The following is a 129,596-nucleotide window of genomic DNA, read 5'->3' as shown; positions in this document are numbered from 1 at the left end:
ATAGACTGCATTACAGTCCCCCTCATAGAATGAAAATATTAAAGGGACTCCACTGAGCTTTTTAAACATGACATGACTGGAAACAATTTTTCGAGAGAAATGTTCCATTTCATGTTGGTCTTGACCAATAATTTGTGTGCAAAGTTTCAGATCAGTCATTCGCTTCGTTTTTACAGAAAGATAATACTAGTTTTGAAAAATTACCAGAAATTTGGTGTGGTTTTTTTGGGACAAATCGGCAAAAAAGAGCAGAAAAATGTGATTTTCAGTCTTAAGTATATTTCTTATTTATCTTTTGCACATTTTTTTTGTTTTTGTAATGTTTCAACAGTTTCAATCACACTATTAATTGATTTGGTCATGGTAGGTAACTTTGGCTTATTTCATACTATGTGACAGCCTATAAAAATGCCACTCTGTAATTAGATAAATAATCGATGAATGTTTCAAATTAAGAAAAAACAATGCTTTTCACTCAAACAGGGCTAAAATCATGCAAAAATATTACTTTCAGCTTCACTTTGAGTATTTTCCTTTATAACTGTTTTGCAATTTTTTCTATTTTAAATGCATTGCTTGATCTATGCAAGAATTTCAGATTTCCTATTTTAGGGCTTTTGACTACACGAAAGCAGTCCTTAAAATATTGTTGGCTTGGATACAAAGTATCTCCTGTGGCGAGAGTATCTAAACACCACAGAATATTATCTCCATTATTGGAAATATGATAAAAGGATTAAAAACAAAACAAAAACGCAATTCTGAATTTTTCAAGAATTTTTTTATTTATTCAGCAATCTCAGTTGAAAAATAGCAATTGAAATGACGTAAACACTCTTAAGAGATGTTAAAGTTGGTACGTTATATTTGACACCAAATACATGTAAATATTATACAATAAAACATCTTCTATGAATGTAGTGTCATTCTGTATTCCTGAAGACAAAATTCCTGAATATTTACAACTTGAGAAACAATCCTGATATGGTAGGACATGTTTTTCAAAAGGACAAGTTACGTCATTATTATATTGTTATCCATTTTCTACTTAGTCAAACCTGTGATGTGTCATCTTTTAAATATTCTGTAAACTTTGTTATTGTTTTAGACTTTAATTGTTTTTATCATGCCCATACACTGTACAATATTTTTTAATGATACTTTTGTTATAAGATTGAGGGAGGGCTGGTAAATAAGAGGTATCGATGTGTTTACTGTGATATAGACAAACTTAGAACTCAAAAGATTTAAGTTCATTCATGTCATTCGTTCACTGGTAAAATTGAATGGCCATAATGGCCCATCAGAATGTTGCTGGGGTTCTAACCAGTAAGGGACTTATGGATGGCTTGCAATACTATGATAATTGCTTGTCGTTTATGTATTTTATTGTAAGCAAATTTCATTTTCCGCCTCTATCCTTTTGATTTGACAATTATATAAAACAGTTAATCTAAAATAACATAGTCAACCTTTAGAAATGTTGAAGGCTGCTTTAATTAACATGTCAATCCTTTACAAAATACAATGTAAACAATACATTTTTGTCATTTAGACTTTAATCTTCACCTTACTGTAGTAATGGGTTAACTCCTGTTACATTTGATATGAGGTTAAAATGTATGATATCTTGTTGAGCCTATTTGAACCAAGTTTTTAACCCATTGATGTGAGTTTCAGTCCTTATTATGTCTGTTAGATTTTATGATAAAAATAAAAATATGTGTACAGATTTGATAATTGTTAAAGTACGTTTATGCATAATGTACTATTCTGTTACATATTTATGGTGTCAGTGTTTTGTTTGAAGTACAGAATACTTATTTTATTACATAGTCATTGTGACATTGAACTTACATGTACACTTATGCATGTATTTTACTTTGATATAAATTTGAAAATACTTGTGTATTTTTATAAACTGTTAATTTATATTGCAACATAGAAACATTGGGAATGAAACAGAAACCTTGTTTTCCTTTTTTATCACTTTTTTTAAATACCTTTATCTGATAAAATATGCTTTAAGTATATGTTGTACATGTACAATAGTTTTACCCATACACTGCTGAAACCAAAGGGTTTAAGCCTTTGCCTAAATTATAGATCCAGGCCTGTGGCTGAATGTTTGTGTAGTCCAAATCTCTATACTGTTTACTGGCTAATCCTTATTTCCCCCAAGATGATAATGGACTGTCCCAATAATGGAATCTGGACTAGTCCATTTAAGAAGTTAATCAGGTTTAAGGTAAACTCTTTGAATACTGGAAATGATAACAATAGATTTATAATCTAAAATTAACACCTCTATCAGGGTAATAGTGCATATTAGTGACCCAAGAAACTGAAATAAAACCCTGAGAGACATATATGTTATTATTTTGATTATACCAAACCATCATTTTAATATGTTATGTTAGCAAAGTGGCCAGGGGAGAGAACAAGAAGGTTATGTTTACTTAAGTCTTTATAGACTAATGCCCCTTTGGAATATTGCAAAAAAAAAAAAAAAAAAAAAATAAAAAAAAAACATTGACAGGGTGATATTAATTTGCAGAATGATAGATCAAAATAACACCATGTGATGTCATATTAGGCTATATTGTAAAAATTTCTGTAAAATAATACCTATTTATAGATAGGTTGTTGACTGTTTATAAGTATTTTTTTTACTGATAAATACCTCCAACATTACCCATGTTAGATGAAGCCAGAAGTATTTAGTCTACAGACTGGTGTTTTCATTTGGGGATGCCAGATGAGTTGCATGTTAAACAATGTCTTCATTTACGCACAATTTAGGAATGAACTGGTTTAAATGATGCAATTTCAGCATAATTAAATTTAAGAATGAAATTGTATAATTAGGATTATGTCATTTTGCCGTTATGAAATCATACGCTATTTTAAGAAAATAGACACGCCTGAGATAATATTAATTTTTATGATTTTTTGTTTTTTTATAATATTGAGGAAGAATTTTAAATATGATAGAATATGCAAGAAAAAATATCTGACACGTTTGCGGTTCGAAATATTTAATCTGTATTACTATTTCATCAATATCCTTGACTTTATGTTTTCTTGTTCAACTCATTCAGTCAATGGTACCATATCACGGACCTATATTTACATCTGTATTATAAGGCTCTGGCAATATAAATTATAAACATGTATAAATGATGAAGTCTTTCCGCTACAAACTTTATAACGGATCGTCCTCTTTTCGCTACTCCTTTGGGTTAAATAAATAAAAAGAAGAGTATTCAGACCGTAACACTTTTTCGTAGGGTAGCCTAATGGTAAAAAAATGTACAGAAAAAAAATTTCATCTTCGTAATCACTTTTGAATATATACAAATTTTAAATCTGTACAATAATGCATGATGCAATTATCACTGGAAACATCTGTTTATTCATAAAGGATACGCAGAAATTGATTCAATAGGAAAAAGTTTACCCTAAAATACGATAATGCGATAATCCAATAAGTACATGTACATTATTTTTGACAGCTGCTGTGGAATTGAAGTATCTGGCTTGTTTTCTTAAAATCTGGACATGTCAAACCCACAAATCGACGAATTTCTCTTATTTTATTTCCCAACATCATTTTCATCCCAAAAGGTAACTATAAAACATGTATTTACCCGGAAAAATCACTCTGAAAATATGACCTTGCTAAGAAGAAGTGAAGATATTTCGGATTGGAAATATTTCGGACAGTTAACACTTAGTTATGGCTGTAAACATATTTATTACTTCGAACATCTAGAATACTTGTATTAATTTAATTTTAGATTAATTTTCAGCACAATCATTGAAACATGTAGACTAACTAGTAGTGGTCGATTTAAAGGAAAATTTCTCACTCTTGTCTGCTCAGTCTCATTGAATCTTGATCTTATCTGCTAATTGCAACAGTTTTGAGCACTGAGATATGTAAATTTAATCAATATAGTTTAAAAATGGCATTATGTCTCATTCTATGTTTATATGTACGTCATGTGTGATAATAAAATTTAATACTGATTTTATGATAAAGCAAGGGAATACTTGATAAAAATAATAATAATCAAAAAGGATTTGATTTTGAGTCTTTTCTGCCCAAGATGTTTCGACCCCAAATGACAATTTTCACTACTAGACACATATTTCAACAAATGCAAGGTGTAAGGGGCAGATAGCTCAGTTGGTAGAGCGGCGGTACAGTATTCACAGGGTCCTGGGTGGGAGTTATGATCAGGCTGCGTATATTTCTCACCCTGTGGCATTTGGCACCCAACAGGGGACCATGATGGAATAAAGCTTTGATTTCTCATTGATCTCTGTACCCATGAGAAATTCGAGGGCCAATATCAATATAATCAATGATTGAGTTTGTCACTGTTTAGAATTGTTCACTATTTAGGGGAGATAGTAGGGGTGTAACAATACAGCAAAAACCGTATTGCAATATATTGCCGTTTTGCTGAAGCGTATTGCAATATATTGCAATACATATTGTCGTGTATATGTTTTGATGTAAAGATTGAGTGACATTCATATACTATTATTATATGTATATATTTTTAGTAAAAACTTAATAAAAATGTAAGGAATAAATAGAAAGTAATTTGATAAACAAAACTAGTCGCGAGTGACCTTTCACATCTGGGCCGCTTATGTAAATTATGCGGCGGCTTATTATTTTTAAGTGTACTAGTTGTCGGATACTTTTATCTTACGTTGGCGCCATCAAAATTCGCCAATTAAAGATTTTATGTGAAATTTTACATTAGAAGGCAATTAATTGAAAATTATGATTTTTATAAAATACCGGTTTTCCAAAATCGTACCGTGGTACAAAATTTATTTTTTCATATTGCAATATATCGGTATACCGGTAAACCGTTACACCCTTAGGAGATAGTAGCTTATATATAAGCAGCCGGATCGCTCAGTCCGCAGAGTCATGGTACAGTATTTTGAGGGTCCCGGGTTCGAGTCTCTGTCAGGCTGCAAATTTTTCTCAACCTATGACAAAGGCAAATACATTTACTCCTCTCAAGTATATTTCATTTCAACTTAAGAACATCATTTTAATCATTCAGGTTAAAGGACTTATTTATTATAATATTAACAGGAAGAAAACATTAGTTATTATGGAACTAATATTATACAAGCTCTGATGTGTCGGGTATAAAATGGCAGAATCATCTGTCCTTGGGCTGATTTTTGCATGGGGCTAGTTTTAGTTTTGGGCTAAAACATCCGGTTTCCTGAAAGCATAAAAAATCTGTCACATACACTTTATAAGGCTTATTCAATAGCATTTTCAAATAAGGATCATATCTTTGTCTTTGTAATTCTATCAAGCTGTGTTTAATAGAACCCCTTATGATGAGTGACGTAGACATCTTTCCTTTTTATGAGCTTAAAATGTTGTTTTGTTTTCATAGGTACTGTTTGCATTATTTGAAAAAGAAGTAACATTCAAGCCGCTGTATGTGAGTTTGTTTTCTGGTCAACATAATGAGCCGTGGTATATGAGGTTGAACCCTGATGGAAGTCATATACCTGTATTGAAACATGGTAACAAGGTGATAGTGGAACCATCCGCAATAGTTGACTACATTAGTAAATGTACAGAAAATGCTGGTAAGATATTGAATGTGCTTGAATACATAATGTAAAACATGATATTTATATTTCATTATGGTCACAAAAGTTGATAAAAAAATTTATCAGAGGGAAATATTTGTGCCTTGATAAAATCAGAAGTTTTTTTTTTTAAACTATTTACACTTACCTTTATTTACACTTAAAGCAATCTTGAATTTTGTAACATGATAAACTTGACAATGCAGATAACCTGATGAAGGGTATATAGTACCCGAAACTGGTAGTTTAAATAAATATAGAAACCGACTTGGTGTTTTGATGTGTTGTTCTCCCCTCCCAATTGTTTGATTTATTGTTTAAAGAAGATAATAGTTAATACTTAACCTGCTGAAAGGGGAGTGGTGGCCTAGTGGTTAATGTGTCTGCCTTTCAACCCAGGGATCATGTGTTCAGGCCCTATTTGCATCACAACCATGTTTCTTCATATGACACCAGCAATGGTTTGTTCCAGGAAGTGGACTCGAAAGTGATTAATATGATATAAGAAGTTGCAAAAACTTGTTTTGCAATCAAGCTAAAATAAATATGTTTATACTAAACTTAACCTGCTGAATTTGCCAAATTTTGGATTCAGTACAGTCCATTTAAAGTTTACGTGATTTAATATCAAAATGCAAAGCTTGAAGGAAAGCCACTTTGATATGAAGGGACTTGCTGGAATATTTTTTTTAGATTTAAAAAGCATTTGATTAAGCCTTACTCCATTAATTCTGAATAATCATTTTAATTGAAATATGCAAAATGACACAAAAATGAAAAGGAAAATTTCACATCATTATCTCACTGTGTTTTTCCAGAATAATCATTTTAATTAGGCAAAATGACCCCAAAATGTACCTCCGATTTTCCATTAAGAATTGCACAAAAAATTGATTTTCAATTGTATTAAAGTATGTTATCTTTTGGAAATGTTTGGTTTTAAGTGCTCTATTTTGATCTGTGTAAGAATTTTAAATTTTATGTTTTTAGACTTTTGGATCTCTGTCGAGCTACTTTAAGCTTCTGGCAATAAAGAGCCTGTTCAGGCTGCACACCTGATTGCACAGCTGGTCTAGCTGCATACTGGGGGCAAAAGCTTTTGATTCCAGTATGTTTCGGGTTAATGTTGTGTTACTGTTACATTCATATATGTGTCTGGTTTTAATTTCTGTGTGACATTTGTTTTATATAGGTCATCAATTGGTGCCAAGCCTTGAGTCACAGCTGGGGAGAAATGTGCAAGAATTTCGAGAGATGATAGACAGTGTTCCTGCAGACATATTGACATATGGAGTGATATATCATCCCCAACTGTCAAACTCGGGTTGTAAAATACCCAGTGCAACACAGCTTAGTATGCAGGGTAAGGCCAGACAACAAAAATACAAAATTTTCTTTACAAGATAAAGACAAAATAAGTTTTAATAATACTTATAAAGTGCTTCTTAGTTTATTCGCTACAGTTTTTAGATAGATACATAGGGGTGTCCTTGGTTGAGTGGTTAAGGTCAATGACTTTTAATCACTTGCCCCTCACAGCTGTGGATTTGAATCCTGACAAAGACTTTGGATTCTTTCGTATGAAAAAGCTATCCAGCTAGCATATGGAATGTTGGTGATTCTGCGTTTGTGCCTGAAATAATGCATGGAAGGGCACCTGAGGTCTTCCTCCTTCATTAAAGCTGGAACATTGCCATATGACCTATACTGTGTTGGTGTGACGTAAAACCCAATAAAAAAATAGATACAAAGGAGGGATGAAAACTGTATTTTAAGGATTTGTTATTTTGCATGGTTTCAGAATACATTGTGTGGATATTTTTAGTATTTTTAGAGTTATTGCCCTTGACTTAGTATAAATTTACAATATTTAACTTGTGTTGCACGTAACTCAAAAAGTTTATGACCTGTAGGCCTGAAAGTTTTCAAGAATGTTGGTCAGCATGTGTACTTATGCATCTTGGGGTTTTCTTGTTCATTATTCAATATTTGTAGTATTTGCCCTTTACTTAATACAAGATTTTAAGTTTTCAACTTGGGCAGATGTAGCCAAAAAAAAAATTTGACCTAGAGACATAAAATTGACCAATTGGTGGAGTGTGGGGGCACCTGTGTCCTATGCACACATTTATAGTTCGATTTGAATTGACAACTGTACTTCTACTTTCTATTTTCCGTAGAAAATTTTGCGAAGAGAATGAGTATTTTTAGGAATAGCAAAAAAACCCCCGATACGAGACAGCTACTGACGAAAAACCCAAAACTAGGGCCCAAAAAATTTAATCATTAAAAGGGGCCCCAAAGTTGCCCCCAGTTGAAGTTTAGACTTTTTTTAAAAACTATTGAAATAAAACAAAAAAAATCAAAGAGGGAAGTATTTTTCCCTTTTTGTTCAAAAAAGTTTTTAAAAAGCTATATTTTCCTGTCTCACCTTAATCTGAAGGGGTTTTTTGAATAAAAAATAAAGAATCAAATACCGATACAGTAAACTTCATGTAAGGCAACAAGGTTAAAAGGAATCAACTAAAAAGGAAAAATTTTTTTTTCCCAAATTTTTGTCCTTTTTTAAATAAAAATAAGGGTTTATAGAAAACAGGGTTAAAAGGAAATTATCGTTTAGGAAAACCATTTTCAGTTCTTATTAATTTTAAAGTACAAAAAATTATACTTTTATAATGAACTCCAAAATATCAGCTATCCCTAAATAGATTCCGCATTTTCAACTTTTGTTTTCTTCTTCATGGATTAAAACTCAGCCGAACATACCGTTTATTGTTTGTACTTAAATGCAGCTGTGTAAGTAATAGTTTTCTACTTAGGATATTTTTAGCACAAATTCTTTTCACCAAGATAAAATGGTTATTTCTTTTACTCTATTATATCTTTTCTTTAAAAGTTTTACTTGAGTAAAATAATTATGATCATTTATAATTTCAACATAATCACGCAATGCTATTCCTTGCTAATTCATTGAAAACTACAAAGTACACTTGATTGAAATGAAAAGAAATCTAAATCATAAGATAAAGTCATCCTTAAAATATGATAGTAGATATTCAATATAAAAGGATGGAAAAAGAATTGAAAATCTTATTCTTAATTATGGAAAGAAAACGAAAAGCACTGAGTTAAGCAGCAAATATGATATTTTATGAGAAATTGAGGAAGTAAAACTAAAACTGAAACAGCAAAGGATTTTAAAATTCCAAAAAGTATGCTTTCAGATATTGTGTCTAAAAAAGAAATAGAATTAATGACTAATTTTTACCTCAACTATTCGATAAGAATAAGAAGAGCTATTGTTGTCACCCAAACGTCGGCGTTGGCATAACCACTTGTGTTAAAGTTTTTGTATTACCTTAAATATTTTCAAAGTCCATTGACATATGACTTTGAAACCTTGCACACTTGTTCACCATTATGACCTGTAGACAGGGGGAGGTAACTGTAACAAGCATTTTGACAGAATTATGCCACATTTTTGACTTAGAATATACGTTAAAGTTTTTGTAATACCTCAAATATTTTCAAAGTCCATTGACATATGGCTTTGAAACTTTTCACACTTGTTCATCATCATGACCCCAACCTGTAGACAGGGGGATGTAACTGTGTCAAGCATTTTGACAGAATTATGCCCCTTTTTCAACTTAATTTTACGTTAAAGTTTTTGTAATACCTCAAATATTTTCAAAGTCCATTTCATGCAAGTTGATATCTCCAAAACTACTGAAGAGAATGGCTTTTAAACTTTGCACACTTGTTTACCATTATAACCCCAAGCTGTAGACAGGGGGAGGTAATTGTATCAAGCATTTTGACAGAATTTTGCCCCTTTTTCAACTTAGAATTTACATTTTGGTTTGTATACCACCTCAGATATTTTCATATTTTATGAATTTTATGATATTTATAATTTTTTCTTTGAGAGCATAATAGGACTCTCTCCAAGGCCTATAACTGTAACATGGATTTAAAGAAAAAAATTGTCCTTTTGTTATTAACTCAAAAATTTTACATTATCAAAGCTCTTTTTCTATCAAGCACTAAGAATAGTCGAGAGCTGCGACTGCTCTTGTTCTTAAACAAATGCTCTTAAAAATGGCAGACGATGGTAAACAATCAGTTTGTTATATGTAAATCTGTTGGCTATAAAATTTCCTGATACAAGGAACAAGTTCGCTATATGCTTACATAAGGAATAAATTTTGAATGTCCCAATGAGTAAGTTATAAGTGGAGTTTACTGTGTATTCATTACAAGAAAGATGTAAGAAATATTCCTTGAAACTTTTTGTTGTATGGAATAGAATATTTTGTTAGGGAATGTTCTGTTAAGTTTACTTAATAGTTATGATACTTGTATGTATTCAAATGCACTTAATAATAGAAGACTATTTTGTTAGTGGTAACATTGGGTTATCAAAGTTGGTGACACCTCCAAAAAAAACAAAAAAACGTCAAATTGGTCATGACACAGTCTGTGGAAGATATACAAATTAATGGAATCATTAGTGATGTGTTGTATTGAAACTTATAAACAACTGTAAGGTTTTTTGTCAGGATTTGTATTAATACTGTGTGAATATATTACATTTACAGAGGGTGCTGATTATTTGGATGAGTTATGGTTGTTTGGACCGATGTTTACTGCTGCAGATATTAGTCTTTCAGTATTACTAAATCGTCTTTATTTACTTGGACTTGATGGACGATATTTTTCAACGTCAAAATGCCCTTGTATTCATCAGTATTATTGGCAGGTGAAAAAGAGACCAGCGTTTCAACGAATAGAAAAAGAGATTGCGAATCTGAAAATGACAATGTTGTGGGACAGCGTGAAGACTGCCTCGCCATATATTGCAGGGGCAGTAACTCTTGGTGCTGCTGTAGGGACCGGTTATTATATATATAAGAAATTAGATAGCTGAGACTTGTTTACAGTATATATATATCACAAATGTAATAGTTCTATATAAATTTGTTACGCAATATGTAGGGTAATTTTGACTATTCACAAACCATACCCTTTATAGTGTTAAGTGTAGTGTTTGAAACGTTTAACGTTTAGGATAAAAATGGATAAAAATCTTCAAGTTGACAAAGTGAATCTCACTCTTTTTTCAGAAAAAAAAAAGTATTATTCTTCTGTTTTTCTTTCTTTTATTTATAAAATCAATGCATTTAATAACCTGGCCTGCCTGGTTCAATTCTTTCGCAATATTGCTATGATGTAATTATATTATTCACATATAATTGATATGTACATGTACAACATTTTAGTGATAATTTTGCTCTATTCATATTATCCATCTTGCTCATTTAGGGCAATATGTAAGGTGTATAATACATGTAATACTTGATTAGTTTAAACATAGTTATGAACGTATTTATTTAAGATGGAATGTGAGTTTTAAACTCTTAAAACTTTGATAAATCAATGTAGACTCCACTACAACTTCTACTCAAATAATGCATGGAGGGGCACTCTGCAGTATTGGAGTTGTATGAGAAATATAGCCGTGGCTCTAGTAGTACATAAATTCTTTGATTAAGAAACAGAATTGATAACTGCCACTTAGCTTACAGTTATTTGGTTTAAGATAATAAAAAATAAAATTAGGTTACAGATAAAAAAATTATAATTTAATGATATTTACATGTTCAAATTGTCTTTAGATATGTAAAGCATATTTTTGTTGATATTTACATGTTAATTTGATTTGAATGATAAAGTAGTATATGTATATGTATTTTAATGATATTAGATTTAAATAATAGATTTTTAATGATATTTTATACTTATTTGATATTATAACATCAAGATCTGTTAAGCAACACATAATCCAAATACAACTTTTTAAATATTTTTGAAGGGGCGTCCTTGTGTGTGGTTAAGGTCTTGAACTTCAAACCACTTGCCACTTACCACTGTGGGTTTAAATCCCACTTAGGACTTTGGATTCTTTCATGTGAGGAAGCTGTCGAGCACACTTACAGAAAATCTTTGGTTCTACTTTGGTGCTTGTGTGTGCCAGAAGTAATACACGGAGGGGCACCTGAGGTCTTCCTCCACCATTAAAGCTTGAATGTCGCCATGTGACCTATGCTATGTTTGTGCGACATACAGCACACCAAAAAAAAAAACAGAAATGTAAAACCCAACAAAAAAAACAACAAAATTGAAATTATGTTTGATAGGTTTTTTGAGAGTTTCTGTGTTTTTTGTTTGTTTTTGTTTTTGTTTTATATTTGTAAGGGTTGAATATTTTAATATATTCAAATGTGGTTAGTGCATTTTTATGAACTTAAAGATTTTTCTTTATACATGTGGCATGTATTTGTATTATTATGTATTTAAACTTTTTATTAGGAAAATGTCAATACTTTTTGTTTTAAAAAGATCTAATTGTATATTTTATTGGAATGAATTTACAAATGCTTTATTTTAAGGTTGTTTTAACTTTACTCTTATAACATGTGATCAGAAGATGACATTTTTGATAATATTTAAACAGAGAAAACAGAAGACATTTGTTCTAGTCATCTAGTCATTTAGTAGTCAGTTAACTATATATATGATGCATGAAGGTTTTATTTTTTGGTTTTACAATGTAGCTCGTCTATTCGAAGAATAAGGAGCTATCATACTCATGTTAGCGTCGGTGTCACACTTTTGTTGAGTCTTTTCATGCAAGTTGATATCTCCAAAACTACTGAAGAGAATGGATTGAAACTTCATACACTTGTTTAAGATCATAATAGGGGTTCAATATCCAAGGACAATAACTCTGATATGTTGTTTTTAGTCCCCTACCGGTTTACCGGAGGGGACTTTAGGTTTACCCTCCGTCCGTCTGTCTGTCCGTCTGTCAGTCCGTCCGTCAGTCCGTCCACAAATCTGGATCCCGTGATAACGCAAAAAGTACTGAAAATATTTTAATGAAACTTGATATATGGATAGATGGCAGTATGGAGATTATGCACGTCTTTTTCTTTTCTTCCTATGTTGAAAATTCTGGTTGCTATGGCAACAAATAGACTGAAAATATGGCAAATTTTACACATAACCTGGATCCAGTGATAACACAAAAAGTACTGAAAATATGTTTATGAAACTTGACATATGGGTAGATGGCAGTATGGAAATTATGCACATCCTTTTTTATCTTCCTATGTTGAAAATTCTGGTTGCTATGGCAAAAAATAGACTGAATTTCAAGATTTCTGATTCTAGTTTTTAAGCTTTTTCACTATAAGTTCTTTATTTCTTAAGGTACTTTCTTCAAACTTTTAATATAAGTTGCTTGTCATCAACCACATCATATGTGACAAGGTTTACAAGTCTAGCACAAAATTTATCAGAATTACCTCCCTTGAACTTAAAATTTTCATGAAAAAAACATTGTTTTTTTTAATAACTTCTTTTTCTGAATGTATCTACTTCAAACTTCATATAAATGTTTCTTATTGTCACTCAACATTTGTGAGTGTTCAATACTCTAGCAAGACTATTTCCAGAATTATGCCCCTTTTGAACTTAGACTTTTTTTGGAGAAATTGGTAATTTTTACTCCAACTTCTTCAATCATGATAGGATTTTTAAAATGTTATATTTTGATAACAGGGATGTTTAAAAAATAACTTTAGAGTGTCCTTCAGTCCGTCTGTCTGTACATAAAAACTGTTTCCTGTGATCACTTTTAAATAACTTTTTTAACAAATTTACTTAAGATAGGAACCTAAGTGAATGGCCAATGGCCCTTCAGAATGTTGCTTGGGCTCTTACCGGTAGGGGACTTATGGATTGCTTGCAATACTATGATAATTGCTTGTTTTCTTCAGAACTATGGCTCTTTTTGAACTTAGAGAAAAATTTTACATTATCAAGGCTCTTGTATTATCGGGCACTGGGAATAGTTGAGCAGACTTTCTTACTACCAGCTTTTCTTTGTTGTATGAGTTGGGTTTTTTAATAACTGTAGGTTCAGTCTCATTTATAGTTTAAAGGAGGTGTTTTTATTCAAAGCTCAGTTTGCTTTAATCTTTTCTATATTAATCAAGTTTTAAATGTCACTATATGTTGTTACAGTAACTAATTTCAATTATTAACAGCTGATTATATACATGTTGATTTAACTGGTACCCATATGATTTTATGCTTTAAATTGATTTAATATGATTTAAGTGGAAACTTTCCTCTCTAACTGAAAAAGTGTTAGTATTTTATTTGGCAGTTGAGTGTTCAAAAAAAGTATATTTTATTAGCTTGTCTGTTTTGAAGAAAAAGTCGAGATATTATGATTTCTATGGCATCATCATTGTGCAAAAACTTTAATGTAGCCTGTTTTTCAAAAAAAGTTATCAACATGAAACTTGAATGAAAAGGTGCATTTGTAAGACAAGGGAAGTAATTCTTAAAACAATATTTTTTTGAGTTATGTCCCTTTTGAACAAAGGAGCGTTTACACAACATGAGATGCTCTTGTTTAATGAATGACTGAAGGCTGTTCTTAAAATCAATGTACTCCCTAGCAATTATTTATTTATACACATCTTTGGTACTGCATTTTATTGTGTTCTTTTAGCCATTCACCATTTTGATCCATTTTATTTATGTGATATACACGTGTTGTGTAATATGTTACTATTTATAGTTTACGTTTAATAAAGACATTGAAATATGTATATTGCTGTTGAATTATGCTTTTATTGCCACGTGTTCATTGTCACGTGGTACAATTATTGTCACGTGGAACACGTGTATTTAAGCATTTATTTAAAAACAGACTTGTACTTTACCTACTGACAGTTTGTAAGAGAAGTATACATAGCTGAGTGATGAAGATCCAAAGCTTATAATCAACGCCCCCCTCCCCATTTTCCTGCTGTGTACTTAAATTCTGCCAAGCGTTGGAAATGAGTTTTAAAAATCACTTAGAGTCCGATAACTGAAAAATAATAACTCCTCTTATACCACTGATGCAGTGTCAATGAAACTTTACGGGATTGATTAGTAGCTCAAGATCTTGCGCATATTACACGTGATTACCATTATACGTGCTTACCGGTTTAGTAATTTTTGGCAGAGTTATGGCCCTTGAATAAAAAAATACACGTTTTGCCCTGTTAATGATATTGTGTCTACACAGTAGCTGCAACATGTAATTGCCTATCATGAGGCGACGCAATGTGATCACTGATAGCTCTTGTTTGTTTATCTCCCTATTTGTATTTTTAAATTTTCCTTTTGTGTGAAAAAACATCAGATATAATCGAGTCAAACTTGGAAGTATTTGTTTTATATTTAAGGGCAGTAATTCCTTAATCGGATTTCATAATTATGCCCACTTTTCTAGTATTAGCTTTTATCATATTATCCTGCGTTGAGAAAAGTGAGGGCACCGCTCGCTATAACAGCTCTTGTTTGATATAGCAATGCCCCATATACCGACATTTGAGCCGTGTCTAGACAAAACCAACATAGTGCGTTTGCGACCAGCATGGATCCAGACAAGCCTGCGCATCCGCGCAGTCTGATCAGGATCCATGCTGTTCACTATCAGTTTCTCAACTTGCAATAGGGTTGGTAAGCGAACATCATGGATCCTGATCAGACTGCGCGGAGGCGCAGGCTGGTCTGGATCCATGCTGGTCGCAAACGAACTATGTTGGTTTTGTCGTGACGCGGCTCAATTTTTGTTATTACCTTATTGCAACTGCGTATACCTAATCAATTATTTGATTTCATAAATCCGGATACAAGTGTGAAAAATACGAAAAGTTTGCCAGTCCGCTGGAATAAATATTGTCAATAAATAAAAGTATACGTTATATATTGATAATTTTATTAGTTTATAAGGGTATTGTAGTTTTATAAGTTATCACAATCTATGGTGAAATGAAGTTCATTCTGCTTTCTTACAATACCATAATAGAATTATAAACTCAACAAGAGTAGTATAAACAGTATATAGTTAATTTAAAATTACATTATGCTTGTCCAAGGTACATGTATTGAAAGTCAAAATGAGCCGTGTCATGACAAAACCAACATAATAGGTTGGCGACCAGCATGGATCCAGACCAGCCTGCGCATTCGCGCAGTCTGATCAGGATCCATGCTGTTCGCTTACAAACCCTATAACAAGTAGAGAAACTGATACCGAACAACATGGATCCTGATTAGACTGCGCGGATGCGCAGGCTGGTCTGGATCCATGCTGGTCGCAAACCCATCCTGTTGGTTTTGTCGTGACACGGCTCAAATAAGTTTATATTTTCCATAATTCTTTCACTTTTATAATTTGCTCCACATGAACGATAAATGCATGAACGATAAATAAATCGTGTGGGCCAAGGAAATTTCTGTAAATGTACATTGGAATATACCTTAATCATTCAATTGACAAAAAGAGTGGGACCTTTTTACAGTTCAATCAGATTTATATTGTGTCCTTTTATCATTTTTCCGCCAGTCACCAATATAAAAGTCAATCTGTTGAAATACCGGTATATCATCAATTCAGGCTAACTTGAGCATATATATATAATGTCGCTCTGATTTTGAACAAAAATGTTTTAAGGCCTTTCTGTCATTGATAAACATTTTATATTATATAAAAACAATGATAATAATTTGCTTTGGAAATATTTTTATAAGTATTACCAAGGGGTTGTAGGTCCGAGTGCAACTTGGAGCGTAGCTGTGTTTCCTGTTATAATACCAGGGTGCAAGGTTATAAAGAAATCTTCTAAGCTCAAACTCAGATCTCAGGTATTTGATTGGTCAGAAACTGCCAAAGAATGTACACTGACCAATGAAAATCTTGAGATTTGTGAAAGAACTCAGAAAAAAGTTATTTTTATAAGATTCAGGCCAGTACTGCATACCTCTAGGAAGTGGATTCGGTCCTGATTCAGATGACCTAATTTCTTAAGTTTGAATCCCGCCAGGAAACTTATGTTATTTTATGGCGATATGTCAGAAATAAATCCATCCAGACAACAAAAGATTGATGGTGCTACTCGTGCATAATCTGCCCTTTAATAACTGCACGGGAAAACGGGATGCGTCGTAAACGACTTACCCCTGTCGTTAAGCTTGAATGTCTCCATAATGATGTTTATGGTGTCAGAATGCCTAAACCCCAACCGAAATAAGGTCAAATGATTCTATATACAAAATATATTTTTTGTACCCGTTACCATCTTGGAAATGCTTTTATTATAGCATTAGTTTGTACCATGATATGGAAAAAATAATACAACATTTAAAGACTGAGAAATTTAGTCAAAGACCATAATTTAGTGTGTTTTGGATAGACGAAGACTGAAATACTAGCGAGACATATTTATTTAAGCTCAATTGCGAAACAATTTCTTGCAACATATATTGATCACTTTCGAATCCTGGAACCAACCAGTACTGGTGTCATAAGGTCGTGACCCGATTGGGGTTCGAACTCATGATCCCTGGGTTGAGAGGCAGACACTTTCATCACTCTTTGTCATCTGTGTCAAATGGTGAAAATATCGTTGCAGGAAATAATCATGCAGCGATAGCAAGGCATATTGGAATCACATCTTTGTGAAATTTTTGACATATTAAAGTTGCTTTACTGTTTGAACCATTGTGGTTTTAAATAATCCATAATTTTATAAATGACTCCTGTAAATTCTAGAAAATTGTTCTAGAAATCGCTGCAAAGCCCCCGTTCCGGGATGAGGGTTTTAACAGCTTACATAAAAATGTCTAACACTGGTTTTAATTTTAATATGACATTTAATTACAAATGTATTTTTCTTCACTGGTGTAATTTTATCAAACACCCTTACGGGAATTTAACAGTCTCCAAATGTTTATTAAATAAATAAATAATAACAAATAAATAATACATTAACCAGATGAATAAACAAAATAATGAGCCACCTCGTTGCCAGCAATAAAGTAAAAATAGAAAAAGCTTTCTGAATGAATGTAACGATATTTCCGGTAAAAATTCAAAAGAATAAAAGATGTAACCGACCCTACAAGATGATTTCGATGAAACTTCATTTTTATGCATCATCAGAATTTTCTTAGATAGTGATATCGTCAAAATCTAACCACTTTGTTCTTGAAAATAAGCTTTATCAAATTTCCGTTCAAATAAGATATTTTTGTTTGTATTTAAGACAAACTTAGAATGAAATTTTTAAACGTTTTTGCACCTTCCAAGTTCAACAGGTAGTATATGCGGAAGCACTTTAAGCATGTCCCTGATTCCCTGCTCTACAGATATTGTTGACTGGTACCCTAGCTTCCGGATTTTTGCATACGACACTTCATAGTCTCTTTTGTCTTTATCTACGCCTGAATTTGACTCGGTAATTTTGCAGCCTTCAACATTTTTCTGAATAAGCTGTGCCACTTGTGATTTTGTCATGTTCATTTTTTCATCACCGACGTTATAGGCCTGTCCTTTCATTTCGGACGCATGCTCAACAGCAAAGATAAAAGCAAGAGCTGCGTCTTTAACGTGAAGGAATGTACGCCGGAAGCTACCTTCGTATAGATCGAATTCTTTAAGTGTTAGACCTTTATATGTAAGATCATTTATAAGAAGGTCTAACCTAAGGCGTGGTGACAAACCGAACACAGTTGCAAGTCTTAGCGCGATTCCACCAACGGCAAGAACCATTTTCTCCCCTTCCGCTTTGCTGCTGCCATATAGTGTGAGTGGACTTATACTTGTCTCTTCCGTACAGAGCCCTTCGACAGCGCCATAGCATGAACCTGTGCTGGCATAAACTAATATTTGGTTAGCAGTTTTGAATTCCGTAATATTTTTTGTACCTTCGATATTTGTGTTTATGGCGCATTCTGGGTCTTTGTCACATGCCGGGTAGCCGACAATAGCCGCTAGATGAACTATGGCGTCCTTTCCCGCCATCACACTAGCCAGATATTCCCTATCACGGATGTCACCTTTAATAATATGAAGGTTTGCGTCGTCTGCTATTGGTAATAAGGGGCTTATACCCCAGAAGAAAAGGTCATATAGCGTGACCTCGTGCCCTTTTTCTAACAACATTGGAATCATTGTTGAACCGAGATATCCCGCACCTCCTGTTATCAGAATCTTCATGCTTGTTCTTTAACTGGTTCCCTGAAAGCAGTAAATGAAAACATTGGTAACAGCTTGTGCATAATCATGCCACGTGAGCAAGTGGGTGATGTCACCGGAAGTCCTGGCAGGACCATTTTCCTGCACGCACTCGAACATTGTGGTAAGCAATAATTGCGTACGAAGCTAACTGGATCACAATGATATTTACAAATAAAATACAGAATTACGTCATGTGATAATGCCTTGAAAAATTATATTACTTTGGCTGGACTAGATATTATAACAGACACTTGGGGTGTGAAGCTCAAAACGCCTTTAAAATCCAAATAAAATGTATATTTGTCAATCCCAGCACATGTACTTATCATATATATATATAAAAAAACTTAATATAAGCCGTTTTGAAAGAAAATCATATTTCAACGTCAATAATTTGTATTATTTATTATAGACGTTGAAATATCCAAGTGTCTGTGGATATTATAAGACGTTGTAAATCAATCGGAACGTCTTCGGCTATTATCTATTATTCGATGAATGGCGGAAAAGGCCGAATTGCGATTGTATGTAGATATATACTTTCGTCTCGTTATTAATTAAATAGACAACTTAACAAAAACGAACAAATGAACGAACGAACAAGCAATTTCGATAGTTCGCTTCATGAGCATATTTTGTAATAAACACAGGGCCGTTCAATCAAATTTTTATAGACCAGTGTTTACATAAAGGGACTCTATTTTACATGTTTATATTAAAACAAAGACAAAAGACAAGGTCAATATTTGCATGGAACATTAACATTTTGACGCTGACAAGCATGGTCAAACTTAAGATATGTTTCCTTCTTGAGAAAATGTTTCAAAATTGCCGGAGAAGATAAATAAAAAAAATGTCTGGGATCATGGGGATAAAAGCTTCAAATGCAGTAAAAGGATTTTATGCTAACAATAGTTTGGGTTTAGTAAGAGTAAATAGGAATAAAAAAACAAGTGAAACTATAATGTACATGTATAAAATATGTAAATGTAAAGGAATCAATCGCAAATGTAATGGAAGCAAATGTAAATGTTAAGGAAATAAGCGTCGGTAAATATCATGAGCGGTCATCTGCGTCAAGAAAACAAAGATTATATTTTGTTTAATAACACAACGGGTTGTAGAGCTTAAAATAGTATTTAGCCTTAATCCTGACTTAAATGTTGTTTTAGTTGCTATCTTTGGCTTAATCCCTTATGACCTCAAAGGATCTTATGTGTATTATTTTGAAATAGTTTGTCCACATGTTATTGGGACTATTATAGAATTTTGTCATATAGGTTTAATATTACATACGAGTACATACCGTTTGACTTTACATTAGACTCAGAGTAAAAAATAAAGATTAAAATATTCTAAAGTCAAAACTTTTTTATTATTAGATATTCAAACCGCTTGTCACTGACCGCTGTGGGTTTGAATCTGTCCCACAGGGCCTTGGGTCTTTCATCAGATAGCTTACGGAACGACGGCGGTTCTAATCAGTTGCCTGTATGTGCCTGAAATATAGCACGGAAGGTCTTCCTCCACCACTAAAATTGTGTTGGTAGGAATAAACGACGTAAAACCCAACAAAAAACTTTGTGCGGCGGTTTAATTATCGATTCGTTTCTATGTAAGTGCCTATTTCATAATAAACACGACACGGTGGGTAGGCATCAACATTTGCAGTGCTTAATTTTTTTATTGATCAAATTTTATAGCGTTATGAAATTGCACACGTGTTCTTTCATTTAGATACGTCTTCCACTAAATGACTCACGTTCCAATAAAAAAAAATATTTAAAATCAAAGTTTGATATTTATCTTCAATCAAATATTTGTTAACCCTAGAGGGTTAAACATTGTTTTATCCGAAATTTATCAAAGCAAACAAATACCCGGCATTTACATCAGAAAGCAATTTAAACTATGACATACGTCATTCCTTTCCGACTCACATAAAGTTTCAAGCGGAACTGAAGTTTGACGGAAATGGCCAAAAAGTTGCGATTGATAAAGTTATAATGTAGGAAGAAGAAAAAATAGAGTAAATGATATACTTTTCGTATGAAACATTATAAAAAAAACTTTCCCTTAGCAAAGGATTCTTAGCAAAGGATTCCATAAAAAGCCAAAATTTCCAACGCCATCGTCAGACGATAGCTGATTGCGTATCGACGTGTTCTTGAATTTACGTTTTGAAATATAACTTTTTCATCTTCCATACAAATACATGTACCAATGAAACAAACGAACGGATGCACAAGAAAACAAAACAAACGATTTTACAAAAGAATGGAACTAAACAGTCTGTAAAATAACAAACCAACAACGTGTAATTTTTTAGAAAATATAAAAATATCAATAAAGCCAGTTTTATGCCACTGATTATCGAATTTTAAACGAATAACCTTATTTATTTATTTATTCATTTTTTATTTCTCTTTATTGTACAATGCAAACAATAAAATTCATGAAATAATACAATAATACAATACCATGAAATTTGATGTAATAACAATGTTCTGAAATGATACACACAAATTCATACATTTGCAAAGTATTATATGTATTTTCTTATTATATTTTTTTTAAAAGGCAAAGTTTACTCTGCACAAACGTTCAATGATTAAAGAGTTAAGTTACAACAACAATAAGTGTCACAATTTTTTTTTACCACTAATAATGTTAGGTACTTTCATTTTCATTAATTAAGTTTATATATTCTTTCCATACATCCTGCATTGTTTCAAACCTAAGCATTTTTTGGCATTAATTATTTCTGTTTTAACCAAAAATAGTAATTGATTTTTAAAAGCCTCTTAGCATGGCAATACGGACTTCATTTTACATTTGTAACTATTATGTTTTAATAATAACAATATATTATTCTCTGGAACTGTGAATCGGGAACAGCCGAAAATGACAGATTGTTCTGAAAAATGAAAAGATGAATTTGGAATTTTGTTTGTTAACCAGCCCTGTACGTCCCTTATAAACATGTTGACTATGTCACATTCCCAAAATAAATGTTTTATGGATTCTGGATTGACATTACAAAATGCACAGTTGTCGTTGTCCGTAACATTAATCTTTTTCAGTAATACATTAGTACCTAAAATACGATGCGTTATTCTATATTGAAGCCATAAAAGTTTTGGATCCTTAGTCACTTTAAAGGATAGAGAGTAGATACTTTTCCAGTTCAGATAAATGTTAGAAAAATCATTTTGCCATTTTATTTCTGATTTTGTCTGACGATTATTATTGACCAGCACGTCGTATATTGGATGGCAATTGGCAATATCGGGTTTTTTTATTTTGATATCATTTTGATTTACATGAAAATCCGTCAAAGTTTTTCTGAAGGAACGTATTATACCTTCATATTCAAGAAAGTTTGATCTAACATCAAATAATCTTTGAAATTCTTGAAAACTATAAAACAACCCATTTTCATTTACAAAGTCGTTGACAAACAAAACACCTTTTCTTAAGTAGTGTTTAAATTCAAACGATTTTCCTGCAATTTTGAAATGAGGATTTAACCATACCGGATTGGACCAGAAATCTGCCCAATTACCTGAACGAATCTTACATTGAAATAAATAAAATGAATTCAAATATCCTTCCAACACAAATTGTTTACTCTACTTTTATGTTGTAACAAATAGTCACTACCAAATTTGGTCGACTGGTAAAGAGCTGGACACAATTCTTGTACAAGAAAAGCTTACTTAGTATTTTATAATAAAAGTCTTCTTATCCAAGTGATTTTCAAAGCACTGGTGAAATGTATTAAGTCAACCGCTCTAAGCCCACCATAACATATATCTTGAGTGAGTTTTATTCTACTTATCTTATCCGGTCCATCATTCCAAATAAATTTGAAAAATACATTTTGTAGGTCTTTAATTACATCAGAATTAGGGTTTGGTAAAGTTAAAAACAGGTAAGTTAATTTAGACAAAGCAAGCGTCTTAATCACTGTGATATTTCCTATAGGAGAAAGTTATCTTCTGGACCATACTTTTAAAAGAGTCTTAACTTCATTTATCTTGGAAGGATAGTTAAGATCACTTATAGATGTAATATTTGTTGATAAAGTTACTCCCAATAATTTAAATTGACCTTTGTCCCATTTAACACCGATTTCCGGACATAACTCTAAATCGCTATTTCTCATTGCACCTATCCATAACGCCCTAGTTTTGTCAACATTTATTTTTAAACCAGAGATATCTGCATAAAATTTTAAAACTTTCATAGTATGAAACAGGGATTTTTCAGAACCTTTATTCATTCATTCATTCATTCGTTCGTTCGTTCGTTCGTTCGTTCGTTCGTTCGTTCGTTCGTTCGTTCGTTCGTTCGTTCGTTCATTCATTCATTCAACCATTCATTCAACCATTCATTCATTCATTCATTCATTCATTCATTCATTCATTTATTCATTTATAGAAATTAAAATGTATTAAAAACTATTTTGTAAAGGTACCTTTTTAAATTTTCCAATTTCAAAAGAATCACTTTTTCACTTTAAGTTAAATATCTAAAATATATTTTAAGTATCAAATTTTAAACCATTATTCCTTTGGGAAAAATATAAAATGTTTTGACATTCATAATTATTATCAATTAATTAGATCTAACCATCATAACGTGTATGTACTTATATATTGTATAGACAATAAAAACGAATGGCCCATACATGCTTTAGGGCTTGATTTTAATTTAAAATATGATTTTAGTGGTCAATATTTTGCTCACGCGAACAAGAATAAACAATCATCTTTTAAACTAATATGAGTGATTATTTATTGTGAATTTTTGATAGAATCTTAACAAGAAGTATCTTAAAAAAATACTCGGCCAAAGTAAGCGAGGTTAACTTTTGTTATTTCTAAGCCTTCGATACTTATCTAATTGACAGAATAAATAATCGGGTTCCCTCTTTTGGAAAATGGAACACTGTAAGTGTTCCTAAATTAATCTGGCGTGTTAAGGTAGGTAACGTTAGTCGGTAGGCAATTCTTTTTTTTTTTATAAATTTGCTTAGATTTTATCAAAAATAAAGAAATATTACCTCCCTTTATTTACACGAACTCTCCCCTTTTATTTACATGAAATGTTAAATTCGGTAATATCTTTACAAATAATGCTTTTTGAAACTTACAATATTGATAAATTTTCATTTGAGTATCAGATTTATGATATGAAATCATAAAAAATGCGTTACAAGATCTATAATATGCAGAAATATGTGCAAATTATTAACATTATATCAATTGAACACATCAACAATCATATAATATATTGGACACTTTTTGAGCAAATAAACTTTGATTTTCGATATTTTCATGTGCTTGAGCAAACTTACAGTATCGTGAACGTTATTGGTGGGACAACATTATAACTAAGTAAGTTCTTGGGTAAAATAAACTGAGTAAGTTTCTATCTGATTAAAAGTAGCTCATTATTATTGCTACATGAAAGAAATAACTTATGTAAAATAAACTGTTCACAAGAAAATGTAATGAGATTTAAACGCAGTGTAAATGTTTTGTGGGAGGAAGTATGCTTAAACAGATCTTTAATTAATATCTTAAGAATATAACTAGAAAGTCAGAGAACTAGTCTGTTCATTTTATTTTAGAATTTATTTTATATTAGCAAGAACTATCCTTCACATTTTATGTTTAGAACTATCCTTAAAATCTTATCTTAGACATTTACATTTCATTTTAGAAGGGCCAATGAGATTCCCGAATTTCAATTTGTGATTTTAACATGACCAATTAAAATTCTTCTATATTCAGTTCTTCCCTGTAAATATTACAGAAAGTTAAATTGGTTTTAGACTGACTCTCTGGGCGAAAGAAAATTTATATCTTTATAGATTCAAGATGTTACAAATATGCAAATAGATGCTGTTATAATGAGAGATTATAAGCTTGACATTTACAAACACACGGGTTTAGAGGTATACAAAGCTTTCCGAAATTAGACTCTTAATGTACATTAAACTGAACTTGTCCGATATAAATGAGAAACATAAAACAACATTTTAAAATACTCCCGTTACAAATACTAATAAATAATAAAGTAAGTATAAAATTTATCTAATAGTCTAAAAGAAACGTTAACATTTTCTGATAAATAAACTAATCTCATGTTGCAGGTATGGACACTGACTATACGTTACAATTCACTGTTAGTTAGCTTCCACTGTTTTCCCGTGATTGACAAATAATAAACATATTCGCCATGAACAAAATTCGACTGCAAATGATTCAACAACAGTTAGGTCGAACGGGGTAATTAGAATTTTACATGACTTTGACAATATATCGTACAGATGATGAAAAGCTCAAGCTTATTGAAAACTTATGTTTTTTTTCCTGCCCATGACAGTTCAGAACCGAGCTCTTATACTTTCATATTAAACAAGTAAACATTTTTTCGATCTCAACAAAAAATGTCACCCATGATGATAATCATTCTTAAACAAGCAACCAAATTCAATTTAATTTATTTTTAAAATCGAAACCATAGCAACGAGTTCTAGTAGGCCTGTTGACATTCACTATAAGTGTGCATTTGCTAAATATAATATATATAAAAATAATATATATAAAAATAATAATTACTGACAAAAAAACAAAACAAACAAGTAGGAAGAAATTATTTTAGAATCAATAATATGCTGATACTGAGAATATGTTATTACCTTAAAGTTATCTCCAAAATATGACCCTTCTATACTTGTGTCCAATAAGTTATGTGGTGACTTTGTTTAATATGCCCGTTATAACCCGATTATTTCATAATGCTATTTTATATGCAGATATTGGTGTATTTGATTGGATTATCAACGAGGTAATCGCGAGGCGACTGTTTGTTTAAACCTGTCGTTTTTCATGTTTTAATTTTGCAAAACGGGTACAAGAATTGCAAAGAGCCGAGTCGGTCAGTTTTCGTTCATTCCAAATTGATTTAGCACAAAAACGAATTTTTAACAGTTAGTTTTTATATTAACATTGTGGAGGTATAATAAAGTATAAATTATGTGATAATGTTTTTAATAAATGCAAGAGAATGAAAATAAAATGACCTAAGTCGTGCATTCTGATCTGCAAGTTTAAATTTAATCCGCTTATGAATGTTTAAATTTCAACAACGAGAATAACCGCGAGCTTTAACATGTAACAGAACTGGAAACATTATTTCGGGATTAATGTTCATTTAGATGTAAAACTAGCTCCATAACTTGTATACAAAATTTCAGACCATTGCTCACTCTATTTTCTGTAATTTTTAGCTCGACTATTCGATAAGAATAAGTAGAGCTATTATAGTCACCCGAGCGTCGGCGTCGGCGTCGGCGTAACCACTTATGTTAATGTTTTTGTAATAGTTTAAATATTTTCAAAGTCCATTGACCTATGTAAACAGGAGGAGGTAACTGTATCAAGCATTTTTTTTTTACAATCAAGCACTAAGAATAGTCGAGCGTTGCTGTCCTATGACAGCTCTTGATCTAATAGAAGATAGTTGTCTTTCATTATTGCATTTACCGTAATATATATATATATGAGAACACTTTTTTTGGTAAGTCTATCATCCGGCATTGATAACAACCTGTTCCAAAATCGTATTATAGAGAACACACTTGGTTGCCATCCTGAATCTCCATACATTGTTACGAGTGGTGCAAAGCTATGTACACCAATAGTGTAATTGTGAAAAATAGCCATAACATGAATAGTATGTCAACGATGTTCACGCAAATCAGGCAAAGAATGGCACAAAATACGATTTTTAATTTATTTCTGAGTATATTTCTTAATTATATTTTGCATATATTTCCGTTTTAAGTGCCTCAGCTTATAAATAAGAAATTCAAATTTTATGTTGTAAGAGGGAGTTCCTTTAACAAACCATATAATAAATCATGTATTGTATATGCATGTGTTTCATACCCTGGCAGCCCAAACATATCTTAAAGATAGACCATTCCATCTTTCAGTCATAACAAAATCATTTATCATTTATAGGGATTTTTTAAGCTGCATGCCTCCAGATCAGCCAAAATATATTTGAAGAAATTCAAAAAAAAGGGAAATTTGCTAAGATGTAAGAAAAGTAAAAATAGTCAGAATTCAAGAAACAATTTTCATGAAATAAACAATTAAAGGGACTCCACTGAGGTTTAAAAGCCTAAAAACAAAACATTTGAATTTCTTACATAAATGAGCTGGTGCACTTTAAACAGAAATATATGAAAAGATATCTAAGAAATATACTTTGAAATAAATTAAAAACGTATTTTATGCTTTTCTTAGCCCGATTTGAGTGAAAAGCATTTCAGCGGTCATTTTTTTAAAAAAATTGAATAATTACTCTGGAAAAGGAAGAGAGTGAATGATCTGAAAATTTCCACAAAGATTAGTGGTCTAAACCTACATCAAATAGCACACTTATCTGGAAAAAATATTTTCAATCCAATCATGTCAAAAAACCTCAGTGGAGTCCCTTTAATGACTGATTTTGGAGTATAGTTATCATCATATGTTTACTGCGTGATTAACGCATTAATGGGCATTTGTACATATTCTGACATATTTTCATCGTCGGATACCCACGATTGATAAACATGTCACATAACATGAATGATAATGGTTCGGCCGTGGGTATCCGACGATGACATATTTTTGGACATTTTCATAGATTTCAAGTGCCGTTAACGTTTGAGATATATAAATTACTTTCTTTGTTCACTTGACAATATTTTACATTTTAATACATTTAAAAAATTTTCATGAAAATTAGCTTGAATCTGGAGACGCGCTGCTTTAAAATATGTACTGACTGAATAGTGAACAATGCAGACCTGTTGTACCGACTATAACCTTGATCTGCACTGGTCATATGTCAGTTGTCATTGTAGAGTTTTCATATAAAGATACAGTAGGTCGGTCGGTCGGTCGGTAGGTAGGAAGGTAGGTCCAGTCTCTACTCTTAACGGTAATATACCGCACCTGAATTGACTTAAAAGTGATCGTTCATATTTTCTCAGGTTAAGTTCCATGTACTCTTCACAACCAAATTCAGTTTTATATAATCTGTATGTCCTTAATTTTGGTACTGTTTGAATATCACGTGACCATTTAAATCTGTAATAATCCCGTATTTTATTATATGCTTCGAAGAGGTTCACCACCGTTCTATTATTGAAAAGTTCAGTTATGCCTATTTATTAAAGTGTTAAATATTTGTTTGACGTCACTTGACCAATTACGTTCTTGTATTTCTACAGTTATTATAGTCATGGAAAAAGATACGCTTAATAAGTCTGTTGTCATCCATATTTTAGAGTCTATTCCAGTATCGAATAATACAGCCCCATCTTCTATAAAGACAGGGTATCCAGCCTGTGTCACCATAGAGCGCTAATACTGGTGTAAAACGATGCACAACTGGGAAATATCTGATTGCTCGATGTTGTGTACGTTATCTATTGTTTGGTACTGTTTGCTCCCCAGACGGAAGCTCCATAGTCAAGTATAGGAACGACACAACAATTGAACAATTTTTCATACGAGCGGAAACCGGTCTTTTAGGTTGTGTATTTTATTAATTTTACTCCCCAATGCACTGCCAGCACCTTTTGATAACGACTCGCAGTTTAAAGTAAAGTCACTCTTGTCGTTGAAAATAACACCTAAATATTTGTAGTAGTCAACAGTTTCTAATACAGTAAGTCCCACTTTAAATTCAAAATTCGTGCGTTGAGCTCTACCCCTGCAGAAATGCATACATTTTGACTTTGATGTGTTTATAATTACTCTCCAACGTTTGCACCATTCATGTAAAATTTTAAGAATATTTTGTAACTTTTCTTCCGTGTCTGAAACTAATACTATGAAATTCATTGCATATGACAAGTAAATCATTACATAAATAGTGAATATATTTTACTCTCCTTAATCCAAAAACTTTTATCTAAAAAAATTGATTTTCTTGAATTATTTTAAGGCATGTTTTTTTGTAAATGATTCTAAATCAAGCTCTAGAAGTATAAAAACTTCATTGACTAACCTTAGGGGAATATCATCTTTTTGAAGCCACTATTTTTTCTACCAGTCCGGTTATTTTCCGTGTAGCTGAAAATTAATAAGCTATTTTAACATTCCTGGCTACATTAGGTTACACTTACGGAAATTGTCGAATGTTCACGAACCAATGATGAATGGATTACATACGACCAGTTATTATAAATCATTGGAGTTGCCATGGTAAATTCTACCTAGATTTGCCATCCCTTATCAGTTCGGTCAATTAAGATGTCAGCTATGGATAGTGAGTGCTGAAGAGTTACTTTAAATGTCAATATAAGCCGTTGTTTTAACATTTTTTATCTAAGCCCAAATTAAGGTGAAGAAACGTGGATGTCTAACTGAACCTCTTTCGAGACTTAAAGGGACGATCAAATGCGGAAGTATGGGCGTAAACCAAATCCGGCTCGAACCTACCACCCCCGCGTTGTGGCAAACATATCAAAAATCAAGTCACTTGTGCTAATTTAATTAGGAATATTATCTTTTTATATCTGATTTAAACTTAACGACGCTTAAGGTGTACATCTTTCTGCGTTTTTATTTATTTCGTGCGCACGAGATATTATGTCGTGACCACAAGTTAATAAGTCGTGCACACGTGATGATTAAATCGTGCGCACGAGATATTTTGTCGTGCGCACGTGGACACGACTTAATTATCTCGTGCGTGCGACTTAGGAACTCGTGGTCACGACATAGAATCTCGTGCGGACCACGATTAAGTATCTCATGCGCACCACTAGTAACTCGTGATCACAATTAAGTATCTCGTGGGCACCACTCATTTGTTTAAGGTGATGTGGGTATCTTAGTGTGGAGCCATCCACTTGAATAGTGAACGTTCAGGAGCTCCATTGAAGTCTCGATTCCAGAGGCTTAATACCTTTAGTGTCAGTTTCTTACAAGGAACAATTAATGCAGAGAAAATGAAATGATATGAACAGATAATAAAGAAATATATTAAAAATTCAATTAAAAATCTATATTGCGTGTGGTTTTATCCAGATTTGAGTCAAAAGCGTTCAAACGCTTTTCAATTTTGACATGTTTGCGCAATAAGAATGATCATTCTGAAAATTTAAAGACAACAAATGTGAAACACAATGAAACACAATGTATTGGTGTATCCCTACAACAAATGGTTCACGCTTCCATTCCCGTCATGACAAATGTCTCAGTGGCCTCCCTTGAAAGTATCTGCTACAAAAAATCATTGTTTGAATTTTGAAAAAGAATACTTCCAAATGCTTGTATGAAATAAATATGGTAGTTTATTGCCTTAAAAACGAATGACGCATGCACAAATCATTGCTAAACGGATAAAACCCTACTAAAAATAGCTAAATTATATTTTGTTCCGGAACATTTAATTCTGTTTATGTACATTATCCATGTGTAATAAAAAAACAGAGACATTCTATGTTACAACTTTTTAGGGAATCAACCGTATGATAATGGAACCAAGATAATCTAAGTGTTGATAAATTTGATGAAAATAGCTTTATACCCTTTATACATAGAAGAAATTTGTGTTTTATTCTATAAATATAGTCGAGTGGTATGAAAATAGATATTTCATGAGTGGCGGTATTGGATGAACTTAGAAGAAAGTAGTCCGGCAAGACAACAGTGAAAATACGGAAAATGCAAATACTCATTTTATTTCATCAATATTTCATTATATGTAATAAATTAAATTATTATATAATCTATAAATAGCTTTGAAATGCCTTTCCCTGATTGGCTAACAAGCAACTTTTTGTAAAAAATAACAGGTCAATATCAGAGTATATTCACTGTTTTTTTCCTAAAAATAGATTTTCAGAGTATATTCACCGGTTTTTCTTCTAAAAATAGATTTTCTGGAAATCCCTAAAAGACGCGAGACTTTGACATGACGTCACGCCAAGTTTGTTGTTATTATTCTGAAAAAAACGTTGAGTGGGGTGTACATAAGAGTCAAATAAGTCTATTTTAGTTACCATTTTTCATTTTTAAGAACAATAGGGATTAGCATGCCAATGGAAAGGGCCAAATTATAGAAACAGTAGACAAGCTGAAAAATAATGATTTCCGTTGTATGTGATAAGCCATATAAAAGCTATTTATAAATTATATAATAAAACAGATATGTACTTTTTAGCTGTTGAATATGATGTGATATGTACTGAAAAATTAATATTGACCTCGGCTATCGCCTCGGTCAATATTAATTATTTCAGTACATATCACATCATATTCAACAGCTAAAAAGTCCATATTTGTATAATATTTAACAAAATCACGCGAAAATCTAATATTCAATTTCAGCTAGAAAACAGTCCGTCTTGGTGATTGTTTGGTATTGTCCAACAACATTGACCCGACAGTCTTGAACGGTATATTCCGTAAACGTTACGATCTACTTGTAAATTGAAATAAATGCAAATATCAAATTGTCACAATGATGTAAATTATAAAGCACTCTTAGCGCAATTGGTAAAGGGGTTTCACTCGAAGAATGTAATCCTAAATTGGTAGGTTCGAATCCTATTTCAATGATTATTTTTTTATTTTAATTTAAAATTTCCATTCTCTTAAAGCTATTGCAAATATTTTTGTTGTATATACTATCAGTCTAGTATTATTTTTTTTAACTGTCTTTATAGTGTGTATACGCTAAAGCATATACGATTGCATAATGACACAAAGAGAACCATGGAAAGATACTTGATGAAACAAGCAATTACCATAGTATTGCAAGCAATCCATAAGTCCCCTACCGGTTAGAACTCCATGAACATTCTGACGGGCCATTGGCCATTCAATTTTACCAGTGAATGAATGACATGAATTCATGACCTTAAATCTTTTGAGTTCTAAGTTTGTCTATATCACAGTAATGTGTTAAGTTTCCCTGCTTAATAAGGAAATTATGTTTATACAACCTTGTCATATTATTACAATGTGGGATTTTAAAGTAAATCCTATAAGGAATGAAGAAGTTGGAGTGAAAAATACCAATTTCTCAGTTCAAGGGGGCATAATTCTGGAGATAGTCTTGCTAGAGTATTTAACTTACTCAAAAAAGTTGAGTGATAATAAGAAACATATATATGAAGTTTGAAGTAGATACATGAAGAAATAAAGAAGTTAATTAAAAAAAAAACAACATTTTTTTTTCATAAAAATATTTTCAGGACTTTTTGAGTTATCACTGGATCCAGTTTATGTGTTAAATTTGCCATATTTTCAGACTATTTGTTGCCATAGCAACCAGAATTTTCAACATAGGAAGAAAAGAAAAAGATGTTCATAATCTCCATACTGCCATCTATCTATATATCAAGTTTCATAAAAATATTTTCAGTACTTTTTGCGTTATCGCGGGATCCAGTTTTGTGGACATACGGACTGACGGGCTGACAGACGGACAGACAGACAGATGGACAGACAGACGGAGGGTAAACATAAAGACCTCTCCGGTTAAATCGGTAGGGGACTATTTAAACTATAATTATGTTTAAAAACACTACTTAAAATGTTGTCTAAAACCAGGTGAAATAAAACGATTGCAAATTAATTCTTGCAAGTAAATTTTGAAAAAAAAGATTCATGACGTGGTGTTGGTTAAGATCGGTATTCCCACAACTATACCAATACACCACATGTCACTGACGAGTGAAGTTAGCAATTCAGTGTTTATTCAAATGACCTTTAAGAAAGTTAATGAAGTGCCAGGTCAATATTGTTGGACATTAACGAATTTTTTTGTCTCTTATCTTATTTATCATGTAAACAAAACTATGAGGTTGTAATCTGGGATTTTTATAAACAAACATTTGCGTACAGATGTAATAATATTTTTGCAAACAAAAGGTATATGCTCCAACCAAACAACAAGACTTTTCATCTTATGCATATCATTAAACGATTTAAAATTTAGTCATGGTATTTCTAAACATTTTGAATGTCAATTTGTATAGAATCCTGTGTATTTCCCCGCAATGTTAGCGACGTAATATTTTAAATCATTATACACTTATAAATGATAAATTGAGAAATGTTGATGAAAAAAATGCATATTTTCATTTTCCGTACTGTAAACACTGTATTTCACTTTAAACATTTATATACGCCCCTCGTACAAATCAGATAGCCTCGTGTTTCGGTGCTCTTTCTATTACGTATCATAGTCAAACATAAAAACACGTTCCCTGTTGTCACAATATGAAATCCCGGGAAAAAGTAACCAATGAACGAGCAACAGAATATGATATTTCTGTCGCTTTCCCTTTCTCTGCCGTCACACTATGTAAACCCCAGCAAAAATGAGCCAATCAATGGGCATGCTCTGGAGTGCGGTAACTATAATACCTGAACTCCAGTTAACGCACTGTGCATGTATGTCTACGATTTAATTAACTCTGACACATTTTCAACAGAAAGGTCCCCAAACTATGATACAAAAACTATGATACAATTATAGAATAAAACTTGAATATTCTCCAGTTAATACCATACTAAGTGTTTCTGGGTTTTTAACTATTTTTCTTATATATTTTTCATCCTTAAATATGCTAAATTTATCTAATGGACATGTAACCTGTGCATTACGTTGGTCGCAACATGTAGTGATTTTTCACGCTCACGGCCGGCATTCGTGGGAAGCAAGATTAACGATCCTCTGTCCATGCCTGAGAGACTAAAAAGGTCATAGAATTTATCAGAAAAACCCCTGTATTGTATGATAAGTCGCTGAATGAGTACAGCGGCACAGAGCCTTAACTGGTAGGTTCCTGTTTTCTTTCTTTTTTCCTTTTTTGACAATATTTCGAATCCATAAACTTTGTCTTCGTTTGTGCTTGTGTGCATGGAGGAAGCCGAAACTACTCAAAAGAGCCAGAAACGGCGAGCATTCATCCATACTTTGGGCATGTTAGTGATTTGCTTTTTACGCACGCTAGACAGATGTATGGAATAGTGTGTTCGTGAAAAATCAGGTCTCATGTTGGAGTTTCACGCTTACACATTCACGTTGCGCTCACGTATGAATTGAATACCGGCCGCTATTTCATTGCTACGCGATCCGCGCCAGGGACATGCCCATGAGTATTAATCCATGGGTCACTCATTCTCAGTAAACCACGACACTTCAGAAATTATAGACTTTAAAAAAGAACTTTCTTGTATATTAAAATTCTATTCCTTTTCAAAATTAATATATATAGTAGTATCTCGACATCTTAATTGTAAAATATTACCACTAAAGATGTCCTAGATTTTTTCTTACAGAACCAGAAAATAAACATGGTCATTAAATGTGTGCATTTGGTACGGCGATTTTATTTTGTCTCTTAAAATAAAATTTCTAAAATTTTGACAGTGCCTACTTATTTATTATTCAACTGTCAAAAGTTTAATAATTTACGTCATCTCATATATTGACAATTTATCAAGGACTCGTAAATGATTTCCAATTTTCAGACAGAAAGAAATGTTAATAGGGCCTCCTTGGAATATCTTTTTTTATAATGATTTAAAATTAACTGATAACTTAAACTTCTGTGCATGTCATAGCGGAGGTACAGTGCGAATAACCATAGAAAGGATTTCATAATCAACCACAATCAAAGTGACCTGCACATTCCGGAAATTGAACCCGGGTCGCCCGATTCACAGTCCAACTCTCTACCTAGTGAGATTACCTAACGTAAAATGTATGTAAAGGGCTGTTTATATAAAGGTAACAATGTTTAAATCAAATTTTCAACTTTTTTAATTTCAATTGCACAAGTTTATCACATAAGAAATCGACAGATTTCATTCTTCAACTTCATATCACCACTATATAACATACTTCATTTCACAATCCTGCGAATAACACTGTCACATTATCAATGTTTTATAACAACCTAAACCAAAAATTTCAAAATCAATATAAGTATAATAACAAAATCTGAATAAAACAATAATTCTGATGCTTATAAATGCTTTCATTCTTTTCAAAGTATCACACAAACCATTCAATTCCCTTTATTATCATTATACATGTATATTAATTACAGAAACTGTAATGGACCATTCATTTTAGGCCTAAATTGATATGGAATGGACACATCCCTTATTCCCATACTTGTAAAAACGTATTTCAACAGTCATAGGTTCTAAAGTATGTTCCTTATACATATGAGCCGCCCCATGACAAAACCTATGTATAATAGTGGGATTGCAACCAGCATGGATCCAGACCGTTCTGTGCATCTCTGCTTTTCTCTACTTGTTACAGGTTTGTAAGCAAACATCAGGGATTCTGATCACAGACTGAGTGAATTATATGGATAGTATTTCTGTAGTCAGTCTACAATGTTTCATAAATAATAGGAGAATACTGTCTATTGTACATGCTCATCATGTAGTAATGATTTTTTATAATGCTGCATGTTTGTAGCATAGCTTTTTTATTGGATAATTTGTGGCATGAATAAAATTCATTACTTTTTCTCTCTCAAATATACTAAGTTTGATGTATTGTAAATTCGTTATAAAGATTATTGACAAGTTATAGGGCAGTATATTATATGAATAGTTGTTCACAATATATGTACATGTAACAAAAGTAACTAATACTACATGTATACTTATTCGAAACTGCCTTTTGCATTAATTTTCCCCCAGTATTTTATACATATTCAACAGTTTAACCAACCTGTAACAAATATATAACAGAAAAAAAAACATCATTATAATGTGGTTAAGAATGAATGTCCTTTAATTAATTCAAGGGACATAATCGTCTTCAATGGCATTAATGAGCAGGTATATAAACAGACTATATTCTATAATGGCGATCAGACACCAGAGATATTTTTGTTTCTGGGTTTCTACCATAAATGAGACCCTTACCCTATCATAACTTAAACAAGCAATTATCATAGTATTGCAAGCAATCCATAAGTCCCCTACCGGTAAGAGCCCAAGCAACATTCTGAAGGGCCATTGGCCATTCACTTAGGTTCCTATTTTAAGTAAATTTGTTGAAAAAGTTCTTTAAAAGTGATCACAGGAAACAGTTTTTATGTACAGACAGACGTACTGAAGGACACTCTAAAGTTATTTTTTAAACATCCCTGTTATCAAAATATAACATTTTTAAAATCCTATCATGATTGAAGAAGTTGGAGTAAAAATTACCAATTTCTCAAAAAAAAGTCTAAGTTCAAAAGGGGCATAATTCTGGAAATAGTCTTGCTAGAGTATTGAACACTCACAAATGTTGAGTGACAATAAGAAACATTTATATGAAGTTTGAAGTAGATACATTCAGAAAAAGAAGTTACTAAAAAAAACAATGTTTTTTTCATGAAAATTTTAAGTTCAAGGGAGGTAATTCTGATAAATTTTGTGCTAGAGTTGTAAACCTTGTCACATATGATGTGGTTGATGACAAGCAACTTATATTTAAAGTTTGAAGAAAATACCTTAAGAAATAAAGAACTTATAGTGAAAAAACTTAAAAACTAGAATCAGAAATCTTGAAATTCAGTCTATTTGTTGCCATAGCAACCAGAATTTTCAACATAGGAAGATAAAAAAGGATGTGCATAATTTCCATACTGCCATCTACCCATATGTCAAGTTTCATAAACATATTTTCAGTACTTTTTGTGTTATCACTGGATCCAGGTTATGTGTAAAATTTGCCATATTTTCAGTCTATTTGTTGCCATAGCAACCAGAATTTTCAACATAGGAAGAAAAGAAAAAGACGTGCATAATCTCCATACTGCCATCTATCCATATATCAAGTTTCATAAAAATATTTTCAGTACTTTTTGTGTTATCCCGGGATCCAGGTTATGTGTAAAATTTGCCATATTTTCAGTCTATTTGTTGCCATAGCAACCAGAATTTTCAACATAGGAAGAAAAGAAAAGGACGTGCATAATCTCCATACTGCCATCTATCCATATATCAAGTTTCATTAAAATATTTTCAGTACTTTTTGCGTTATCGCGGGATCCAGTTTTGTGGACGGACGGACTGACGGACGGACAGACGGACGGAGGGTAAACCTAAAGTCCCCTCCGGTAAACCGGTAGGGGACTAATAAAATATGAACATCTAAAACAGCTATGGCATCATAAATTTTAAAGAAAAAAAAATACTTATAAAACTGCTGACTTGGTTGGTCATAAGCCTAGAAAAGTGAAAGAATGAATAAACAAATGACCGAATCTATCAATTAATCAAATTCTAGTGTTGTTTTTTTTTGTTCAAGCATATAACCATATCCAGTTTCTATTTGTGCTCATAAGTTCATCATTTATGGATTTTATTTCACAATTAAATATAATAAAACAAATAATCTTTTTCAGAAAATTAAGGTTTTTTTTGGCAATATTAGGACAATAAAAACAAATGCTTGGCTTTATTTCAATACATAACAACCTTGTAACAATAAATTGAGCAACATAGCAATTTTTATGTTGAAAATTTCTATATACTGTAAATCATTATTAATTGTGGGGCACTATTACTGTGGGTAGGTCATACCATGAATTTCGTCAACTGTAAAATCATTACATTATTTGTATTTTCTTTGAAAAAACAGAAAATAGGTGTAATGGTAATCAATTATCCTAACTGAATAACAATCAAATACAATTTGCCAAGAAATCATCAGTAATCTGCAACTTATTGCAATCAAATACATTTTTTCAAGAAATCAACAATAATCTGTAAATATACTTTTCAAGAAATCAACAGTAATCTGTTATTGTTTGCAATCAAATACAATATGTCACGAAATAGACAGTAAACTGTAACTGATTGCAATCAAATAAATTTTTTTCAAGAAATCGACAGTAATCTGTAACTGATTGCCTACAAATATAATTTTTCAAGAAATCGACAGTAATGTGTAATTATTGCCCTTTTGATTACTTGTGATTATAATTCAATAAACTGATGTAATTTGTGCTTTAAAGTCTTTGAGTTCTAACTGACTGCAATCAAATATAATTTTTCAAGAAATCAGCAGTAATTGGTAAGTATGACCCTTCTGGATTAACTGATATATCTCCTGCCTTAAACTCTTTGAATCATGACAGCAGACGGCGTTCTATTCCATGTCATTCTGTAAAATGTTTTTTGAACTTCAGAAGTAACATAAAATAATACATTCACTGGTGTTTTGTAACGTTTACTGGTGTTACGTCTGTCAGGAATTATCCGAGCTGGTTTTGCTGGTACTTGATGTATCCTCTGAGATTTTGTCTATAGAATTGAGCACCTGTGATAACAACTTCAGATTATCCACACCTGACAGGAGCTGCCTGAATAAATTAATAATATATCATTACCATCAAAAAGAGAAATTCTACATATTACAGTGTAACTTCTGAAAACCGAACACCAGTGGGACTAGCAAAAAAGTTGGAATTTGGAAGTGTCCGGAATTCAGAAAAAATTTATTATCTGAACAAATAGAAACATCAGTTGTATAAGAAAACATGATAAAAATATATGAAGATGATCAAATTAATAAAATGGCAAAATTATAGGACTTTAAAAAAAAGTTTAAAACTATATTAAATATCTTTGTCATCTATAACTGAATTTGTTAAATACAATAGCAAAATGTTAATTATCACAATTTATCCTTTAGTATATTTCATGTAGTACCAGCTATAGATTTATTAACCTTATGTCTTTGTTGTTTTTCTTCCCATTATACTTCTCAGTCGATATCCGGACAATTCCCCTCCCGGACGATTCCCCTCCCAGTAAATTTGAATGTTTTTTCACAACCCGGACATTTCCCCTCCCGTTATTTTTTTACGGCGGACAATTCCCCTCCCAATTTTTGATCAACCCGGACAATTCCCCTCCCGTTCTTTTAACAACCCGGACAATTCCCCTCCCGCTGTTGTCAGAGCGGACAATTTCCCTCCCGTGGCTGTTGAATATATATATTATATAATATTGTTTATTTGAAAGGTATTTTCAATCGGCTTTAAATACATTTTGCTTATCTCTAGGGCGGACATGCGAATTGTATATCCTGAATTTTTATACATGAATATAAACAAAACAGAACGCATTTTTTAAATAATCTTTATTTCGTCAATACATTCACCATATTGAATCAGTACATGAAGTCCTAACACAAAATATCAGTGATCATTTTGATTTTATATATGATTGAACACATTTGTAGGAATATTCGCCTTCATTTTTAATTGGTTTTGCAATCAAGGACACATTTAATTAAGGGCGGCAATGATTAAAGATTTTTTATTGACAGTTTGTTTATCTTATTTTAGCATCGGCGGCATTGATTAAAGGAGGTATAATGTCACTTTTGTGAAATAATGATTGTTAAAAGTTCCGATCTTTAACAGTTTATTGTTAAGAGTAAAAACTGTCATCTTTAATAAGAATGGTTATAGATTTTTTTATACGCAATGGCGGCTATGATTAAGGGCCGTATAATGTCACGTTCCGCTCTGTGAAAAAAACGGGAGGGGAATTGTCCGCTCTGCTAAAATAACGGGAGGGGAATTGTCCGCCCTGTAAAATTAACGGGAGGGGAAAAGTCCGCCCTATTAAAATAACGGGAGGGGAAATGACCGGGTTGTGAAAATAATATGGAAGGGGAATCGTCCAGGAGGGGGATTGTCCGGGATTCTTCTCAGTCTTATAAGTTTCACACTTCACCATAATCAATTGTTTGACATGCTTGACAGGTTGTGATTCTAATAGGTGTCAAGATAATTGGTAATTACTTATTGGAGGATACTGACAACAATCACAAGTATCATATATCTCCACACATTTTCCAGATTTTGGAAATAAATTTGAATTGATATAACCCCAATTTTACCAGATAATCGTTCAGAATTCAGAATTTAGAAGTTCAGTTATTCAGAGGTTTAAATCATATAAAACGGGAGAAATTACGGGACCCTGAAAAGTTTTCGGATTTCAAAAGTTTCCGGACTTTAGAAGTTCTGGAATTCAGAAGTTACAATGCATGATTTTGTATGTTTGTTTGGCTTTACAGCACACCAACACAATCTAGGTCTTATAGTGCCAAAACAGGAAAGATAATTTTGGCAAACCTTGGGTGTAACTAAGTTGAATACAACACTAGGGGTTAAAACCACCTCACCTGCTGGACCTAAGAGATGGATACACTCCAGTTATTGGAACTCATTTAGTCATCACTTATTATCATGCATGGATAAACAGTGGCTGCAATTCTTTTGCCTCAACCATTAAAGGCAAACCGCAAGAGGCAATTAAAATCAAACATAACCTATGTCTTATTATAACACACTAAAAAGCCAAATGACTACAATCACTGATATCCTTCAAAAGTTATGCTGCGGAAACTAATTGTAGAAACTATTTGCAGAAACTAATTGTCAATAGACAGACAGACAAATACCATAACATAATATATCCGTAAGGTCTTAGGGCATATAATAATGTCAGGCCCCTATCCCAGTACAAAGCATATCTGACACATTTTTCAGGACTCAGCCATCTGTAACTATGGTAACAAGATTGAACCTTACCTCAGAGAAGTTTCAGCAGTTTTTGTAGCAGACGACAGTTGCTCGGCAACATAACTTGTTCTCTCTTTCACATCATTGAGATGTTGGTCACTAGACAACATTCCATTCTCCCCTCTCAATGACTTTATCTCTGTCTGAAATAAAATATGTAAACATTTTCTTCAATAATTGTGATAGTTTCTAAGTTTGGCTAACTTATGTTATTCGGAATGATTCCACATTCAATGCTACTATACTATAAAATTACAAACTACAATAATTCAAAACTGGGTTTAAATGGGAGAGGCCTAGGACTTTCAGCATACTTAAAAGCTAAAAACTTAAGCCATGTGAAATTTTAAACCTGAGATAATGTCAGTTTGGGCGGAAGGAAACTGTGAAAATATGTTTAAGTTGTTATTAATATCAATTTAGCATGCAAAATCTTAATCAGTACACAACATAATAATTTTTCAAAAATATGTCCTAAAATTATTGGTCTATATCTGTAATCTTAAATAAAGAATCCAAATAAGAATGTAGGACAAAACCCCACCAGTAAAAACCCCACCACTCAAAATTTTATAGAGTGGACAAAACCCCACCACTAAATTTTACAGAGTGGACAAAACCCCACCAATTCAGTTTTATAGAGTGGACAAAACTTTCTTGTAAACATGTTAAAAAACAAACAATTGTGCATCAGCAGAAACTCATAAGAATGTGTGAACAACTCATCAATAAGGAGAAGACTGTACCTGAGTTTCTTCAGACTATTGGCCACTGTATCCGCTTATATTACGTACAATGAAGGAAAATAGACTAAACTGAATAAACTAGAAATGTTCTATACAAAATGAGCTATTTTTAATCATTATTTAATGAAAATGTGCTATATTTTTGATTAATAGTAAGTAAATAACTTGAAGAAATGAATTTGAAGAAACTAATAATAATGAATAATTCAAGGTCATAAATGTGGCACAATCTCAAATAAATGACTACTTAACAGTTTGTTAATTGTTTGTATAATCTCATTCATTGTATTATATTGCTATTGAAATAAATAGATAGATTCTTTAATTATCATGTTTTGTTCTTTAGGGATTTGGATGTGAAGTGGTGGGGTTTTGTCCACTCTGTAAAATTTAGTTATGGGGTTTTGTCCACTCTATAAAATTTAGTGGTGGGGTTTGTCCACTCTATAAAATTTTGAGTGGTGGGGTTGGTGGGGTTTTGTCCGTCTTCCTCCAAAGACATGTGCAAAGTATCAAGTGAATGCCTTTAGTGGTTTATTGATGGTTCTGATTATTCATTTGTTCCACTGTTTTATTGTTTCTTATTTTAAAGGCCCACTTTGTCCCAGAAATAATTTCAGTTTTCAAAAGCTTTTTTTTTAGTGTTCTGTTATAGCTTCCAAAAAATTGCTCATTGGCCAATTACCTGAACCATCTTTTGCTCTGTTGCATTTTGGCAATTAGTAGTGATAGGGATTTAGTATTTTGCATAGAAGACAAAATTCTACTTTGTTTACATTTTGCTACTTCCATAAAAAGATAATTTCACATTCAGCTCTACTTTCTTCAGGTGATAAGCATCTAACATGCTCTAAAACAGTATTTAAACATTATAAAATGTTTGCCCTATCTAAAGAAGGAAATACTTATTTGTTTCTGAGACATAATGTGCCTTTAAGTTTACCTACATCAAGATCAAGAAGACAAGTTCTTTGGCTTAGGCCATAATTGTTTCTACCATCTCTAACCTATCATCAATCTAAAGTCATTTTAGGAATTTTTGCAGTTCACCTTTTGGCTTTAGCACAGCTATTGGATTCTCAAGTTTACAGATCTTCTATGTTGACCCTTGACCTGCTATATTTCTATAATGGATCTGGCTATATTTCTATAATGGATCTGTCCAGCTTTGAATTTAAAACAGTCCATTCAAAGTACAAGGGATTTTAATATCAAAAGACAAAAATTGAGCTTCTTACAGTATAGAGCCTGGTCTCGTGGAATGGAAGTGCAGGCTGGCCTGGCTCTATACTGGTGGCAAAGACTAATCACTTTAGATTCCAGCAGGTTAAGGGTTAAAGTCCACTTTAACTTTAAGTGTCGTTTGATTAAATCATCTAAATCTAAAATTTTTGTTTGCAAGTGACTACAAATTAGTCAAATGCAGCAGCAGCCATCTTGAAAACACTGAGGGGTGTTTACATCATTTTGAAATAAGGGAGGTAAACATGATAAAGTACCATTTAATTACCTGCAGAGTTTTCACCTCTTGTTTCAACTTTGTAACAGTAGACTCGGCAAGTACTGCTCTTTTCTGGAAAAGCAAAAACAACAGCAAGTTTCAGCACTGAGAAAAACATGCTTTCTCTTGAACAGAACACAAACCCTTAGAATACGATGTACTATGTCCCAGCTCTTTTATGTGAGCTACCCAAGTGCTTAAACATTTAACTTTTTGTCCCGAATATGTGAACAGGTCTATTTTGTCACATACTTCCCTGCGATATTTATTGGGTACTGGGACAAGAGTAAATTGCCTGAAGTAACATAATCAAAACCAATATACATATACATTCACCAATGTGGTAGCACGGTTGATCAGGTGTAATTTTCATGACCTTTGCTTGCTAAGTACCATGTTATTTAATGTTAAGTCAGATGATGGTTAAATATATGGTCAGGCAAAAAGCCTAGAACCGCAGTTCAAAAATGACAAGCTTACATCACCTAGCTTCTGTTTCATTTATTAGATTTAATAAAACGATGTAGAGAGTTTAAACTCTGGGTTAGCATCATATTTAGCTTTAAAGTATTTAAACAGTGATGTTACACTGAGAGTTATATACTATAACAGTACAAAACTTTAGGCTGCAGAAGTAACCGAGAGAGAACATTATGCTATCTGACTAGGATACAAACAAGCAACCATGAGATGGTTCCCAGCTCTTCTAAATTTGCTGTTTTTTTTTTTAAACCTCTCTTTTATAACCATATACTATACTATCAAATTCGTATGAAACAAAAGTTTTTGCCTGATCACCGGAAACAAGCAGACCTATCAGTGGATACATGTAAACCTATCAACCTAACACAAAATTCTCAACATTTTGAACAAGGTAACACCTTACTGTAGTAGCTGATAGATTCTGTTCCACTTGCTCCATGGCATATTCCATAGCCTCAGTGATTTTTCTCACTTAATTGGGAAGAGGCCTTAGCCTCTTGATTTTGGGAAAAATTATCGCTAAAATTGCCAATTTGGGAAGAAAAAAGCATGTTTAAGTTCTGGTTTTTGGGAAAACTGCATGATTTTAAAGAAAATTTCAATTGGGAAGAGGCCCTTTTTCGGAGTCTGTTATATAAGCAGGAAAATCACTGAGCCTTTGTTTCTTCCACTTCCTTCTTCTTTTGTTCAACCATTTGACGCTGAAGTTCTGAAATTCTGAAAATCATCACTAAACAATCTGAATGACTGTCATGAATTATTTTTGATACTAAAAATGAACAAATGGAAAACTGAACTGGACATTTCATCTAAAGTTTAGCAGACACACAAAAAAATGCAGATTAACGCTTACCAAGCTAAATGTCTTAAATGAACTAGCCCATTTTTCAATCAGGACAAAATCATTCATTGTATTTTATGAAACATTTTAGTATGAAATTTCATTTCAAAATAAGAACTGACTGAATAGCAAACAGTGCAGACCATGGTCTTGGTTCGCACTGGTCACATGGGCGAATTTATAGCTGCAAGCAGGTTAAGATATACTATAGTAACTTTCAGTTTAGCAAAAGCTGAAGCTACTAAAGTTGTTTTTATTTATCACTATATATGTTTTCCAAGGTCATTTCAGTAAAACACCAGCAAGCAGTATAAAGATCACTAATTTACAATTCATATGACGACATTCCTTCTTTAACATTCGAGTAAGAAGTAAGGTGTCCTTAAGTGAATTATAACAGGAATTATTGGGCATGGAAGTAGAATCACTGACCTTCTTTAACCTTTTAAGCTAGCTAAAAGCTACGTGACATACAAAAATTCATTCAAAGTTCCTTGCGAGATTCAAACCCAGACTGGTGATGGAAGTGTTTTGATGTCAGCAATACTAGGATCATGACTAATTATTGATACCAGTCTTGATTAGTAAAGTCTAGAAATAAGATTACTTTATATTATATATCAAACAAAAAACAAACAAAAATTCACTAAAAAATCTACAGTTTTTTTTCTAATACAAAAATTTATCACAGGTGCCAGAAGTATGAAAATGTATGGGTCTTAAAGAGAAATTCAGTTTGAAAAAAATTATGTTTTCATGAGAAGATATAAAATAAATTATAACCAACATAATAAAAACATAAACAATGGATGAAAAATTATGAATGTACTATGTATATCAAATGTTTCTAAAATCAAGATATAATACCTATCAGCATCCTGTAACTTTTTTCTTCTTAACTCCACCAATTGTCGTTTTAACTGTAGATTTTCATCTTGTAACTGTAATGAAAAATGTTAAAATTACTACAATATAAGTTACTACAATGTACATGTACTACATCTAAAAGTATCCAAAGTTAAATAATCTTGTATTTTTATGGACAATCGGTATAAGACTTTTGTTGCAAAGAAATATGGTGATACAATAATTATGCAATATTTTCATTTTACAGAAACTTGCTTACATATTCTACAATGTTGAGTCTACAATGTTTTTGCTGTCTACTTGTCTAGTATTGTCAACAGAACGTTGACAAACAAAGAACATTTCATTACATGTATTTTCATAATATTATATTGTGAAAATATATAGATATAGATATTATTGTTATATGTTGTAAAAATGCTTTATGATCACCGTTTTAATTAGAATTAAAACAAGAAACATGGCAATGCCATGAAACCAGGTTTTCAATTATCACCATTGTAGATAAATATGTTGTATTTGAAATACAAATACAAGCAACAAACAATGTAACTATGTGCAATGTAAAACATGAATAATGTAGGAGGAATTGCCACTGAAGAAGTGTTCACTATAATATTATGTATAAGGAAAAAAACAAAGGGCCATAATTAGGTCAAAAACTATCCAATCACAAAACCCCGACAATATGTGCCAGGTGCTTGATGACAAAGCTTCTGTGAAAGTTTGAACAAAATCCGTTGAAGAAATGTAGGACGAGTTTCAGGACAGAAGAATTTGTTCACTATAAATTATATTGATAATTCTGTATAATGAAAAACAAGATACAAAGTAGACCATGAAATAATATATCATATCTTTTTTAAATTACCTCCCAAAGATGATATGACCTTTGACTGCCAAAATCAAGTTAAAATCATGTAAACAGGATTTTCAATGTTAATGTCACTGTGACCTTGACCTTGGAGCCAGCCATGCGGAACATGCGTTCTGCACGTCATCTTGATGTGGTAAACTTTGTCTGAAGTTTCATCAAAATTCTTCAAAGGGTTGAAGAGTTACAGAGCGGACAGGATTTTCAATGTTAATGTCACTGTGACCTTGACCTTGGAGCCAGCCATGCGGAACATGCGTTCTGCACGTCATCTTGATGTGGTAAACATTTGTCTGAAGTTTCATCAAAAATTCTTCAAAGGGTTGAAGAGTTACAGAGCGGACAGGATTTTTCAATGTTAATGTCACTGTGACCTTTGACCATGGAGCCAGCCATGCGGAACATGCGTTCTGCACGTCATCTTGATGTGGTAAACATTTGTCTGAAGTTTCATCAAAATTCTTCAAAGGTTGAAGAGTTACAGAGCGGACAGGATTTTCAATGTTAATGTCACTGTGACCTTGACCTTGGAGCCAGCCTGCGGAACATGCGTTCTGCACGTCATCTTGATGTGGTAAACATTTGTCTGAAGTTTCATCAAAATTCTTCAAAGGGTTGAAGAGTTACAGAGCGGACACAATTTCGTTTGACGCCCGCCCGCCCATCCGCCCAGCCCGCCATACCGCCCCCATACCCCATCTAATAACCAGGATTTTCAAAATTGAAAACCTGGTTAATAAAGCTTTACAAAATGCAGTGGTATATAAAATCTAAATTCTTCAATTTAGTTACCAAATAATTTAGAAAGTTTGAGATTAAAACATTCATTCTCTAGTAGTATCAACATCATATACCTTTTGAAGTTCAACATGATTGGTAACCAGAGTATCTACATGTCTCGAATTTCTGGAAACAATAGGAACACTGCCGTTAACATTGTCAGAATTTTTACTTGAGCTCACTGCAGCATCCGATAAAAAGTCTGGTAATCTATTAACTAAACTTCCATGTGCCGGAACACTGTCCTCCGTGTCGGAATTTTCATCAAAGTCACTGTGAACATCGGCACTATTCCCGTGTCTACGATCTGAATCTTCACCATCTTCTTTACTTGAATAATCGGTGCCAGGAAAATTTGTATCGCCAATATCGGGACCATTGTCCGTGATACCTCGGATGGTAAAATCTGGAAGTTCTAAACCTCTTGGAGAGGTTCCGATACCATCTGAATAATGATCTTGCACAAAATCTGGCAATTCACCAGTCACATGTAAGTTTGGCACGCTATGTAAATCATCATCGTCATTATCATCATTCACTGTAGTAATACGTTGTTGCTGCTGTAAAGGACTAGACCTTTCATTACTTTTACCACCACTTCCAGACAAAAACTTCTTGAATGAAAATGGGTTTTCTGATTTGCCTTTCTTCTTTTGTTGCCCTTGTTTTCCTTCATCTGAAACAAATTATTCTAATCATATATTTTGTATTGTGTTTAATTCATTTACACTAGCACCCAAATGAGCCATATGTGCAATCCTCCAATACATGTATTACATAGTATGTTCAATATTATAACAGTAAATAGAAGAATGGCTTATGTGAAACAATCTTTGCTTAGGGAATAAGCTATTTTCATAAGCCTTATTTTTGTTAAGGTATTATGCATTATATGTTGATCAAATCCATTCAAAAAGAAAACTTTTAAGCATTAAATTGTTGCAAACAGTCACTGTATAAAAAATATCAATAAATTCAACACTGAAATTTAAGCATTATATACTTTTCAAGAATAATCACTGTCTTGCAACATCTTAAATGAAACCACCTAAATGAATATATAATATATCCAATAACATATGTTAACTGTGATACTTAAACCATCTTATTTTGTAGTCCAATTGACACATAATCAACAGTTAAATAAGCATAGTGTCAAAATCATATATTTATATGTTAAAAATATACATAGATAAATTTTCATAAAACTATGTTATGACTATGTAATGCTATAATTGGACAAAAAGATATAGTGCACACTAATCTCCAGTTAAGTGTCCCGTTATATTATTTCCCAGGTGTTTAAAAATAAGTCTCTGCTGCCAGGGCCAAAACACCATTTTTGGGGAAGGGGCCTCAGCCTTTTTCCTGGGGAAAATATGCATGACTTTGGCATACTTTGGGAAAAGGGGTCTCAAATTTATTTTAACTTAAACTTTTAACAAGTTTTTCAAAATAGAAAAGCAAAAAGCACTGGGAAATACTAATAAGGCAGTAAAAGACCTTAATTCAACAGGATCATTTAATTTTTGTTCTAAATTTCAAAAGACTGGGGAATTTTGAGGACCAAACTGGGGAAAAAAAGAGGCTAGTTTGGTTGGGGAAGCAGCCTATATTCAGCCTCTACAAAGAAGAGTTTTTTTTGGCCCTGGCTGCCGGGAGTATAAAAGATTGCAGAAATTACTTAATAGTTACAGCTGTTAACAGAATGAGAAAATTTTTGCTTTTATTCCTAATAACATTGGACTTATATACAGATTGAAAGTACTTCACTACTTCTACAACAAGGTTTTAGATGTTAACAAAACAGACAGTGTAATATTCTATAATGTATAACAATATGTATATATTTGATTTCCTATGGAAAATAAAGTCTGTATCAGCATAAATATGATTGAAAGTATCTCTGACAATTATAATCGAGTTAAAAATGCCCACTGATGAACAAATATAACCAAACCCTAGTTAATATCCACAGGAAGAAATTTTGTACTTTCTGTTTCTACACAGTGACAGACTACAGCCATGATATGTATATTATATATAATGCAATGTCTACTTTTACTTCTATAATTTACTTAATTTTGGTGTACTTTTACTTGAATTATTAGAATAAATCTGGTTTACATGTTTAGTTTAGTTAAAACCAAAATACTGTATCTATTCTGTGTATTCTTACTATCATACATGTACCAGTGATTTTCACACTTAATTGGGAAGATGCCTTAGCCTCTTGCTTTTGGGAAAAATATCCCTAAAATTGCTGATTTGTGAAGTAAAAAAGCTAGTTTATGTTCAGATTTTTGGGCAAACTGCATGATTTTAAAGAAAATTTCATTTCGGAAGAGTCCTTTTTTGGGAGTCTGTTATATTAGTAGGAAAATCACAGCATACCTGTGACAACTGAAATGGGTTAAAACTGGATATTCAGATAGACTTAGATGCCACAAAAGGACAAATAACAAGGGATGGACACCTGTACCTTTGAACTGTTTATCATGTCACTTTGCTGACATTTAGCATCATAATAATATTTAAACTGCTATCATCCAGAATATGGACAGATAACAAATTTAAGGCTGCAAAGATATCGTAGAAGTTCCTTATCTCAGACCCAACCAACTCAAACCTTTCATTCATGTGCTGTTATCTTTTTACTAAAAGTAACTAATATATATATATGATGTCATGAACTTGTGTGCATAAAAGCTTAGTTTCTGATAGACATGTCTGCTGATGTCAAATGAAAACAGCTTATAACTTATAGTTATAACTTAATTTATACGGGGAAGTCAAAGACCGGACCCGCGAAGCGGGTCCGGGCTTTGGCTTGCCCGGCTATAGACTACACGTGTATATTTAATTAAAAGAAAATCAAATAAAAAAACAATTAAAAAATATATAGAATTCTATACCTATCAATGAAATTTTCAGTGTCAGTTCTAGTCGGGCGCCGCCATTTACAATGTAACTCAATGATAAAAGGCGGGGTATTCCGATAACGGAACAAATCTCAACTTTTCGGATAAATAATAAACGTCGAGTGTTCCGAGTGAAAACGGAAGCGGTGCATGTAATACCGAATGACAATTTTAAAACGGAAAGAATGAAAGAAACTTTTTAACGACTTCCCCGTTCATAGGCTTTGCCTAATTTCATATTAGTATAGGGATAAAATGAAAATCGTCGAAACGTGTCAGAATATTTCATGTGGGTTGTAGATGGGCCTTCGGGGGGAGGGGGCCGGGCTAATGTCAGATCACAGCGTCTTCCCCTTGGCTAGACTAGGGAGGGCTATCGTCGATTTTTAACTCATGCCCTTTATTGGTCATCTTTACTAGTCTACTGTTTGGTCTTTAGTGAAATTTAGGACGAGTACAGCAGGACGAGTAAAAATTCTAAGCTACTCTCCCTGCAGGAGCCCTGGTCAGCTGGTCATCACAGGCGCTAGTCACATAATCAAATATTTTACATTATCGGTTTATATGTATATAAAGATACCTTTATATACATATATAGACCGATTATGTAAAATATTTGATTATGTGACTAGCGCCTGTTCTGGTCATGACGGTATTAAATTTGTTCTGGAGATTATTTAACATAACAATATTTTTGACATGATAAATGAGTGGAATGCCTGTGTTTATATTCTGTTTCACAAAAACATTTTTACTTTTCTAGTCAAGTTAGCTTCTAGATGAGTTAGCCAGGTTAGCTACAGCCTACCTTCGTCAACAACAACAATTTGCTTGGGTTTATCGCGTTTTCGCTGATTGCTAACATCAGGCAAATCAAATATATCAAGATCATCATCAGCAGATGCTTTGCCATCCGTTGTCACCTTCTTATCTTTCTTAGTTACGAAACTTTTGAATGAAAATGGGTTGTCTCTGTCCGGATTTTGTCCACCTTCCGCCATACTTCCTGTTTTGGGGGAGAAGTTATTTACTCATTTATTTTATTTGTTTTAAATATGGAGCAAATTTTGACACATTATGAATATATGTTATCCGGTTAAAATTTATTGCTTTTTTTTGAGACTGAAAATTGTTTAAGAATATACTAAAAACGAGTATTAGTACTATTAGGTAACAATACTAATTGTTGCTCCCACGATACATCATTCGGAACACTTCGCGGACAGTTCTAATCGCAACTTTTCGACATTTCGGTCATTGGCGGGAAAAAGTTGCGCTTCCTATAGCATAGACTTACATTACGAGAAATGGTCCCTAATTCTAGAGTCACAGTATCTGTGCTCGACCAGCCCAGTGCTCGACCAATATTTCTATTTGTGTATGATTTATGCATTATTTAAGTGAAAAACACTGGGAGTTTGTGTGTGCTATTTGTACCTGACCTGAAACCATGTACAAGTACTCCAAGTTTGATAGAAGATTGGCCATTTTGCAGACAATATTTAACAGTACAAAAATACAATTCTAAAATAAAAGTAGCAGTAAAAACTATTTAAAACACTGAAATAATGATAATTTAGGGCAAATGTGGACAATACTTTATTGAATTGCCTTTACTCCACGGATTTATATTACATAAATGTAATATAAATCCGTGCTTTACTAGTACTCTTATGATTCCAATTGATTAGGTGCTCAAAAATTATCAAAACCCTGTCTTCCATAAAAGGCAGGGGCTATGAACATGTAAACAAATATGGCAGCTGTACTGAAACAAATCGGGAACACACCACTAAAAGGGTACACCATTTGTATATTACACCAATTATCAAACTTAACTATGTTTGCAGAGTCATTTAGTAAAAAAAATATGAGAATAAGTAATCTCAAACACCCAAGTATATGTAAATTCCAAAACATTTATAATTTAATACACTCTTATTATTTGTCAATGTATAACATTTCCTTCGTATCATATTTGCTCTCATATTTACATCTATAGATAATAAAACATAAATGTTTCAAAATAATTTTGAAAAAGAATTGTTGAACATAAAAAGTCATATCTGTTTTTAAAAAATAAAAATTCTGATAGAGATAAAACCGCCTGGTCGAGCACTGGTTTGGTTGCCTAAAAAATATAGTGGTTTTATACACTATATACAACTCCGCGGACAATTGTATCCTGATCTGTGTTGAGCACTGGTACGGTGTCTCTATCTTAAAATTAAGTTTTCATGCTGAACTGGTAATTTTTCAAGCAGAATGAATTGCCTGACACATAAAAATGATCTTTGATGTAGATCTAGAGGTATCGTACGCTATGGTAGCTGATCTGGAACGCTTTTGTGCGTTGTGTTGTCGCTAGCGACAGCACGACAAAACGCCAAACGGCTATTTGTCGGACTTTCGTCTTGTCGTCCTGTCGCTAACGATGCATGCCAAACGGCGAGTTGTCGTGCGGCGTGTGGTCGCAATGTCACATATTGTCGCTCGGCTCAAATCGAAGGATTGGCGATCAAGCGACAGGTCGAAATCGCGACACACGCTGCACGACAACGCAAAGCGCCGTTTGGCGTGCTTCGCTAGAGACACGACAACAATGCGACAAGGCGCCGTTTTGCTCGTTTTGCTAGCGACAAGACGAAAAAGCGCTAACGATATAGGTTGTGTTGTCGTTATCGACAACGCAACGCGCATTGAATGTGTACCAAATACGAAGCTAACAGAGGATTACCCCCCTTTTTATTAAATTTTCTGCTGATCACAGGATTGACATACACTTTTTTTAAAATGCAAATATCCAAGTCATAAATTATGCTAGAGACTTATGAAATATTTCATTTTTTTCATAAAACAATGCAGTGTTAGTTTCTAAATAAGTATGCAGCTTTAATTTCTAATTAAGTTTTCATACTTAATAATACCCCGGTCACATATTCACGGAATACGCCCACGGAAGAGCCACGGATTAATTCCGGCATCGTCCGTAGCTACCCGTACTGGTCAGTAGCTCTCCGTATTGTAACCGTAATCAATCGTTAGTAGTCCTGGTATATCCGTAGCGATCCTTGACAATTTTTGAACATGCACAAAAATTTGCTACGGAAAAATCAACCGTAGCGTATCCCTGCTAGTCCGTATTAAAACGTACCGATACTTACTGGTCCGTACGAAAACCGTACTAGTCCGTACTGATTCGTAGCCCACCAACTTGTCAAGGATTTCCACGGTTTGGTACGGATAACCTACGTTTAAGCTACGGTTTTAATACGGGTTAATACGGAAAGCCACGATCGTAATACGTTGTACTACGGAGAAGCAGGGATTAGCACGGTCTTATACGGTTTATTGCGTTGCAACACGGACTTGTACGGTCCACCACTGTTTAGAACGGATGAATTAAGTATCATGTACTTTCCAAGGGTACTACCTTCTTGTTAAAAACTGACATATTTGCGGGAACATTCAATAAATGATAATTGCCATTTACTGGCTGCAATTTTATATTGAAATGGCTCAGAATGCGCAGGCAGTGGTCGAGCTGCTAGATGACATGCATAGAGGTAAAATATATTAATATCGTACTACAATTCTTAAGTAATAGAGTAATAACATTTAATGTTACACATTTTACAAACATTGGATCGTGAAATTTGAGTAAATATGTACATAAAACGAAGTGTCTCATAAGCCTTGAACACTGACCCTTGAGTTATAAGAAGATTAATTAACAAGCTTTTAACATATTTTTAAAACATAAACATTCACGATAATGAATATTATTGTAAAAAAACGGCACATTTTAAAATTAAAAGAGAAGCAGTTTTGATCAACACTTTTTTTAATGATTACTAGTCAATATCTAATCAGGTAAGAGAGAACAGGCAAGATGGTGGACGTGAGATGGGCTTTTACGAAGACCCCTTCATGTTTAGTATGAGGCTCTCATGGCCGAACTTGTTGAGGACCCAGCGTCGTTCAAGAAATTCACTTTTATCGGACCTGATGTGTCTCTGGGGTCAGACGCGATCAGGCCGAATCCTCTCCGCCGAAATCATTAAACTCTGCAATTCGTTTTCCAGGTGTTCTTTTCTTGTGGGGCATTTATGCAAGAGATTGTGGACGGATGTATTAGGTCCGTATAGATCCGTGGCAATTCGTTCTTCTCCGTATCAATTCGTTCTTCTCCGTATCAGACCGTACTTATTCGTACTAACCCGTGCTTATACCGTAGCAGGCCGTAGTGTATCCGTAGTGCGTCCGTCCTAATTCGTGTCGCTCCGCATCAAACCGTGTCGGTCCGTAACAGTCCGTGTCTCTCCGGGGGATTTTGGTGGTAAATCCGTCGGACTCCGTACTTATACCGTTGTGTGTCCGTACTGGAACCGTAGCGGACTACGGAATTTCACATTTCCGTAGTAATCCGTGAACGATTAGACCGTAGCTCTTCCGTGGCATTATCCGTGAATATGTGACCGGGGCTTTTAACATCCCATTTTCACCCAATCACCTCAGGTCCCATTGAATCTTACGGTTTTCTTGCATTTTTTTTCAAACAGTAAATTTGTTCCCTTTATGTTGCGGCTTCTTGTAGTATGTGTAGATACCGTGGAGACATAGAGAGTTTAATTTAATACTGAATTTATTGAACGAGTTGAATAAAATCATATTATGCGAGCCTCTAGCTTAATTAATTAATTAATTCATTCATTCATTCGTCCATCCATCTATTTTATTTATTTATTTATTTATTTATTTATTTATTTATTTATTTATTTATTTATTTATTTATTTATTTATTTATTTTGTCAATTAATTACAGGGCGTATGCAATATATCTCTTATTCATTTCTCTTTGAATATTATCATTTACAAAATAAATCAAATAATTTGTGTTGACTTTTTTGTCCACATCAATTAATCTCTTCTATCTTCAGCTTAAATAAATTCGGAAGCAAGAATTCCTTCCGATTTTTATTATGTAAAGTCATATTTCGGTTTCCCATTCGGTGTTTCGCAGTATGTCATATTAATGGATAAGAACAGGAACGAATTTCATAAATAAAAGCAGTATTAAAGACAAAATAAAAAATGAACTTTAAGTTTGGTAATTTATTTCTAATATCTAATATTTGTATCTTCTACAGGAAATTACTAATTATTTTGTAGTACGCAGTGGGTTATGCTGTACATGAAAGCTATATATAAATATGACCTTCAAGAAAAACTATTTACGGTCATTTGTTTAGCACTATGGTAATAAATAACAAACTAGAGAGTTTTGCAGGAAATGAAATGCATACGTACTCAACTTCATAAATTTATTGAAAAACAAATTAAGTAGGCCATTTTTACTGTTGTTATATCAAAGTAGTATCTTTTCCGTAGGTTTATTTCCGGTTAAGCTACAGTCTCACTTACATCCCGGCAGAGCCGCGGCTGAGCCCCGGAAGACACCGGGGTGATCCGGAAACGAAAAGGGGTACAACCGGGAACAACCGGGTTACATCCGTAACTCTGTCGGCAACGTCCTGGATGATCCGGGATGATCCGGGAACATCCGGCAATCGACCCCGGATCCCGGATCAATCATTTAACAAGTACTTCCGGGATGATTACGAATAAACGTCGGGATGTTCCGATTGTAACATTCCGAACAATAACATTGTTTGAAATTCGGTCGGAATACCTCACCAATTACAAATGATCAAATACAAATGTAGTTTGAAATTACATTCGCTTAAAGACTGAACTGGGCAAATTTACGACATTTTTGTTAATGAATGTGATATTTCTTCATGTTGAGACTTTGCCATATAAAATCACCTAGTTTCCGACTGTTCGTTTGTTTGTTGTTTGGTTTTGTTATCTATTTTGGTTTTAATTTGTTATCCTCCAGTTCGTATAAATAAATAATGTTTCCGTTTATGGGAGACTTGTATAGGTGTTATATTAATGAGCAGCTTCTATGATTTTATGTTATATTTCAGACGTGTGACATCATGCTCATCTTCTGCAGAGATCATGTCCGTATTGTTCTTCAATACGTTAAGATATGATTTGAAATTCCCGAAAGACCCGTGGAGTGACCGGTTTGTCTTGTCAAAGGTAATCTATCAAGGGATGGAGGACTTGTTTCCATTGGAGGGAGAAACACTATTTTATTCGGTGGCTGGAACACTTTTGTACGTTGAGTTGTCCCTAGCAAGAGCACGACAAAGCGCATTTTTACGGAATGCCGTTAGGGCCATTGCCTATGAATGTGTTGATCTGAAACGCGATAGTCGATAGTACGATGGTGAAAACGCGAAATCACGAAACTACGATGGTGAAAACGCGAAAGCACGATGATGAAAACGCGAAAGTACGATGATGAAAACGCGACAGTACGATACTACGGTGATGAAAACGCGATAAACTATCGTGTTTTCACCATCGTACTGTCGCGTTTTCACCATCGTAGTTTCGTGATTTCGCGTTTTCATCATCGTACTGTCGTGTTTTCATCATCGTACTATCGCGTTTTCACCATCGTACTATCGCGTTTTCACCATCGTACTATCGCGTTTTCATCATCGTACTGTCGTGTTTTCATCATCGTAGTATCGCGTTTTCACCATCGTACTGTCGTGTTTTCACCATCGTACTATCGCGTTTTCATCATCGTACTATCGCGTTTTCATCATCGTACTATCGCGTTTTCACCATCGTAGTTTCGTGATTTCGTGTTTTCACCATCGTACTATCGACTATCGCGTTTCAGATTAACACATTCATAGGCGATGGCCCTAACGGCATTCCGGAATGCCGTTAGGGCCATCGCCTATGAATGGTTTGATCTGAAACGCGATACTCGACAGTGCGATGATGAAAACGCGAAATCACGAAACTACGATGGTGAAAACGCGACAGTACGATGGTGAAAACACGATAGTTTATCGCGTTTTCATCATCGTAGTATCGTACTGTCGCGTTTTCATCATCGTACTATTGCGTTTTCATCATCGTGCTTTCGCGTTTTCACCATCGTAGTTTCGTGATTTCGCGTTTTCACCATCGTACTATCGACTATCGCGTTTTAGATCAACACATTCATAGGCGATGGCCCTAACGGCATTCCGTACATTTTCGCACTGTCTTGTCGTCTTGTCGCTAATGAAGCACACAAAACGGCGCATTTATGTGCGGCATGTTGTCGCAATGTCACATTGTTGCTCGGCTCAAATGGAAGGACTGGCGACATCGTGACAACGGACAGCACGACATCGAGCCGTTTGGCGTGCTTCGATTGCGACAGGACGACAAGACGATAGTGCGACAGCGTGCCGTTTGGTGCATTTTGCTAAATAAATCAAAATGAAATCCAAATAAAGTCCACTTGTCTATAAAAGCCATCTTTGGTCTCTCCTTTGTATGACCTTTGCTCACAGGTTTGACTATAGTCTGACCAGGCTTTATACTGCTGGTGGATCATTTTTCGTATCTTGACAATCAGTCCTGAGTCTTAGAAAACATCTGTAACATAGGTTTTGTTGTCGCTATATAGTAGTGGTAGTGGTAAAAGTAGTGGTAGTAGTTGTAGAAGTGTTGGTAGTAGTAGTGGTAGTAGTAGTGGTAGTAGAAGTAGTAATAGTAGTAGCAGTAGCAGCAGCAGCAGCAGTAGAAGTAGTTTGTTTCGAAGTTTTGAATCTTTGAGGAGTTATTGTGTTTAAAATGCAACTTGAAAAGCTCATTTATTTATCTATTTGTAGGGACATGCAGCCCCCATCTTGTATGCGGCTTGGGATGAAGCGGGGTTGTTTCCTGTGAAAGATCTCCTGAAACTAAGGACAATAGAATCGGACCTGGAAGGTCACCCTACCCCAGTAAGTTTTCCCATTTTATAATGATATGACTAAGCTAGTCTAGTAAAGAAGTTATATTAAATGAATATCAAAAACATCATTATTACGTTGCTATGGTATTTTGATTTCTATGGTGGCTAATTTGTGCCATGTCGTATTTTCGCTCCGCTCGGCTGCATGTGATGTGAAAGTTATTTCGCCCGGCGCTTTGTGGAGGGAAAATATGCCATGGCACAAATCAGCCACTATAGATTTCTGTCATGTTCTTGGGCATAAAAGCGAAATATCGACGACACGTACAACACACCATCACACTGTCGTATTATCGTATTTTCGATAGTTCGCGCTTACACAGACATTTCGGACACAATTCTGTTAGATTAATGGTTATTTACATATATATGGTGTTTGTGCCACTAATTGTCACGTTTTCGCCTTTTGGGGCCGAAGGTCAAAATTACGACGCATTGTGAGTTTGTCTTGTTTTGTACCGTTTGCACTTTTTGGTTATAAAATGAGCAAGGACGACTGTATTTGCAAAACTGACTTCCAGAATTTGTTGAAAAAAAAAAAACAACAAAAAAAAAAAAAAAAAAAAAAAAAAAACCCACGACAAAATCGTAATATTTATCGTTTTGACATTTGCCCGACCAAGGAATAAAAGTCAAGACACGCCATACCGAAGTGACAAATATATCACTTCAATATGGTTCAACTTCGGGCGGTGTTCCATTTTGATAACAAATCGTAAAAGTTACTGATTTGCAAAGTTCAATGTTACTTTTAGCCATTTTGCACGTAAACTCTCTACAGCTGTTACGTAATTCCATGAAAAAAAATGCTTTAAAAAGACTCAAATCAATACTGTCTAGATGTTATGCTTTTGAGACAGACATTCCGTTGTTACGACTATGAATGTAGCTTAATGTTTTTATGGAGAAAATATATGATATGTAATTAACATACTGCAATATTTTTACAATGCATTTGTACATTCTCGACCAGATATGATTTTTCTTTTCTAGAAATCCTTTAACGCGACCTTCAGTTATTTTTTTGTTGGAAAAACAATTCTTCGTTGTTTCAAACTAAGTATTTCAGTAATTTTATCTCGGAAATGTGCAATTTATCTAAAAATAGAATATCTAGTTAACCTTAAGAAAAGCTGAAAGCCGCTTTAAACAGTTATACAATTTATTTATTCATTTATTTATTTATTTATTTACTTATTTATTCATTTATTTATTTATTTACTTATTTATTTATTTACTTATTTATTTATTTATTTATTTTTTATTCATTTATTTATTTGTTTATTTTTTTATTTTTTATTTATTTATTTATTTTATTTATTTATTTATTTATTTATTTATTTATTTATTTATTTATTTATTTATTTATTTATATTTAGTTTTGGAACACTACAAATTTGTTCAGATGTTACTCTCTTTCAAACGAAAAAAATAATTGGAAATACTTCATTCATTGACTGATTGATTGATTGATTCATTCATTTTTTAACTTGAAGTACGATTGGTTTTGGTACACTACTAATGTTTTCAGATGGTTAAACTCTCTTTAGAAAGGAAAAATGTCTTATTAACAAGCTTTTGTGTAAGCAAGGTTAGCAAAATCGTCAATTTTCCAAGATCGATGTATTGCTGCTTTTATTATTGCATTTATGATGGGCTATATGAGTTTCTACGCAAGAGTCGAGATTTTTTATTTTTTTTAACATTATACATTATAGCTACAAGCTATTTTCCGACATGTAGAGTAAACCAAATCAGCTGAAAGCAGCTGTCAATTGTCAATTAACGTAAACTATACAGATCTATTTAGATCAATAAAGCATTGTCCATAAAGTGGGATACTTTGTTATCATCACAAAAAATGGTTAAAATACAACACCAAATTTACATTACAACAAGGCAGTGAGAAGTTAAATTGCCTAAACAGATCACATTAAGAACTTGTAAAACATAAGATAAACACTAATAAAACAGAACATGTGCAAAAATAGCATAGCAATACCTCCCTTGGTTTTCATTCAAATATAATATACATGTACATATATGCCTAAGATAAGATAAAGATAAGATAAAGATTTGTTGCAATTCTGTCGTCTACATATTATAGAATACCATGCTAGTGTCATACTACAAAACTTAATTGTCAGGCAAGGCTTAGAGAAAATAAGGACGAGGCTTTTTTTCGTGCTGAGCCTGATAATTTGTATACTAGTAGTTTATTCTTATACATTTTATTATAACTTTTGGTATTCTTTTTTTAATGTTTCCAATTTTAATATGCATTTCTGTCTGAAACAAAAACAAGTCCATATCCTCTCAATTTTATGCCGCGCGCAGTATTATGCTAATGTCGTATCAATAAGAAATAGTCCCGAATGTTTTCGAGTGACTGTAATATAAAAAAAATCGAATTATTTCAAAGTTTATCAGTTTAATAATTCCAAACTAGTAAGAGGTAAAAAATATACCATTCTCTTCATTTTATTTCAAATATGTACTGATAAAGCCGAAGGTGACTGATAACGGTATGCATGTTCTTTATTAACAGATATCAATAAAATGACAAGATAAAAGCTTCTCGTTATGATATTTTTTTTTACTAAAATTATGTCTTTCTTTACAAATGCAAAAGAATTTGACAATTCAACCGTAAAACCGATTTTTTTCTCTCCATATTTTGACACTTATAATATATGCTTTGAGTATTGACTCCCAAAATGACCGCCTCTTATGTCTTAAGAGCCAAATATTGTAAATAACTATCAATAAAAAAATTGGCACATCGATGATCAAGTTTCGTTTAATTTAAACATATTGTATTGCGTCAAATACATGTTTTGATTATATAACAAAATTGGTTTGGCAACAAGTTCTAGCAACATTAGATTAAGCCCTTTCCAGAAATCAATATTATAGAACAAAATGCCCCCAATAAAGCAAACTTCACAACTTGTAATTTTATATAGTCATTCTTTATTAAAATGTAGCTTACCGAATCTTGTTTGATTTCAGCGGCTGAACTTTGTTGATGTAGCAACTGGGTCTCTTGGTCAGGGTATTAGTATTGCTGCCGGCATGGCCTATACGGGAAAATACTTCGACAAGTCAGAGTGAGCGGATATTTGAGTCACGAAATATAAGAAATAAAACGCATAGAAAAGTTCGCGATGCCTCAAAGTTCACTCTACGTTTCTTGAAAATTTTGATCATGCATTTTAAAATATGATATTGGGAAGTGAACAAAGAAAATAATTTACACATTGAAATAGGCGCTAACAATCCACGTAAATCACCAAATTTGTTGTACATGAAGATATGCTTAATTCAAAATAAAATATGAGTCGTGTCATGACAAAAACAACATAATGTGTTTGCGACCAGCATGGATCCAGACCAGCCAGCAGCCTACAAACCCTATTACAAGTAGATAAACTGATACAAAACAACATGGATCCTGATCAGACTGCGCGGATGCGCAGGCTGGTCTGTATCCATTCTGGTCGCAAACGAATGACGTTGGTTTTGTCATGGCGCAGCTCAATTATTGTGATTCGCATTCGACTTTTGAGTTTTAGTGGTGTGCGTGCATCTGATTTCCTTTCAAAATCCAGTATAATTTAGTCCTGCCAATTTTTATGCTTTACGGAGACATGCAATTTTTACATACGCCGTTTTTCATGACATGAACATATCTGCAGATATTTTTAAGTTCAAAATGTCAACATTTTTATACCGAAATCTAATGCTGTATTTTCCTTGAGTCAGTTAAACTGAACCTGCAATATTTTCGGTGTCGCACCACCAAAACATCGTTTTGTACGTGTACAAATTTTTAAATGCAGAATATTAGTGTCGCACCAAAATATCTGTTTGAACGTGTATAAACTTTAAATGGCAAAACATAAGTTTGCACCAAAATATTATTTTTTATGTGCAATATAAACTTCTAATGGTAATATATTAGTGTCGCTTCAAAATATTGTTTTGTAATAATTATAATATCTTTATTCACAAAAGGTTACAAAACCCATGAGTGTCATGGTATACAATCAGTCATTCTATAAATAAATATAAGTCAAGTTTTGTACGTGTTTAAACCTTTAATGACAAAATATAAGTGTCACACTAAATTATCGTGTTGAGCGTGTATAAACTTTTAATGGCAATACATAAATGTCGCACCAAAATATTGTTTCATACGTGTATAAACGTTGGCAAAATATTAGAGTCGCACCAAAATATCGGTTTGTACTTTGTACGTGTATAAATTTTCATGGTAAAATATTAGTGTCGCACCAAAATATCGTTTTGTACGTGTTAAACTTCTAATGACAAAATATTAGTGTCGCACCAAAACATCGATTTGTATGCGTGTATCAACTTTTAATGACAAAATATCATTTTGTACGTGTATAAACTTTTAATGGCAAACATAAGTGTCGCACCAAAAAATCAATGTGTATACGCGTATCAACTTTTTAATGACAAAATATCAGTGTCATACCAAAATATCGTTTTGTACGTGTACAAACCTTTAATTGAAAAATTAATGTAAGTGTCGATCTACTCCCTGATTAATTTTAGGTACCGTGTCTACTGCATGTCTACTAGGAGATGGCGAGAGTGCAGAAGGTTCTGTCTGGGAGGCATTGGCGTTTTCTAGTTTTAATAAGCTAGATAATCTAGTTGCTATAATTGATATAAACAGATTGGGACAGTGCGGACCAACCATGTTACAACATGTCGTGGATGTTTACAAAAAAAGACTTGAGTCCTTTGGGTAAAATAGACGATTTTCAATAATGATTTGAATATAAAACAGATAAATACTTAATAACTGTAACAATATCAGCTTAAATCATATATGATTATACGCATTTTTACTTGGTCCAATAAAAAATAATTAGAAATGAACCCCAATCGGATTAAAATCAGCTCCATATCATTTTTGGGGATATCAAAATTAAGTTTACAGTTATTAAACTGTATACAATACTGTTATACTGTGTGAAAAAACATACAAAATAACTTATAAAATAACTGTTTAAAAGAACAAGTGAATGTGAAAACCTATTGGTGATCGTCAGATCCTAATGCATAGCGTTATTTAGGTGCTGATTTTAATACATGTCGGCTTCCCTTTGACAGATTTAGCATCATGGAAGCCGACATGTATACTACCGAAGACCCTCAAAGGAAAGGGATTCCCTGGTACATCGTTTACAATTCAAACCTTCAGTAATCAACAATATTGTAGTTATATTAGTGATACCTGTAAACTCCACATAATTTTCCTCCAATCTGTGGTTTAAAATGCATCTGATAGTTCGTGCAGTGTCTAATTACAAAAACACAGTAAAAATATTACTATTTATCTCATTTTCAATATCCAAATACATGTAGCTTCTATACATTAGCCATAATATTTTCTTTAAAGTTATAATTTTACAGCGGTCTATATTTACTGTGATTTTAAAGGTTACAGATATATAATTGTGTATATATATGTATAATGGTATATTTGCAATAAAAAGCTCACACCATTTTCACGGGAGGACTTTTGTCCGCCTTGTCATATTCGGGCGGGGGAGGACTTTTGTCCACCTTGTATACATGTATACATTTTGTTTGAACACATTAAGGCATTGAGGACTCGCCGGGATGGCACAGTAAAATCTTTGGACCAAGGGCGGAGTTATAAAGATTATAAAGGGAAGAATGAACAGCCATGGACCATGGAATCTTGGACCACAATGCATTACGGCCACTGTTCCTGATGTAGATATTACAAATGTAATGTTAGCTAAACCGCCAAACTATTTGATGGGACAAGAGGTAAAAATAAATAATAAAAAACTCAAATGTAATGTTATTGTAGAGCTCCTATTGCAAAAATGAAGATCACCACAAAATATTTTATCTACTTTTTCTACTTTTTATTATGTAATTTAATATACATGAATTCAAAGAATTTGACTTTAAAAAAAACCTATTTCATGAAAAAATTAGATAAAACATCAATCTTTAAGGCCGAATCAATGCGACTGGCACCTTTGTACATGTCCTATTGTACATACATGTATACATTTAAATAAAGGCGTTTATAAATGATAAATAACATGTGTAATGTGACGGTTTTAAAGGCCCATTATGCCTTAAAAACGCAATATTTTTTTTAGTTCTCAAATCTTTTTAACTTTGTCAGTTAAAAAGATACTCACTTGCGATAAACATTAATATCTCTGCTTATTTTACTCTGTTTGCAAATGAAATATTAAGTTAATTAGTATTGTATATGGAAGTCAAAATACTACATGTACTTTGTTTACATTTTGCTACCTTTACAACACATCATTATTAGTTCAGCGCTACTTTTTCAGTTGTTGAATGTGTTACATGCTCTTTAAATATTCCTATATCAATTGCATGTTTGGCATTTAAAAGAAATTAAAAAAATATGAATGTGGATTTCTGAGGCATTATGTGCCTTTAATTGTATAGATCTACGCTTGTGGATTATTTTATGTGACCAGTACAGATCAAGATCAGCTATGGTCTGCACTATTCACAATTCTGTCAGAAATTTATTTTAAAGCACGCCATGGTTTTGTCTAAACTGAAAGAAAGACAGGTCCATTTAAAATATTTAGCGTGGCCATGTTAGATCTACATAGAAATGTAACTCTTCATTGCATATAAAATATTTCTAAACATTTTCAATTGAAAAAAAAATCAAAATATAACCGTAACCTAATGTTAAAAATACTACTTAAAACACTACTTACACTTAAACTGAAAATTATCTCTCGATTATTCTTATCTGTTTTCAGGTTGCGATCAGAGTAGCCTACAATGATGCCGTGGTTAAACTCTCTAAAACAATCCTAGGGTGATAGCACTGGACGGCGAAACAAACACTTCTACATATTCATATATATTCAAAGTCAGTTTTCGTACCCACGTGACATTTGCACGTGAATAATTCTAATTGCATTATGGGGGATATCTTTAATGTTTCGCAGCTGTTATTTCTAGTAATACTCGTTATTGAAATTATGACATCAAAAGCAAAGGTCAATTTGACTGCTCCATCAAACAGGCTTTTAATTAGTAAATATAATCCTAAAGATCCGTTAACAAGCCTGACTAAAAATAAGCACAATTTAAATGATAGCCGATGTACGAATGTAACATATCTTCTGTGAGCATAAAAAATCTCAAAAATTCATCGGCATCTGACAAATCATAAATTGAATGGATAGCTATTGTAATCGGATTCACCTCGAGATGGGGGACCATTATGCATGATTACACATCAGCTGTTCCTTGCATATCAGACAGGATTATCTACTTTTTACACTAATGCTAGACAAATCTTTCTTGCATATCAGACTGACAGGATTATCTACTGTTTATACCAGTGCAATAGAAAAAAACCTTTCTTGCATATCAGACAGAATTATAATAATTCAATTGAATCATTACTAGTATTTGACATACACACTGTTCTGTTGCGACAATCAACAAAAGGAGAAGACCACGGCAATCTAAAGACACAAACAAAACTTAGATATACGTCGTATATACAATAGATTTGCTTATGTTCAGCTTTTTGCAGATTATAAAATGTATTTATGTATTACAGCATACTTTTGTATTTGTAAAGCTAGAATTTTTTTCATTTCAACAGGATGCTTATCCAGACCGTTATATACAAAGTTACATAGCAGAACAGAATCTTGTCGGGGTAGCAATTGGCTGTGCTGCAAGGGACAGAAATATTGTGTTCTGCAATGGTTTTGCTGCTTTCTTCACACGGGCATTCGACCAGATCAGAATTGGGACAATTTCGTTCACAATGTAAACTTTGACGGTTCCCATGTTGGTGTATGCATAGGTGACACTTTTTATATTATTCCGCAACTAAGACGGCGGCCGTGGGGGCATCTTTTCCGTCCGTCCATCACGCTGTCCATACGCAGACTTACACAACGGTGGATTGTGGGGGTGTGGGGGCCATCCGAGTGCAAATATATCCTATACACGTACCTAAAGCAACAGAAACGTATCGTAACATTTTCAATCGACTTAAATTTTAAAACACAATTAAATATAATTTTTGTATAAATACACACTTTAAATACATGTATGTTATATATACCAACTAAACGTCTTGTAAGGTCTGAATTATTTTGTTGTAACTTCGTATAACTTTTCACTTTTTATTATTGCAGGAAAAGATGGTGCTTCACAAATGGCGATGGAAGATATCGCAATGTTTAGATCCCTGCCAGGCTCGACTGTGTTCTGTCCAAGCGATGCTGTTTCTATGCCAAGAGCTGCTGAGTTGGCTGCTGGTATGAAGGGAATATGCTATATCCTGTCAAGCCGTACCGTAATACCGGTTATGTATCGTAATGATGAATTGTTTGAAATTGGAAATTGAAGGTATTTTTAAAATTTATGGCTTTATTATGGTATAAACGCTACATCAAGTTATTAATATCTTTATAAAAACAGGTTCAATCGGACCTAAGGACACGAACATTCTGTATCAGACAAAGAAATACTTCCCATTAAAAGAGGGCAAACATGAATTTTATAACGTTCAGATAATGGATTAACCCTTTCCCCCATGAGCATATTATCAAAAATGGCCGTTTTCACTGAAAAGCCTCCTGTTACAAGTTCAAACTGCTATGAAACTATGAAAAATGCTTCAATACTAATCAAACTTGGCACAAATGTTGACTGGACTATTGCCTTTGTAACAACATGCTCAGTCTTAAATTTCTTGTTACCATGGCAACGAGGGGACATCTCAAAATTGTCAAAAATCACTATTTTGCCTCGATTTTTTCCATCAAAATTTATTTTAAAGTGCTGCAACTGCTCAAGGTATTGAGATAGAGTCAAAGGCTTTTCAGCGTTGGTTAAACGTTACATTATGATCGACCTGGGGTCATTTTTAGCCTCTCACAAGTCCTAAATTTTCTTGGCGATGAGGGGGACTCCACCCCCCTTCAAACCCCCTAACAGAAGGGGCACATCCCCCTTCTGGCAACCCCCTGATGTATCTTTTGGATGGGGGGGGGGGGGGGGGCGGCGCCGAAAAAGTGCTCAATTTTTTAGCAACATTTCTCAAACGAAAACTTATGTTTGGGGTCCAAATAGGACAGTTTTTCACTATTTGAGGCCTAAAATGGGGGGGGGGGGGGGGCGGTGAAAATGCGTTGTTTCGCGTATATATGTGGTAAATGTAGAATGCATGTTTGATTGTTATCACCTAAAGAAAGAAGCACTGAATGTGAAATAATTTGTTAAAATAGGCACAAAGTAGTATTGTGGCTTCCAGACAAAATACTAAACCACTATACACGTATAACTTTACTAACTGTCAAAAGGCAAGGCCTAAAATAAAATTTAATTTGTTTCCCCTTTCCTATCTACCCAACAAACTAGCCCCTACCCAAAAGATGTTTTTCAGGTTCTTAGGGGATGAAAGTATTTTTTCTTTCAGGGGGTGAAAGTATTTTTTATTTAAGAATACAAAAAGTACAATCTAATCTGATATTTTAGACAGCTAGCATAGTTAATAAATTGTTGCATATGTCAGTTGTGAATATGGTAATGCATGACTACATTATATAATTTTAATAGTTCATTATACATATATGCAGATTATATTGCTCGCCCATATGGTTTAGGGTAAACAAACGCAAACACTCATATGCAGGTTATTTATTGTTCTACCTACCTACCCAACCCTAATTTAAATGGGTCGGGAAGGGGAAACAAACATAATTTTATTTTTGGCCCAACATTCGGGTAACTGGCGAATATTGCGAGTAGATTTTAACCAGCCTGCATATAAGTTTTTGTTAAGATTCGTGATAGTTTTTGTTAAGATATGTGATGGTAAACTCCAATCCATATTGTAAATTGGACTATAAAAATAACAGCATAATTATTCACACTTTTTCTCACTCTAAGTGTGAAAAAGGTCTGTACTGTATTTGTCCGTCACACCTTAAACATAGATGTAGTATCGCAATACAATGTTTTACATAACATTATTGATAACAAGTTTTTTTAAAATTTATTATGGTGGCATATTTCTGCCACCAGATAACCTGATAATTAACTAGTTAATTAAGAGGTTAACTAGTTACGTAACTAGTTAACCTGATAATTAACTAGTTAATTAAGAGGTTAACTAGTTACGTAACTAGTTAATTTTTTCAATAAAGAAAAGATCATTACGGGAAATAAATGCATGTTTGTGCCCGCAACTGCCATCCCTTATTGTCAGCTAAATATTAAGAGGTTAACTAGTTACGTAACTAGTTAACCTGATAATTAACTAGTTAATTAATAGGTTAACTAGTTACATAAATACTTAACTAGTTAACCTCTTAATTAACTAGTTAATTATCAGGTTAACTAGTTACGCAAATACCTAACTAGTTAACCTGATAATTAACTAGTTAGTTATCAGGTTAACTAGTTACGTAACTAGTTAACCTCTTAACAAAAACGTAACTAGTTAACCTATTGTTTAACTAGTTAATTATCAGGTTAACTAGTTACGTAACTAGTTAACCTCTTAATTTTAAGATGATAATATAATAAAAGGATGGCAGTTGCATGCACTAACATGCATTTATTACCCGTTATGATCTTTAATTTATTGAAAAAATTAACTAGTTAAGTAACTAGTTAACCTGATAACTAACTAGTTAATTAAGAGGTTAACTAGTTACGTAACTAGTTAACCTCTTAATTAACTAGTTTGGTATCAGGTTATCTGTTGGCAGAAATATGCCACCATAATTTATAGATCTACTTTGTAATACAATATTTGTAAAACACATATTCGAATTTTTGTTCCACAGGTCGTTAGAAAAAGCGACACTGACAAGGTTATGGTTATTGGGTCTTGTGTAACATAAGTAGGCCATGAAAGCTGCCGATAAGCTTGCTAATAGAGGGGTCAATATCAGAGTTATAGACCCTTTCACCCTGAAACGTCTCGATACCGAAACAATACTAACTAATGCACGAGAAACTGGTGGTAACATTATCACTGTAGAGGACCACTACATATGGGGTTTGCGTGATTTCATTTAATAGTTTTCTGGGCATTTAAGATCCAAAACTTTTACGCGAAATAATACGTACTTATGCACGAGGAAATAGTATTTCTACACTGGGCCAGTATGTAGAGTTATTAATTATGCAAATAAGTTTATCTGAGTTATTCTGTCAGATTAACATTTATCTGGAATTTGAGATCTTAAAAATCCCAACATTACTTGTATTTTAATGTAAAATATCACTAATACTTTATTATTATACATGTACTATATTATTTTATTAACACTAGGTAAGACCGGGATTGCTTTTTATTAAAGTTACTGTAAAAAACGCACATTATATGATCAAGAACTGCATGATTAATGTAAAAGTAAACTCTCGGCAAGATCGATGTTTGCTTTTTAAAACCTAAGTAAATGTAATATAAAAACAGTTGATTATTTATAAATAGAATTCTAAGTAATAAATGTAAATTATAATGTTCGGCAAGATTTAACCATGCTTATGTAAAAATATATGGCAATTTTATATGGATTGCTTTTTTGAAACTAAGTAAATAATTACGCTTGCCAAGAACTTTGATTTCTTTTAAAACCCCGACGTGTTAATGCAATGCATATTATATTGTACTTGATTTTATCAAATAGGTGGTTTAGGCGATACTGTTGCTGGTTGCCTGAGTGAGGAAAGAGATCTGTGTATCAAGAATTTTGCAGGTACAACGGTGCCTCATAGCGGGAAACCAGATGAAGGAATACGGGATCAATGCACAGTGTATTGTTCCCTGCGGTCTGGAGACCGCAGGGTATTGGTACGCGTTTAACTTTTGAGTCATGGAGGAGCACGTGACCTGTTTTCGGTACATGGAGGAGCATGTGATCTGTAAACCGTACATGATTGGTTAATTGACCTTTTCGGAAACCTTGATAAATACCGTTTGCCGGTACGTTACGGATAATCCTATAGGGAATAAGACACCTAATTAAGAACAAAAAACTATAACTTGATATATATAATTTTTTCTATAATTATGTTACCGTTTAAGGTGGAAAAACTTGAATGAGGTGTTTGAAAATTATCAATGTTTCTTTAATATGTATCTCAAAATGTTACAAACAATAAATTGTTTATACTGAAAATCTACAAAATTAAAATATTCGTACTTGTGTGTTTACTTTATTTATTTTTTTTGCTCGGAATTATTCATGAAATGGTAGGCCTATTTAATTTTTTTCTTAAAAAAGAAATAATTGTTTTATGTTCGACCTTCTCCGCGTCATCAACGGTCACCAGTTTCCAAAGACCTTCTTCTATATCAATCGATTACTGTCAACTATATTCCTGATACAAACGTTTATTTATCCTCGCCCCCCCCCCCCCCCCCCCCCTATTGAAAATAGTGAAATGAAATATATTTATATCATTAAAAACATTCCCCGCAGGAAACCATTTTACTTGTAAGCGCTGTGTACAGCATGTTAAAATAAGAAATCATCATCTTTTGTTATATAAATAATAATAAAGAGCGCAATATGTTTGTTTTAAATATATTAAAGTAAGCATGTTATAATAACACTAAATTTTTTTTTAAATAAATGTATATAAATATGTAACAACGACCATAACCTTTAAATGTTATAATAAATTTGTCGGATTAAATCCTTAATACTTTTACGAAAAATAAAAAAATAATTAACACAATTGTAAGCTAAGAGTGTAATATATATGTATGTAATTAATGCATTAACAGTTAGAGATCCTTAGTTATAGTTTACTGAACATGAACCGCCCCGTACCAACTGTCGAACATCGGGTCAATTGACTGTCATTTTTCAACGTCTCAGCGATTGACGTCACTACCTTCCTTGAAAATTCCTTCTTTCTACCGCCCATTTACTTGTTTTCCATTTCTCTATTACCCTTTCTTAATCATTTATGCTAATCAAAAACTATGCCGTGGCTTCCTGGAACTTTTCCCGTGTTAGCCATAATCATTTTTTTACGTACTAAACAGTTTGTCGCCTTATATTTGACAAACTTTTCTTATTGACCGATTTTCGAGACTTTCTGACGAAAAAGTTTTTAACGCAAGTATTTCTTTAACATGTGACGTTTAAATTGTAATTGCAAATATAAATATAGTTTGAATGAAGTCGTATTTTCTGACAACGTCAAGGATATAGCTCATGACGTTTTGGCATTTTTTTTTAAATCTAAATGTGCCATATTGTAAAATATATGCATCATATAGCGCCTGATGTCAGCGTAAATTTACGCACTGCGCCAGGTTTGTGTTACCATGGTTTTTTAAATTAGCTGTTACGGACAAGCTGTTTGAGTTATGATATTAGATATAGCATCAATTTACAGGTATTGTTTTCCGATTTAGTGTGATATATAACAATAAGTGACAGGTTGAAAATTCTCGAATTGACAGTCACAGTCCGGTTTATTTTTGATCATCCCTCGTACATACATAATAACCAAAAATGTGTGTGTGATATTTAATTTTTCTGCATGAAAGAAACTAAACTTCTTTGCATGTGTAATAAATAAAGAACAAATTGTAACAATCAAGACGTAGTTGTGAAATAAAAAATAACCACTAAGAAATAAAACGGCGGGGTCGCGGGACGAAAACACGTTAATTAATAAATAAAGCTTCGCCGCGCGCCCCCGCTAATTAGCGTGTTTTCGTCCCGCGACCACGCCAAGCGAAAAGTCGATATTTAACATTTTGGGGGCGCGCAGCGAAAACACGCTAATTAGCGAGGGTGCGGAGCGAGATTTAAGAAATAAAACGGCGGGATCGCAGGACGAAAACACGATAATTAGCGGGGCCGCTGGGCGAAGTTAAATGAATAAAACTTCGCCGCGCGCCCTCGCCAATAAGCGTGTTTTCGTTCCGCGACCCCACCAAGCGAAAAATCGATAATTATTATCATGTAAAAACGGTGGGGTCGCAAAGCGAAAACACGCTAATTAGCGGGGGCGCTAATTATCGTGTTTTCGCTCCGCGCACCCGCCGTTTTTTTTCTTAAATCTCCAGATCAGCCAAAATATAGTTTTTTTATGAAAGTTCGCCCCTTGCCCTCGCTAATTAGAGTGTTTTCGCTCCGCGCCCTTAATTTTCGACTTTTCGCTTGGCGGGGTCGCGGGCTAAAACACGAATGGCATAGTATTCCAAAGGTATGGAGTTCAAGAATCGCTCAGACTGCACACTTTTCTCAGCATGTGGCGTATTTCCACTATCTTTATACTGAAAATATTTCATAAACTTTAATGCACTTGACTGACCTCTTTAGCTAGTTGCAACCAAAGAAGGGCGTGCAAGTATATAAGTATATGGATGTTGACGATGATATGCATTTATAAAACCATCCAGTTTTCTAAAATTTGGTTTAGAGCATTATGTCTCCAGATTCATGCTATTTTTTATAATCAAATATTGGAAATTTACTTAAATGTAGAGTGAATAAAAATGTAATTTACACATTCCAAACGGCACTTGCAATCCACTTAAATTACAAAAAAAGAGGTCAACTTATGCAAAAATAGCCTCTTATTGCGTAAGTTAAGCAGTAAAAATCATATGGTGTTGAATAATGCAAAATCAGTCATTAATCACAAATAGCATGTAAATTATTAGTTGAATCAAGAATCGTTTTACTTTTCTTGAAATGGTAGTACATTTATCTCAAGTTTGACTTTTTTTTAAATGTTTTGGCTGACCTGGAGGCGTGCAGCTTTAACAATACCTTTCAGATTACTGACTTTCTCATATGATAAATTTAAAAAAGGTAATCCATTATTTGTTAACCGTACTTACGTATGCATTATTCTACCTAAACATTAAACTCAAAACCACGGAAGAATAGTTGAATTCAATTATGCCCTGGTAATGTTGATGGCAAATTCGGCTCATTTAGGCCAATGGTGAATCCGTGACCACTTACCAACGTTTAATTCACTTATTTAGGTTAACAATCAGTACTTTTTAATTTTGTTTGGCACTTTTGGCTTTATTTTTTACACGTCATAATATATTAAACTAAAACTTGACACTATTTGTACTAGTCAGGGGCGTAGCTGGTGAAGGTCGACCACTTGGGAAGTTTGGGGCACTCGCCTGAAGGAAAAAAAACTGCAGTGGTATGGTCAGAGGTGTGTTTTGTCTTTTTCGCATTATATCAAAGGTGAATAAATTGCGTATGGAATGGAACAGTATTTGGCAAGAAAAAAAAACGAAAACGAAAAAACAACAAATGCAACTTTTGTACAATATTTATTTCGTAAAAATGACAACATATTTTTTCCATTATTATCAAAAGGTAAGACAAATATTGAGTTGTATATTTACTCTTAAAGATTTTTTTTTAAAATTGGAAACATCCTTACACCAATTTGAACAATTTTAAATGAGTTCGGCTTCTTGTATCTCACATGTCTTCTCATAACATTATTGCATAAACAAAGTATTAAGAAATCTATGTACCGTTCATGGTTTGTTTTGAATACAAAAACTAAATCTCCCAAAACTTTCAATATTAAAATTTTTAGAAGCATCGCTCGAATGATTAGTTTACCTGCAAATGCAATTTTACAAATACTAATTAATGCTATTGGAAACATTTAGAAAAATAACAGGTTCATGAATAATTCTGATATTGCTATAGACAAATGCTGCAAATAGTACATAGTTATTTCTAATGCTAAACTGAATGTGTTTCATTTATCGCCTTACTGATACATAATGTTACAAACAAAAATAAATACATAAATAAATGAATAAATAAATAGATAAATAAATATAAAAAAATAATGAACACCAATAAGTAAAACACTTAGCAATACATAATATTGTAATTTTATTAAGTTAAATTACATTTAGGAACATAATTAAAATGTGGTCTGTTCTTCTGTAAAAATGCTAACTTTTGATAATACGATAAAAAAATGTGACAAGGGTAGAACCAAATTTGTCTTTATAAGATTCTAGAATATTCAATTGGATACAATTTGTTAAGAACAGAAAATAAAATATGAAATATCTCTCAGTGTCTTGTAGCACAGACTTCTTTCAGACTGCAAATCCTGTAATGACGTACTCAAAAGGACTTGAAAAAAATTACAAAACTTGCAGCTATAAGTAGAAGTCAATAAACAGTCATTTTTCTATTTGTTTTTAAAATTCAAACTGATTACTAAAAAGTTCAACAAAAAACAACAACAACATTAACAACAACAACATTAACAACAATAACGACAACAACATTAACAACAATAACGACAACAACAGCAACAACAACAACAACAACAACAAACAACAACATCAACGACAACAACAACAACGACAACGACAATAATAATAATAATAATAATAATAATAATAAAAACAACAACAAAAACAACAAACAAACAAACAAACAAAAAACAACAAGAAAAACAAAACCATCTATATAAGTCAAAACATCTAAAATATAACATGAATAAGGATTACATCTATTACTCCAAGTGGCTCTTAAATATAACAATATGATTCTCATTAGAAAAGGGAAACATTTTTAATTGCTCTAAAATTTTTACAAATAGCAAACAAAAGTAATAAAAAGTATTATATGTCAAACGTATTTTCCCAGCATTGTCATCATCTTACTAACATGTCATTAATGACAACAGCAACGTTAAAGCTCAGTACACTGTTGCATAATTTCAGTAAATATTCAATTTAACACATTTTTGTAGAACATAAAATAAAATATGAAATTTCTCAGAGTGCCTTCTAGCACCGACTTCTTTCAGACTGCGAATCCTGTAATGCATGACTCAAAAGGACTTGAAAAAATTAAAAAGCTTGCAGCTACAAGTAGAAGTCAATAAACAGTCATTTTTCTATTTGTTTTTAAAGCTGAAACTGATTACTAAAAGTACCAACAACAACAACAACAACAATAATAACGACGACGACAACAACAACAACAACAACAATAACAATAATAATAATAATAATAATAATAATAATAATAATAATAAACAAAAACAAAAACAAAAAAACAACTTCAAGAATAACAAAATCATCTATATAAGTCAAAACATCTAAAATATAACATGAAGTCAAAACATCTAAAATATAACATGAATTAGGATTACATCTATTACTCCAAGAATCTCTTAAAATACAGAAATATGTTTCTCATTAGAAAACTGAAAAGATTAATTGCTCTAAATTTTTTACAGATAGCAAACAAAAAAAACTTTTATTAAAAAATGTTATATGTCAAACGTATTTTCTCAGTATTGTCTGCACTAACTTAAAATGCAAATTTTTGATAATACGAGGAAACGACAATGTGACAAGGGTAGAACCATAAAGATTCTAGAATATTCAATTTGATAAAGTTTGTTTAGAACAGAAGATAAAATATGAATTTTCTCACAATGCCTTCCAGCACCGATTTTTTTCAGTCTGCAAATCCTGTAATGAAATACTCAAAAGGACTTGAAAAATTGCAAAGTTTGCAGCTATAAGTGAAGTCAATAAACAGTCATTTCTATTTCTGTTAAAGTTCAAACTAATTACTAAAACATCTAGAATATAACATGAATTAGGATTACATCTATTACTCCAAATATCTATTAAAATACACCACCAACACATTAATTTTTAGTTATAGCTCAGTACACAAAATACATTTGTGACAAAATTTCAGTAAATATTCAATTTAACACATTTTTTAGCTCAATGATGATGAAAACTTTAATCTTATTTGAAGCATATTTGGGTCCACTTTTTGAAAGTTACCAGTTCTGTATATGAGGAAACCAGTATATGAGGAAACATGGTTAATTATGACACGAGTATGGCTAAAACCCATGGTTCCGAACGCAAAACCTTGAAAGCTGCATGCATGCCTCCTGATGAGCCAAAATAGTTCAATAAAATTAAACCTGAGAATAATGTACTTGGATTTTATGAAAAGGGGAAAAAATCAAGATTTAAGTAATAATTTACATGTTACTAACGCAGTGAAAGCTATTTTTGAATATTTTGACTACATTTTGGTAATTTAAATGGGTCGTGAGTGCTGTTTGTAATGTGTAAATCGCTTCCTTTTGGTTACTTCACAACATTTTAATTTTAAATACTTTTCAACCTTTTTATATGAATATTAGCATGATATTCTGGAGGCATGCTGCTTTAACACCAGGTCACCGCTCTCCTCACAAAATAGTAATGAAAAATTTTGCAAATAACTGTGCTAACACAATTTGACACGATTAAAGACAAATATGTTTGAAATATTAGAATCTATGTAAACAACATTGACACATTTATGACAACATTTAATATACAGAATTAGTTTAAAAAAATATCATAATCAATCATTTAAAGAATGTTGGTCACAACTTTTAATAAAAACACTAAAAAATAACAACAAAATGGACAACGTGAAGATACTTAATGGCAATTTTTATAAAAGCGGGCATGTAACACATGTTTAGTTCAACATCACTGTTTCTTCCTTAGTTGTGATACATGTTCAATAAGTAAATACACCTGTCCAGTATAATTGGCAAATGAATGTCCAAAAATAGTGGAACACGCTTTTTAATAAATAAATGAATTAAAGAATAACAACAACACCAACACCAACAATAATACAAAAACAACAACAACAAAAACAACAACATGAAATAGTATGGACTTGGTCCTATATGAAATATGGTCTTGGACATATATGTATAAAGATGTTTAAGGCAATTACAGTTAAACGATAAAAGTGTCACTTTAATTTCAAAATTAATCATAAAGTAAAAAATAACACGTTAAAAGGGACAAGCTTCATATTTGTACTACGATTTTGCATATAATTTATAGTACTAGTTTATTAATACTTAACGCTGTAAACTTAAAGACATTGATTTTGTTTCTTATGCTTTGTGTATCACACCTTCGCAAGTCTCGTTTGAAGTGACATTATGCTCATTTCTTTTCATTGTTAAGTGATACGTTCAATGAACGCCACTCTTCCTTGTTGATCTTGTTTTTTTTTATATATTTTGCTGGTTTGACAATATATTTAAAAATTGAGACCAACTGTTGATAATTGAAAATATTATAAGGATATAATAGAGTTATAAAGCTGCATAAAGTATAAAATGTCCCTCGTATTTCTATAAATTGAACGTTAAAGGTAGATACCAATAAATATTGTTATAGTGATGTAATTTCCATGTCAGCTTTTTTTCATTCATTGCAAAGGTGAAAGGAATTTTGGCAAAATGCAAACTTACTCGATTTTCAATAGTTCACTAACAATATACACTTACCCAAGAATCGACATAAAGTTATAAAAGTTATAAAAACCAAACATCATTTTTGATTCAGGAGGAAGTACCTAAACGGTAAAGATTACACGATCTGTCATTCATTTTCACATACATGTAGTCTATAGTATAAACAGATTGCAATTTTGATTTGTTTAGCTGTTCTTTCTTTTTTTTCCTACTACTTCACGCCATTTTTACATTTTAGAATAAGTTTTCGAAGAAGGTTTCCATATTGGCGGATATTTTCCTGATGTGCTTTTTCGTCGGCAGTTAACGAGACTTTTGCATCGATTACAACAATTGGTTTGTTCATCTATATAAAAAAGTAGTCAAATTTACTAATTAAAATATCGTGAAAGTGTTTTGCGTAAGAAACTTAGGAAATCCCTACGATGTGTACGACATCTTAAAATACCAAATATGTCACATTTATAATATAAAAACAAATGAAACGCTTTGAATATTATATGTTTTTGTTTAATTACTGAACATTTTATATCGTTGACAAGTATTTAAAAAACGGATAGGAGTAATTATTCTTGAAACTACACAATATGTCTATAACATCTAATTGACGAAATTGACTTAGCTAAATTTATATATCTTTTGTAAGTGTTATATTAATGTATAAGATAATGTAAGATAAATACCTTTGTTTTATCATATTTAATGTAAATGTTTGTCTCACATATCTTGTCTATTGCAATAAAAGACTCGTGTAATAGACGCAGATAATCGACAAGTTGTTTGGAAATGGTTGTAACAAAGTTGAGAGACAAACAGCTGTCGTCATAAAGTATTTCTTGAATACTGCGAGTCATTCCTTTTGGTACAAGTTCTCGTTTCATCCGCACAGATCTGCTGAATGTCTGGTATTCTAGAATGGCGGAGCCAATTTCTACAGAAAAGGGACAAGTAATATTAAACTGTACAGAAATGTTACTGGTTTATGACAGAAATCAAATTACTTTTATAATTTTAGCGTCTAAAAGCTAGCGCATTATATTTGACTGGCTATCATGATTGCAAACAATTTGAAAGGATTCATATTAACATAACAGTTATGAATGTAAAAATATAAGATCGATGTCATTAAAAGGATTAACAATTGATATTTCGAAACCTGTACAGGCACCATGGTTTCGTTAAAGTGCAAAACGTCACTCCTTTTGAAAGTTGAATCACACGCAGCATGTTGAATGCAAATTTTTGTATGCTTTTTAACGGAATAAGATTATATTTGGTTATAAAATAGAATGTATTGGTATTAAAATAATTTCTAACCGCCTACAGTATGATACACTTGAAATATTTAATATTTTTTATTTAACTTCATTATACACATGATCAATAATTACACGTAGAAAAAATAAACCTATTTCAAACAAACATTTAACACCGCGATTTACTAACGGACAGACAATCCCTTAAATGCTATTTAGAGAGTGATGCAAAAAATAGTTGCTTTAATTAAATATAACGTAATATTTTGTTAAAATAAGAATAATCTAACTGGAGCTTGTAAGAGTTGTTTACCTTTCTGCACCAACGTTCTACTCTGCTCATCGAGACTTGGATTAAAACTCTAAAATGAAACAAGGAAAAACATAAACGGATTGCAAATAGATTATAACGTAACTACAAAAAAAATCTTGGTAACGGCACTAAAATGTATTTAATGTGCTCTTTATGTATTTAAGATAATCAGCTTTCATATGATTTTATACCTTCTTCCCGATTATTGCTGTCACTGTATATAAAAACGGGTTGAGGGCAGAGTTAATAGGTAATATGAAAACGGCTGACCATGCATAAACATCACTTGAAATCGAAAATCCATTCAATGCTAAAATACCTGAAAGAGAGATGAGAGTAATGTTGATATTGTTGTATTTATTTTTAATGGGACATGTATATTAGATTTATGAATATAAAATTATATGTTTGGAAAAAAAGGAGTTAAAATGATTCAAAAGATTTGTTTTCTACCAAAAAAGTAGAACAGACACAAATGCTCTTAATAATATATTTTTGCATAATATGTCCTACATAAATCTTGTTGAGGCTAGATTTGGGTAATGGAAATTCATTCGATTTATCGTGATGCAAAACTTACAAGAAAAATTAATGTCAATCTAAGATTTGTACGAGACCTTACCCATCACACCTATTGGAAACCAACATAGGAAGTCAGTTGTTGCAACGAGAATAAGATTTCTAGCAACTCTTAAATCACGTTTTCTGGACTTCTCTGTCTTCTTCATAACTGATGTGGATCGTCGAAGTTCTGTAAATATTGAAACTTGTCCTATGGCAACAAGAATAAAAGTGCAGAAATTAAGTCCAACAAAGATTGACACAGAATATACCCATCCTGGAGGTTTATCTCGTGTTAAAGGCAATGCAATACAAACTCCTGTTTTAGAGTAGAATTTGTTTTGAAAATGACTAGTGTACAGAACTGGAATGATCGATAAGGTTATGGAAATAAGCCAGCACATTCCGCTACAGATATACGCCTTCATAGGTCCAAACCTGACTCTGCCGAAGGGAAACTTGATTACTAAGAGTCGGTCTAATGTGATCAAGCAAAGAAAGAAAACGCTTGCTTCAGACGAAAGTGTCGACAAAACCCCGGCTGTGACACACCATTTACTGTTTCTCCATTGATCATCCATAAAAATATATCTGAAAATAAATGGTACAAAAATAATGACCAATGAAAAATAAGAGATATTTGTATTTGAGATACATTATTATCACTTCTCTTAGAGTTAATAAAATCGATTTCAGCTTATTTTAATCCAATATTTCCATACAGAAGCAAAGCTTATTGTTAGTTATTAACACCACACGATTATGTTTTAGTCATAGGACATTCTTTAACACAACCCTCTATTTAAAACGATAAAAATTGAAGAAAATTAAAAAGACAAGTATTATTTTTATCTGTATATAATCTAATGTAGCAAATGGTCAGTTTTAAAAAAGTATGTTTGGTAAAGCAGACATATAGAAACATTCAGTTTGAAAAGTGCAAATCAGCATTTATGAAATAATAATACCTATGTAATAGTTACAATAATGATATCACAAATGATATCACAGACTGTTAAAGCAGTTTTATTTAATATTTTTTGTTGGTGTTAGTTTATTTTTGATAAAAAAATGTATATGAATAGTTTTTATAACTAGTGTTTCTGAAAAACAAGAATTGGCATTTTGAAAAATATAAAGGGCTTTAATGTAAAAATGACAGTTGAATGAAAAGGTTGAAATTTAGTACAATGTTTAGGAGAGTGAAGATCGCAATTTGTTTAAGTAGTCTAAGACTACTGTCAAAAGACACCGTTTATGCATGAATAATTTACAAATCACTTCCTGTTTCTATAGAGTAAATTAATATGTTATAAATCAGTACCTGATTCAATAGTGTGAATTAGATTAAAATCAGTACAGCCCTGTTTTTTAGAATGAGTCAGTTATTAATCTATACCTGCTTATGAAGAAATAAACCAGTATACGTATTTCTGTAGAATGAATCAGTTAAACATAATAAAAGTCTGTGTCGGTGTAGTGAAGCAGTTACAAATCTGTACCTGTTTCTATAAAGTGAATCAGCAACAGCTATCATGATCAGGTATACCCCCATCAGAAAATCTGCAACTGCAAGATTAGTTACAAATATGCCATAACCAATCTTAAGCCTTTCACGATCGTAGACAAGACGGTAGATGATTGACGATATGTTTCCACACAAAGAAGATACACCAACTAGCCAGAGAACTGCTTGGAGGACAGAATTTCTCATCAGATCTTCACACGAGGAAAATTCATTCTTCAATGGTTTGCAATCTTTTTCAGGCAAATAACAAGGACGGATACAACAGAATTTAAATGCAGGTGTACGAAGCTCACGAAGTGATAAAACGCCGTTGAACATAAACTTTCCGAATTTTATCACATTGTTGCCTTCAAAATTTATCTTACCAACAATAGAATTGTTGAAGGCATAATCTTCAATATCTTCAATTTTGTTGTGGGAAATATCTAAACTGTCCAACTGTAAGCCAGAGAACGTTAGTGAGATAATCTTTTTTAGCTTTGTGCCTGAAATTTTTAAACTTCTTACTGATTCTAAATTTTTAAAAGCAGTCGATGAAATGCGAGTCAATTCCGTGTTCCTATCAAGATTCAAGTGTGTTAGATTACGAAGATTACTAAATATCATATGACGTAACCGTTGTATTCTATTGTTGCTAAGATCTAATGATATTAAATTGTGCAAATGATAGAAAGCCTTTCTATGCATATTATCAATGTCACACGACGAAATATTAAGTCGTAACATATAGGGAAAGTTTAACTGATCTTTGCGTATTTCTTTTATTTCCAGATTTTTACTTAAATCAGCACTCATAGCCTGTGTTGTCAATGATGAAATATCAGCCATAGATATGTTGGCCGCCCTACAATTGATTACATAGCCGATACAATTGCATTTCGGAGGGCACACAGTCTTACAAAGACGTTCGTCGTCCCCATTTCTGCAATGGATGACACCATCACAGACTTGTTGAAGTGGTATACATTGCTTACTAGACAAACATCTGTACTTTCCAGCACATGGAACGTATGAAGCCTCTAAAACGTAAGTGAATCATTATAAATATATATAGCACAAAAGCATAAGTAATGATAACATCATTATAGTAGCATAACAATGTTTGATAAAGTTGTTACAGAAATGATAATATTTTAGAATCAAACACGACGAAAATGAGATGTTATACGACACAAATACTGTGAAATAATTTACATTAGCTGTTATGAAATATTGCGCAAATGACATTAAAAAGTTCACGCGGTTTTAAATTTGCGCATGGCACGATGGTGAAAACGCGATGACACGATGGTGAAAACCCGATGGTACGATGGTTAAAACGCGATGGTATGATGGTGAAAGCACGATGACATGATAGTGAAAACGCGATGTTACGATGGTGAAAGCGCAATGGTACGATGGTGGAAGCGCGATGACATGATGGTGAAATCGCGATGGCACGATGATGAAAACCCGATGGTAAGATGGTTAAAACGCGATGGTACGATGGTGAAAATGCGATGGTACGATGATGAAAGCACGATGGCACGATAATGAAAGTGCGATGGTACGATGGTGAAAGCGCGATGGTACGATAGTCAAAGCGTGATGACACGATCGTGAAATCGCGATTGCACGATGGTGAAAACGCGAAAGTCAGATGGTGAAAACGCGATGGTACGATTGTAAAATTGCTATGGTACAATGATGAAAACACGAAGGCGCGATGGTACGATAGTGAAAACGCGATGGTGCGATAGTGAAATCGCGATGGTACGATGGTGAAAACGCGATGTAACATGGTACGGTGGTGAAAACGCGATGTAATATCTAGTTTTTACCATCGTGCTATCGCGCCATCGCGATTTCACAATCGTACCATGGTGTTTTCACCATCGTTCCATCGCGTTTTCACCATCGTACCATCGTACAGACGAAATGAATAATCACGATTTTCCAAACGGAACACCGTATAAAACATACAGAAAAGAGGAGAGGAAATTCTAACCAGGTCATCTATATAATAACATTGGTTTTCAAGTTAAAAGAATCGATATTTTCTTTTAAAGCCTTTTGTGACATATGTGCAGCTGGACATTTCGTTCGAAGCTGAAATTGTTATTGATGCAGGAGTTTTAGACTATTTGAATAAATGCAAGAAATGATTGCGCATTAAAAATATATGTTATTCTTACATAGTATCATTGATTACTGCAGATAATTTATTCACCAATAAGTTTATTAAAATCTCCTTCACTCACCTGTACATATTTCTGGAAATCGTCGGAATCCAGTCAAAAATAGAGTACTCCATTTACTGATGTGTATATCCTTAGCAACTTTGTATTTGTTATCATTATACACAGAAGAGTTGTAATCTTTAATCACTCGATATATTAGAAACCCTGTCTCTGAAATATTGGACAATACTAAGCTTGAGACGATCGATGATTCGTTACTATTCTCAAGAATAATAATCGCTTTGTTTTTTGTTTTGGAAAACTGCAGTTTTGTCACAGTGTAAACTTTACTGTTATATCTAAAGGCAGTTACAGTCATTTAAGACAAAAACGTCATTGGTGCAATCATTTATTTTTAGCTTATTCAGTCAAGGCAGTCAAGTTAATGTTATGAAAAACATTAGACAGGATTTGTAAGTAATTGTTTTATCATTTTCAATATTATGAATGTCCTTTTATTATCATACTGTAGCAACGGGTAATAGGTGTAAAACCACCTGTTCTCCGCATTTGTCTTACATTATTAAAAGAAGGGCAACATTATCTCAAAATTCACCCGTCACAAAAGCTTTTGTCAGAGATGTGGGAATGATAGATATGCATATAGGAGATATGCTCTGGGCAATGTCCGGACAATATCTGGATATTTTATCATCTCTAGTGACATTGACCTTGCAAATATTAACCCTAATTGACAATTGTCACATTTGTAGTCATGATAGTTATAATGTGTGATACAATCCATCAAAAAATGATGACTAAATAGTCCCCGTACACAAACTTTGACCACTCTATGTGACCTTGAATTTGGTAGCAGGGACCTGGATTATGTGCTTTTCGCAATGCTTAGTTCTACAAAGTCATGAAAATGACCATTTGTGTTTCAATAATCCCTCAATAAATGATGACTAAATGGTCCGAATACACATTTTTATATTTCTGTCTGAACTTTGACCCTGTGTGACATTGACATTGACCTTGGCTGCAGGGACCAAAATAGTTATAAAGAAATCCCTCTATGCACGTAGAAGTTTTGCTCTGGACAAGCGTTTTTCAGTGACCTTTAAGTGTGACCTTGACCTTAAACCTAGTGACCAGCGACAAAGCGTTTCATAGTTGTAACAAATTCTATGAAGTTTCATTAAAATTCATATATGTGTATAAGATATATGCTCCGGACAAAAATTGTAAGCCGCTCACCAAGCTGCCCCCCGCCCGCCACGGAGAAACTATAATACGACCCGTTTTTCAAAAGCGGGTATAATACGGTATCTGACGTAAAACTATGAATACTTCTCGTATAAACTTCCTATACAGACTTTTTAATAAATGCTAATTTCTGACAGAAATGCTGTAAAACCTGTGACAAAACAAACGAAACAAAATAAGAAATGACAAAAGAAAAAAGAGCTTTAAATCAAATACTGCAATTTTGTTCGTCTTCTCCTCCAGGACATTCAGTATGTCCATCGCAAAGAAATCTTTGCTCAATACAATAACTTCCAGGACATTTGACTGTATTTTCAGGACAATTGATTTTTTCTGAAATTCAAATACTATATTAGAATCTTGAGAAATTAATTTTAAACAATACATTTTGATAGTTCACTTTGATGCATTTACGGTCACAGAGTAGTGACATATTGATGTCATATAGCGACTGTTTAGCCTAACTGTGGATGAAAACCTTAGTGGCTCCCCCAGAATGCAGACTGAAGCAGACAACCAAAAACGTAGCACAACCTGCATTTCATTAGCCATTTGGAAAGCCTCAGTGCATGAACATGATACAACATACCATTTTGTTTGAGGGAGGGTTAAATAACTGAAATATAGTATTGTGATTATAATATTATTATCTTTGTAACATGACATTATTAAAACTATTGATATAATATCATAATGTAACTATCGAAAACATAATTTGTAATTAAGAAATTAAATAAACCCGATGACTATGCTTTATATAACACGTACTTGTTTTTAATATTTCAAGAATAATTGTCCAGCTATTGTCTTCTATGAAAGCTCATTGTCTAATTATTTATTGAGATGTTGCTGATAATATCAAGCGCAAGAACAGTGTTTGTTCAATAAGTTTAAGATTGTTTTCATTTCTATGTCAGATAGCATACTTATAATCAGATAAATATTTTTATTACCACAATTTTGTAAATGGTCTCCAGATCTACATCCTGTCATGTACCCGCTATTATCTACAGCATAAATGCATCTCATCGACTTTGGTATGATTTTTCCATCTCTCTTACAATGAAAGAAGTCACCAAATTCAGTCATATTGTACCCTTTAATAAAATATAACAATGGAATACATGGCTTTTCATAAACAAAACTGTTATAATTACTCAATTATAGAAGACACCTAGCTCTCTTGTAAAACTTCACAAGCGGTTTAAATCGTTATTTTTTTGCTTTCGCCGTATGTAACAGAATATGATATTAATCACAAAACACCCTTTCCTTGTCTTGCTCACGTGCCCTCCTTCCTTTTGTTTGTTGACCTGGAAGGTGTCTTAACGATGATCCTGTGTGGCTCGTCATTGTTGGGTACTGCGTTTTCTGAACATCGCTCTCCTTGACATATACTTATCTTAGCATTATACATGCAACTAAATTTATCACAACACGACTACAGTTCAAATGCTACATTAAGACGATGTTTTGTATATAAAATCACGCTGCATATAACATTTTACAAAAGACAGCTAGAGTTTTAGCAGCGTAAATCTTAAATGAAACTTACACGAACATTGCCTAATAACGAAAAATTGGTTGATTAATATCGTTTCAAAAAAGAACTGAAATGTAGGTATATTTTCCTTCTAACATCAAACATGCAAGTGCGACAGAAAGGGAAACCTTATGTGTAAACCACTATATTATATTTGAGAACTCTAAAGGAAGTTTACCATAAGTGCAATAAGCAGGTGCATTTGTATCGTCCAATAAATCACTTGGCGGGGGAACATACACGTCATTACCCGAATCTGATTGAAGATAAATACTTTCCTCAACGACATGTATTTCTGTCATTTGACTTCCGTCGCATCTTGTTACCGAAACCAAATCATATCTGCAAATTTGAATGTGTTAACATCAAACATTCTTCTTTTTTATGCAATACGGCTTATGATTTTTCTATACTTTATTTTAGTTTACAGTATATTAGAAATTGTCTTAAGATCATTAATACATAGTACAATCATACTTAATATTTCTCTAATGATAAAGAGGTGTGCTAGCATATTGGCACTTCCAGTTTAATTTTAGACCTATATCTAAATGATATAAGTTGGAGATGTACATTTACGTTCGCAAAAATCTATTATTCGCGAAAACAGCAAAATTTATTTTTCGATAACATTTCAAATTATACAGTTTACTTCTTTTGCCACCAACTATTTACAAGAGACGAGCGAGCTTAAGACAAGTTTAAGATACTGTTTTGTACAGGGAATATCATAACAATAAAAACCCACTCTGAAAGTGAAAATGACAGCATTACCAAATGTCGTAAACTCTAATAATTTATTAACAATTGACTGACAATTTTACAAAATATATGTTAACAATACACTGGAAACATACTTATAATGCTTGAAAAGCTCAAAAATCCATTCTCATCATTAACGTACATTGCATCTATATTTGATGAAAAAACTTAAAACGCTAGTTGTCTTTTAATGTTTTCGTGTAAAATAAAATATAGTTAACACATACCTGCCCACAATTGACCCTACTTTATATCTGACTGTACCTAGTATGCAGTAACAAAACTCATATTCGAAATCATTGAAGAGATCAAGATCTGCATCATGAAAATGGGATCCACACTCTATCTGTACCTAAACAAAAATTAACACCTTCATCCACTTGCATACCTATATATTATATATAATGATTTTGACAACGATTTTCTTATTTTATTTATACAAAAAGTAAGTCATTTGAATTTTACATTTGATATATACGGTAAAAATAAATCATCAATAGTTAACTAAATAGCTTATTTATTTTATTTCCTATGAGAACAGTTTATATCGAAGAAGTGGGAAGCGAGAATTATTCTCCTGCAACACGCACTTTATCGAGGAAATATAAATAATGGTCTGATATTGTTATATTTAATGTACGTATTAGGCGCAATACAACTTCAAAATAATAACAGGCACACACTTTTATAAATACGAGATAATTTTGTTATTGGGTTGACTTTTGATTCATTATTTAGATCAGTTCACATACCCGTGCAGTTTTTGGGACTCTGTATTTAACAGCCATGCCTGTATTTTGACGAGGCGTCATTTGCTTCATAAGGCAAAGAGTAAAACGCACTATTTGATAATATTACACTATATGAGTGTAGCTTTATTACTACATTGAACTTGTTGATATTTAGATTATATAATGTCATTCAACTTGTTCAATAAATCCAGTATTAGATCGACATGTATCCCATATAGGTTTAATCTATATACATGTAATTATTGGATATGATGTTTTATCTGCTGGCTAAGCCTAAAATGATAAGCTCTAGCCATCAGAACAGAGCCAGGTGAGCCTGTATTACAGTATGACCTAAATTTATTGAGTACCGCTCAAGCCTGTGCTAGGGGGCGTGAGGGATGTTGCACCTATTCATTATCCCTCATGTACAGACTCAATAAAACCGAGTCTGCAATTCTCTTGTAATTTTGTTGTGATTAATGCTTCCGAGGGATCACTTTGTTTCCATATTTTTATACTTCACAACAGCAGGTGTCAAGTGCTGTGTGGCAGCTGTAAAAAAGTTGCCCCGTACTTCACTTCAGTGTTGTTATATTTTTCTGGTCCTTTGGGATCATTGATGCCAGCACTATTAAGTGTTGAGAATTGAGTACCGCTCAAGCCGGTGCTAAGGGGCGTGAGGGATGTTGCACTTATTCATTATCCCTCATGTACAGACTCAATAAAACCGAGTCTGCAATTCTCTTGTAATTTTGTTGTGATTAATGCTTCCGAGGGATCACTTTGTTTCCAGATTTTTATACTTCACAACAGCAGGTGTCAAGTGCTGTGTGGCAGCTGTAAAAAGTTGCCCCGTACTTCACTTCAGTGTTGTTATATTTTTCTGGTCCTTCGGGATCATTGATGCCAGCACTATTAAGTGTTGAGAATTGAGTACCGCTCAAGCCGGTGCTAGGGGGCGTGAGGGATGTTGCACCTATTCATTATCCCTCATGTACAGACTCAATAAAACCGAGTCTGTTTCCAGATTTTTATACTTCACAACAGCAGGTGTCAAGTGCTGTGTGGCAGCTGTAAAAAGTTGCCCCGTACTTCACTTCAGTGTTGTTATATTTTTCTGGTCCTTCGGGATCATTGATGCCAGCACTATTAAGTGTTGAGAATTGAGTACCGCTCAAGCCGGTGCTAGGGGGCGTGAGGGATGTTGCACCTATTCATTATCCCTCATGTACAGACTCAATCAAACCGAGTCTGCAATTCTCTTGTAATTTTGTTGTGATTAATGCTTCCGAGGGATCACTTTGTTTCCAGATTTTTATACTTCACAACAGCAGGTGTCAAGTGCTGTGTGGCAGCTGTAAAAAGTTGCCCCGTACTTCACTTCAGTGTTGTTATATTTTTCTGGTCCTTCGGGATCATTGATGCCAGCACTATTAAGTGTTGAGAATTGAGTACCGCTCAAGTCGGTGCTAAGGGGCGTGAGGGATGTTGCACCTATTCATTATCCCTCATGTACAGACTCAATAGAACCGAGTCTGCAATTCTCTTGTAATTTTGTTGTGATTAATGCTTCCGAGGGATCACTTTGTTTCCAGATTTTTATACTGTTAGTAATTCATTGATTTTGGAAATCTCTTAAAGTTCGGATGAATTTTCAAACTTTTATTATATACATTTATCGGCTTAAGGATTTTGAAACTCATCAATACATTGCTCGAAGGTCCCCGACAGATATGTGTGAAACTAGTTAGTAAAAAAAACATTCAATATTAAGGATATCTCGTTGAATAGAAATAGCGAATAAAGTGCTCGTTAAAGTGCACCACTTGGATTTCCAACGTGACGAGGTGGACGGATTACCGTTAATTTAGGCATATTTATTTGGATGTACTGAGGTATTGATTTTGATGACAATCATTGCCCGCAGACCATAAACTACTTACTTATATGCAACGAACGGCCTTAATACTTTTAAAACTAATTTTCATAAATGCTTTTAAAGATGAGGCTCAATATTAAGACTAGATACGTTTTCTGGAAAAGATAGCCATGTTTTTTTCAGATCAATAGAAGTTAAAAAGAACAAGAAAAAGAAATTTTTTTTTTTAGCAATTGTTCAAACATTTCCCTTAACAATGCATCGTGTGATAAAATTATGCACATACATTTATATGTTAAAAGCAGACCTTACCTGAGTAAAACAAGAATAATAAATGCTATAATCAATGATGACTTCTCGTTGCGGATTAAACACTTCGTGTTTTGCAAAAGACGTGCATCCAGATATGCTTTCTTTCGATGAATTCCCCCAGAAATCCCAGTTCCAATAACACAACCCTAACAAAACATTGTATGTTAGACATATATTTTCAACTAGGGGTCGTTTTTTATTCTTCTAAAAAGTTATACTGTTTAAATAAACCGCACTGAATTACCACGCCCAAAACATGTAGCATCACTCAATGAAAATAGTCTTTAAAAGAAAAACAACAAAAGAACAAGATGAAACATTTTGCTATACTTTCTTTTAACTAAAATGTCTCAAAGACTGTTTCAGGCTTCACTATCAAGTTATCCCGTTTATTTTGCATTGCTTTGTAAATTTCACATTGATCATAACATGCTATAATCTCGTCTATGAACAAAATGTTACATACCGCCGATTAACAATTATTAATCAATATAAATAAATATAAAGTGTAATAATATAATTAACAAAGATAGGGCCAACTTCAGATATCTTGACACATTTTTAACGGTCATAGCATTTTTTTTTAGTAAATGTGTCTTTTGATCAGTCTTCTTTCCAGTAAGTATTGAATGTTAAATTTATTGAATTAAAAGAGAAGGAATATTGACAAAAATGAAATTTAAATTTTGATATTGGTCTTAACTTGGTCCCTATCCGTTGTGTCTTGTCAACTCCCAGTTGCGTTACAGTATACGAAAAAAAAAAAATCAATTAAAAATAAAACAAACAAAAAAAAAAAAAAAAAAAAAAAAACAACAAACAAACAACAAAACAAATAATAGACTTGCATCATGAAGTTTCAATATACAGATAAAAATCCACTTTTATAACTATATTGTATAAAAATGTCGCTTACCTGTAAAAGTGTGCAAAGACCATAGATAGTCATTACCAGTGAAGACATTTGAAGTTGGGGGATTAACATGACAATGTCGTTCATCACTCGCATCTTTACAATCAGGGTAGCGATCACATGTCAGTCGTAGAGGGATACATTTGTAATCATCAGCACAGAGAAATGAGTGTTTACAGGAGTCTTGATTTGTATAGATAAAAACGACATTATGATATCTAGCATTTGTTGCAATTCGGATTAGAATATCCGTGCCGAGGGGATCCGCCCATTGGGCAGTAACGAGGCTTGCCGAGATCTCCAGCACATGACCATATTTAAATAAGTCAATTCTTATTTAAAATTGATTTGTTTAATATTAATTTTATGTAAAATGATATTGTTTGTAATATATTTATGATGCCTATCTTTTTTCATGTCCATGTTTACATGTATATTTTATATTAGACTGAATAAATATATCTAGCAAAGAACCCGATTTTGTTGACTTATCCTGAGACCATAGAAGCGAAGGTGCTTAGACATGTCTCTCATTTCTGAACTTGATTTATTATATAATGCAATATCTTAATTATACAAACCACAATTTATTTCATCACTATAATCGAAACAGTCGGATACAGCATTGCATCTCTTCTCTTCAGAAATACACTGCTTATTTTCACAAGTAAACTCATTTACTTTGCACGCTTGGAAATCTAAAATGATCGATCGTAAATGGTTTCATTAGGTTTGAATTATGTGCTTAACTGAGAAGTTTGACGAATAAAATTGCCTAGTATATTGAACATCAAGTCAAAGTCCAAATATGGTAATAACTTGACTATTTGTCTGACAAACTCTATCGTCCCTAGATAATTTTTTATCCCTAAGCTTGATAATCAAATATATGTTTTGACATTCATTTTTCGTAATTTGAATAGTTTCGTGACGTAGAAATAACGCTGTGAATTAACTGCCCTCACAGTAACTATGTTTGATGAAAATAAAATGTCGGCAAATCACTCTAGGTGAATCGTGTTTATTTTTTAAATATAAAAACCTGTCCTCACTATCTATTCGTTAAAAGTATATAAACCGCTAATAATGGTCCAAATCCCTTCATAGACTTTGGATTATATTGTGTTAGTTGGCTTTCCCACTAGTTGAGGGAATCTCGACAGGAGTTTGAGCAAGTGCCAGCTTGAGGCGTCCAAGGCCTTCTTTCGTTATAGAGTATAGATGATTAATAGTAAAAAATTGAAATATCAAAGCTCGGTCAACACAGAGGAAATTGATTATCTATTATCGATCGGTCAAAACTGAGAAAACTGAATAGGTATTAAAGATCAGTCAACATGGCGAATAATGAAAATACATCATCGGTCAACACGGAGGAATTAAAGATCGGTCAACAAAGTGGAAACTGAATATCTTTCGAAGATCTGTAAACACAATGTAAAAATTCAATCTAGATATCCATTAAAGATCGGTCAACACGGACGAAACTTAGTATTTATTTAAGATCGGTCAACGTAGAGGAAACTGAATATCTTATAAAGATCTGTTATCATGAGTAGATTAGTCACACGTTTACTAATATCAAATTAGGCAAAAAATGATATATCAACGAAGATCGGTCACACGAAGGAAACTGAACATCTATTAAGGATCCGTCAAAATGAAGAAATATGAACATCTATTAATGATCGGTCAACATGAAAGAAACTGATTATTTACTAAGATCGGTCAACATGGAGGAATATCAATTAAAGATCGAAGACGAAACTGAATTACCTATTAAAGATCGGTCAAAATGGAGGTAAGTTCTGTCAACACGATGGGTGTAGCTTAATATCTATCAAAGATCTGTCAACACGGAGGAAACTGAATATCGATTAAAATGGTCAACATTGAAGAAATTGAAGATCTTTAATCATGGACGAAACTGAATATCTATAGAAGATCGGCCAACAAAGAGGAAACTGAATATCTTTTTAAGATTGGTCAACATGGGGGAAACTGAATATCTATTAAAGATCGGTCGCAATGGAGGAAACTGAATATCTATTAAAGATCGGTCAAAATGGAGGAAATTTAATATCTATTAAGAGTCGGTCAATACGGATGAAACTGAATACATATTAAAGATTGGTCAACACGGACGAAACTTGGTATATATTAAAGATCGGTCAACATATAGGAAAAGATGGAGGAAACTTCATATCTATTAAAGATTTGTCAATCGGTCGAAACTTAACATCTATTAAATATTGGTAAACATGGTGGAAACGGAATATCTATTAAAGATCTGAAAATAAAGAGGAAAGTGAATATGTATTAAAAATTGGTCAACATGAAGGAAACTGAATATCTGTTAAATATAGATCAACATAGAAGAAACAGAATATCTATAAAAGATCGGTCAACATGGATGATACTGAACACCTAATAAAGATCGGTCAACATGAGGGGAATTGAGGATCTATTATATTTATTATCTTACCACAAAATTCATCTGTTCCGTCCGCGCAGTCGGATATCAAGTCACAAACTTGACTTAATTGTATACAATGTCCGCCATCACACGAGAATTCGTTTTCATCACATTCTATACTCATATTGTACAAGTTTATGTTAAAATACATTAAATATGAACCAAGTATGTCTTTCATAAGGACACGGTTATCACGACACAGTGAAACAAAGTAACAAAATGTACATGCTTACATGCTTTCTTATGATTAACGAAATCATTATTTAATTATGTTTAAATAACTTCCTAAACAAATATACAGATATACAAAATGTACTTAATATACTTATCAACACAACCAACACAGCAAAAATATGCTTATTGAAGATATTTACTTGTACATTGTATTTAAACACATTAGAAAATGTTAAATGAGAACAACTTTTCGAAATTCAAAAAAAAAAAATATATATATAAAAAATGAGTAGTAGATTTCAAGTTTCAGTTAACAAGACAAAATACCTATATTGCTATGCAAACAACCGGATTCGTCGGAAGCATCAAGACAATCGATGACGTCATCACAATTTGCTAAAAGCGATATCTGCTCTCTGCTATTTTTACAGGTAAAGTATGTCCCGTTTTTTAGACGTTGAGTTAAATTAGAGTTCGTCATGGTATTCACGAGATTGTGATCTAAGTACAAAGTAGATTCCAAATTAAAAAAAAAAATATAAATCTGCCTAAAATATAGAAAGACTGTCCCACTCTTTATATAAACTTGGCATTATAGGTAAATTCTAATAGACATTTACAGAAATTTTATTTATAGGTTCATCATTCATTGTTTATATGAAGTAAATTATTAAATTTTTAAAATAATTATGGCAAAATGAAAACTTATTTTGATATTCACCTGTTCACTCACTACTTACCCTTGGCTGGACATAATGTCACTTTAACAAGAAAGCACATGTTAATGTTTGTGGTTAAATTTATTGTTATTCAAATCAAAGGTCAAAGCAAGGATTTATCAGTATCATATCGATCGCTAAAACAATTGTGATCACACTTAAATAAATTACAAACGAATGTATGAAATCATTGAATCTGACCATGATGTAAACGGTAGAAACTTATTTATCACTAAGGGTTTCCGCATACGAATCTTTAAAAAGACATTGCCACTTCAAAAACTGATTAACACCCTGTTAAGAACAATATAACTATTTTACATAAAACAAAATATGTACAAACCTTTGATATTATTCTGGCATGACAATTCATCCGAATAGTCTAAACAGTCAAAATTTCTATCACACCAATTTATTAAAGGTATTGAAGATCCGTCAGAGCAATTTACTTCAGGCATTCTCTTCCAAAACACAGGTTTTTTGTCATTGTCTGAATCGAATTTGCTTTCTATTTAAAGGTACGTGGAAAACAGAAAAAACATGTAGTTATCTTGTATGCACAGAAGTCGTTTTGAATAATATTTAAGGGATTTTAGATGGTCGTCGATAAAATTGAAATAACTTAATAATGTTATATAATTTCATATTTCCTAACATTACATTAAAACATTTTTTTGTTGCTATATATACGAGTATTATAATTCGTTGAAACGAAATGACATCTTGTTAAAGATAATGCACATTTCGTCAAAACAAATACATATTTTTCTTGAATCTCAATTTCTTTTTTCATATGTTTAATTAACAACTTACGATGCAAAAAGCATGGTTCCCGTATAAATTCGCCAGGATCATTAACATAGCACCATGAAATACCCTGCCCAAAATTCTCGCACACATTGGAATTTTCTAACGAGATACGTATGGAGGAAAACATCTTGTCAAAATCATTTTTAGCATTGTTAGATAGGTTTTGCCAATTTTGACAAGATCTCCCGGAGTATGGTAAAGCATTGTGGTCTTCCTTTTTAGGTAGACTTTTACACTTTTCTTCCTTGATATCGGCTAGAAAGCATTTTATATAGTATTCAGTAAACAGTACAAAGATATATAATTGTTTCTGTGCCTTGTGTTCAGAAAAAAGTAATAATATTAAAGGATGATACAAGTATTACTATTTTTTGCATGATAGTACTGAATGTAAATAGAGAAAAACTATAGTTAGCCCTAAATAACGTCTAAAACGGCAAAACCGACAATAATTCGGGCTCGGTTTGATCGAGTCTCTTCATGGACATTAAAGATCGTTTTGTTACAGCGAAGCTTATATTTGTATCAAACAGTTATATAAAATTGAAAAGTTATGTAGAAAACGTATGTTTCGGACAAACAAACTTTGAAGGGCAGACGGACTGACAGACAGAGAAACTTATTGCAGTATTTTCCTTACGACTTAATTGTGTGTTATAATAAATGTTGATAAATACAAATAAATAAAAAAAAAAGCTTTGTGTTTATACCGTCCACTGGATAGGGTTTCTCACATACAAAAAAATCGACATTATTATAACAATCTTCGGTCTCCCAAAGTTCCTCGGTGTTAAAGTACTCAAATGACATGCGAGTACAATCCAAATTTAAAGGGTTGTCCCGTTTTGTTCACAGATTCCGTAACATCTTTAATTATGTTTAACAAAAGGCATAAACAGCACCACAAAATATACAACACACAAAGTGAAGAATGGTTTTACGTTATATGTGGGGTTTTTGCTATTTCGTGATAAACAAAAGTGTGTCAAGTTGGTGAAAAGCTTTTACGAAGACAATAACACTTTCAACCACTGTTTAATTAAGTTCTTTTCTCCTTGACTGTATCTGAAAATGTATGCATAGTTTTAAAAATCATGGACACATTAATAAAATAGACCGTTCCCTTCCTAAATATAAAACTGCTTCATTGGTAGTTTAACGAATGTATAACAACTAAATTTACAAACATTATTATTTCAATTAAGTTACTATTATTTGCAACTGTATTCATACTGATATTTTATCAATTACTAACTTAAACTAGATTTATATCATTTACCCCTTTAAGTAAGTAATATAATGTTTCATTTCTAGAGAAGTTAACTGATATCAAAATATTACTTTAAAGGCCAATCATGCCTCGGAAATGCTATAATTTAAATTGTCAAAAACTGTTTAATTTCTGTATCCTGGTACAGTGTCCATAAAGTACATATTTTCCATATAGATGAACAATTTTGCATTCTTTTGGAAATTTTCTGTTCGAAAATGGCTTATGATGAATTAGTGTTTTGTATGGGAGTCAATTTGCTACCTTGTTTACATTTTGCTATCTTTATGTCACATTATTGCATGTTTAACGCTACTTTCTTTAACAGGTTTCCTTACTAAATTATATAAACATTATCTAACACAGGTTTGGCATTTCTAACGCATAAAAAGATAATGTAATTCTGAGGCAAAAGATATTTTTAAACAAATTCACGTTTCAAGTTAGCTCGATAGCGAGTAATCGGAAACATTCACTGTCGGTAATTACATTTTGTTGTATTGAGCATCTACATTTTTAGATATTCTATACTTTTAACTATGACAATGATACATTACCAAGCACTGTATGTAACATTGAAGCTATTCATCCAGATAAATTCTGTCCTTCTCTGTTTGTCCTTTAAACGCTTCAAACCTTAAGGAATCAAAACAGTTATACAGAGGCAACACTAATATATATATGTTGATATTTCTATCTCCGAACACGAGATCAATATTTTGTTTGTAGCATCTCGAGTCATATTTAATTATTTTTTTGCAATTTGAAACTAATGTATTCGTTTCTTGTTTTCTCTTATCTAATCCATGCAAACGAAAATCATTGATCTCTGTTACTCCTATCCTTTGTACTAATGAATTGAAATAATATTCTAATAAATTGTTCTATTGAAAGATGTGGATATACGTTCAAAAACATTTTGAAACAGGCATTACTAACATAAGTGACTTACATGATAATATATTACAAAGACTGTATCCTCACATTACCTATTTTCAACTGTTACCTCTTTTCGAGGGTGTCGTAATGATCAATTAATTTGCAATACAATGCAATATTTCTTTTTTAGTCTAGGTTACATATAATGAAACAACAGACAATTTACAAATGATACCATTTTTAAACATAAGTTCGTGTATTTAACAATTTGTGATATATTAGACATGCAAAATATATTTCAAGAACAAGGTGTCTGATTTTATGAAAAGATTGACTAAATAGGGGAACAGTGTAAAACTGAACATTTTTGCCTGCACAAAAATATATTATATTTAGAATAATAATACAATTCTATATTTCCAACAAATAATAAGTACTTTATAGCTGTTAAATGCTAAAAAAAATTGAGACATTACAATAAAGCTAAACAGTATCTATTAGTGCTTAATCATCTCTATCGTCATCGGTTAAATAAATGTATATAAACATAGACACGATTTACTCGCTTTTTAGTTAATTTTGTGTTGCACGTTTATTTTGTAGTAATCATGTAAGTCTAAGAATTTCATTTATCAAGGTGTGAATTTAGTCGGTAACGTTGATCAATCAGAGTTAAGTATTATATCTGGCGAATTGTGATGACAAGATATATAGTTTAATAAAAAAGAAAGCAGCTTACTTTTCAAAATATATGAATATATGTGAATGTTCATACCGAATTAGTGTTGTTGTCTGAATAAATATATGTAGTGACATGACAACCTTTCAAAGGAATTCACTTAGGTCCTTAAGCCTAAAAGCATGACATTTGAAAACCATATAAAGTCAATTGGGGCACTTAAAATGGACACATATGAAATAAAAATGATAAAATATACACATAATTATATATAAAAATGGATATTTATTGCAATTATTAACCTGATTTGACTTAACTTTAACAGTGGCACGCCTTAAATATATGTCTCGCCCACAAGGACACATCTATAATGAACGGAAAGGACAATGAGGGTGTCACAAGAGCTAGAGATATAAACTTAGACGTTGTTTTGGTAACCAAGAAAGAAATAACAAAGACATGTTACCAATATGTGCTGTATGAACATTTCGTTTATCAGCTCCATCTTCTGACGTCTCCATTTGCTGGTATAATGCACTACGAAGTAAGTACTGGACGTAATTCATTTCCTTTTTTGATAATATAGTCACAAGATACTCGTTGCGCTTACGACATGTAGTGTTTGCAATATTCCATGATACCTCTTCAGATAACACAGTGTAGCATTTCCGGAAAAGTCTCGAACAAACTTAAATTCAAAAATATGTTTGACAGTTTGTTTAGAAATTTTAACCCGCTATTCTATTCATAAGTACTTCTTCTGCGATTCTTCACAAATATCCATAGTTATTGGACGAAAATATACATTAACAAACTTTACATTTCACTATTTAAACAAACGTAAGATTTTGCGCGCGTTTATCATTTTAATAATCTTTTAATTCTTAGTCTTCCCTATTCAATGTCCGTTTATATACAATTTTTAATTACAGATTAACAATATTTTGTTTTATAGGGTTTTAAATATCGCTTTATACTTAAATACATGTTTATCGTTGAACATACCGGATGATTCAACTCCTTTTATCTCAGACGTATATCTTTGAAGAGAATGGTCTGAAAATTTATACTGTATTCGAAATCCTCTTATTTCATTCTCGGATGGGTCAACCCAAGAATAAATATGGATCATTGAACCTTTTGATTTGTAAATCTCTGGTGGTTCCCGTACAGAACAAATTTCGATCTTTCCAACAACATCTTCAATTGTGAATTTTGACTGGAAACTGGCTAATTAAAGGCAATAAACAGATTTATCAAAATCATAACATGAGTGGAACATGTGGAAAAGAATGATAAGCTCTGCTCATGGAAAAAACGAAAAAGTACAAGCGTTTGAATGCAAATTGATATGAATAACACTAGCCTAGCTACAGTGTATAGCCAAAAGCCAAACCATCTTAACATAAAGTTCATTTATTATCAACTTCAAAATAAATCCCCATTTAAAATACAATTGTAGTTTATATGACTAAATCAACCGCCTATATAGTTCTGGCGATATCCTTCCAGGATCTACCGTTTGGGTATTTCGAATAAAATAGTTTTTGAGTTAACTTTAAATCCCATCTATGCCGAGCATTAGTTTAAGGGTAAAATGCTTCTGCCAGTGATAGAACTTTTTTCTATAATACCTGCATAGCCAGTAGACTGATGATACGAGTTCGAATTTTTCATCATAACGGATAGATAGTTTTGAAAATTTCTCTACACTTGAATTTACTTACAGTGGAAAAGTTCGTCATAACATGGCATGTAGAAATACATGAAATTAATATATATGCTCTGATGTTTTCCTGCTTGAATTGTGAACTCTTCTTTCAAATCTTGATTAAGGTTCAAAATAGACAACGATGTAAGGACCATAGATGGTTGACTGCAAAGTTCTTGCCTTCTTTCAGAATGTCCAATTAAATCGATTGACAAGCAAGCTGGAGTTTCTAAAATGTTAAACATATATGTTGGGAATTTGATAAGAATCTGGCGTTGCCTAAGTTAATGCTTTCCGTGGAACGCTCGTAGAATATCACTATCAAGATCCATTACATAAAGCGGTGTTCATTTTATATAGAACCAAGCAACTTAGGACAACTAATAAAGAACCACGTGAGAGAACCAAATCAAAATTGGGAAAGTGCAAGGGGTGGTGGTAGAGATAAAAGTGCCAAATATTTTTAACGATCCGCAAATATTATATCAAGTTTCAGGGGTCGTGGATGGTAGTTTGCACTATCCAGTACCGTCCAAGAACAGGCTCAATCAAACCTATTCCGCATCATTTTCAATTTTGTTGGTTTTGGGCAATTTCTTTAGGGATTCAGTTTTTCTCTCTATAATTGCTATAAGAATCTCATAACATCTAATGCAAATAATAGAATAACAGAAACTGCTATGAAAATAAAGACGATGAAAAAGGGAAAACTAACATTATTTCAATACCTACTACTAGTAAATGTTTGTTGGACAGCGTGCAATATCATTATTGAAAGTAGAAAATGGACATGTCTTTTGAAAAATGCATCATAATAACTCTTATGGAAAGTAAGGGCATAAGCACCACTCTTAAGGGAATAATACAACTTTCGGATGTACAAAGAAATTAACCTGCTCAAAAGAATTAAAGATCAAATAATTTAATGTATACGTTTGAAGAAACGTACAGGAACCCAAAAAAGTACTAAAGTTTCGAGCTCAAGGAATCAACGGCTTGACCCAATATTACAAAACATATATAAATGGCATAATCTATTTACGACACGGTCTTTATGAAACTGGTAATCTTGAAGGGCCAAATTCGACAAAATAAATTATACAGCAATAGAAAATAGATTGCCAATTAAACTATCAATTCAAAGCATAACATTAGGATTAAAGTAAAGCCACGATTTTCTAAACGACACGCAGAAATTCTTTAATTCAAAATGAATATTATAAAAACCTACCTTCAGCGGTAACAATTGCCCGAAATTTCATTGTTGGTGACCGTAGCGTTTTGAGATAAGTTGTTAAAAACAGCAGGCTTTTATATGTTTGTATTTCAAATCTTTCATTATTCAAGCGTTCATCAATGGTAAATCCTTTGTCGTCCTCTACAGATGTTCTAACAATGAGTGCACACTGCATGAAAATACAGCATTATTCAACAAACAAGAATCTAACACCGGAAACGGATACCAAAAAGAAATCCCACCTTGTTTATTCGTTTCCCAAATATTCAATTTTTAACAAACGTAGCAAGGGGTTTACTAACAAATTGCAATACAGTTCAAATTGAAAAAAACATAAACAGAAGTATGCTTTAAAAATATAATTTTCGGCAATGAATGAAAAGAATGAATGCACACACTGGGGCGTTTTAGTAAAGTACACTGCGGTAAGTTTTAATTAATTATTCGACTACCCTTAGGTAAAAATCTTTGATAAAACTAAATGGGTTTACAAATGATAAAAAACAATTAAATTATTTTATAAGTAATGAATAAGCTTTCTATGTAAGGGTCTATGTACTCCTGAAGAAAATATATTAATTTGTAAAAAAAAATTAAAAAACCCTTTTTTAATTGAAGTAATATGCAAACATTTCCGGCGTGCACATTTCCGAAAAAGTCACATTGGTACGCCACCCTGTAAAGAAAACTACATCAATACCTCAGATAATGATAGGTTTGTAAACACCAATGAGACAAACCGTCCTGGTTCGAAATTCACAATCCATTGTATATCATAGTCCAAAATAGGCCCGAATGGGTAACTGGGTGACGTTATTATGCTGTCTGTATTGATGTACTGAATGTTTCCAAAAAACGATTCATTCGTGTATTTAGCTCTCGGAAATGATGTTATATATACTGTTTAAAACGGAAATATTATACAACTTTGATTATATTACATATATTATGAAAGATAAATTGTCTAGATATATAAATATTTCGGAAACACAAACCACATAAATACAGTTCATCAAAAAGTCAAACGAAACGAGTAAGGCGTATAGATTTTATGTATAACAGTTATTGCAGTGTAGTTTGTTATATCAACAAACTGGTTTCAAACTTAAATTTTTTTTTCCATTTTAATCATCTTTATACATGCTAAGTTTGCGTTTGCCATAGCCATGATCATTTTATTTAAGAAGAAGAAAAGAAAAAAAAAATGAAATTATAGTATATTTTAAACAAGTAAAGGAAGAACATAAAGATTTGTGCAACTTTGCATGATTTAAAAAGTCACCAGTGAAACAAAAATTACGACCAAATAGGAAATCACCAACCTACAAAAATGTACTGTTTGAGATATCTGCCCCTGAAATGAGTCTTTACTCTTTTAGATCTTTTCAAGGAGTGTATTGCTCAAAATAATCATAGTGATACTTTATTTCTTTCGAATTATTTATGTTACTTATTTTCAGTCATTATGCAAAGATTAAAATACTTATTTCTAAAATATGTTTTGCTATGCTTCAGTGAGTGACCATACTGCATTTTAGAGAGACAAAAACGGGAATAAATTTAAAAAAAAGTTTCTATCATTTCACATAAGCAACATTAGAATAAATTCTGTCACAAATAATTTGAATTTCAACAAATTTTGCACTATGACAGAGAATATGTTATCAAACACAAATTCAAATTATTCATATGATGTGTTGCTTTGTATAGTTTTGAGTAATCGATCGTTGAATTGAAAAGAGCAAAGGGACAGACAACTCTAGAGAAGGATAGTGACCCACAAAAACTATTTCATCAATTCGTTTTTTTATCATGATTCTCTATTATCATGCAAATTTAAATAAAAAAATTCTATGCTCGTTAAACTTCCCTTCTTTGTCTTTGTAAACAATTTTTTTTTTTCAAATAAGAGGCATTTTTACGATGGCGCCTTAGGGCGATCGCGACTCACACGTAACCCGAAACAACAAACACACACAAATACGATGGTGAAAATCAAATGTCAAAATAACGCAACCACGATGGTAAAAAGTTGGAAGTACGACATGAAAAATCCAAATACGATGGTGAAAAGTCGAAATAACTGAACTATGATGGTGTAAACTCGATATAATTTCGTTGTTTCAACATTTTAAAATTATTAATGTGTTGCGTTTGGTTTTTTGTAGTAATGTGCGTTTTAAACAAACGCAATCTGTAATTTCCACGCATTTTTCTTATTTGTTTTATTATAATGAGTACTCAAATCAGGAAATTAAATTATTAGTTAAATTCTTCGTAAAAATTGTTCAATAAGATTTTTATAACAACAACTTTAATTTTGTGCTTCAGCAACAAAAGAATATTTATTCTCGTTTGTTTGTTACCTATTCAATTGAACATTTATTGAATTATTGCAATTAGTTATAGTGGTGAATGTTGACATACCATAGTTTTGTAGTTTTGCAAACCATTGACTACCAGAAGTTATCTTAGCACTTCTCCATATACCAAGTTCACTACCCATGTAGTGATAACAAAATCTTTCTTCATTCATACTTGCAACACGACAACTGTTCTTTGAACTACAAAGGTTGTTACATTCCTCAACACTTATATTTTCAATAGATGATGAATCTTCGGATCGGAACTCTTGGTCAAGAGGAAGCATTGCAGATGAGCTGCCGTTGTTGATGTCGAATAATACCTGTTCAACGAGAGATGAGATGTCCTTGCATAGTTATGACAACAAGCCCAAACTATAAATGGGAAGCTGCGTGCGCTCAGTATTACATATCAAGCAAAGTAGGTCCTTTCTTTTAAAAAAAACCCTATCAGTTTGTTTTAATGACACTATATACAACATGATATATTCATATTTTAACCGCCTGTAGTGGGTAGTACCTTCTGTGTGTGAAGTCACAACATGTTTACTTTTTAATGACAAAGTGACTGTGTAGCAATTATCAAAAGTATTTTCTTATATCAAATTTGAGCATAGTATACCTTTAAATCAGAGTAACGCTACGGCTGATTACAAATATAGCATTAAAATATAAAACGGTATAATTAAAAGTTTGAACTTTCTTTCTCTTTTTATTTAAAAGCCTTATCTTCAAATGTTTGTTAATACATGTAACAATGCCTTAATCTTTATTTAAATCTGGATATAATCACCCAATGACAAGCGCACATAACATCAATTTCACTTTATACTTATAATATTGTTAGTGTCTACTTACGTGTCAGTTTACAGCCGAACATTTGGAAAAAAAGACATCTGGGTTTGTCTGCTGGGGTTTCATGTGAATCATTGAATTTTACGTATCTGGCTTTGATTGGACTAGGAAAAACGAAAGATTGTTCTTCTTCTAAAACGTACTCAGGTGGCAATATCTTAAATTCCTGAAATTATAAATCACCTGTACTTAGTTTTATACAGCTTTGTTTCGTTCATGTAATATTTAAGCAGTTAATTTAATGCACACCCCCTTTGACAGTTCATTAAAGCAAAACTGCTTGCAGTTCACACCAATGTCAATAATTTCTAGTTAAAGGGTTAACTAATCTAAGAAACTAACAACATTTATTTACAAGTAGCCCCTGTCTGTTGTAATACTGATTACTTAACAATTACATTCCACACAAAATTGCTGATAATTTTAATTAAATTATGGACTGTATAAAAGTTTTTCTAACGTATTATCTATGAAGTTTAAATTCAAACAAAGATATATAAGTCACATGTTGCTTTTACTCAATATCAATATAATTTGAATACAGAAAAAGACTATAAACCACTGAAAATGTAGAATACGGGAATATATATTTGGACTCTTACATGCTCAATATGGTCAATATAGTTTCTCAAGCTGTGCACTCGTCATATATATCCCCGTATTGTACAATTCAATGTTTAACAACCTATAAACATTTTTATATGAGTATCTTTACATAGATGAGTTTACCATATGCTTGTATAGATGTAGTTGTTCTTTATTCGTGCCATAATGTAAACTAAAAGTTGTCCATATGTCACAATCTTTGGAAAAGTAAATACCAACTCCTTCTATTGTTGTTACAGCAATCAGATCCACCTTGATGAATAAAAATGAAAGGTACGAGAATAAGCCTGCTTAGGGGCATGAACAATAATTTGAGCTTACTACTACCGTCCAATCAAAGCGAGCCTGCAAAATTTTCAATTTTACCATTTCGGGCGTTCTTAAGAAATCCATGTTCTTTCCTTTACATTTAAAGATAAGTATTCTATTCATTACGCATTCAATGTTTGATAAACGAAATCAAAGTAAAGGTGTTTCAATGAAAAGGTTGATATTTAACTTTTCATATAGTCATATTGTTTGGTTGCACGGGTATATTTGAGATCATGCAAGCCTGAATCGCAGACAAATTTTATCAGCTTTGTGGACTTACTATGTATTATAAGTTTCAAGTGAGCCAATGGTGGTAACATTGAAAGATGAACGCAAAATGTTTTCAATAAAAATGTCGTTGAATATATAAAATTGCATGCTTTATCTTCATATTTTGAAACAATGATTTCCTTATCAATTATTTACTCTGACTTTGTAATAATGTAGTGGTACTCACAGGCTATTGTCCAACCCCATCCCCCCTGGTTTCAACATTTGCACATGCAAATATAATTATTGAAGTTTATATATGAACTTTCCTTTACATTTTCAATTTACAAAGTTGAAATTTGCTAATATCTTAAAACCACTGAACTCTTTCTTTGAATCAGTATTTATTAATACATAATTCCATGAAAAAAAATGTAATTTTAAAATAACAAACAAACCAAAATCCAAGGTGTCTGGTCGGTAATGTCATGAATCCAGCCAGTGAAAATATATTTGGTATCTGACAGTATTTGTCTTGGATGCGCAGAGGAAACATTTATCTGGTTGTCATCTATTTTAATACTTTCAAAACATGGCTCACCATTGTCTACAAATAAGAAATAGGAAGCAATAAGATAGCTAGTTTTGCATACACAATAGAAACATGTTTTAACAAATAAAAAACAGTCTCTACAGTTCAAATCGTTCAATTTGAATACAATGTCAAACTTTAACGACAAATCTAAATTGAACGATGGTACTAATTTCTTTTTATATACTTGAATTTAAGATTATGTTTTAAGGCCGCTGCCTGGTGACTAGTTGGTTTGGAAATATCATATAACCTGCATTATCACTTCTTAGAAATAGAAACTTTGTTATTTCTACAATTAAACAAATAACTCATTTCCATATTTGTATGTTAAAATGTTAAATGAATTATGTTTTTACCAGACAGTTTAAAGATATAATATGCTCATGTTTGGGTTATTTACTACATTTTTATTGCAGAAATTTCTAAACAAAAACTAGTAAATTCTTCCTGAATATATCTAATTTAATTAAGTGAATATAAAAACTATGTTTGGGAAGCTCCATTCCATATTGCTTGTCAAATTCATATGGACTATTCTTATGAAACCTTCCATTTGACACAGTCGATTATTCCATTCTTTTAATGAAACTGCAAGCATCAGGTCTTAGTATTGCCGTCCTAAATTGTTTCAAATCATATTTATCAGATAGACAGCAGCTTGTAGATGTCTCTGGTACTTATTCTTCCAATTCCAAAATAACATATAGTGTTCCTCAGGGCTCAATCCTTGGACCCCTTCTCTTTTTAATTTATGTAAATGATATGTCAGCTGTGGTCAAAAATAATTTTCTTTTATATGCTGATGATTCGGGTATCCTTGTATCTGGTAAAATTTATCTGTTGTTGAAAAGGCATTGACAGATGATATGGAATTGGTCAGCTAATGGTTAGTGGACAATAAGTTGTCATTGCACTTGGGTAAAACCGAGTCAATTTTTTTGGGGTCCAAGCAAAAGCTTAGGTCACAATCTAACCTGTTCTGGTACATCCATTGAATCAACTTCATCTATCAAGTATCTAGGGATTACTATAGACCAAAATCTGTCATTTTGCTACATGGCCGAGTCGGTTCTTAAGAAGGCCAACTCTCGGTTAAAATTTCTTTACCGCAAGAAAAAATTTCTTACTAAGCATACCAAGAAACCTGGTTATGTCTCTTATTCAGCGTCACTATGATTATACATGCTCTGTTTGGTATAATAGCTTGACACAGTCTTTAAAAAATAAGTTACAAACTTGTAAAAATAAAATAATGAGATTTGTACGTGACTTGGATTCCAGAGACCATATTGACCCATCCCACTTTAAGTCCCTTAACTGGTTACCGGTCCACAGAAGAGTTGAACAGATAATGTTGTGTCGTGTTTTTAAGATAAAAAATGGGCTGTCTCCGGATTACATGTCTGAACACTTTATTTCGCAAGATTCCGTACATAATTATAGTACAAGACTTAGTCAAAAGGGTGGGTATTGTCTACCTAAGGTCAAAGGTCATGGTTCTAAATCCTTTGCTTTCTCTGGTATTAAATTATGGAATGATTTACCTATAGAGTTAACGGAGACAACAGGTTACAAAGATTTAAGGTTGCCATCAAAAGTCATCTTATGAACAGTATTTATTTTTTTACTATGTTTTACATATTTCGGCTCAGGATTTTAAATTGTCTGCTAATTATCTTTTTACAATTTTAGTAATGTGTTTTAAATCCTAGCTGTAAACAGGAGTATCATTAACTCAAGATTTGACTGTGATATACATTTTTATGACTTATTTGTATATGTCATGCCGTCAATACAAAGGATCACAATGGAAATAAAAATAAGAGCTTTTTGCCCGTTTTTGTGTTATCCTTGGTTTTGGTGAGCATGTCATAGTTTTTCTCGTATGTGATAAGGTATTTAATAATGCTCATTATTTTATCCTATGTTATCTTGTCAACTATGTATATGCTTCCTTTGCCGAAATAAATCTATCTATCTATCTATCTATCTATCTATCTATCTATCTATCTATCTATCTATCTATCTATCTATCTATCTATCTATCTATCTATCTATCTATCTATCTATCTATCTCTCTATCTATCTATCTATCTATCTATCTATCTATCTATCTATCTATCTATCTATCTATCTATCTATCTATCTATCTATCTATCTATCTATCTATCTATCTATCTATCTATCTATCTATCTATCTATCTATCTATCTATCTATCTATCTATCTATCTATCTATCTATCTATCTATCTATCTATCTATCTATCTATCTATCTATCTATCTATCTATCTATCTATCTATCTATCTATCTATCTATATATCTACATTTTTCAGGACACTATGAAATCATACAGTGATTATCTGTAGTGTTTAGTGTTTAAAACATATCATGTTTCCTTTTTGTGTACATATTTCAAGATGCTTATTTTCGATTCAACAAAAACTGTATAGTAATTATCAGGTTTTTTTTTAAATATCAAATTTGAGCATAATATATCTTTAAAAATAAATACTAATACGACATATATTCCATATATATTGTTGTCAAATAATTAAAAGGTCTCCCCAGTTGTGTTGTTTAATTCAACGTTAACGTACTTACGTGCTTCTATACTTGATATGTACGCCTTAAATGACAAGTTACCATCAATGAATTTCTCGAACGCGAAGCTGAAAAATCGACCACGTGTTCTTCTGCAATACGATGATTTAAGATTACATTGCTTATAGTAAGTATAAGTTAGTTGAAGAAATTTTAATGTTCATGCACAAACTATCGTGCTATTGTAAGTGTGTTTATATATCTTAATAGACGAAACAATGCATACATTTATTGGAATTCTAAAGCATTAATTCATGAATTCGTATATAGAACATTGTAAATCTGAATATAAAAGTACAAATTTAAGTCAGGCTACATCAACATTACGTAAATTTGCATCTGTTTTTCAAAATACAATTTAAGTTTTGGGTATGATATTTCTGCATTTTTATCCCAAATAACATCAATCATATTGCGATTGTGCAAGGAAAATTGTGAATGTTTTATAATTTTGTCATTTTTCTCTAGTATACTAAACGAAAACATGCATATTACTTAATATGCTAAATATATCAAATGTAAAACTCATAACATAACGTAAAATATGTTTTATAACGATAAAATATCAGCTGAACAAGTGATTAAATATGTCATTCCTGTAAATTCATAAGTTTTAAGTTTTTTATCATATGCTTAGGAATAATCATTTGATGACGACAAACAAGCATTAAATGAGCCGCATCACGACAAAACCAACATAGTGCGTTTGCAACAAGCATGGATCCACGCCAGCCTGCGTATCCGCGCAGTCTGATCATGATCCATGCTGTTCGCTATCAGTTTCTCTACTTGTAATAGAGTTGGCAAGCAAACAGCACGGATCCTGATCAGACTGCGCGGATGCGCAGTCTGGTCTGCATCCATGCTGGTCGCAAACCCACTATATTGGTTTTGTCGTGACGCGGCTCATTAATATGTTTCTCATTCTATAACAAAGCAAATATATTACATATTTATCGGCTCGGTCGATTTAATTATCTGCCGGTGAATATCACATCATACTGAATTGATCACTAGTCAATAATTTTATAATATACAATGGCTCACTAGTCAATAAATGGACGACAGGTATGATATTTCTCTCATACTCACAAGTAATATAAGACTGTATACACGTTTCGATATACCAATGACGAAATGAAATGAAACAAAACATGCATACACATGCAAATAGTGTTACGTGTTAACAAAATATATGTAAATATCTATTTTTGACTTAAAGACGAAAGCGTGAACGTTGTTTAGTAACTAAATGTACATAGTGTATCAAGCCTCAAATATGATTTAGCTCTCGTTTACGTGTGATGTAAAGACAATTGAAAAACTAATCTTTCACACACACACAAGAAAGAAGAATAATAGTTTTTTTTATAAATTTTACTTCAATTCATACAATATAATACAAAAAGAAGCATTGCATGAAGTATCAACTCTTTTCAAGCAAAACTAAACGATAATAAATCATGTATACATGTAAAGATTTGTTTCGTCATCATTTTGATTATGTCAGTGATTGAATAAATGTATAGAAAACGGCTGCATTACCTCAGATATATTTTTCCAGGATTATTTGTTTGTTCAGTATTACACATTACCGATTCCACCAATGACAGATCGTAAACAAGGCATGTGAAAGGAGTATCTTTTTGCTGCAAATAAACATGTCTTTATAACAAACATTTAATAAAAGACAATCTGAATCATATTTTATATAATCTATCAGATTCGCGGTACTACGTTTAGGTGTTTCAACTGAGAAATATATTACATGTTCTATAGAAAGTAAAACGCTACACAAATTGTTGACATACGTTCTCCCGCAATATGACATAAAATCATATGACAATATTTATAAAATCAAAATTGTAACTAATATCTTGCATATTGTATTAAACTACTTAGAACAGGGTCATTGGCAGTATCTTGCATTTACCACAACCTTCCATGAACAAGTTCAATTAAACCAGCCTGCAATATTTGCAGTTTCCCGTTTTGTGCGTTCTTTAGGGACTGTTTTTCTATTTGCATTTTCGGTAATTAAGGACTAGCATACTCACAATAGTCGGGGAGGTGATTTCAATCATTACAACTTCAAGTGAGCGCTGACAGTCAATGGTATACAATTCATCATTATAAGGTTCTGGAATAAAACAATAGATATATATATGTTTTTATTTTGCCTATTTATCACAAATTCGGCCATATATACATACAAGGTAAAGAAACTAATGGACAAAAAGCATGTCTAATCATACAGCTTGTAGATATTTCGCAAGTATTTTAAACCCATATATTGAATCAGAAAATTATATGTAGGTCATTTTAGCCGTTATTTCTTCTGTTATGTGTATGTCATTTACTTCTTCCAGATCTTACCTGGATAAATTGCTTTGATGAGGTTTTGTTGATGAAGAATCACCTCTGAAACTCAGAAAAAGGAATAGATACACACAGAGAATGCACAAAATAAACTCTTTTCAGAAAGTTTTTAAAACTCGTAAGTGTAGATTCTATGTTTTCTCTCACAATGTTTATTACTGTATTCTGTACTTTGATATTTTAATGTTTTTATCTTTTATATGTTGCCAATTGATAGACCTATTTCATGTAAGAAAAAACTCTTACTTGTAAACGGTTTTGTAACAAATACTTTATAAATGAATTTTATAAAATTAGTAACATGATTGTAAACGCTGCGATTTTGATTATCGAAAAAGAATAAATAATAAAAGAGTTGCCTTGTAAACAAACATTTTACGATGGCGCCTTTTATCTAGATGTCATATTATGACATGTTGCATTTCATAACAGAGGATGTAAAGTATTGTTAATAATACTTACCTGTTGTTGTATCATAATCAAAGTTCATAACAACTGAAAACAATTAAAATACACATTTGAACTAATATCGCGAACCTTAATTGATATAATAATTGCAAGCATTTAATATCACTATTTTTGCAATGGTATAACGCAATTTACAAGGTGATCTTGAAGTTTCCTGTGTTTTGTTAGCAACCACAAAATAAACCAGTAAAAGGAATGTATAACTTGAATAAAAAAATCTAAAATACTTAATACGTTTAGCTGGAAACATTACACGCATAGTATTTGGGAATTAAATAACCAGGTTTGTGTTAAAATTGCCTCATTCAAACTCAGAATATAACATACCTTTTGGGTTATAAAGGCAGTATGTAGGTCCCTGAGACACTGTTGAACCGTCAAATTCAATGCAATGTGTGTCTTGATCCTGCCATTATATTATCGAAGAAATTTTACCTCAGAAAAAGTTCAAATAAAACACATGTCATTTTTGCACATTGCATTTAACAGAAATATTTCATTAAACGTATGTTTATTTCGTGTCCAGGATGGAATAAGATGCAAATTATAAACAAAGAATACATTTCGTTAGGAATTTACTAGACTTTAAATATACTTTAATTTATAGTTAACAATATGTATAATTCCGGTTACGTATAATTGCTTCACTTGCTTTTTTTTCATTCTCATATTAAAGATACTTTTATTAAATAGTTCAAAGAAAAGAAAAAAGAAACCTTGCCTTTTCAAGAATGAAATCAGTCCCTAACATTTTGAATGTTACAGTTGAATGAAAGTCTGCCATGTCAGTAAATTCCATTTTTCTACACATTGAGATGCTGAAAGTTTCTTCAGATTGCCCTTTTATTGAATAAATATTCTGTTTTACATTCTTAATAGTAAAAAGGCATATACATTGAACATGACGAAACACAAGAAACATATTGAAAATCAAAACAGCAGAATTGATTTAATCGGGTGTAAAAATCTGAAAAAATGGATTATCCCTCGGGAGTAATGAAATCAACAATATTATATAAATATTGAAGATTCGATTTGATGTAGCATGTTCATAAGAGATAAGGTCATAATGTTCCAAAATATCAACACTGGAAAATGCAATGCTGAAATAAAACCAATATTTTAATAATTAAAAGAAAATATTGAATAATGCTATGTATTTTGGAGGAATACCAATAATATCAATGTTATATTTTTTAAAACATCTACGCTTTTCGTACATTTCAGAGTTCAATTTTGGAAATAAAGCGGGAGAAATATCAACATACAAACCTTCTTTTGATACTGCAATATTTGGAATATGACCAGAGGACACAACATTAGTTACAGGAAGTGTTCCGTTTAATTCCTCAAATGCTAGAAATAGAGTGATACAAAGATTCTATTTATCTTTTTACTAGATAAAAACGGTTTTCAGATAATTATATCTACGGGCTCAAGTACCTAAAATAATATCACCTCATTAAACAAAACTTCTGTAAAGGATAGATCATTGAAAATAATTGATTAAATTGGCAAAAATAAATAATTGAAAATTACAGACTCGTCTCAATTGTGATGTTAATAATGGAAAATTGAAACGTTTTTCTGTTGTGTAAGCTAAAACCCCATAATAGCACCGGCTCAATCAGAAGTTATTCTAATTTAAAGTATCAAAGAATTGATATATACCTGTAGGGCACGACGGGCCGATCTTGTAAATACTGTAGTTTCCAGGAATCCAGTGTTCTTTATCAAGTGTGGGTTCGTTTCGGAATTTCACACAAAAATAGAGCGTCAAATTTTCTTTACGATCAGGTAATTTGAAAAGGATATCGTATAACTCAACAAATCTTTTCAACCAATCCCCATACAATACTGTAGAAGTATTTTCCGAAGTAATCATGCTGACCTTCAAAAAGCTTTTAAACCAACCCTGAGATTTAGACTCCGGACAGCCATACTTGGACATTGGGATTGCGTATGGCCCTGGTGGCCACATGCTTTGTTTTTCCAGTCGTTCTGTAATCAGAAACATGATGTATATTTTATAATATTTATGCAAATAAAATGTTGTTGTTGTTGTTATTTTCAAATTTTAGTCTGGTGGAGACCAATGATTATAACTTTATTCCTATTAAGCGTGGTAAAGATTACGTTTTCCCAACTAAATTGCTATTATAATAGTTTTAAAAGGTCTTGGTGATTCTATGTGTTAGCGTGTCATTGTTAAATCATTCAAAATCATTTGCTGAATTGAAGTGATTATGAGACAATTTTATCGCAGTTTTCCTAGCCTGACTTTCATATGCATGTATATATAATCCTAAACTGTAATATTTGAATTAAAGTCCGCCCATCGCAATCTCGTGGGAAAACTGCAACAAATATTGAATAATTTATACTTGTTCGAGTTCCCGCCTATAGAAGGATTGGCAGGAGTATGGTAATGTTTGATTGTTTGTATGGTCCGGAATTTTAGTCCGGGAATTGCGTTACTGAAATCTTTATTACATTGATATTTTTGGTGATTCTGAAATGTCACAGTTTCTAAAGTCACAGTATCAAATCTACCGACCGTTTGCTAGAAATGCCAATGAATAAACAATATGTATGAACTCAAATATTCATGGCTGTAAGTACGGTAGTGTGTCCCTTGGTAAAACGATTAACATTTTATATGCAAATATCTGGAACCTTTAAATGTTTCTGACTTGATATTTGTCATACCCATTTACGTTGACCGATAAATTTGATAAATCACTTGGGTGATATTATTTAGAACCTGTTGCTAGATATTGAAACATAAAATATTATTATCATGCATTCTATATGTACTCTCTAAACAGTTCTTCTATAATAGAAAAACATACTTTACGGATACCATATAGGAAACAAGTGGGTTCAACGCATTTTTTTCAGGACATTTTAAACAATGAAAACAGAACGCATTGCTTAAATGAGCTTCGTCTACTTATGTTTAAGACTGATTCATAAAACAGTAAATATCATTTTATTTATTTTATTGTAATCTGTACCTACCTTTACTGATATTTAGCTTTTCACATGCCATTCGGTTCGTACCATTTTCAAAGCACCTCGAGTACGGAAACTCCGTTGGTTTATAAACAAACTTAGGTTGAAGAGATACTGCAAAACAAAATCAAATGGAAGACAAAAAATGGTATTCTGATAATTATGTTGTAAGTGTAGAATCCCGAACCCTCGAAAATAATGAAAACAGAAAAGCTAAAACTATATATAAAAAGGACTTTGCTTTCGGTTTTCGGCCAGTGGGTAGGGCTTTACTGAACTGTACAATTTCAACGGTGACACACTGATAAAAACCCACGAAAGATGGCTAAGGCCTGGATGATGTTGACAGTTCGATTCACTTCATGGATTTTTTTTTGTGAAATCTAAATTTTATCTAATATGTGGCTGCTTTACTAAAGATTCGAACTGCAAATTCATGGTACACAGAAATAGTTGTAAAAATGATAAGTTAACGATTAACATTGTGTTTTAAAGCGTTTGTTATCTTATCTTTAGTCATTTAATTTTGTTCATTTACCATTCATAGTTTACCTCTAATATGTCTCGACATATGCACATATGCTAGGTAAACGATGAGGGAGAGTTATATTGGTTTAAATTAGTATAACCAAAAGAGGCTTATTAGTATTTGAAAATGATAGTGAATTCCATGCAAAAAATACACACAAAGCTATGATGAGAATGGTAGTTTGTGAAGGTTGCGCTCTCGTTTTAAGTATCATCGTTTATTCTATTCTCTAATACAGCAATCAAATTGAGGTGTTTCACAGAGAAAATCTCCGTGGTGTTAATTTGAATATTCTCTCTAACGACTCATAAAAAATATCAAATATGTCTTAATATGGGTCTGGAAGAGTTCGGTAAGCTGTCATCAATAACTTGAAACAATACAAACCTTTCATAAACGGACATAAATATTTTATAGATAACTTGTCAATAGATAATAAATTCATTATATAATTCATAAGTAAACATATTATATACTTAAAGTGTATAAAACTATACATCTACTGACTTTCATTTGTTTACACAGGAATTATTAGATTTTTTTATAGAATACTTCTTACTAAAATATCTGTATGACAGTATCAAAACAAAGTATTTAATTAGGTATACAGCTGTATATTATAATGGCCGGTAGCGCCCATTTTAAAGCTGCAAGAAATTTACCGTCGATTTATAAATGTCGCGTGCAACTCTTAAATCCGCGAGATTTAATGTCGAAGTTGTATAATGTCGCAACTTATAGAAACTCTCGAGTTTTTGTGTCCCACTTCTGTCGTAGAAAGTCACGCAAATATATGCCTGCTTTAGGTAGCCGGGTGCGGGCATTTTAATCCAAGATATTTTGTTTTGATGAATTCCTTGTAAAAAGTCAAGTTTGAGCATTAAGCTTGGACTTTTCATGCCGGGAAATGTCTCTGCGCAAAAAGTCGCGGCTAAAAATTGATGTTAATCGCCATGATATTTTATACGTAACAAAAAGTCGAGTCTTTATGTTGAGTCTCTCTGAAGATAAACAACAAGATGTTATAGTCGCATTTAATAATACTTCCAGATACCTTGATGATATTTTTAATTTAGATAATGCTTATTTTGATCAGATGGTGTCTGACATTTATCCGCATGAACTACAACTTAATAAAACGAACTCTTGAAATTTTTGGATCTTCATATTACTATCAACAACAATTCTATTCACACGAAAATCTATGATAAAAGAGATGACTTTGACTTTTGTATAGTTAATTATCCACATTTAGATGGAGACGTACCCCATGCAACATCTTACGGGGTTTATGTTTCTCAGTTGATTGGATTCGCTAGAGCTTGTAGCAACGTAAAGGATTTCAACGAGCGGAATATTTTTATTACCAGGAAGCTTCTAAAACAGGGCTACCGCTATAATAAATTACGGAAATATTTTACTAAATTTTACACTCGTAACTTTGAATTAATTTCTAAATTCAATAGTGATTTAAAAACTCTTCTGCGACAAGGGATTAGCCAGCCTGGTTTTTATAACGATGTGATTTACAAACTTCGTAAGATTTTGGGTCATGGTAATTTTTCTGCTGTTTTTACTAAAATCATTAAACGTTTTATTAAAAGAGGTTATGACCCTACTATTTTAAGACATACTGCATGTTTAGTGTTCAACCCTTTTACAGTTGGACACTACGCTTACCTCTTTTGGTTGCATCTGACTGACCAAGTGGGAGACTCTATGATTGATAGTTCGTAAAGCCCTTTGGGACTGAATTGTCTTAATGTTCGTCTTCTGCCTTGCTTCGTCGGGCCCTTGTAGGGGATTTTCTTGTTGCTCTGTCTTCCGTTAGGACATTGAGTACTTTTGTTATGGTCATTGGGTTTACTTTTATATCTTTCTACATGATCATTTTAGTGTTTTACTTATTTAACCTTTTGTAACCATGACAACTGTTAGAATTTCACTCGGCGGGGATTCATTTTATTTACACTGTCTCGTTTATAGGAACATGAAGGGGCTAAGAGCGAGGTTTGGTGCACCATTAACCGGTTTAAGCTCCCCAGCAGTCATTATTATGCTGCTGACCGTTCCAAGGCGGCGCCCCACTGTGTTCCTCAGATTTATGTCTATGTTGTTTCATACTGTTTTGGCGACACTTTTGCTTGTGTCCCTTGTTGTTTTCTCGTCTACGGTAAGTATCTTCCCTTTTGCCTTTAGTTTGTATTTCTTTGATTAAACCCCCCCCCTTCCCCCGGTCTCCTGTCCCCTTCCCCTTTGTGGGCCTATTATTCTTTTCTTTGAATTCCTAATCAGTTTACAAATTATTTATCATTTACTGATTAACCTGTCCGTGCTCTGTCTTTGCCCTGTCCTGTTTTTGTTTGGGGTCCGCCTGGGCTCCTTGCCATTGGTTCTTGTTGCTGGGTCATATGGGGCTTGCGTTCATTGAACGCCGCCTTTCCTTGTTGATCTTGTTTATCATATTTTGACCTAGCTTTTCCACTAGACTTTGCGTAAAATTTCTACAATACTTGCAAAATATGTTGCGGATTTCTTTTTGTTCCTCAGCTTTTTATTAACAAACAATGGATAAAATGTAGTCAACGCTTTGACGCTACAGGCCACTGCTTGCTGTCTCCAGCAACTGTTATAAAATATCGATATTTATACATTTCCTGCGACTTTTGTACGATTTCGGCATAAAATCTCGTAGGAAATAAGTTACCCGCAACATTTTATGATGAAACGACATTTTTTTTTCGCGGATTTGAAATGGCCACAACCGGCCACAATAGTATAGTTTTGCAGTTTATGTTATGCTTAAAAATTGCTATGTCGAATTGCTTCAAAAATACAAAGGGCATTGGTTGTCCTGTCATTTGAAAGCACACATTACTTCTAACGTGTGTACAATCCGCGTATTTCAAAAACAGCTTTAAGCAATATAAAAATAACAAGAAGGCCATGATGGCCCTATGTCGTTCACCAGTATCAACTGCTTTTCATAATTGGAAATTATCCATTGTCAATTTTTGATATATTAAATTTGAGCATAGAATATGTTTAAACAATAACTTGAAGAAATGCCATGACCTGGGGCATTAAAGCTTTAGCTTAAACGAAGCCAATCAAATTAATATGAGCTAATCTGATCAAAGACTACCGACTTCCTAAGAATGCTACGAAATTTGGTGATCATCTAACGATTATTTCAGTAGGAAATGATGTTGAAAGGTTTTTCTATTTTTTGCTTCAGTGGCCCCTAAAAGGAGCCAATCAAATTAATATTAGCAAACTTGATAAAAGTCTACTTTAGAATGCTACAAACAAAGTTTGGTGATCATCCATCAATTAGTTATGTAGAAGAGATTTTAAAAGGTTTTTCTTTTTTTAGCCTTAGCGGCCCCTACACTTGGCCAATCAAATTAATATGAGCAAACTTCATGAAAGACTACCCTAGACTGCTACAGACAAAATTTGGTGATCATTCATCAATTAGTTCTGTAGTAGACAATGTTTAAATGGTTATCTATTTTTAGCTCTGTTGACCCCTAAACGGAGCCAGTTGAAATAACATGAGCAAATTCAAGTGTGACTGTCACAAGGATGCTACAGACCAAATTTGAAGTAAATCTGCCAAGGAGTTTCAGAGAAGAAAACGATTGTTGACGCATGCAACGGACGCCGGACACCGCAGCATCCCCCTTTGAGACTACTAGCTCACCCTGAACCTTCGGTTCTGGTGAGCTAATAACAAGACGCATAAAATAGCTGCGAAAGAGAGGTTAGCTGTGTATTGTATACCTTGTAAATACTACCTTTACAAATGTCTGTTTGAAACTGAAGGGTAAGCGTTCCCACACGGTAATATCACTACTTGAATTTACTACCGCACCAGTTCTGGATTTATTTAAGACGGGAAAGCTCAAGTCAAAGCCAAATGGAAAGTTAACCATCAATTTTGCCACATGTCTTTCTTATATATAAACAGTGCTTACACGCTTGCTCTTGATGGTTTATTGGTTCATCTTAATGCCTCGGACATCAATTAATTATATACTAACTAAACGATATTTAAACTTTTAATAAGCAAAGGATCAACAATAAAGTCAGAACTATGTCTGCACAGCACTATCCTTATCATCTAATAAGAAAAATACTAAACTTCACAAGATAGTATATGTTTAAATTTGTTAAAAATGGATTTTATTGTTCCTGAAGGTAAACACATTGGTAGACTAAAACAATTCAGATGTCAGATGCAAAACAGGTCGCCTTTAGATGAAAACAACATGTTTACGCATGATTTTATTTTATCCTGGTTCCACGAAAACTACCCTCATTGCATGAAATAAGAGAGCTGTCATTTGTTTAAGGAGATAGGAAAACATTGTCTCTCCATTTGGAGAAAATGTAAGTAAAATGTTTTGCAACAAAGCAAGACATTTAAATTGGTCCCGAAGTGTTAAGCTGATGTGTGTGAATGTTTCAACATACGAGTGCTTTGATATAACAAATATAGAATTCAACAGGATGCACCGACTGGGCAGTAACCGTGCAAACAAAACACGGCCAATTGTTGTAAATTTCCAGCGGTCGGCGGACAAAGAGGAAATCCGAATGAAATCAAACAAGGAGGACATTAATAAACTGCTAAATGATTTGAAGATGGGCATCGGGGTCCAAATGCCACAAGAATACCGTGATGCAAGACAAGTACTTTCAGACTCTGCGAAGGACGAAACGAACCTTGGAAAGAATACCCGTATCGTGTGAAATAAACTATATGTTAATAAGTTAACCCAGAAATTTGTTAATGGGAAAGTATTTATCTATGACTGGAGATGTCGTGAGAAAGACATTAAAATTCGGTCACGGAATGTACATGGATTAAGTAGGAAATTAAAAGCCCCGGAATTTATTAATTTGATAAAAGAATATGACATTATTTTTTATCGGAATCAAGGATATCTAAAAATACAGCTGTTAATCTAAACATAGATGTATTTTATAGTGATCATTTATTTGGTAACAAATCGCGTTATGCCCATAGAGGCAGATATAGTGGTGGTATAAGTGTGTATTTTAAACAATTCCTAGGAAATGATATAAAAATAGTGGAAAAAATCAAAATGGATTTATATGGGTAGAACTTGGTAAGAATCTTTTTGCATTCGAAGAAAATGTTTATATTTGTACATTGTAATACATATATAACTCCAAATAATCTTGTACTTGTTGACAACTAGGATTTTGACTTTTTTTAAGCAAAAAATAGAAACTGGTTTAGAGAAGTATAAATTACAGGGTAAATGTCTAGTTACAGGTGATTTTAATAGTCGTACCTCTGATTTTTCGGATATATTAGATTATGACATGTATATTGATGCAGACGATATATTGTCGAATCACCCATGTATTCCTACGCGAAAATCACGCGATAAGGTAATTGATAAAAAAAGGGGAGGCGCTTGATTGAGCTATGCCAATCAACATCATTCGTCATTGGTAACTGTCGATTGCACGATGACCTTGGTAAAGGCGAATTTACATACCATTCAATGAATGGATCGAGTGTAGTGGCCTACTTGCTTTTAAATATTCATGATTTTTGATTGCGTCACAGATTGGTTTTACAACCGAATGAATTTTCTGATCACACGGGTATCTCGCTTAATATTCTAAGTAAACAGTCTGTCCAACCATTATACGACGATGAATATAAGAATATAAAGCAGAAATCATATTAAAATGGGATGACGATAAAATAATAGAATTTAAACAATCATTATTGCAAGATGAAAATATATTCTCAAGGCTTACAGATAGAGTTATAGATAACGAGGATATAATGAAGTGACTGATTTTTTTGTTAATAGTGTAAAGTCGTCGGCGCAAAAGATTGTTGAATTATAATTTTTGAAAAAGGTAGACATACAAGTTACAATTTCGTATATAATGACATAGTTCTGGAAAACGTATCTTTTTTAATATCCTGGGATAAATTTATTTAAAAATGGTCATTGGAATCGAACTCAAAAGAAATTAGCTCAACATGCTTCGCTTTCAAAGCATAATTTATTCACTGTGTTAAATCAATTAGAATTACCTATTGGAGACAAAATCAGACTTTTTGATAGTATGGTAGATTCACTTTTTAAACTATGGTGCTATAGTTTTTGGATATCAAGAAGGAAAAACAATATCCATTGTAAATTCCTCAGAAAAATCTTATGTGTTAAGAAAGCAACAAACCTGGATGGTTTTTATGGCTAAACCGGTAGGTATCCAAATTGAATGCGAATACATCGTAAATGTATCATGTTAAAATATTGGACAAAATTAATTCGTTTACTAAATGACTGCCTGCTTAAACGTATGTATAATGTCTTAAAATTTGATGCAGAAAACAGTCTTTCTTATGGTGGTAACAACTGGGCATGCAAAATTAAACTAAACATATTTTAAATAAAATAGGAATGTCGAACATATGGATTAATCAAGAACACATAACAATCAATTTTCAACAAATTAAGAACAGAATACTGGACATTTACAAGCAAGAATGGTATAACAATATAAGAAATTCTAGTAGGCTGTCGTCATACAGCATCTATAAACGCTCATTCGAAACTGAAGAATATCTTTATTAAGTTAAAATTAACAAATTCCAATTATCACTTACAAAATTTAGATTGTCATCCCATAATGTAGCAATCGAAACGGGTCGATACGAAATCGTTGGGCAAGAAAACAGACTATGTACGAATTGCAATGATAGAAAACGAATTTCATTTTTTGCTAGTTTGTCCAAAATACTAAAGTTAACGTCGCAAATACTTAAAACGATATTATTGTCGCTGGCCATCAATTTATAAATTTGGAAAACTAATGTCTACAACAAACACGCAAATGTTGAATAACCTGTCAAAATTTTTGTATTATTCATTTAAAGAAAGAATAGACAACAGCTAGTATATTAAATTTTGTCAATTTTTTGGATTTTTAATTTAAAGAAAGAATAGACAACAGTTATTACCTTAAATTTATTCACTTGTCAATTTTTTTTGTATTTTTCATTTAAAGAAAGAGCTGACAACAGTTAGTATCTTAAATTTATTCACTAGTCAAAATTTTTGTATTTTTCATTTAAAGAAAGAGCTGACAACAGTAAGTATCTTTAACTTATTCACTTGTTAATTTTTTTCTATTTTTCATTTAAAGAAAGAACTGACAACAGTGAGTTTCTTCAATTTATTCAAGTTTTGCAGCATCAAGAACATTTTTCGTACAACATTTCAACTTTGTTAAGGTCTAAATAATATTTATCATGTTCTTCCATTACAAGAATAGATAACAGGAACTTAGCATCAAGAACTTTCTCTGTAAAACATTCAAATTCGTAAAGATCTTTATATTATGTATCATGTTCTTCCATTACATGATTGTTAATTGTATTGGCTGTAAATATGTATTGTCAATTTATGCCAAATAAAGAATACATATATGTTATGTTTATGTATTTTTGTTGACAACTCGCAAAAAAATCGTGTCTTTCCACAGAAAATCAAGCGTCTTAATTGAAACCATGTACGAGTAAACTGCTTTTCGGCCGGGCCAATAAACTCAGGATAATAATTCAAATTTCACAAAATCTTGTCGATACCATGCCAGCATCATAGTAAAAATATTCTTAAATTTGTAAAAAGATAATTTTGCTTGATTACTGAGTATTTGAATGCGAACGGGCCATTGACATTTTCTTTTTATGTTACATCCAAATTATTACAAATCACAGTTTATTTAATTTGTACCTCCAAATTTCCAAACAATAGAATAAAAAACACTAACCTGTATTTAAATAGCCAACACAAATATAGATGATGAGCCACTTCAAAGTCATGTTGGTTGTAGACAAATATTTAACTTCATTACACTCAATGCATGCTTAAAATTCGTGTATAACAATTAAAACAAAAGTCCCCAACAAGGTATCGAATGAATCTTCGGAGTAATTTGATGCGTTTGTTTAGGCAGAATCTCGACAAACTAAATTGATTGTAAGGCTGTGTCCCTCTATATTAGGCAATTCTAAAATGTCAATAACATTAACTTTTGTCTCATTTCCGAGTAATTAGCAGTTATTATTATAACGTACATTTCAAAAGATCAACTGATATTAATCATACCGCAAGCATTTTAGATTTGCATTGTGTGTGTGTGTTTTTGTTTTTTTTTTCATAATGTCATATTATTAGCTGGCATTTCATATTTTTCTCCCTGACCATGAATCATTGTACCGTATTTTGTATTGCCAATTTGGTAAAAGTGTTGTAAAAATATCACCAGATAATAAAATTTTAATATTTTGATACATTTTGTAATAATATTCATTAAAAACAATCTGCCAAATATCACTTTGTATATCAGTGTAAATAATTCAGATTCGCTAATGGCTTCCGATTTTTAGAGAACATAATTGAGCTAATTGCTAATTGAGCGTGTATGTTATGCTTATTAACATGCTCGTTTATTGTCGTGCCTATTTTTGTTTGAACTATCCATCCCATTAATGATAAGATAAATTTTTACTCAGTAAAATGCCAAAATATTGCAGTAACTATGGAGACAAAATTATGTATCATATTCTTAATGTGGAACCATTACATTCTATCACTAACTAGTGAACAATGAATTATAACACGTTTACGTTTGTTGTTTGTTTTGTTTTCATTTTTGTTCTTGTATGGGATGTAAATGTGTTTTATATGCTACATTTAATTACTTCTTTTTCCGTTTAAGATTTTCTTCAATTCGCTATGTGGTTATTTTATTATAGTGTTTTGTACTATCATTTTTGTGTGGCCTGCGACATATAAGAATCACTTTTCCGTCGTCTGTCTGCCCGCTAGTCACAAAATTTATCCGGATTACTTCTCAGAAACTACTGGTGCAGTTACATCAAAACTTTACAGGTACTATGTCTACTTGGACATATCCTCGGCATTGTAAGATTTAATGATTTTTTCAGAGAAATTGACCTTTAATAACTTTTATTTTCAAAGTTTGTCCGGACTACTCGTCTTATACCACTAATGCAATTTCAATGAAACTTTACAAGATTGATCGGTAACACAAGTCCTTGCGCATGACTGATTTTGGCCCTTGAATTTAAAAGGTGTTTTGATCTGTTATTGAATTTTGTGTTGCCTGCTACACGTCCAGACAACTCCCCAAAAACTAGTTGTGCAAATTCATCCAAACTTTACAGGAATGATCAGTTCTTAGGTGTGCATACCGTCGGCATTTTCAGGTTCAATAACCGAGTTATAGTCCTTTAATGATTTTTTAGTCTAAATTCTTTATACGAATATTGATTTTGGTGTCTAAAGGATAAATACCTCTAAAGCAAAAATAAAAATAAAAAACACCTTAAATTGCTATCTTGTAAATCTTCAATTATATGACTGACATGCTTGCTTATCACGGGCATTATACATTTAATTTGATGTTTTATTAACAAAAAACAATAGCATGTATTGTATACGTTAATTAGAATTCTGTCCTGCTCCGTTCCGTTTTGCTATCATCAGGCGACACATGTGATCACTGATCGTTCTTGTCTAAACAGATAAAAAATTGCGATAATGACAACATGTATGCTTGAACTCATTTGTACGGAAGCCCTGGAGGGACATTTATTATTTAAAATTTAGTACTTAAAATTTATTACTTATTACCTATTATCTATAACTTATAACTTATTATTTAAAGATTATGACATATTATTTACATATTATCTGAACCGCGCTATATTTGGCGGGAGAAACAAGATGTTTTAATTGAGGCGATGACCGAAAAGGATGAAGTTGAGGATCAGTTACAGATGGTATGTATGATACATTAATAAGTCAATAATTAAATGTAACTGCACGCTGTTTGGAATAATTTCTACTTTATTGAAACCTTTTTGTTGACGTTAAATAGGAAACAATTTTTCTTGTTCTCAATTTTGTTGAAAAAGAAATGTCCCGATTACAGCAGTAGGTACAGGGTCATTTTAGATCTAGTATTCTGACTATCTGCGGCAATGAAACAGCGACCTTTATTTCATATATTATTTGCTCTAGGTTCCTGATTATAATTAAAGCATCCCATTCTGTTAAGTAAAGCCTTGAGAAAGTTTTTAAGTGTATTGGATTGGACCTTTTCGAAAACCTAGCTAAATACCGTTTTCCGGTACGTTATGGATTTAGCTGTGTACCAAATGAAGTACACAACACACTTACATGATATTTCTATTTTTCTTCATTATTTTACCGTTTCAGATGAAAAATATGAGGTGCATATTTTCAAAAAAAAATGTTTATAATGAAAATCAATTAAATTAAAACAGTCATTGTGACATCTTCCATAATAAATAGAGATATTTTATGCGTAAATGTGTGTATTTACTTTACTTTTTGTATGGAATTATTCATACAGAACAATGATATTTAACTATATAATCTTCAAAGAAATAACTTTTTTATTTCACTTTAATTCAAGAAAGGCCAAAACCATAAAAGTTCATTATTACACTCCCCAGAGCTATGTACGGAAAGTACCGGAAGTACATAAGTTCCATTTTCTTCTATTGTTATTTTTGTCTTTTGTGTACTTAAAAATCATTTTGCATACCGATATTTCTTCTCATTTTTATTTAAACTCATCCTCTTTTAGATTTTCATTTAAAAGATTGATTATCTGTTGTTGATATTTTCTTTCTAATGTGGCCTCCTGCAATAAATTCGGGCGTATATTGCAGAGCAGATGATAATATGTCTACACTTATTCTGAGTGGTAGCTTAATAGAAAGTTTGAAGATTAAAAGTTGAAAAGACTGCATACATACAAAGAACACATTGAAATGATACTTGATGTTGGATGTATAAATAAGGAAAAGTACCATAAGTATTGTTTTTTGCAATAAATAGTGTGTATATATTCAATATAAAATGTTAGATTGATAAATGATATGTCAACACAAAGATCACATTGTAAATCTTTACCAAGTTTGTTCTTTGAGCATTATAATGGACTTGGCATTAAAATGGGGCTAATTTTATAGCAGGGTGGCAGTGTATAAACCTTATTTAGTATCAGACAAGGTAAAGAATCACCTTTAAAGATAAGAAATAGTTAGTAAAGTATTTTTTATGCTTTGCAGGATCGTACAAAGCGGAAACAGAAGTAACAGCAGCTAGTACAAAGCATAATGGCCACTTAAAAAACTGAAAGGCAATCTCTTTCAAAGGTATGATGGAAAGTAAAATTCTCAGAATTTGTTATTTATGTATTATTTGCAAAAGTTAGTTCATTTGGGAAATGAATATGCTTTTTAAAGAGGTTTAGTGTCACCAATTATTTTAAATTGTCAAAATTGACCCCAGCCTGGATGGCCATAGGTTTCCAATATGGAAAAAACACTATAGAGACTACTGTTTCAGTCAAAATATCCTGGAAATTGGTGTAAAAGGTTGTGCTGATGATTTCTAGGGCAGTGTCAAATATGGTTACACTAGGTTACTAGAAAAACTAGGTTACACAGCCAATATGGATATACATTTATACGCCTTTAATGATAGGTAATAAATCTTGAGTAATAAGTCTTAAGTGATAAATCTTAAGTAATAAATCTTAAGTAATAAGTCTTAAGTAATAGGTCTTAAGTAATAGGTCTTAAGTAATAAGTCTTAAGTAATAAATTTTAAGTAATAGGTCTTAAGTAATAGGTCTTAAGTAATAGGTCTTAATTAGTCCCCTACCGGTTTAACCGGAGGGGACTTCAGGTTTAAACCTCCGTCCGTCTGTCTGTCTGTTAGTCCGTCAGTCCGTCCACAAAACTGGATCCCGCGACAACGCAAAAAATACTAAAAATATTTTTATGAAACTTAATATATGGATAGATGGCAGTATGGAAATTATGCACGTCTTTTCCTTTTGTTCCTATGTTGAAAATTCTGGTTGCTATGGCAACAAATAGCCTGAATTTCAAGATTTCTGATTTAGATTTTTCAGCTTTTTCACCATAAGTTCTTTATTTCTTAAGGTGTTTACTTCAAACTTTAAATATAAGTTTCTTGTCATTATCCACATCATATGCGACAAGGTTTACAACTCTAGCTCAAAAAGTATCAGTATTAACTCCCTTGAACTAAGATTTTTTATGAAAAATAGTGTCTTTTTTAAATAACTTCTTTATTTCCTAATGTATGTTCCTCAAACATCATATAATATTTTTATATGTGTCTTATTATCACTCAACATTTTTGAGAAGGTTAAATACTCTAGCATGACTATTTTCAGAATTATGTTCCCCTTGAACTTAGATTTTTTTCGAGAAATTGGTATTTTTTACTCCAACTTCTTCATTCCTAATAGGATTCACTTTAAAATCCCACATCATAATAATATGACAAGGTTGTATAAATATAATTTACTTACTAAGGCAGGGAAACTTAACACATTACTGTGATATAGACAAACTTCGAACTCAAAAGATTTTAGTTCATTCACTGGTAAAATTGAATGGCCAATGGCCCATCAGAATGTTGCTGGGGTTCTAATCGGTAGGGGACTTATGGATTGCTTGCAATACTATGATAATTGCTTGTTTTGACTAGAATTATGCTCTTTTAAAACTTTAAGTAATAGAATTTATTACTTTACGTATTCATTATTTGTTATTAATGATTGGATTGTCTTCTTACTTAAAACAATAACTCTTAGGAAAAGAGCTTCCAATATCCCAAACTGAATTTGACATTGATTTATATTTTAGGTCCACTTGTGAAATATTGCCTGAATTTAGCAATTAATGGCAAAAATATTGTTATAACAATGCTCGATGCCATTATCATATTCCAACTGAACTTGACGTTTACAAGAAAACAGACTTGATGTAATTGATCACGAAATTGAATTTGCTAAAATTGACCAAAACATGTCTGTAAAGTGTTTGATATGTTCATGCTTAACACCCATTTAAAAAGTACCTATAGTTTGATCAATCTGAACTTGATCCTGACATTTATATGGTCTTCAACTTTAGAGGTTAATTCTTGAATTTTGCTAAATGTAATGCTGCATTGTTCTTATTTGAATTATTATTTATCATTCTGAGACTAAACAACACTGTTGACAAATTGCACATAATGAATGATTCATATAGGAATTTGGGCATCAAGGCCAATTCATTGAATTGCGCAAATTGTCAGAACTATGAAAATACTTGACAGATGCTAATCGTAATTGAGTACCTTTGACAAACTGATATGTTAAGCAATTTGAGCAAGACCTTCACCTTCAGATAACATTTACCTTTAAGGTTATTTGTTCAATTCTGCAGGTCTTTGTAACATATTCAAATTTGAAAAAAGTCAGAAAAGGTTTATCACCCTCAGTTAATTTTGGTGATAATATTATAATTTCATGCATGATTTTCTTGTTGCATCATTACTTTTCTAAGACCTGGAAACTTGGAAAGAATATAGGTCAGGGTCACCACCCAGTTTTATGACAGCAAATATTGAATTTATCTTGATTTCAACATAATCAATTTGATATAGATTGGTATTTATGGTTGTCGTTTGCTATATGGACAAACATATATTTACTTTGGTCATGTGATGTATGCAGTCTATTAAGAACTTATATTAAATGATATTAATGAAGATAAAACAAGTAAGACCAAGTAATGATAGCTACAACTATATTATAGTTTTTTATGAAGCAGTATTGAGTAATGAACAATTCAATTTAATATAAACATACTGAAAACATGACTTAAAATAACATTTTTAGAATAATTTCTTTGTTCTCCTTTTTGCCATTGTTGCAATTAACCAAGTCTATAATAGATCTATAACTCCTTACAAATAACAATTTAGTAACAACAAATAAAAGTATAGAAATAAGTAATGATAAATTATATTTACATGGCTTCTTTAATTTATAAACTAAATATTATTCTGTTTTTAGCACACGAGTCCTTATACTAGAAGTGGTCGTGGGCGTGGAAGGAGGTCAGAATACAAGGTGCCCATAGGTTGGCAACATTTTAGCAAAGGGAAATACAGAATTGTTATGCAAAGGAATGGAGGTGGTACACAATATATATATACAAGAATTCTGATGAAGAAGTAACAGTAGATGAAATACTCGTAGAAGGGAAAGCATTTTACTTAAAGGATGGCAAAAGCAAGTTTGGTTTATTAGAGGAAATGGCTGTTACGCTTGTCACAGCTTCTGGACAAGAAATTTCAGGCTTCACAGACAGAAATGGTCTGCCCTGTTGCTTCACAGAGTATGTTAAAGCTTATGGACTGTACCCATCTCAGTGTCATTTATACTTAAGAACGAAAATGAAATCAGAATCGGATACAGATAAATGTTTAAAAACAAAAGAAGAAGGTCCGTATTTCCTTGTAAACAACATTAAAGCTGGATTGCTGGAAATATCATATGAGAAAAAAACACAATCTGTATATGCTGATACAGGAAGTTCCATTTTCATTAAATCATACAGAACTGCTATGTCTTTGGCAAAAGATGATCTTGAAGAATACAATGTTTTCAATGATGGCTATTCAGTAATTAGTGTACAGAAAGACAATAAAGAATATTTGGTAGACAAGGAAAATGTTTACTATTTCCCACAAGTCAATTTTGATCCAAATCAAGTTGTTTGCTTCATTCATGGACCGAATATTATTCATGGGTGTGAAACTGACGACTTGAATCATCTTATTATAGGATGCCTGACAATATTTCATATTTTTTTCAATATAACATGCTAAAGTCCTTTTAAATCCAAAAAAAAAATCAATTTCAGTATATCAAAAATCTCAGTTGAGTTCCTTTAAGAATTAGCTTTTGAGCTTACAGAAATTATTAATACACACTTATGTTTATATACTATACTCGTTTTGTTAAAAACCTTGTGTTAAATAAAGGTATTATAAATTTCTACAAATATTTATTGTCATTTCTTAAGAGAAATTGTAACTACATTTCATTAAAATATTTATTCCCATTATTGCACTAAATCATCCCATACGAGTGAAATATAAGAAAAGCTGAAAGAACTTTCGCCATACTGAAGTCATTTTATGGTAGTAGGATCTCGACTTTTAATGTTTAATTGTTTTGAATAGATTGCAGATTATGTTTTGCTTGGTCGTGTGGGGTTGTGTTCATTGAACGCTTGGTCGTGTGGGGTTGTGTTCATTGAACGCTGCCTTTCTTTTGTGTTCTTGTTTTCCGTATTAAAGTGAATTATATATTGTAGTTTTTATGTAAAAAAAGTTGTCGGTTACATTTCAAAAGCTTAATAAAGTTTTAACTATCGATTTTTTGTGCTTTGTTACGAATGCGCTTTAGAGGCACTATCTAACGCTTAAGCTTATAAGTAAAAATTATGACAAAATTTAATAATTAAAATAAGTAAGTGAAAATTAGCGCAATATTTTTGTCTTATTTTGATATTTTAAAGTAATCCTTATCACATGTACAAGCCAAATATCTGGCATTTACGACAACTCATTCTGGATTCGCCTGCATACTTATACATGATCTTCAAGTCCGGTTATCTCGCGGATTTCTTCTGCACGGATCTTGCAAGATGCCGTTGCCAGCACAGTGTAGACTGTAGACAGTGACTGTTATTAATTTATATCTTTAGGGGAGTAGAGACAGATACATTTTCTCTACTAAC

At 32.5% G+C, this 129,596-nt stretch overlaps 9 protein-coding genes and 1 pseudogene across 9 annotated transcripts; 2 read left to right on the top strand and 8 right to left on the bottom strand.

Annotated features, from left to right (window-relative positions):
* Window positions 1-3,504: 3,504 nt before the first annotated feature.
* Window positions 3,505-10,729, top strand: LOC132713748 (ganglioside-induced differentiation-associated protein 1-like). Its single transcript, XM_060696428.1, has 5 exons — window positions 3,505-3,627; window positions 5,442-5,640; window positions 6,836-7,006; window positions 7,824-7,844; window positions 10,206-10,729. Exons 1-5 carry the CDS (start codon window positions 3,562-3,564, stop codon window positions 10,571-10,573), a joined length of 825 nt encoding a protein of 274 aa, XP_060552411.1. The 5' UTR covers window positions 3,505-3,561; the 3' UTR covers window positions 10,574-10,729.
* Window positions 10,730-17,549: 6,820 nt separating this feature from the next.
* On the bottom strand, window positions 17,550-18,789 carry LOC132713754 (GDP-D-glycero-alpha-D-manno-heptose dehydrogenase-like). The gene has a single exon (XM_060696433.1). The coding sequence runs from the start codon at window positions 18,770-18,772 to the stop codon at window positions 17,840-17,842; it is 933 nt and encodes a 310-aa protein (XP_060552416.1). The 5' UTR covers window positions 18,773-18,789; the 3' UTR covers window positions 17,550-17,839.
* A 19,057-nt stretch (window positions 18,790-37,846) lies between these two features.
* Window positions 37,847-50,465, bottom strand: LOC132713740 (endosome-associated-trafficking regulator 1-like). The gene is made up of 8 exons (XM_060696421.1): window positions 50,273-50,465; window positions 46,618-47,219; window positions 44,890-44,963; window positions 43,838-43,898; window positions 43,585-43,635; window positions 42,708-42,770; window positions 40,461-40,594; window positions 37,847-38,213 (listed from the first exon to the last, which is right to left on the bottom strand). Exons 1-8 carry the CDS (start codon window positions 50,463-50,465, stop codon window positions 38,099-38,101), a joined length of 1,293 nt encoding a protein of 430 aa, XP_060552404.1. The 3' UTR covers window positions 37,847-38,098.
* Window positions 50,466-55,422: 4,957 nt separating this feature from the next.
* Window positions 55,423-72,573, top strand: LOC132713747 (transketolase-like; annotated as a pseudogene).
* Window positions 72,574-74,813: 2,240 nt separating this feature from the next.
* On the bottom strand, window positions 74,814-82,880 carry LOC132713739 (G-protein coupled receptor GRL101-like). Its single transcript, XM_060696420.1, has 7 exons — window positions 82,637-82,880; window positions 80,371-81,415; window positions 78,930-79,459; window positions 78,499-78,626; window positions 78,308-78,356; window positions 77,422-77,669; window positions 74,814-77,084 (listed from the first exon to the last, which is right to left on the bottom strand). Exons 2-7 carry the CDS (start codon window positions 81,222-81,224, stop codon window positions 76,950-76,952), a joined length of 1,944 nt encoding a protein of 647 aa, XP_060552403.1. The 5' UTR covers window positions 81,225-81,415; window positions 82,637-82,880; the 3' UTR covers window positions 74,814-76,949.
* Window positions 82,881-83,123: 243 nt separating this feature from the next.
* LOC132713752 (sortilin-related receptor-like) lies at window positions 83,124-94,986 on the bottom strand. The gene is made up of 12 exons (XM_060696432.1): window positions 94,857-94,986; window positions 94,150-94,401; window positions 93,680-93,844; window positions 92,945-93,118; window positions 92,453-92,557; window positions 90,549-90,665; window positions 89,971-90,150; window positions 89,055-89,200; window positions 86,357-86,481; window positions 85,546-85,709; window positions 84,778-84,921; window positions 83,124-84,157 (listed from the first exon to the last, which is right to left on the bottom strand). The coding sequence occupies exons 1-12, from the start codon at window positions 94,954-94,956 to the stop codon at window positions 84,033-84,035; spliced, it is 1,797 nt and encodes a 598-aa protein (XP_060552415.1). The 5' UTR covers window positions 94,957-94,986; the 3' UTR covers window positions 83,124-84,032.
* An 890-nt stretch (window positions 94,987-95,876) lies between these two features.
* LOC132713751 (uncharacterized) lies at window positions 95,877-100,091 on the bottom strand. The gene is made up of 5 exons (XM_060696431.1): window positions 99,917-100,091; window positions 98,702-98,914; window positions 97,980-98,204; window positions 97,441-97,662; window positions 95,877-96,052 (listed from the first exon to the last, which is right to left on the bottom strand). Exons 1-5 carry the CDS (start codon window positions 99,945-99,947, stop codon window positions 95,970-95,972), a joined length of 774 nt encoding a protein of 257 aa, XP_060552414.1. The 5' UTR covers window positions 99,948-100,091; the 3' UTR covers window positions 95,877-95,969.
* Window positions 100,092-100,610: 519 nt separating this feature from the next.
* On the bottom strand, window positions 100,611-102,593 carry LOC132713746 (uncharacterized). Its single transcript, XM_060696427.1, has 2 exons — window positions 102,350-102,593; window positions 100,611-100,822 (listed from the first exon to the last, which is right to left on the bottom strand). The coding sequence occupies exons 1-2, from the start codon at window positions 102,570-102,572 to the stop codon at window positions 100,611-100,613; spliced, it is 435 nt and encodes a 144-aa protein (XP_060552410.1). The 5' UTR covers window positions 102,573-102,593.
* A 542-nt stretch (window positions 102,594-103,135) lies between these two features.
* LOC132713745 (uncharacterized) lies at window positions 103,136-110,758 on the bottom strand. Its single transcript, XM_060696425.1, has 9 exons — window positions 110,641-110,758; window positions 110,308-110,340; window positions 109,843-109,887; window positions 109,524-109,606; window positions 109,012-109,115; window positions 107,467-107,558; window positions 104,727-104,875; window positions 103,870-103,998; window positions 103,136-103,306 (listed from the first exon to the last, which is right to left on the bottom strand). Exons 2-9 carry the CDS (start codon window positions 110,333-110,335, stop codon window positions 103,136-103,138), a joined length of 801 nt encoding a protein of 266 aa, XP_060552408.1. The 5' UTR covers window positions 110,336-110,340; window positions 110,641-110,758.
* A 249-nt stretch (window positions 110,759-111,007) lies between these two features.
* Window positions 111,008-122,018, bottom strand: LOC132713744 (uncharacterized). The gene is made up of 5 exons (XM_060696424.1): window positions 121,691-122,018; window positions 113,335-113,442; window positions 111,985-112,314; window positions 111,586-111,669; window positions 111,008-111,153 (listed from the first exon to the last, which is right to left on the bottom strand). The coding sequence occupies exons 1-5, from the start codon at window positions 121,740-121,742 to the stop codon at window positions 111,008-111,010; spliced, it is 720 nt and encodes a 239-aa protein (XP_060552407.1). The 5' UTR covers window positions 121,743-122,018.
* Between the last annotated feature and the right edge of the window lie 7,578 nt (window positions 122,019-129,596).

This window comes from Ruditapes philippinarum, unplaced genomic scaffold (genome assembly GCF_026571515.1).
Source record: "Ruditapes philippinarum isolate M1 unplaced genomic scaffold, ASM2657151v2 ctg272_1_1_1_1, whole genome shotgun sequence".
NCBI classification, from domain to species: domain Eukaryota; kingdom Metazoa; phylum Mollusca; class Bivalvia; order Venerida; family Veneridae; genus Ruditapes; species Ruditapes philippinarum.
Note: the sequence above shows the minus strand (reverse complement) of the source record. Positions and strands in the feature narration are given on the sequence as shown.

Bases quoted from the DNA above. Each gene is read 5' to 3' on its own strand.
- LOC132713748 (XM_060696428.1), top strand. From the start codon at position 3,562: ATGTCAAACCCACAAATCGACGAATTTCTCTTATTTTATTTCCCAACA. The intron at 5,641-6,835 runs GTAAGATATTGA...TGTTTTATATAG, and splicing joins TAAATGTACAGAAAATGCTG to GTCATCAATTGGTGCCAAGC. The intron at 7,845-10,205 runs GTATTTTTAGGA...GTTTTTTGTCAG, and splicing joins AAATTTTGCGAAGAGAATGA to GATTTGTATTAATACTGTGT.
- LOC132713754 (XM_060696433.1), bottom strand. From the start codon at position 18,772: ATGAAGATTCTGATAACAGGAGGTGCGGGATATCTCGGTTCAACAATG.
- LOC132713740 (XM_060696421.1), bottom strand. From the start codon at position 50,465: ATGGCGGAAGGTGGACAAAATCCGGACAGAGACAACCCATTTTCATTC. The intron at 44,964-46,617 runs GTATATGATGTT...TTTTCATTACAG, and splicing joins ATCATGTTGAACTTCAAAAG to TTACAAGATGAAAATCTACA. The intron at 43,899-44,889 runs GTATTATATCTT...GATGATTTTCAG, and splicing joins AAGTTACAGGATGCTGATAG to AATTTCAGAACTTCAGCGTC.
- LOC132713739 (XM_060696420.1), bottom strand. From the start codon at position 81,224: ATGGCTGATATTTCATCATTGACAACACAGGCTATGAGTGCTGATTTA. The intron at 78,357-78,498 runs GTATAAAATCAT...GTTTCATTTTAG, and splicing joins CAGCAATAATCGGGAAGAAG to AGTTTTAATCCAAGTCTCGA. The intron at 77,085-77,421 runs GTATTTATCTTA...TTTTTTATATAG, and splicing joins TTAAATATGATAAAACAAAG to ATGAACAAACCAATTGTTGT.
- LOC132713752 (XM_060696432.1), bottom strand. From the start codon at position 94,956: ATGTCATTTGAGTACTTTAACACCGAGGAACTTTGGGAGACCGAAGAT. The intron at 92,558-92,944 runs GTATTTTGTCTT...ATATGAGTATAG, and splicing joins TTGTTTGCATAGCAATATAG to AATGTGATGAAAACGAATTC. The intron at 86,482-89,054 runs GTAAGGTCTGCT...ATTTTTGTTTAG, and splicing joins ATTATTCTTGTTTTACTCAG to GTACAGATAGAGTGTGGATC.
- LOC132713751 (XM_060696431.1), bottom strand. From the start codon at position 99,947: ATGAAATTTCGGGCAATTGTTACCGCTGAAG. The intron at 98,915-99,916 runs GTAGGTTTTTAT...TTAACATTTTAG, and splicing joins GGCAATTGTTACCGCTGAAG to AAACTCCAGCTTGCTTGTCA. The intron at 97,663-97,979 runs GTATGTTCAACG...TTTGAATTTAAG, and splicing joins AAAAGGAGTTGAATCATCCG to TTTGTTCGAGACTTTTCCGG.
- LOC132713746 (XM_060696427.1), bottom strand. From the start codon at position 102,572: ATGCTTCCTCTTGACCAAGAGTTCCGATCCGAAGATTCATCATCTATT. The intron at 100,823-102,349 runs GTATGTCAACAT...CGTTTTAAACAG, and splicing joins TGCAAAACTACAAAACTATG to TATATATAACATCATTTCCG.
- LOC132713745 (XM_060696425.1), bottom strand. From the start codon at position 110,335: ATGAACTTTGATTATGATACAACAACAG. The intron at 109,607-109,842 runs GTAAGATCTGGA...GTTTTATTCCAG, and splicing joins CATCAAAGCAATTTATCCAG to AACCTTATAATGATGAATTG. The intron at 104,876-107,466 runs GTAAGTACGTTA...TCTTATTTGTAG, and splicing joins CATATCAAGTATAGAAGCAC to ACAATGGTGAGCCATGTTTT.
- LOC132713744 (XM_060696424.1), bottom strand. From the start codon at position 121,742: ATGACTTTGAAGTGGCTCATCATCTATATTTGTGTTGGCTATTTAAAT. The intron at 113,443-121,690 runs GTTAGTGTTTTT...TTTGTTTTGCAG, and splicing joins TGTTGGCTATTTAAATACAG to TATCTCTTCAACCTAAGTTT. The intron at 112,315-113,334 runs GTAGGTACAGAT...TTCTGATTACAG, and splicing joins AAAGCTAAATATCAGTAAAG to AACGACTGGAAAAACAAAGC.